The sequence below is a fragment of the Pelodiscus sinensis genome, chromosome 32 (assembly GCF_049634645.1).
Source record: "Pelodiscus sinensis isolate JC-2024 chromosome 32, ASM4963464v1, whole genome shotgun sequence".
NCBI lineage: Eukaryota > Metazoa > Chordata > Testudines > Trionychidae > Pelodiscus > Pelodiscus sinensis.
Window position 1 is genome coordinate 12710837 of NC_134742.1, and position 122695 is coordinate 12833531.

The 122695-nt window shown below is 51.4% G+C and overlaps 6 protein-coding genes and 1 long non-coding RNA gene across 28 annotated transcripts in view; 5 read left to right on the forward strand and 2 right to left on the reverse strand.

Moving 5' to 3' along the window:
• Positions 1–10068, reverse strand: part of LOC102462209 (C-type lectin domain family 2 member B-like) — a 20986-nt gene extending 10918 nt beyond the window's left edge. For both annotated transcript variants that reach the window (XM_075914185.1, XM_075914184.1), the window contains exons 1-2: positions 9956–10068; positions 5169–5356 (exon numbers count right to left, since the gene is read on the reverse strand). In XM_075914185.1, the coding sequence (XP_075770300.1) occupies positions 5169–5202 (34 nt within the window). In that variant the 5' untranslated portion in view covers positions 5203–5356; positions 9956–10068. The remainder of the gene's footprint in view (positions 1–5168; positions 5357–9955) is intronic.
• A 4385-nt stretch (positions 10069–14453) lies between these two features.
• On the forward strand, positions 14454–24495 carry LOC142823285 (uncharacterized). Of its 7 annotated transcripts, none has more exons than XM_075914161.1 (5): positions 14479–14606; positions 17361–17416; positions 18310–18633; positions 20641–20739; positions 22484–24495. In XM_075914161.1, exons 3-5 carry the CDS (start codon positions 18408–18410, stop codon positions 22699–22701), a joined length of 543 nt encoding a protein of 180 aa, XP_075770276.1. In that variant the 5' UTR covers positions 14479–14606; positions 17361–17416; positions 18310–18407; the 3' UTR covers positions 22702–24495. The 7 variants fall into 7 exon arrangements, with proteins under 7 accessions (XP_075770273.1, XP_075770276.1, XP_075770274.1 ...); XM_075914162.1 differs by lacking the exon at positions 14479–14606 and adding an exon at positions 14613–15981; XM_075914158.1 differs by lacking the exon at positions 17361–17416 and having other exon boundaries at positions 14454–14606.
• A 2525-nt stretch (positions 24496–27020) lies between these two features.
• LOC142823286 (uncharacterized) lies at positions 27021–35706 on the forward strand. Of its 3 annotated transcripts, none has more exons than XM_075914166.1 (4): positions 27021–27168; positions 29644–29967; positions 31994–32092; positions 34300–35706. In XM_075914166.1, exons 2-4 carry the CDS (start codon positions 29742–29744, stop codon positions 34563–34565), a joined length of 591 nt encoding a protein of 196 aa, XP_075770281.1. In that variant the 5' UTR covers positions 27021–27168; positions 29644–29741; the 3' UTR covers positions 34566–35706. The 3 variants fall into 3 exon arrangements, with proteins under 3 accessions (XP_075770281.1, XP_075770280.1, XP_075770279.1); XM_075914164.1 differs by lacking the exon at positions 27021–27168 and adding an exon at positions 28010–28163; XM_075914165.1 differs by lacking the exons at positions 27021–27168; positions 31994–32092 and adding an exon at positions 27933–28163.
• Positions 35707–41360: 5654 nt separating this feature from the next.
• LOC102443604 (killer cell lectin-like receptor subfamily F member 1) lies at positions 41361–58186 on the forward strand. The gene is made up of 6 exons (XM_025191008.2): positions 41361–41645; positions 44968–45066; positions 48705–48815; positions 53275–53429; positions 54695–54807; positions 57611–58186. The coding sequence occupies exons 1-6, from the start codon at positions 41567–41569 to the stop codon at positions 57741–57743; spliced, it is 690 nt and encodes a 229-aa protein (XP_025046793.2). The 5' UTR covers positions 41361–41566; the 3' UTR covers positions 57744–58186.
• LOC102443847 (uncharacterized) lies at positions 53246–67261 on the reverse strand. Of its 3 annotated transcripts, none has more exons than XR_012898558.1 (4): positions 66638–67261; positions 66377–66488; positions 54769–54991; positions 53246–53377 (listed from the first exon to the last, which is right to left on the reverse strand). It is a non-coding gene; the product is annotated as an uncharacterized LOC102443847 (long non-coding RNA). The 3 variants fall into 3 exon arrangements; XR_012898557.1 differs by having other exon boundaries at positions 66634–67261; XR_003091641.2 differs by having other exon boundaries at positions 66377–67261.
• Positions 67262–72381: 5120 nt separating this feature from the next.
• LOC106732880 (C-type lectin domain family 2 member B-like) lies at positions 72382–91817 on the forward strand. Its single transcript, XM_075914216.1, has 6 exons — positions 72382–72570; positions 78823–78939; positions 80500–80583; positions 83384–83568; positions 87947–88053; positions 89844–91817. The coding sequence occupies exons 2-6, from the start codon at positions 78834–78836 to the stop codon at positions 89980–89982; spliced, it is 621 nt and encodes a 206-aa protein (XP_075770331.1). The 5' UTR covers positions 72382–72570; positions 78823–78833; the 3' UTR covers positions 89983–91817.
• Positions 91818–95529: 3712 nt separating this feature from the next.
• Positions 95530–115671, forward strand: LOC106732829 (uncharacterized). Of its 11 annotated transcripts, none has more exons than XM_075914211.1 (9): positions 95540–97265; positions 98321–98941; positions 103573–103667; positions 104615–106915; positions 108513–108804; positions 109372–109576; positions 110880–111263; positions 113276–113382; positions 114063–115671. In XM_075914211.1, exons 1-4 carry the CDS (start codon positions 97232–97234, stop codon positions 104690–104692), a joined length of 828 nt encoding a protein of 275 aa, XP_075770326.1. In that variant the 5' UTR covers positions 95540–97231; the 3' UTR covers positions 104693–106915; positions 108513–108804; positions 109372–109576; positions 110880–111263; positions 113276–113382; positions 114063–115671. The 11 variants fall into 11 exon arrangements, with proteins under 11 accessions (XP_075770329.1, XP_075770326.1, XP_075770322.1 ...); XM_075914207.1 differs by lacking the exon at positions 109372–109576 and having other exon boundaries at positions 104615–105578; positions 106281–106915; XM_075914208.1 differs by lacking the exon at positions 109372–109576 and having other exon boundaries at positions 104615–105578; positions 106778–106915.
• Positions 115672–122695: the final 7024 nt, after the last annotated feature.

The following is a 122695-nucleotide window of genomic DNA, read 5'->3' on the forward strand; positions in this document are numbered from 1 at the left end:
ATTTTAGATTCTAAAGGATCGGCCCAGCGTGATCTTGTGGGTAGGATCCAAAGTGTAAATTGACCGGGGATTTGTGGCTGGTTCTTTGGGACCGGAAAGACCCATTCGGGGTAGGTGACATTGGGTTCTATAACCCCTCACCTGTGTGTTAGGCCTGGAGTTGATAGTGGCCCAGGGAGAGCTGGGGGGCCATAGGGGTTTTGCTCATGAGGCTTCTTGCTGGCCAGATTGGCAGCTGAAGCATTTGGCATGACTGGTTTGTGGCCTCTTTGGGAAGGGACTCCAGTCTGGGGTTGTAAGGAGCCTTGTTTTTGAGCAATTCGCCCTGAACGGACACCCTCAGGGGTGCCAAGATCCGGCCCAGCCTGTCACACTCAGGCGCTCAGGTCCACCAGCCCAGGTCTGATTCCAGTCGGGGCGCTGGCCCCTAACCTGCTGCTCCTCCCACCTCAGTCTGTGTTTCCGCATCGAATGCAAGAAGCCGGCTTCATGGAAGGCCGCGGGAAATCTGGCAAATCCCACAGTGTCACTGCCTTGGCCTTGACACAGACCCTTCCCCTCCAGCGCCCGAGGCTCTCTGCCATCGAGGGAGGGGGGGAGGTTATCTGCACCCCCGCTCGGCGGTATCATCGCCACGGCTTTGCAGCTGGGGAAACTGAGGCGAGCGAGAGCCAGGGCTTGCCCGGGGGCACAGTGAGTCAGCAGCAGGCCCGTGGACGCGTAACGGCGAGCGCATGACCCCGAGTGCTGTGTGTTAGTCACAAGGCTTCTCCTTCTGCCCTGTTTCCTTTTAGCTTCCCTAAAGCGCCTCATCTGACTGTTTTTCAAGCTCGTGCCAGCTGGCCAAAATCACAAAGGCTCCAAAACGTCAGCAAAAAAAAGCACTTTCCTGCCTTTCTCCGACACCCGTAGGACCCTTGGGAAGCAGATAAGCCAGCTCCCAATACTGGGGCCATTGGGGCCGACAGACACTGCAAGCCAGGAGCAAGGTGTGGGGGGGCCCAGGTACGTGCCCCTGGAAGGGGTGGAGCCTCAGGCAGAAGGGGCGGGGCCTGTGGCAGTCAGCCCTCAGTGTCACTCAGCGTGTGGCATTGGGCCCTCCCCCCAGCCCTCAGGCACACACGGAGTGGCACTCCGGCAGCACTTAAAAGGGGCTTAGGGAGCCGGACAGTAATAGCAATGGCAGCTGGGAACTCTGTGCCCCTTTGAAATGCCGGGCCCCTGTTCAATTGCCCCCTTCCTCCTCCCCACTCTGCGAGCCTGACTGGAGCCGCCCTGGTCAGACTGGCCAAAACAGGACCAAGCGTCAGCCAATCCAGGCTGGTCTCCACCACAGACTCCGTGTCACCTTTGGCAAATCTCTTAGATGGCTTCGAAAGACCCCAAGTGATTTAGGAATTTAAACCCCCATTAAAAAAATAACTTCACTTTGATACGAAGGAGCCTACGTTTCATCGGGGCGGGGGGGAGGAAGTCAATGGAAATCAGGCTTCAAAGTCCTCCAAGTCCAAAGTCCTTCATGCAATGCACAGTCCACCTGCGGAACTCCTAGCCAAAGGATATTGTAAAGGGCAGGACTACCAGGATTCTTTTGAGGGTGAGGAAGCTTTACAAGCGTTACTCCTCACCTCTCCATGACCTCAGTTTCCCTGTTTGTGGTAAGGTAGAGATGATGCAAACTTCACAGCCTGGGGGGTTAAGGTTATTTCTGGCTGTTTGTAAGGGGTGCAAAGACCTGTGGATGGAGAGTGCTGTCGAACTGTTTGAATAAATGACCCTTCAGTGAAAACTGTTTGGGGCAGACGAATTAAGAGAGATTAAGAAGACTGAGATTTTTCATCTCAGAAAAGAGGAGACTAAAGGGGGATAGGATAGAGGTCTAGAAAATCATGACTGGTGTGGAGACAGTGAATAAGGAAAAGTTATTGATGTGCACCCCTAAAACAAGAACTAGGATCACCAAATAAAATCATTAGGTAGCTGGTTTAAAACAAAAGGAAGTATTTCTTCATGCAATGCACAGTCAACCTGCGGAACTCCTTGCCACAGGATATTATAAAGGGCAGGACTTTTCCAGAGTTAGATCCATCAATGGCTATTAGCTAGGCTGGATAAGAATGGTGTCCCAAGCCTCTGTTTGCCAGAGGCTGGAATTGGGCGACCCCTTGATGATCCCCTGTTCTGGGGGTAGCTAGCGTTGGTCATTACTGGCACACAGGACACTGGGCTAGATGGATCTTTGGTCTGACTCAGTCTGGCCATTGTTAGACATTAACAGTTTCTTTGAAACACTTCGGTGGTGGATCGGTAAATGCTTAACCCACATCAAAATATTCCAGACGGAAGCATTTCAGCGGGCCCAGCCGATGAAGCCACATGGGAGCGTACGTCTGCAGAAACCTGTGTTTGCATGACCAAGCTGCCCAGTGTATCCCCCGCCCCCAGCTGTTCTTAGCCAGGCCCATGCTGGGTTTCTGGGTGCAACACCAGGAAACTTGACTAACCTGAGTTGAAAGCCGAAAGAGAAAGATCTAATCCATTGAATCATCTGAACGCCCTTCCAAGAACAGCGCCTGACACGCCCTGACCATCAGCAGATGAAACTGAAACTTAGGACCTCGGAAACCACAGGGAGGTGCCTCTGCTTCATGAGCTAAAAGCAGCACTGGGCAACTTCACGAAGTGGGTTGTACCCACGAAAGCTCATCATCCCATCCACATGATTTGTGAGTCTTTAAGGTGCTGCTCGACTATTCGTTGTTTTTTACGTTTTTCTAGGCTAGCGAGTGGGATGTGGAATAATCCTCACCAAGACAGCTTCCCGGGCCAGGGCAGTTTGGGCAATTACGCTTGCACCCCTAGAATTTGCGGGGGGGACTTGCGCCCCTAGAATTTGCGGGGGAAAGGTAGCAGTGCTGTGATTGGCTGCAGAGGGAGCATGTGGTTCTCACAGGCTATGTCTAGAATACAGGTGTAACTGCCACCAGGCGGATTTGAACCTGGGACCTCTGAAGGGGAGTATAAGAGCCTCTATCCTCAGAGCTAAAAGCCAGCTGGCTCCCAGCCCATGCTGTAGAGGTTTCTCGGTGTTAGCTGCTTCTGTGGTCTAGGTACCACTTGCATTGCTCAGTAACCACACTACGGCTAGGTCTACACTCGCGGCTTCTTGTGCAAGTACAGCTGTTCTTGCACAAGAATCTGCAGAGCAACCACACTGCCCGCCCGCTCTTGTGCAAGGAAATTTACAGTCCGGCGTGGTAAGAGAGGGCTCCTTGCGCAAGAGTTACGCTCTTTTTTATCAGGCGTAAGCCCTCTTGCACAGGAGCTCTTGTGCAAGAGGGCAGTGTGGACGCTTGGCAGGGATTTCTTGCGCAAGAAACCCCTCTGGCTAAAATGGCCATCGGAGCTTTCTTGCGCAAGAGAGCGTTCACACGGCCATGGGAGCTCTTGCGCAAAAGCACAGCTCGCACGTGGCCGTGTGGACGTTTTCTTGCACAAGACTTCTTGCACAAGAACCCTTGCTCAAGATGTTCTTGTGCAAGAAGCCGCCAGTGTAGACATAGCCTAGGTCTGTGGGTTACACAGGCGTCTTTCGGAAGAAGCTTTTCTGGAAGAGATCTTCCACAAAAACGTCTTCCGAAAGAGAGCGTCCCCACTGCCAAAGCGCATTGAAAAAACGATCTGGTTTTTCAACAGAGATTGTCCACACTGAATGAATGTTCCCTTGCATGTAAGCTGTGATTGCTATGGGCAGAGTGGCCACCAGGGCACCTGTGCTTTTTCCTCTTCTTGCGAAAGATCTTCCCTTTCCTCATCCACACACGCCTTTTTCTCAAAGAGCTCTTTCGGGAAAAGGCTTCTTCCTCTTAGAAAGGAGATTATCAATGCCAGAAAAAACCCTCTGGCTAAGTCTACACTGGCATGATTTTCCGGAAATGCTTTTAATGGAAAAGTTTTCCATTAAAAGCATTTTCGGAAAAAAGCATTTTCGTCCAGATTGGCACGGATGCTTTTCTGCAAAAGCACTTTTTGAGGAAAAACGTCTGTGCCAATCTAGACGCGCTTTTGCGCCAAAAAAACCAGATCGCCATTTTAGCCATCTGGGCTTTTTTGTGCAAGACAGTACTGGGCTGTCTACACTGGCCCTCTTGCGCAAATGATTGGCGCAAGAGGGCTTTTGCCCGAACGGGAGCAGCATAGTATTTCCGCAAGAAGCACTGATTTCTTACATGAGATCGTCAATGTTCTTGCGGAAATTCAAGGGGCCCGTGTAGACAGCTGGCAAGCTTTTCCGCAAAAGCAGCTGATTTTGCGGAAAAACTGGCCAGTCTAGACACAGCCTCTGTTTTTTCAATTTACTTTCAAAGGAACGCACTTGCAGTGTGGATGTTTCTCAAGTTTTGTTGGAAAAATAGCTGTTTTTCCAACGAAACGCGGTAGTGTAGACATACCTTTAGTCAGTGTTGTGTGCAATCAGCCCGCCCCTTCCTTCCGGTACCCTAGCTTTAGGCCTGTCGCTTTCATAATAACGGTAGGGAAAAAACCTACATAACTGGAAAGCAGCAGAATCTGGTAACCCCGCTCAGTAAAATATCTCGCGGGCCACACACAGAACCCTGATGGGCCTTTTGCTTAGCTACGCCTGTAGCAGACACCTTCACCTCTCGCTGTCACTAGAGGGGGGACAGAGCCCCACGCCCAGCAAACCCACAAAAACACGTGCTCCAGCCCCACAACTGACATCACGTGGCGTGTGCTTGGAAAAGAGCAGCTGCACCTAGGAGCTTGGGACCCAGGATTCTGGATGCCAGTTGCTGGATAGATCGGGTTGCCAACTTTGTAATATTAAAAAAAACCGGACACTCCGGCAGGAGTGCTGGAACCAACCCACTCCTCTTCCCTGAGAGCTTGCCCATGAGCTGTTCTTCTTCCTCCCTCCTTCCTCTTTCCCTCCCTCCCCTGCCTGAGTTGGGAGGGACTCATCGGCAGATGACCTGGCACCTCCCCACTTCCCCCACCATCAGTAACTGGACTTTGCGTGTCCTGCCAGTCGATCTGACTGGACACTATTAGATCCCTTTTCGGCCAGATTTTCCAGTCGAAAACAGGCATCTCGGTTCCCTAAGAACAGATGGAGCCTCTCGGGTGCTCGGTAAATCGCCAGTTACCTTGTCTCTCATTGAGAGGCTGTTCGGAATCCATGGGATCCGCCCCTTTTCCCACCTCTCCTATCTCACCCAGCCAGATGAATGTAGGGGCATGTGCTGTGCTCGGACCAGTTCCTGCCTAGCTGCAGTCGGGTCCAATTTGGAAGCTGCGGTCAACTCGCTCTCCCCCGGCCAGTTCCTGGACTGATCTGAAATAAAAAAAAGACACACGCTGTCCTGATTTTCACCGCTACAAAAACTCCAAAGGGATAGAGAAACTAAAGCGGAGGGAGAGAAATTTCACAAACTGGGGAAACAAAGAGAAATGACACACAGGGGGAACCAGCTCCAATGGGGGGATTTCAAGGAGGCCAGCTCGAGGTCAGCCAAAATATCCCTTTCTTTTTCAGGAAAGTCACACACACACACACACACACACACACACACACACACACACACACACACCGCAGCGAGAGATTTCATTGACAGTAGCTGCTGCTTCAGAACAACCCTCGTTAACAACTTTCAGCCAGTCAGAAACTTTTTTGCCCGAAACTGACGCCATCCAGGTGACTATAACATGAAGTGGTCTGGCTAATGGCAGCAGGTGTGCATATACTGGCAAGTTTTTTTAATAGCCCGCATCACCCCCCTTCCCAGCATCCCCACTCTCCAGGGAAAACCCCTGTGGCAAGCAAGTTTGTGTGAGGGATGTTAGATAGTGGGTACTGGAATGTCTGTGTCACCACAGGAAATTGTAATGGTGACACAACTTTTCGATGGTGCCCGGGGGACGGGCCAGCAGCCAGCTCTCTCCCGGCCCCACAACCAGGAAGTCCCCTGCCACCGTACGCTGCTGCCTCTGTATCAGTTAATCAGCAGCGTGGGGTGGCAGGTGGAAGCCAATCTGCAAGGGGAGCCAGTTAAAAAAAGAGCTGCCCATGCAAACCAACTGCCTGTCGCCCCCCGCTGCTGCCTCTGATACAGAGGCAGCAGCACAGGGTGGCAGCAGCCCCTGTCCATGGGGTGGTCCGAGCTCCCCACAGACAGAGGCTGCTCCCCTCCTCCTGCTTCCTCTGATACAGAGGCAGCAAGGCGGGGGAAATGCGAGTAGTCAACAAGATTAATCGATAAGTCCAGGCGTGTTGGCTAATCGTCTAACGAGGCTTCGTAGTCATCCCTAGTTTGTGCGGCTGGAGCCAGGGGAGGCCTGTCCCAGCATTTCCTCCCCTGGCTGCAACACCGCAACCTGACGGCCGCTTCTCTGCCAGTGCCAGAAAACGGCAGCTTTGAGCGTCCACCGGCAGCTTGCCAACACGCAGAATAGGCTGTGCTGCTGGTCTATGAGCCTAAGAAAGTTGTAGCCGCGCGACTATGCTCCAAAATCCATCGAATTTTGACTGGTGTAAATCCCTCCGGTTGATCTTTTCGGCTGGTTTCTTCTGGAGCGAGAACGAAACCAGCTGAAGGGAGACAATCCATTGAAGGACCATTAACGGGAGGGGCAAAAAATGCCCTAAAAACGGGAGGGTGTACAAGTGCCCAAACCATGCCCCCACCCCTCCACGGCATGCCACCCTCCTGGTGCTCTGCCCCTTCCCCCAAGACCCTGCCCTCTCACCGCCTCTTCCCCACAAGACTCCACTCCTCTCCCCCCATCACTCACTCCTCTCCCCCCATCGCTCACTCATCTCCCCCCATCGCTCACCCTTACGGCCAGCAAATATACTGGATTCATGGACCCCCATTCTGGTGTCCCAGGCATCTCCATTAGGTACTCACCTCAGCAGGACTCAACCTAGTCAATGTAGTGTGACCATGGCATCCGCGTGCCCAACATAGGGCAGCTCCAGAGAAGAAAAGGCAGGCACTGGATCACCACTGGAAAACTCCTTTCCACCTCCTAGGCACTTGTTTCACACCCCTTGGAAGGGCGGTCCTTAGGAGGGTGTGAGTCCAGGACAGCTGCCGCTTCTGCTCTGGCTCTTCCCACCCTTGCACCCCCTCTTCCCTCAAGACCTTGCTCCCTCTTCGCTTGAGTGGCAGAGTGGGGCCGCTCATACCAGCCCCCATGCCACCCCAGGCCCACATCCCCTTAAGGGGGGCGCCAGCTCTGTGCTGCCATCTTTTATCTCCCTGAAACACAACACCCCCAAAGTGTGGACGCCAGGGCAACTGCCCCAAACTGTCCTATGGATGGGAGAACCCAGAGCGCTGGAATAAACACACACACAGAGAACAATCCAATGAGTGGAGGAAAGCGAAAGATTTATTGGCAGAGGGACAGAGGGAGAAAAACAGAGTTGGGGCGTAAAACAGGGTTACGTCCAACTTGTGTTACTGGCTGAAAGGGCAGGCACCGAGCAATGCGCAAGTTGAGGGGTCCCAGGCAATGTTCCAGGCTAGCGGTGAGTCTTGGGGGTTCCCAGTCGTCTTCGATGGCAGTGATCTTTCCCCGGACCCCAGCAAGCCCCTCCGGTGCCCTCTTCTGCCGCTGTCTGCAAAGCCACGCCAAGCAACAACCTCCCCCCTTATCGCACAACATCCTCCCGAGGCAAAGTCACAAGCTACCAGTCCCACACCGCTCCAGGCAGCTCCGGTTTGTCCTCCGGTTCTCGGCTCTGTCTGACAGCTCTGCGCTATAGTGCTTGCTCGCGCTCTCTCTCTCTCTCTCTCGCACACTCACACTCTCTCGCACACACACACTCACACACTCTCTCTCTCTCTCTCACACACACACACTCACACTCTCACACACTCTCACACACACTCACTCTCTCTCACACACACACACTCACACATACACACACACACTCACTCACTCACTCACTCTCTCTCACACACACACACACACACACACACACACACACACACACACACACACACACACTATGTCTACACAGGCAGCTTCTCACGCAAGAGCTCTTTTGCAGAAGAGTTCTTGTGTAAAAACTCTTCCAGAAGAGAGTGTCTACATTATCGTGTGCTTTTGCACAAGAGCATCCGTGCCAGTGTAGACGCTCTCTTGTGCAAGAAAGCTCCGATGGCCATTTTAACCATCGGGCTTTCTTGCGCAAGTAATTCATGTTGCCTGGCTATACTGGCCTCTTCTGGAAGAGCTCTTGCGCAAAAGGGCGTCTTCCTGAGCGGGAGCATCAGAGTTCTCACACAAGAAGCCCTGATTTTCTACAGTACGACGACAGTTTACTTGTGCAAGAACACGCGGCCAGTGTAGACAGGCAGCACGTTTTTGCACAAGAGCGGCCGCTTTTGCATGAGATCGCACCAGTGTAGACACAGCCTCTCTCTCTCTCTCTCTCTCTCTCACACACACTCACACTCACACTCACACTCACACTCACACACAGAGTCATACTGGGTCATTGCGATCTGCACTGATTGCCAGGGGAGAGCACCCTGCTGAGCCCCCATCCTCCTCCCTGTGGCACAACACCCCCTTGCAGCACACTGGGGGCTGCAATTGTCGCCAGGGGACAGCACGCCCTGCTGAGTCTGCTCCCTAGCACCATTCTGGGGCATTGCAGGCAGCATTGACTGCAAAGGAAGAGCACCCCCTGCTTAGCCCTCCACCTGGCTCCCTGCAGCACAGAACCCTCCCCCCCCCCCCCCCCGCTTTCCCCTGGAGTGTCGCACTGGGGGGAGCCCTGATTGCCAGGGGACAGCGCCCCCTGCTGAGCCTGCTCCCAGTGGCACAGCGCCCCCTACTGCCTCATTAGGGCCAGCGCTGACTGCCAGGGGCCAGCGCCCCCTGCTGAGACCCCCCCAACACACACACACCTTTCCCTGCAGTACAGGTGCTGACCCCGCCAGGGAGAGCGCCCCCAGCTGCCAGGACAGAGAAGAGGCAAGAAAGAAAGCAGTAAAGCGAGCCTAAGGCATGGAGGATTGGGGGGGGGGGGTAAGGGAAGTTCACACAGGCAGCAGCTAATCCGGAGTCAGTCCTTCTAGAGCAGTGGTCCCCAACACGGTGCCCGTGGGCACCATGGCGCCCGACGGGCCATTTCTGTGCGCCCACCGAGTGAACAGGGCCGGCCCCGCCCCCGGGTGCACGGCGCATGGACGGTGCCGGCCCCCTGGGCGCACGGCATATGGGCAGCATCGACCCCAGGCACGCAGCACATGGGCGGCCTCGCCCCCGAGTGCGCAGTGTTTGGGTGGCCCTGCCCTGGGTGCGCGGTGCAAGGGAGGTGCCAGCCCCTGGGCTCACGGCACAGGGGAGGCACCGGCCACGGGCGTGCAGCACAGGACCAGCTCCAGCCCCAGGAGTGCAGCGCATGGGTGGCGCCAGCACCGGGCACGCGCCGTATGGGTGGCCGCGCCCCCAGGTGCGTGTGTGGCTCCGTCCCCGGGTGCCCGGCAGCTCCAAAAGGTTCTAGAGTAACATTATCCTACACAGAGGGGAACAACCATCTGGATGGATGAGAGGCAGTTTTCCACAATAACAAGGGTGGGATCCTATAACACCTGCAATATTTCTCCCCCTTCAGTGCCAGCTCCTGCCCCAAATCGGCTCAACCCCTCCCCCTGTCCCTCCCCAGCCCCAAGGCTAAACTAAGTCTCCAATCCAGTGTCCCACTCCCTGAAAAAACACAACAGCTGCAACTGCACCTCTCCCATGTCTCCCCTGCAGTGAGCCACTGCCCCTCCCCAAGCAAGCAGGCAGGAGAGATTAACCCTCCCCCCCCCCCCACAAAGCAGGCAAAGAGGAAGTAGCCGCACCCCCCCCCCCCCGCAGCCCAATGCGGAGTCTTTCCCCTGTAGGCAGCACCCTTAAGCCACAAACTCACCCACAGAGGTAGGAACCTTTGCTGGAGCTGAGAGGCAACTGAACCACAGCCCCGATTTCCAAGAATCCGAAAGAGAAACTAAACTGCTCCTGCAGTGTCATCAAGCGTCCCACAAGACACACTTCACCTAGCAGCCAAAAACACAACTCCCCCACCCCCACACCCCCACACTCCATCCAGCAGTGGTGGGCACCTTTCTTCTGTCGGGGGCCACTAACCCACAGAAAAATCAGTGCGTGTGTGTGGTGATGGTGGTGATAGTGGGGGTTACACTGAAGAAAAATCCCTCACAACTCACTGCCCTCCCCTGCTCCCATTAAGGTGGGAAGCAAAAACCTCACCCCTCAGTCACTCTTAACTGGGTGCAGGCTTGTACTCCAGTCCTGTGTGGAAGGGCAGGGCAGGGCAAGGGGGAGGGGAGTGGGAATGACTCAGGCTGCACAGCTCTTTCCTTGCTGGATAGACAGCTGGGCTAGTTGGGAGGGTCCGGACCCCAGAAATCTACCCAGAAATGAAACAGCCCCAGCCCTGCGAGCCTGAGTCAGCTAGCACCAACCACATTTTTTCTTTGCTGTGTACAGATACTGTCTCTGGCCTCTACGGGGTGAGGGACGGTTGTTTTGTCCTGGATGAGCTATGGCCTCCCCTTCTTGGACTATTTTAACCGGTTATATATAGGTCGGTGGTGGGGAGATGTGATGAGTGACCAGCAGGGCAGCGATGGAGAGGTGAGATGAATGGCCAGCAGAGGGCGCAAGAGAGCAGGTGGCTGGCAAGTGACCAATGGGCAGCAGGGGGCGCCAGAGAGCAGGGAGCAGGTGGCTGATAAGTGACCAATGGCCAGGAGGGGGCGCCAGAGAGCAGGGAGCAGGTGGCTGATAAGTGACCAATGGGCAGCAGGGGGCGCCAGAGAGCAGGGAGCAGGTGGCTGATGTGACCAATGGGCAGCAGGGGGCGCCAGAGAGCAGGGAGCAGGTGGCTGATAAGTGACCAATGGGCAGCAGGGGGCGCCAGAGAGCAGGGAGCAGGGGGCTGGCAAGTGACCAATGGGCAGCAGGGGGCGCCAGAGAGCAGGGAGCAGGTGGCTGGCAAGTGACCAATGGGCAGCAGGGGGCACCAGAGAGCAGCAAGCAGTTGGCTGGCAAGTGACCAATGGGCAGCAGGGGGCGCCAGAGAGCAGTGAGCAGTTGGCTGGCAAGTGACCAATGGGCAGCAGGGGGCACTAGGGAGCAGCCAGCAGGTAGCTGGCCAGTGACCCCGGAAGGGAGTACAATTCCTCTTTACCTGCCCCCTACTCAGGCTGGGAGGTGAACTCTGCGTTTGCACCTCTGAACTCTGGGTCTTCCCTGAGCAAGGGCAACGACTAGGAGTGGGCTTCAGAGAAAGGCTGGGGATGTGGAGGGACATTTACATTGCTGGGCTTAAAAGTACCTGAAAGGAAAAGGACGCTGCCCAACTTATTTGGCGTGGGACTGTTACTCCTGGTTTTGGTTATGAACTCTGTTGGGCTGTGTCTAGACTGGCCAGTTTTTCCGGAAAAATCAGCTGCTTTTCTCGAAAAACGTGCCAGCTGTCTACACTGGCTGCTTGAATTTCCGCAAAAGCACTGACTTCCTACTGTAAGAAATCAGTGCTTCTTGCGGAAATACTATGCTGCTCCCGTTTGGGCAAAAGTCCTTTTGTGCAAAGCTTTTGCACAAAAGGGCCAGTGTAGACAGCTCAGATTTGTTTTCTGCAAAAAAGCCCCAATCGCGAAAATTGCGATCGGGGCTTTTTTGTGGAAAAGCGCGTCTAGATTGGCACGGACGCTCTTCTGCAAAAAGTGCTTTTGCAGAAAAGCGTCCGTGCCAATCTAGATGCTCTATTCCAAAAATGCTTTTAATGGAAAACTTTTCCGTTAAAAGCATTTCTAGAAAATCATGCCAGTCTAGACGCAGCCCTGGTGTTTTCCCGCACTAATGCCACGTTACTTCCCTCCCTTTTATTAAAACTAGCATTACCTGTCCCATTGCGCCACCAGACAGACACTCAGGCTATGTCTACACTCGCAGCTTCTTGCGCAAGCACATCTTGTGCAAGTGTTCTTGTGCAAGAACTTTTGTGCAAGAAAACGTCCACACTGCCATGTGCGAGCTGTGCTTTTGCGCAAGAGCGCCCATGGCGGTGTGGACGCTTTCTAGCACAAGAAAGCTCTGGTGGCCATTTTAGACATAGGGCTTTCTTGCACAAGAAATCCCTGTTGAGCGTCCACACTGCCCTCTTGCGCAAGAGCGCTTACACCTGTCAAAAAAGGAGCCCTCTCTTACCACGCCGTACTGTAAATTTACTCGCGCAAGAGCAGGCAGGCAGTGTGGATGCTCTGCAGATTCTTACGCAAGAACGGCTGCAAGAAAAATGCAAGAGGGCTTTTTCCTGAGCGGGCGCATCGAAGTTCTTACGCAAGAACACTTGGGCTGTGTCTAGACTGGCATGATTTTGCGCAAATACTTTTAACGGAAAAGTTTTTCCATTAAAAGTATTTGCGCAAGAGAGCGTCTATACTGGCATGAGCCTTTGCGCAAAAGAGTTGTTTTTGCACAAAAGCATCGGTGCCAGTGTAGACGCTCTCTTGAGCAAGAAAGCTCCGATGGCCATTCTAGCCATTGGGTTTTCTTGCGCAAGAAATTAACTTGGCTGTCTACATTGGCCCTTTTGTGCAAGAATACTTGCGTAAGAGGGCTTATCCCTGAGTGGGAGCATCGGAGTATTTGCGCAAGAACCACTGATTTTGTACAGTACAAAGTCAGTGTTCTTGCGCAAATACTCGCGGCCAGTGTAGACAGGCGGCAAGATTTTGCACAAAATCTTGCCAGTCTAGACGCACCCTAACTGTCTGTGGTATATCATCTGACTTTTTGGTTTTCCTGTTTTTATTTTTAATTTCTAAACAGCTTTCATGAGTCATTTTTATAGCTTTCTTTTAGAGCACTGCTTCTTCTTAATCTCTTTGGCATTGTTATTTCTTAAGCTTAACCAATAAACAAAAATTATTTCTCCTCTTTAAAAGGCAACAGACAAAACAAAAGTTATGATTAATCATTTTTATTGTATTTCGTTTTCTCATATGTTCTGTTAAAATTGAACACCCACAGGCTATGTCTACCCTGCAGGCTTCTTGTGCAAGAACTGTTTTACACAAGAGTTCTTGTGCAAAAGGTCTTCCACAAGAGAGTGTCCACACTGCCATGTGCTTTTGCGCAAGAGCATCCATGGCACTGTGGATGGATGCTCTCGCACAAGAAAGCTCTGATGGCCATTTTAGCCATAGAGCTTTATTGCGCAAGAAACCCTTGTTGCCTGTCTACACTGCCTTCTTGTGGAAGAGCTCTTGCACAAGAGGGCTTATCCCTCATGGGGAGAGGAATAACTTTTGCGCAAGAAGCCCTGTTTTCCAATGCTTTACTGTAAATTTACTTGCACAAGAATACACGTGCAGTGTAGACGCTCTGCAGGGTTTTTGCTTAAGAACAGTTGTTCTTGAGCAAAAAGCCTGAAGTGAAGACATAGCCCCATTGTATTTTAAATGTATTGCCCGGGAAATATGACAAATCCTGCAGGTGAAGAACGGCTGTTTTAGAGCTTTGTGCTGAAAACTCTGGAGGCAGAATAAATTTTGTTATGTGCACCAGGGCCTGTGTGGATGTGCACCACCAGGAGAAACCCAAAACTTAGCTGTTGGCTCTGCTAATCAGCAGGGCAGCATTGAAATTTCTCCTCGGTGGCTGCTCAAGAGCCCAGCTTGCAGAGAACACCAGTCTCTGGCTGGCACCATTCACGGGGGCAGATGAGGTGGCCATAATGGTCTAGCTATTAAGAGTCCTGCCTGTAAATGAACCAGCCATTCGAAGAAGGCAGAGGTGGGGGGGTACAAGGGAAGGAGGCAGACAGGGGCACTAGTATGTGTGGCTGCAGAGAGTGCAGGAAGGGGACTGCCCAGAAGGGTGGGTGGGGATGTGGGGGGCACCCCATTTAGCAATTAAATTTTTGGGTGGATGAGGGTCGGTCCATCTTCCAAGTGCCACCACCAGTCACCTGTGTTGCCACAGGCACATTGGCAAGAGGATTCACACAAACCTTTCCCTAGCCAGCAACATGTGGGGGTGAGTGTGGGGGGGCGGGGAGAATTACTGGCAGCTCCCATCTTGGCGCTGAGAGGGGAGTGCTGCCCAATGGTTAGCGCGGTGGTTTCACCCGGGGATCGGGCCCACTGATTCCAACACCGCTACGGCCAGTTTACACGCGCCTCTGTGCGGGAGCGAATTCGGTTCGGAGCAGCTGGCTCTGAGCCTAATGAGACCAGCTGGGGCTCCCGCCAGCCCTGCCGGTTCCCGCGCGTTATGCTAATCCCAGTTAGTTCGCTCCACTCTGTATTCAGAAACGTCATACACCGCCCTGCGCGGTGTCCAATCAGGGGAGAGTATGCAAATAGCAGCCAATCAGCGCCCGCCTAGCGAGGCATGGCTAAATCCCGCGTTTTGGGTTTTCTAGCTGCCTAGGGGCGCGTGGAGCCTGGCTGGGAATATGGGTCCAGAGACCCCAGGATGCTCGTGGGGGCAGATGGGGGAGGGGGTCACCTGCAGGGGATGCTGCAGAGAAGGAGTCCTTGGAGCAGGTAAGCTGCGAACTTCCCTTGTAGCAGTGCCCTGGGAGGTCCCTTTCTCTAGCCTCCCCCCAGCTTCTTAGAGAGGCTGCTCTGGGCACAAGGCGTTGCTTAGACAGACCTGCAAGGAGAAGCAAACCTCTGCTCGGGGAAGGGGCTGAGGTCTAGTGGTTAGAGCTGCCTGGGGCATAGGGAGAATCGCCCTGGCTCTGGGCGTGGGGGGAGGCGGCTAGGGCAGGAAACAACAGCTGACTTGGGGAAAAACGTGTCTGAAAAAGGCTGCCTCAGGGGTGGTGCCAGGGGACAGATGGGGGAGCCCTCCCCTTCTGGAGTTAAAATCTGGGGGATCATGGATGTTCATGACCCAAAATCTGGGTGGGGTAGGGGAGCTGTTGCCATTCGCTCCCCCCTCCCCAAGAGTCACCCCCACCCAACCCCTTTCCTCCAAACACACTTCTTGCTCTTTGAGGCCCTTTCCAGCTGTCCCCCCCCGTGGCCTTGGTGTTTGGAGCAACTCTCTGCCCAGCCCTGCTGATCCAGAGTGAGCTGCGCCACCCCTGCGGATGCGCTTGCTAGCTTTGAGGATCCGACGTGGAGCCCGATGTCTTGGCCGGGCAGCGAGAGGGGGATCTGGACACACAGGGGCACCGTGCTGCCCGACCCGTTCGGCAGCACTCCGGAGGCTACCGCTGTTGTGAACTAGCCATGCTAGTCGGACACCAGGGCCGGAAGTGAATTATCGCTTTTGCAGATCCAATTTTTTTGCTCCGGACTTGTAGCTGTCTCGGCCTCTCTCCACACGGCCCTGCCGCCTGCATAACCGGATTCTCTGCCAGCCTGTGTGGGCGCGCCGGTCCGCTCCGGATTTGTGTCTAGCTCCGGCATATTTCAGAAACTTCAGAAGGGGAGCCGAGTTAGTCTGTAACAGGAAAAACTTTAAAACCAACACATGGTTCTGGTAGCACTTTAGAGACTCACAACACGTCGATAGGATCGTGCGCTTTCGTGGGCACAGCCCACTTCTCCAGATGACTGGCTGTGCCCACGAAGGCTGGCGCTCCCATCTCCATGTTTTGTGAGTCTCTAAAGTGCTTCCAGACTTTTTGGCATAGTTCAGTCGTCCTGCCGTCTCTTCCGCCTCCGCACCGGTAGGTCGGCGCGACCGTCAGCTGGCGCCTCGCGTCAGCCAATCGGGTGGCAAGTGCATGACATGTGGCCTTTATGCTTTCCCGGGAAATTCAAGCTCCCTGTTGCAAAACATTTCCGCCAATTCTTGCCGGGAAAGGAAGCCCGGAGCCACTGCATTTAGGACTCATGTGGGAACTCAAGATGTTATGGCTTTTTCTTGGGTTACTGAGGCTGAGTGCAGGGTCTGGAGAGGTGGCAGGTAAGCTGGGGGGGGAATGGGGGATGGAGGCTGGGATGGGGGGGGAATAAATGATCCATGCCTCCATGTCTGCTGATAGGGAGAACCACCAGGGTCAGCTCAAGTAACGACCCCCTGCCCTCCCGGCAGTCCTCCCCCAAAACGGTACCCCCCCCCCAGCGGCTCCTAAGGAGACCACACCGCATGTGTGTGGGGGGTGGGCAAGTAGATAAAACAAAGCCCCACATTCCCTGTAAAATCAGGTCCCCCCGTAGCTCCCAGCTGTTTCTTCACTCCCAGAGGGCTGCTCCATGGGAAGGAGTAATGGGGGGGGAGGAATGTGACCCCCATATGTTCCCCCGTGTGTGGGGGGGTGGCACGTCCTTGGCCAGCCTGGGGTGCCCTGTGCTGGTGTGTAAGTGACCACAGGCTCGAATGGGGAAAGGGCTAAGTGTTGGGTTCATAGGAAATGGGGGGGGGAGGGGAATCCTTATTTCCCTATGCAGGGGGGGTGGAATTCCCCCCCTCCTGGTGGGGGTGGGGGTAGCAGGTTGCTAGGGATGGCTGGAGAGGACTGGATGGAGAGGGGGTCTCCCTCTTGCTGTGGGGGAAGTAGGGAGTAGAGGGGTGTGTGTGTGGAGGATGGAGATTTTTGAGGGGGGGTGACAGGGAGTTAGAGGCCTGGAGGGGGGTGTCCCCTTCCCCCCCCAAACACAGAGGCTGTGTCTAGACTGGCCAGTTATTCCGGAAAATCAGCCGCTTTTCCGGAAAAACTTGCCAGCTGTCTACACTGGCCGCTTGAATTTCCACAGGAACACTGACGATCTCATGGAAGATCGTCAGTGTTCTTGCGGAAATACTATGCTGCTCCCGTTCGGGCAAAAGGGCCAGTGTAGACAGCTCAGATTTGTTTTGCGCAAAAAAGCCCCGATTGCGAAAATGGCGATCGGGGCTTTTTTGCGGAAAAGCGCGTCTAGATTGGCCACGGACGCTTTCCCGCAAACAGTGCTTTTGTAGAAAAGCGTCCGTGCCAATTGAGATGCTCTGTTCCGAAACTGCTTTTAACGGAAAACGTTTCCGTTAAAAGCCTTTCCGGAAAATCATGCCAGTCTAGTCGCAGCTAGACTGTTACAGGGTCAGAACATAAGGAACTGGGTCTGCACAGGAGTCGGCTGGGGGGGGTGGGCCAGCAAGAAATGATCTGCAGGCTGGCAGGGCTACCCACAGTCTTGGGGATGGTAGGGGTGTGTGAGTGAGTGACTCGAGGGTAAAGAATGTGTGTGGGGGCGGATCCAAAGCCCTGGTTGGGGCATGGAGGCGGGAAAGGGGTGGTATCAGGTACGGGGAGGGGTAAGATACGTTGGTGTCTCTTAGCCATATTGACCCTTGCCTCTTGCCAGACTTTTTCTTCAGTGCTGAGCTGCGTGGGGGATCTTTGAAGTGTTGCCCAGGCACGGTACGGAGCCGTGTTCCTTCTAATCTTTCCCACCCAATGTGCGGAATACATTTTGTTGCATGCACGGAGGCACGTGTGAATATGCACCACATGTAGACACACAAACCTAGCTGTGAGGGGGGGCTTTGGAATCTCTCCTGGGGGGCTGCACACACCCACAGCTGCCAGGGCACGCTGCTCCTGAGTCTTCTCTCTGTGGCAACATGATTGCATGAGGCAGGAATCAGGATCTGCCACTTTGGTCCTTAATTATCATTGGGTGGGGCTGCATTGGGATCTCTTTGTCAGCACTCTAGCCATAACAGGGCACGTCTCGCAGCAGACCCGCCCTCCCCTTGCCCAGCTCCTAGAGGAAGGGATGAGAATAATTGCCCCGCTATTTTCATCCTGGGTTCACTGTACGCAGCTCTGCTGGTGCCCTAGAGTTCTCCTGGGCTCAGCTAAACCCAGACCTCACTGGGATCACCCCTCCCCCCAGCTTTTGCCAAATCCCCTTAACTCTGCCCTATGTTCCCGCTACGAGCCATGCCCAGGCTCTGCCCCCTTCTGCTCTGCTGCTGCCCCTCTGTCCTGATCTTTAGTCCCCGCTTCTTCCTGCAAGCTCTGGGCTCCCAACCCCTCCTCGGAGCCCTGCTGATGCCTCTCAGCCCTGCCCCACAGCCCCTACATCTGTTCCAGCCCAGAGCTGCCCCCCACGACTCTGCTCAGTCCCGACCTGGAGCTCTCTGCCCACCCCTTTCTGTTGTCCCTGCCCTGCGCTACCTCCCCTGCACCCAGCTTTGGTGCTGCTCCCCAGTCCGGAGCTGCGGCTCCCCGTCTTTCCAGATGAAGCCATCTGCTGCCACAAGAGCCTTTTAGGAACCACTTGTCGCTCATTCCCCTTTTCCTTCTAGGGCCTGGAGCTTGTCCCCTCTACGACCTGTCGGTGCCGGAAGGCTCCTCGGGGCACCTTGAAATTAACATAACCGAGAAATTACCTGTTCTGTGTAAGATGCAAAGCGCTGTCGCAGCCACAGACGGCTCTAGCTGCACACCCCTCATGGTGCTAGCCAACAAAGAAGCCCCGGGGTACTTCAACAGCACGTTCGAGGGGCGCATGAATCTAACCACCCATGGTGTTACAGTGAAGAAGGCAGAGAAATGGCTGGCCGGCCAGTACCGAGTGGATACATCCCTTCATGAAACCTGCCTGGCTCGTATCAACCTGACAGTGCCGGGTAAGTGTCCAAGGTGACTTGCCTCAAAGCTTATGACCAGCGGGATTCCAGTCCCACGCAGAACTAGCCACTTGACCACAGACGGTTTGTGTAACGACAGTCAAGTCACTTAGCCCTACATATGTGTGGGAGTGGCATCTCAGAAGGCTGTCAATCGCAGTGAACTCGCCTGATTAACTAAAAAGATTAATGATGATTAATCGCAGCCTTGATTCACTGCTAAACAATAAAATACCAATTGAAATGTATTAAATATTTTTGGATTTAAAACAAACAAAAGGAAGTTTTCTTCACACAGTAAACAGTTAACTTGTGGAACTGCTTGCTGGGGGATGCTGAGACCAGGACTTGAGCAAGATTCAAAAAAGACCTAGATACATTTTATGGGGATTCGGTCCACCAATGGCTACTAGCCAGGATGGGTAGGAATGGTGTTCCTAACCTCTGTTTGTAAGGAGAGGGATCAGTTGATTGTTTTTGTACATTTTTGCAATGGCACAGAATACAAAGTGTACAGCGCTCCCTTTATATTGTTATGGCACGTATTTGCACTGAAAAAAAGAGAAATCGTGTTTCTCAGTTTACCTCATCCACACAGTGTAATAAAATGTGTTTCTTTAGCATGAAAGTGCAACTTACAGTTTTTTCCTTTTCCTTCCCTTTTAAAAAAGACACTCATGGCTGCTTTTCATTTATTTAAAAAAAAAGTTACTTTAGAGACCCAAGTAACTCCGGGTACTTCTGCTAGCGTTTAAGATAAATCGATACAAAGTAAACACCGTGCACTTTTTATTTTGTGACTGGGAGATTCCTCATGATTTTCTTTTAATCGCTAGACAGCCCTCATGAGCAATTCCCAGGGATGTCACTGGGAGCTGCCCTTCTAGCCTAGAAGTCCCTGAGATCCTTGTAGGCAGCTGGGAGACTTTCTTGGAGGCAGATTGGTCCGGCGGGTGTGGTGCTGGATTGGGATTTGGAAGCCTGGCCTGATTTCACAGCTCCTCCTGAGGGGATCTGAGACAAGTTCCCGCCCATCCATACAGCGAGAGGGTGAAACTGACCTCCTCTGTCAAACACTTGGACAGCGATGGGTGATGAGGACTGTGTACTTGCACAGAGCTCCCTCGGTGTCTCCTTTCTCTTCGGGAGGAAAGATGGCCTTCTGTTTGGTTCGCTTGGTTGGGCCTCAGGAGACCCAGCATCCATTTCTAGCTCTGCCACAGACTGTGTGTGTGACCTTGTCCCAGTCACTTAGCCCTGGATTGGAGAAGATAGCTAGGAACTGCTGCATGCAATGACACAGCCCAAAACTGATTTCGGGGGCCTGTCTCTCTTTCTGAAGGCCTTTGGAGTCATTTCCCACTCAGCTTTTCCACTTGCTGCCCCAGCTCTGCTCCTGGCCGCAGCTGGGCTCCCAGACGCCAGCCCGTCTCCTGCTTGGCTCCCAGCTGGTCCCCACTCACACCTGCCGGAGCTCCGCTGCTGAACCACAGATGTAGCTAGGCCAGAGAGTCCCAAACCGGAGGGGTTACGTCCCTTCAAGCTCAACAAGTCCTGAACGTGCTGGCAGGCTCCACCGCTCTCGAGCAAGGCCCCTGCTTCCCTTTAGATTGGAATTGCTGAATTCCCTTCGGTGGGTCACCTCCTGCGATCAGGGCTGGCTTAGCCCTGAACCTGTCCAGTCTAACAGACACCCTGGTACAGGCCTTCCCCATCCCAAGGAGATATTGGGAGGGTGAAGACCCTAAGAGGGCTGGGAGGTGCACGGTCCCACTTTTCACTAGAGGGGGTGGTTTGCGTCTTCACATGGCTGAGCAGTTTTAAAATCCAGACTGGCCGACTTTCAAGAAAAATCCATCAAAATACAACATTCTAGCTCTCCCATCAGATATGGGCTGGACACGGGAATCCTTGGGTGATGTTCTCCTGCCTGGGTTATACAGGCGCCAGGTCAGACCCGCCAATCTAATGGTGCCTTATAATCTGTGACTTTCTGTTTGCCTGCAGATCCCATCTCAGAGCTCCCCGCTGCCAGAGACGAGATGGTCAATCTGACTGGAGAGGGAAGTAGCAACGGGACACTTACTAACAGCTCTGCAGCGCGGGGTAGGTGTTCATGACCCGGATCCGTTCTCAGGACCCTGTAGGATGGCACCACAGCGTGTTAGTGCCTGGTCCTTTTCCCTGCAGAGCGCCTGTGTTTTCCCCCAGTGAGTGCTAGCGACTCAGCACCGAGGGGCCGTTGGCTGGAGCCCCGAGACGCCCTTTTGTTGTTTGTTTTGTCACCTTTGAGGGGAGTCATGGGGGGGTTTGTTTGATCCCCACGGTGAAACGGGTGGTCAAGTGCCACCCCTGGAGCACGGGGCCGGTTCTGCCCCCGGAAGGGGTGTGGCCTCAAGCAGAGGAGGCGGGTCTGTGAGGGCAGCCAGCCCTCTGCCACGCCCGGAATGTAGTGTCCTCCTCCCCCTCCACACCCGGCGTGCGCTCTAGCAGCAATTCCGAGGGACCTGGGGCAACTGAGAATTGACGATTCCCCGTTATTCAGCTCTGGGGAGGCCACGCCTGGAGTCTTGCGTCCAGTTCTGGCCCCTCCGCTTCAGAAGGGGTGTGGGCACATTGGAGAGGGTCTAGTGGAGGACGACAAAATGAGGAGGGGGCTGGAGCACGTGCCCTACGAAGGGCGGCCGTATGACAAAGCACCCCTGCTCCCCACACCGCCCGTCCCAGCCCCGCTCCCCGGCAGGCGCTTGTGGGCTGGCTGCGAGGCTCTCGCTGGCCAGAGATGTCCCCATAGACTGTCGAGAGCCCACCTGAGCTCTAACCACTAGGGGCTGCCATCTTGGTCCTTCTCCAAAAGGGCCTGAGCTGAGCCTAGTCACGTCACGTCAGGACAAATCACGAGTAGAGGGAGGCGCCTCATCACGGCTTCCTCCTCGGCTTTCCCGAACGCCTGCCTTGGGCAGCTCCCACCTCGCATGCTAGCTCCCGCGAACCTCTTTTCTTGGGGGTTGCATGGGGAGCCAGGGTGCTGCGCTCTGAGGTGGCCGGGCGCCACAATACTCAGCTTCCCTCCCCCTTTGGCTCCTGCCCCGGGGACTTAGTGTTCAAACTTTTCCCTCATCCACCGAGGCTGAGCAAACCCCAGGAAAAGTCAAGCGTTTCCCCTCATCACAGGACTCCGGGAGCTGGGGCTTTAAGGAAAGCACCGAATATCACAAGAGGCTGCCACACAGGGGTCCCCTGGCTCTCGTTGGAATGACTCTCATGCTCCTGTGTTACTTGACTTGAGTGAAGGGCGAAGACCCCACCGTGCTAGGAGATGTACAAATGCAGATTTTTTTTGTCCCCCAAACTAGGTTGTGATCCTCAGTCAGGCTCACTTTAAAATACTTATCTGCCCCCACTCCTATCATGTTAGCATCTGCCTGTCTCCCATGCAACCCCCCAGCATCCCCTGGGATAGGGCCGAGTGACTATCCACCATGCACGGCCGGGGAATTGAGGTTGGGAGCAAAGTTCCTTGTGAACTGGGGCCTTGGGCGGCCACTCAGGAGAGATTTCATTGCTGCCTGGTTGACTAGCAGAGCGCCTTCAGCTAAGTTTGTGAGTCTGTAGGTGGTGCACATCCGCACATGCCCTGGTGCCCATAAAATTTATTCTGCACATGGATAGAGAAAAATCTGCCCGGGGTGGAAAGATGAGAGGGAACATTGGTTGGGATGAGGACTTACTAATAGAGCAGAGAACTGAACCCTGCTCTCTGAAGTCCCTGGCGAGGGGGCACATATCTGACCATCCGCCTGCTCCTATGTGCATCTAACCTAAGTTTTCTCCTGGGTTTACTTTCCAGAGCCAAGGAGCCGCTATGGCTTGTGGGCCTCGCTGGTGCTGTTGCTCTTATTGCTGCTGTATCTTATGTACACTAGAAATGTAGGGGGAGCAGGGGCAGAAACCCAGCGCTGTTGTGAAGAGGAAGGGAGCTTGAACCCAGCTGGTGTCATGGAGCAGGAACCCAATGGAGAGGCTCCCAAAGACATCCCATTGAATGATGAGGCAACAAAGCCCTGAGGACTAATTTGGCTGCCCCAAAGCCAAGGGCCCCCCTGAAGATTTGAACCCCTGGATTTCATACTTCGCGTCTACTTCAAGTCGATGTTTTTGCTGTGGGGGTTGTGATACTTTGCAGCACCTGGCGAGAGGCTGGCGGAAAAGTCCCGGAAAGGGAGGGTTGCCCGATAGTTTCACCAAAAATACCGAATACGGCAGGCCAAAAATTGGCTTAGGAGGAAAAAAAATGGGGACCAAACTTGTTGAGCAAAAAACTGGCTCGGCTCCTTTAAATTCCATCACACTTCCCCCCCGCCCCTCATTCCCTCACCCCAACCAGATGTGGCGGGGAAAGATGGTCCCAGGTGGCCTTCTGTGTCCGGAATACATGCCCAGTGTTTTCTGGGCTTTTTTACCGGAAAGAAGGCGCAAATACTGGCCACCTTACGGAAAAGATTTACAAATTCTGTGAAACGAACAGCTCCCAAGTGTTATAACGAAGGTGTATCGAGTGTATCAGGACACTCTGGTTTGCATAAGTTAGTCATTTAGCTTTAAGATGAAGGCTCTAATTAAGTGCACAATAATGAGAGTTTACTTTTAGAAAAGCACTGATGATTTTACATGAGATCGTCAGTGCTTTTCCGGAAATTCAAGCGGCCAGTGTAGACAGCTGGCAAGTTATTCCGGAAAAGCGGCTGATTTTCTGGAATAACTGGCCAGTGTAGACACAGCCTTGGTGTTTATAGACTCAGCTTTCCCTTGATATATTTTTTATCCTCAACCTTTTCTTGTCCCATCCCTGCCTCCCAATATTCCCTTCTTCTACCCCCTTCCCTTCTCTATTTATTTTGGTCCTAGACATACAGCACTACGGTCATCTGAAGAAGTGGGCTGTGCCCACGAAAGCTCATGATCCTAGCTACATGTTTTGTTAGTCTATAAAGTGCTACTAAGCTATTGGTATTTTCAGTTTACCTGTACAGACTGGCATGATTTTCTGCAAATGCTTTTAACGGAAAAGTTTTTCCATTAAAAGCATTTGCAGAAAAGAGCGTCTAGATTGGCACAGATGCTTTTCCACAAAATCACTTTTTTTGCGGAAAAGCGTCTGTGCCAATCTTTCTTGCGCAAAACCGTGTCTAGCCCCGATCGCCATTTTCGCCATGGGGGCTTTTTTTGCGCAAAACAGTTTTTTATCTGTCTACGCTGGCCCTTTTGCGCAAATACATTTCCGGAAAAGGGCTTTTGCCCGAACGGGAACGTCAAAGCATTTGCGCAAGAAGCACTGATTTTGGACAGTAGAACGTCAGAGCGTTTGCGCAAAATCAAGCAGCCAGTGTAGACAGCTGGCAAGTTTTTGGGCAAAAGCAGCTGCTTTTGAGGAAAAACTTGCCAGTCTAGACGCAGCCAGGCCTGTGTATAACACCCACAAGCTGAGACAGGAGCCGGTGGAGGGTTTTGTGGAAAAGCAGAGTCTGTGAGGAAAGAACAGAGCAGCCCAAATTGATCTTTCTCGCTGTTATTTAAGAGTGTCTGGGTCTGCCTGTCAGTGACGTTGGCTGCCTGCTGGCCAGGGGACATTAAATGTTAGTCTTAAGTTAATGTATTTTAATTTGTGAATATGATCACAGTTTTTCAGATGTGTATATACAAGTTTTATATGTCACAGTGTAGGAAGGATGGGGTTAAATTGTCTCCCTGGCACTCGGGGCCTGTGTGTACAGAGGATCTCTGTGCATGTTATATAACTCCTGTATTTCCTGCGTGTGTTAATATCCTATGTCGTTTTTTTAAATGTTGTTGATTATCTCCTTTCAGTTGTCATGGACTGTGTTATATTTTCCTTTGTTCTATAAAAGCCTTTCTTGCTTTATGAAATACTTTGTAACCACCTTTTCCTTTTAAATCCTTGTTTAAAAGCGGTTTATGCTATTTTCATCTTCAGAGGGGCTTCTTCCCGGAAATTTAAAAAAAAAATAGAGATATACCTATCTTCTAGAACTGGAAGGGGCCTTGAAAAGTCATGGGAGCTGGACTGGGCAGTGAGAAGCCCCAGAGAGCAGGAAGCGCCCCAAGAGGCACCCCCGAGCGGTCGTCTGTCATTGGATGAGTCCCTGGGGCTAAACAGCACCCCCAAGATGTGGGGGTGGCAAAATCCAAGCAGGGGGCAAATCAGGTGGAGGCCGGGGCAGTGACATGGAGCCATCTACAACCCTAGAGAAGCTGGACCCATGTGAACAAATCAGGTTTTCCCAGAGCCAAAGGCAAGGCCCTACCTCAGCACCAAAGCCGGCAGGCCCTACCCCTGCAGTGGGGGGCAGTCCTTACAGGCAGGAACAGTGTGAAAGATTTCAGGGACCTGCAGGACAAGCTGCTCAACGGGTGCCCACAGGGCTCTGCAGTGGGAGATGGGGATGTTAAGGACTCGTCGACTATCCGCTAAGCAAATGCTTCTTCGATAGTCGGTCACCTCGTCAATTTCCTCCCCACCCCTGTTGCTGCCTCTGTCCAATAAAGATAACAAAGGGGAGAGGGGCAATTCAAAGTGGCAGGGGGGAATCAGCCGTTCCTGTCTGAACTGCACAGAGCTCTGCCCCAGCAGCACCCCACACGTCTCTGCAGGATCCCCCCTCTCTGGTCAGAGGTGGAGGGACACAGCAGCTGGCTAAAAGAATTATAGAATACTAGGACTGGAAGGGACCTCGAGAGGTCATCGAGTCCAGCCCCCTGCCCTCACAGCAGGACCAAATACTGTCTAGACCATCCCTGATAGACATTTATCTAACCTGCTCTTAAATATCTCCAGAGATGGAGATTCCACCTCATCCATAGGCAACTTGGTCCAGTGTTTAACCACCCTGACAGGTAGGAACTTTTTCCTAATGTCCAACCTAAACCTCCCTTGTTGCAGTTTAAGCCCATTGCTTCTTGTTCTAGCCTCGAAAGCCAAGATGAACAAGTTTTCTCTTTTCTCCTTCTGACACCCTTTTAGATACCTGAAAATGGCTCTCATGTCCCCCTCAGCCTTCTCTTTTTCTAAACTAAACAAGCCCAGTTCTTTCAGTTTTCCTTCATAGGTTATGTTCTCTTGTTGCTCTTCTCTGGACGTTCTCCAATTTCTCCATTTGTTTCTTGAAATGCGGTGCCCAGAACTGGACACAATCTTCCAACTGAGGCCTAATCATCGCAAAGTAGAGTGGAAAAATGATTTCTCGTGTCTTGCTCACAACACGCCTGTTAATGCAGCCCAGAATCATGTTTGCTTTTTTTGCAACAGCATCATACTGTTGACTCATATTTAGCTTGCGGTCCACTATAACCCCTAGATCCCTTTCTGCCATACTCCTTCCTAGACAGTCGCTTCCCAGTCTGTATGTGTGAAACTGATTGTCCCTTGCTAAGTGGAACACTTTGCATTTGTCCTTATTAAACTTGCATCTGACGAAGTGGGTCTTTGCCCACGAAAACTTATGCTCCAACACTTCAGTTAGTCTACAAGGTGCCACAGGACTCCTCGCCGCTTTTGCAGATTCAGACTAACACGGCTACCTCTCTGATACTAAACTTCATCTTGTTCACTTCACACCATTTCTCCGATTTGTCCAGATCATTTTGAATTATGACCCTATCCTCCAAAGCCGTTGCCACCCCTCTCAGCTTGGTATCATCTGCAAATTTCATAAGCATCCTCTCTATGCCAATCTCTAAATTGTTGATGAAGATATTGAACGGAACCGGTCCCAAAACAGACCCCTGCGGAACCCCACTTGTTCTACCTTTCCAGCAGGATTGTGAACTGTTAATAACTACTCTCTGGGAACGGTTATCCAGCCAGGTATGCACCCATCTTATAGTAGCCCCATCTAAGTTGTATTTGCTTACTTTATTGATAAGAATACCATGCCAGACGGTATCAAATGCCTTACTAAAGTCTAGGTATACCACATCCAGCTTCTCCCTTATCCGCAAGGCTCATTATCCTATCAAAGAAAGCTATCAGATTGGTTTGACATGATTTGTTCTTTACAAATCCATGCTGGCTGTTCCCTATCACCTTACTCGCTTCCAAGTGTTTACAGATGATTTCCTTAATTACTTGCTCCATTATCTTCCCTGGCACAGAACTTAAACCGACTGGTCTGTTTAACAAGGAACCAGCCGGAACTCCTCCCAGCCCTGCAGGTTCCCGCGCCTTATGCTAATTCCTGTTATGTCGCAACACTCTGTTGTCTCAAAACTTGATACTCCGCTCTATGCGGTGTCCAATCAGGGGAGAGGATGCAAATAGGAACCAATCAGCGCCCGCCTAGCGAGGCATGGTTAAATCCCGCGTTTTGGGTTCTTTATCCACCTAGGGGCGCGTGGTGCCTGGCTGGGAATATGGGGCGTCCAGAGCCCCCCGGGGTGCTCGTGCCCAGAGGGGGGCGGATGGGGAAGGGGGAGTCGCCTGCAGGGGATGCTGCAGAGAAGGGATCCTTGGAGCAGGTAAGCTGCGAACTTCCCCTGGAGCAGTGCCCTGGGAGGGTCCCTTTCTCTAGCCTCCCCCCAGCTCCTTAGAGCGGCTGCTCTGGGCACTGGGAGCTTCTTAGACAGGCCTGCAAGGAGAAGCAAACCTCTGCTCGGGGAAGGGGCTGGCGCCTAGTGGTTGGAGCTGCCGGGGGAGACCCCCAGATGCCCTGTGCTGGAAACAGGCTGCTCCCGCGGGTGGGTTGGTTTCTGCAAACACGGGCGGACCCCGGAGCGGTGGTGCCGGCTGGGGACAGAGGCGGGGGGCGATTGCTGGGGGCAGAGCGCTGCACGGATCAGACAGGATCGGGGCCCGGGTGTGCAAAACTCCTGACCTCGCTGGGTGTTTGCAAGGCGAGGAGCGCCCCCGGCCACCGTGGATGGGAGATCGGTGTCGGGGAACGGGGCCGGATGGAGGCATCCAGGGCACCCCCCGTTAGGTATTAAATCTGGGGTGCATGGGGGGGGTGCATGACCAAACATCTGGGGGGAATGGGGCTGCTCCCAGGCTCCCCCCTAAGAGCCTCCCTGCTCCCCACCCAGCTCCCCGGGAGCTTGGGCCAAGCTCCGGTGTAAAGTTGGCTCCTTGTTGCAACCCAGTCCCGGGTCCCTCTCCGCAACTCAGGGTCCCCCAAACCCGCCCAAGCGGGCCGCGGGATCCGCCCGGGAGCAGATTTCCTGTCGCTCCCCATCCGGAGGCGAGGGGCTGGCTCCCTCCTGGATCCGCCCATCCCTGGGCTGGCCCTGGAGCCACGTCCCGCCTGCAAATGAATCACATGGGAGCTTTCCCGGGAAATGCGAATGCTGCAGCCATATTGGGTGGATTTCACGGGGATCCCGACCCACGAGCTGTTTGTCCCGCGGAGGACGCCGGTGGCAGGTGCCGGGGGGCACAGTAAGGCCGATGAGGGGATTCAAGCTACTGATCCTTCTTGTGTCGCCCTGGCTGCCTGTGTTTTCCCTTCCCGTGGCAGGTGAGGGGGGAGGGGGGACGGGGCTTGGGACCAGGAAGCCTGAACAGGATGGAGGAAAGTGCTGGGTTTGCATAGGGGAGTGTGTGTATCTGTCTGTCTGTCTGTCTGGAGGGGAGCTGCAGGGTGGAATAGATGGGGGGGTAGATAAGCAGTGTTCCCTGTAAACTGCCCCCCATGTGGCCCCTCAGCAGAGAAGCAGAACGCCCCTAGCTCGGTTTTCTGGTTTTCCTAGTGGTGCACATTCACACATGCCCAGTGCGCATAGCAAAATTTATTCTGCACATGGGTGGGGGAAAAAAATCGGCACTTGAATGCAAAAGATTAGAGGACACAGTGGCAGGAAGTAGAGAGGGGTGTGTGCGGAGGGCAGAGATTACCCCCTGATTGATTTGGGGAGAGTAGGGAGATAGAGGCTCAGCGGAGGGTGCTTCCCCCACTGTTATGGGGAGAAGGCTGGGTGAGAAGATAAGGGGCTGGATCTATGTATGGCAGTGCGGGGAGAGGGGGAGGACAGCAAGAGATGATCTGAGTGAGCGGGCAGGGCTAGCATTGCTGATGGTAAGGGGGTGAATGAGTGAATCAAGGCAAATGCAGCTTGTGTAAGGTAGGACCTATAGCACAAACTGCAGTACCAGGGCAGGAAATGGGGGGGGGGGGGGGGTGAGTGTCCTGTAGGGGGAGAGGTAAGTTATGCAGATGCCTCTTAGCCTCCTTTACCCTTGGGTCATGCTCCCTGCCCTCTCCACTCTGTATATTCAAATCCAGATTTTGTTTTCAAAGCTGAGCTGCATCGGGGATCTTTGAAGTGTTGCCCAGGGATGGCGCTGAGCCAGGCTCCTGCTAATCTTTTCCAGCCACGTGCGGAATACATTTTGTCACGCGCGCCGAGGCTGGTGTGAATGTGCACCACATATAGAAACACAAACCCAGCTGTGGGCTCTCTGCTAATCAGCTGTGGGAATTATACATCTCTCCTGGGGGAGGGTGGGAGCACACGCCCACAGCTTCCAGGGAACGCGGGTGCTGCGTCTTCTCTCTGGGGCCAGACTCACTCCTCCCGCCGGCTTTGCCAAATCCCCTTAACCCTGCCCCATGTTCACTCTGCTCTTCCACCCCCAGCCTCCACCCCCTTCTGCTCTGCTGCTGTCCTGCTCTTCAGTCCCTGCCTCTTCCTGCAAACCCTGGTCTCCCCATCCCTCCTCAGAGTCCTGCTGATGCCCCTCAGCCCTGCCCCACAGCCCCCACATCTGTTCCAGCCCAGAGCTGCCTCCCACGGCTCTGCTACTGCCCCTCCGTCCCGACCTGCAGCTCTCTGCCTACCCCTTTCTGTTGGCCCTGCCCTGCGCTAGCTCCCCCGCCCCTGGTTTTAGTGCTGTTCCCCGATCCGGAGCTGCAGCTCCCCTACTTTCCAGATGAAGCCGTTTGCTTCTCCCAGAGCCATTTAGGAACCACTTGTCGCTCATTCCCCTTTTTCTTCTAGGGCCTGGAGCCTGTCCCCTCTATGACCTGTCGGTGCCGGAAGGCTCCTCGGGAAGCGTTAGAATTAACATAATCGAGGAATCCTCTTGTCTGTGTAAGATGCAAAGTGCCGTCGCGGCCACGGACCGCTCGGACTGCACACCCGTCATGGTGCTAGCCAACAAAGATTCCCTGAGGTACTTAAACAGCACGTTCAAAGGGCGGATGAATCTTACCACCCTCGGTGTTACAGTGAAAAAGGCAGAGAAATGGCTGGCCGGCCAGTACCGAGTCGATACATCCCTTCAGGGAACCTGCTTGGCTCGTATCAACCTGACAGTGCCGGGTAAGTGTCCAAGGTGACTTGCCTCAAAGCTTATGACCAGCGGGATTCTGGTCCCACGCAGAACTAACCACTTGGCCACAGACGGTTTGTGTAACGAAAGTCAAGTCACTTAGCCCTTCATACGTGTGGGAGTGGCATATCATAAGGCTGTCAATCGCAGTGAACTCGCCTGATTAACTAAAAAGATTAAAGATGATTAATTGCAGCCTTAACTCACTGCTAAATATAAGACACCAATTGAAATGTATTAAATATTTTTGGATTTAAAACAAAAGGAAGTTTTTTTTTTTCACACAGTAAACAGTCAACTTGTGGAACTGCTTGCTGGGGGATGTTGAGAAGACTAGGACTTGAGCAAGATTCAAAAAAGCAGTAGATAAACGCATGGAGATTTGGTCCATCAATGGCTATTAGCCAGGATGGGTAGGAATGGTGTCTGTAGCCTCTGTTTGTCAGGAGAGGTTATCAGTTGATGATGAATGTTTTTTGTACTTTTTTTTTTTAATGGCATAGAGTACAAAGTGTAGAGCACTCACTTCGTATTTTTGAGACATATTTGCACTGTAAAAAAGAGAAATTGTGTTTTCCAGTTTACCTCATCCACACAGTGTCATGAAATTTGTTTTTTTTAGCATGAAAGTGCAACTTACAATTTTTTCCTTTCCTTTTAAAAAAGAAACTCCTTGAAATACAGCATGTCCGCTTTCCGTTTATTTTAAAAAAAGTTACTTTATAGACCCAAGTAACTCCGGGTACTTCTGCTAGTGTTTAAGATAAATCGATACAAAGTAAGCACTGTGCACTTTTTATTTTGTAAGCAGGGGATTCCTCAGGATTTTCTTTTAATTGCTAGACAGCCCTCATGAGCAATTCCCAGGGATGTTACTTGGGGCTGCCTTTCTAGCCTAGAAGTCCCTTGTAGGCAGCCGGGAGACTTTCTTGGAGGCAGATTGGTTCAGCGGGTGAGGTGCTGGATTGGATTTGGAAGCCTGGCCTGATTTCACACCTCTTCCTGAGGAGATCTGAGGCAAGTCCCCACCTGTCAGTACAGCGGGAGGGTGATACTGACGTCCTCTGTCAAATGGTAGGACTGCAATGGGTGAGAAGGACTGTGTACTTGCACTGGGCTGTTCATGGCTGCGTCGGTGTCTCCTTCTTCTTTGCGAGGAAAGACGGCCTTCTGCTTGGTTCGCTGGCTTGAGCCTCAGGAGACGCAGCGTCCATTTCTAGTTCTGCCACAGACTGTGTGTGTGACCTTGTCCCAGTCACTTAGCCCTGGATTGGAGAAGATAGCTAGGAACTGCTGCATGCAATGTCACAGCCCCAAACTGATTTCGGGGGCCTGTCTCTCTTTCTGAAGGCCTTTGGGGACTAAGCCCACCCACCTGCTGCCCCAGCTCCGCTCCTGGCCCCAACTGGGCTCCCAGACATCATCCCCTCAACTGCTTGGCTCCCAGCTGGTTCCCACTCACACCTGCTGGAGCTCCGCTGCTGGACCACGGCTGTAGCTAGGCCAGAGAGTCCCAGACCAGAGGGGTTATGTCTCTTCCAGCTTAACAAGCCCCTAATGTGCTGGCAGATTCCACTTTCTCTCAAGCAAGCCCCCTACTTCCCTTTAGATTGGAATCGCCGAATTCCCTTTGGTGGGTCTCCTCCTGCGATCAGGGCTGGCTTAGCCCTGAACCTCTCCAGTCTAACAGCCGGCTGCCCTGGTACAGGCCTTCCCCATCCCAGGGAGATGTTGGGAGGATGAAGACCCTAAGAGGGCTGGGAGGTGCACGGTCCCACTTCTCGCGAGAGGGGGTGGTTTGCGTCTTCACATCGCTGAGCAGTTTTAAAATCCAGACTGGCCGACTTTCAAAAAAAAAAAAATCCATCAAAATACAACGTTCTAGCTCGCCCATCAGATATGGGCTGGACACGGGAATCCTTGGGTGATGTTCTCCTGCCTGGGTTATACAGGCGCCAGGTCAGACCCGCCGATCTAATGGTGCCTTTTAATCTGTGACCTCCTGTTTGCCTGCAGATCCCATCTCAGAGCTCCCCGCTGCCAGAGACGAGATGGTCAATCTGACTGGAGAGGGAAGTAGCAACAGGACACTTACCAACAGCTCTGCAGCGCGGGGTAGGTGTTCGTGACCCGGATCCGTTCTCAGGACCCTGTGGGATGCCACCGCAGCGTGTTAGTGCCTGGTCCTTTTCCCTGCAGAGCGCCTGTGTTTTCCCCCAGTGAGTGCTAGCGACTCAGCACCGAGGGGCCGTTGGCTGTAGCCCCGAGACGCCCTTTTGTTGTTTGTTTTGTCACCTTTAAGGGCAGTTGTGTGAGACTTTGATTGATCCTCGCGGTGGAACGGGGGGGGGGGGGGTAAAGTGCCCCCCCGGGGGAAGGGACCAGCTCTGCCCCTGTAAGGGGTGTGGCCTCTAGCAGAGGAGGCGGGGCTGGTGGGGGCAGCCAGCCCTCCGCGCTACCCAGTCTGTAGTGTCCTCTTCCCCCACCAGTCCTCAGAGCTGTGGGGAGCACCCGGCGTGCGCTCTAGCAGCAATTCAGTGGGACCTGTGCAACTGATCTAGAGAAGTGATTATTCCTCTCTCTTCGGCGCTGGGGAGGCCATGCACGGGCTATGTCTACACTGCGCTGGTTTTGCGCAAAACCCCGGGCCGGAAAAATGGCAGCTCATTCGGCATGCAAATGAGATGCGTCGCTAGTCCACGCACGGCCTCATTTGCATATTGCTTGCGCCAAACCAGCGCGGTGTAGACATAGCCCTGGAGTCTTGTGTCCACTTCTGGGCCCCGCACTACCGGGGAGGTGGAGAAATTGGAGAGGGTCCAGCGGAGGGCCACCAAAACGAGGAGGGGGCTGGCGCACATGCCCTACGAGGGGCAGCCGTATGACTATGCAGCCTTGTTCACCACCCAGCCCGGGAGCTGGGCCGGCACTTGCCAGTGAGCCCGTCCCAACCCCGCTGCCCGGCAGGAGCCTGTGGACTGACCGGGAGGCTCCCGTGGGCCAGCGATGCTGTAGTTAACCCCCCCGTGCTCTAACCACTAGGGACTGCCATCTTGGGCCATCTCCAAAAGGGCCTGAGCTGAGCCTCGTCACGTCTCTCCGGAATCACAAGTGGAGGGAGGCGCCTAGTCGCGGCCTCCTCCTCGGCTTTCCTAGCCGGCTTCCTTAGGCAGCCTCCCGCCTCGCACACTGGCCTTGGACAGTCCCCCCTCACACGCTGGCTCCCGTGAATCCCTTTTTAGGGGCTCCGTGAGTTGTGTGGGGAGCCAGGGCCCTGTGACCTGCGGTGGCTGGGGGCCACGATACTCCGCTTCCATCCCCCTTTGGCTCCTGCCCCCGGGGCCGAGTGTTCAAACTTTTCCCACAGCCACCCGGGCTAGAAACCGGCCCTGAGCAAACCCCAGTAAAAGCCGGGAGTCTCCTCTCATCACAGGACTCCGGGAGCTGGGGCTTTAAGGAAAGTGGCACATATCACAAGAGGCCTCCACACAGGGCTCTCATCTGTCTGTCTCCCATACGGCCTCCCAGCATCCCCCGGAATAGGGCAGGGTGACCCACCATGCACAGCTGAGGAATCGATGCTCTTTTTTTTTTTTTTTTTTTATGAGCCCTGTCTTGAAAAATTCAGTCAGCGAACCCAGGCTATGAGGGGTCAGGCATCCCTGGTTCGTTGCCTGCATCCTGTGTGTGTGTTGTCATGGAAATTTCCCTGCAAAAATCCTAGCCGGAAATGTAGCTGTTTTTTAAATCTGTTTTTACGACTGTATTTATCTTTGTTCCTCCCTCCCCTGTCCCTCTTGCGTGTGACTCTATTTCTATACAGCTTGTGGGCTGTATTGTACAGGATGTGTCTCGTTTATCTTTGCACAGTGACCTCTGCTGCTGGTGTGATTGCGATACACAGAATAATAAAAATCACACCTAATTGAATTTTTTTTTTAACTTGTGAGTTTCCTCAGCTTCAGAACAGCCAGACTGGGTCAGTTCCATCTAGCCTGGAGAGATTCCAGTGCCGCCCAGAGGATTAGCACACTGCTTACAGTTAGGTTTGTTTCGACTGGTGGTGCACATTGGCACATGTCTTGGTGCACCAAACACAATTATTCCGCACACCGATAGGAAAAATGTCCTTACAAAGATGGAAAAGAGTAGAGGGAAACTTGGTACAGAGTGGGACTTACAAGTAGAGCAGAAAATTGAATCCTGCTCTCCCAATCCATAGGTGAGTGTGCTAACCATTGGGCTATCCTTCCGCTCTTAGTTCAGTTGTATCTAACATGAGACTTCTCCTGTTTTTGTTTTTGTTTTGTTTTTTTCCCCAGAGCCAAGGAGGCACTATGGCGTGTGGGCCTCACTGGGGTTTGTTGCTGCTTTTAGTGCTCTTGGACTTTACGTCTTCTGGAAACGTCGGGGAGAAGGACTGGAAACCTGTAATCCTGGCGAAGAACGGTTCTCGGGTTTACCTGTTAGCATGCTGGCCAGCATCTCGCAGCTGCCCGAAGCTGGATCCCAAGGATGCAACCCCGAGGCCAGCGAAGCGATCCCTCTGAATGGGGAGACAACACAGCCAAATGGCCACGTTTCCTGAAGGTGGTTTGAGTCTGGAGGTGACTTCTCCCTGCCGGGCTGTTTAAGGCTGTGGTCTGGGCTTTGGAAGTCCCGGTTTTAAGGCTTGGCTCTTCTGCTGACTCCCTGTCTGACTTCGGGTGTGTTGCTCAGGATTTCAGCTCTGGATGGGGGGGCCTGGCTGTGAGTCCCAAGGCCTGGTGTGAAAGTAATTTAAAATTTCTTACAGGCACAGTCCGATTGCAGTCTGGGTCCCTGCCAGTTCTTTCCATAGCTTCCTGCTAGAGGCTCATGCAACTGCCTATCTAGGAGCTGAAGCCTTCTGAAAACCCATCAATCTGCCATACTGTGCCTCAGTTTCCCATATTTAAAAGGTGCTGCTCTTCCATGTCACTTGTAAGCACTTTTGGCACAGTGTGTGCACACATGAGTGTGCTCCCATCACTCTGACTGTAATATTACAAGCGAGGCTATGAATCTGACACAGATGCTCCAGGTTTTTGCATGAGCCTCTCCACGACTTCTTGAAAACTTTAGTAAATCAATTCATCTGGGCAGTAGGGGTCCGGCACTCCTGCTTGATTGCCCACTTCCAGTCTGTGCGTTTTCATGAATAGGGTTGCCAGGTGTCCGGGATTGGCCCCAACAGTCCGGTATTTGCATCTTCTGTCCGGTTTAAAAAAAAAACCCAGAAAATATCAGACATGTATTTTCTGCTTTTCTGTGTCCGGTATTTTCTGTTTTTCTCGGACAGAAGGCTGTGTCTGGTGGGAGGTGGGTGAGTGTGGGGATTTAAAGGCATCATGACCTTTTTGTGTGTGTGTGTGTGTGTGTGTGTGTGTGTGCGCAGTGTTTTTTGTTTTTGTGCTTTTTCTTGCTCAACCAATTTTCTTCCTGCCATATTTAGTATTTTTTGTGAAACTATCTGGCAACCCTATAATCATGAACACACCCAGGCTGAAACCATAGTTGTGATTTTAGTCAGTTTTCAAATTTGTTTTTACGACTACTTATCTTTAGTGCCTGCCTCTGCTGTCCCTCTTGATGTGGGTGATGAGATATCTTGTGAGCTGTGTTGTAGCGAGTGTGTCTCCTTAGCACAGTGGCCTCTGCTGACAGAGTGATTATAACACACAGAATAATAAAAATCACATCTGTCTGAATTTTTTTTTAACTTCAGAGGGGGAGCTGAGTAAGTCTGAAACCGGGGAAAAACTGAAAAAACAACCAACAGTCCTCCAGCACCTTAGAAACTAACAAAACATGCCCCTTTCTTCAGATCTTTGTATGCTCTAACGCTCTGGGGAACGAGGGTTGACACTCACTCTGTGGGGTCTTGAAGGCAAACCTCTCCCCTACATGTGGTTAGACTCCCATGCCCGCTTCTGCGTTCAGGAAAAAATATTGGCCAAGCTCCACCCACTTTAACCACACCACATTCGCCACCACTTAGCAGAGTGCGTGCAGATGGCTCCCAGCCACTAGGTGGCAGTATTGCACACGTTTGTAATCTGTTAACCGAGGGGTCAAGTAATCTTCTGGATACGAGTGTAACGGAAGACCTACGAGAAGGCGCTAAAGTGGCTTAAACTTAATTCAAGTCCACTGTTTGCAATGCTAGAAGTTCAGGCCTGCCCTACCATCAGCAGGGTCGGCCTTACCATGAGGTGAACTGAGGAGGCCACCTCAGGTGCCAGACTGGCGGGAGCAGGAGCCACTAGGACCCAGAGTGTAGAAAATTGTCTGCTACTAGCCCAAGCGAGGGGCCATGGGGGCATCATTTGAGCTCCCCGCCTCAGGTGCCAAAATGTTGTGGGCCGGCCCTGACCACCTGCATGACCCACTGCCATTCTCAGCACTGAGAGTCTCTCAGTGCTGTGTTATAGCACGTCTCACCAGAGCGCCCCAGTGACACACCATTACATCTGCTGTCCCATGTGGTTCTCTGTTCCAAAGACCTAGCTCTCTAGCTAAGTCAGTGAGTGGCAGAGGGCCGGCCCTCTGAATCAGTTAACGGGTTAAATGAGAAGTAAACTTCACGTTTACCAGTTGGCCAGTGGCATGAGATGTTGTATCCCTACTTCTGGGGTGCTCCGTGCCCAAAGCCAGAATGAAGTAACAGAAACTTACAACTCTTGTCTGGGAAGTGGGTCCCACTTGTCTGGGAAGTGCCCTATGGTTAAAATGGCCATCAGAGCTTTCTTGCGCAAGAGACCGTCTACACTGCCGTGGGTGCTCTTGCGCAAAAGCACATGGCAGTGTAGATGCTCTCTTCTGGAAGAGTTTTTACACAAGGGCTGTGTCTAGACTGGCAAGTTTTTCTGCAAAATCATGTGATTTTGCGGAAAAACTTGCCAGCTGTCTACACTGGCCACTTGAATTTCCGGAAAAGCACTGACGATCTCCTGTAAAATCATCAGTGCTTTTCCGGAAAAACTATGCCGCTCCCGTTCGGGCAAAAGTCTTTTTCCGAAAGACTTTTGCGCAAACGGGACAGTGTAGACAGCATAGTACTGTTTTCCGCAAAAAAGCCTCGATCGCGAAAATGGCGATCGGGGCTTTTTTGCGGAAAACCGTGTCTACATTGGCCACAGATGCTTTTCCGCAAAAAGTGCTTTTGCAGAAAAGCATCCTGCCAATCTAGATGCGATTTTTTCCAAAAATGCTTTTAATGGAAAACTTTGCCGTTAAAAGCATTTCTGGAAAATCATGCCAGTGTGGACTGTCAGGGTGGTTAAACACTGGAATAAATTGCCTAGGGAGGTTGTGAAATCTCCATCACTGGAGATATTCAAGAGCACGTTGGATACACACCTGTCAGGGATGATCTCTAGATGGTTCTTGGTCCTGCCGGCTAATTTTTTATGGCCTGTCTGTAAATTTACTGACGGTGAGCAACCCAGAGGCCTCGCCAAGAAAGGGAGCAAACTAGCTGGGCCCCCCGCTCCAGGCAGGAAGCCGCAGCGTTATCCTCCCCCATAGGCTGTTGTTTATACAGGAAGGCTGGAGCTGTGCCCCAAGTTAACCAGCAGGAGAAGGCTGGCCAATCGGCGCTGGCTTTGAGGTGAGAGATGAAAAATGGCTCCTCTCGTGTTGACCGCAGGAAGGTGCCTTCGTCTGAATTGCCGTGGGAGGCCCTTCAGTGTGGTTAGCATCCGTGGGTGGTAAGACAGATACCATCAACCTGATGGAGGGTGTGAAACCACTGCTTTGCGAACAACACACAAAAAGCCTGGGATAGTTCAGCTTGGAAAAAAAGACAACCGGGGGGAGGGGAGGCAGATATGACAGTGGTCTAGCACATCATAGTTGAGATGGAGAAAGCAAGTGGCAGAATGTTATTTACCCCATCACATAACACAAGAGCCAGCGGTCATCCAATGACATCACTAGGCAGCAGGTTTAGAACCAATCAAAGGAAGGATTTCTTTACACAATGCACCGATAACTTGTGGAACTCCTTGCCAGAGGATGTTACAGAGGCCAAAAGTAGGATTGCCAGTTGTCTGGTAGTCAACCAGACCGCCCAGTATTTGCACCTTCCGGTAAAAAAAAATACCGGACACCTAAAATGTCCAGTATTTTCTGTTTTTCCTGAGATCCGGTGAAGGAAGGTCGCTCAGGATGGGGGGAGTAGGCTTGGGAATTAAAGGGGCCATTACAGTTGTTGTTTTTTTGCTCAACAATGTTTTCCCAGCATTTTTTTCTCGGGGTTCAGTATTTTTTGTGGAACCCTATGCTAGGATTGCCAGATGGTTTCACAAAAAAATATCAAACATGGCAGGGGAAAAAATTGGTTGAGCAAAAAAAAAAAACCCCCAAAACAAAACAAAAAGAAACAAAAAGAAAAAAAAACAAAAACCACCACACAAAAAAGGGTCATGGCACCTTTAAATCTCCCCGCCCCCTGTCTCCACCAGACGCAGCAGGGGAAGAATGTCCCAAGCAGCCTTCTGTCCACATTTTACATGTCCGGTATTTTCTGTGTGTTTTATTGGACAGAAGCCGCAAATACCTGACTGTCCGGGCCAATCCTGGACACCTGGCAACGTTACCCTAGCCAAAAGAATAACAGGGTTCAAAAAAGAACTAGATAAGTTCTTGGGGGAGAAATCCAACCATGGCAGAAACCAGCCAATGGGAGCTGCTTGTTGGGATAACAGGCAGCTAAGAAGAACCTTGCTCCTTTGCCTGGGTTCAGTTATACAGGCAGGCCGGCTGGCTGGGAAACATTTTAAGCTGTGCAGACATGTAGGCTAGTTTGGCAGCTGGCAGGTAAGTCTCTTGGCCACAGCCTGCTTCTGGCCCCCCAGCCCTTTCCTGCCCCCCACAACATACTCGAAGCCTCTGTTCCCCTCTTATACCCACACTCCCTCCCAGACCTGGCACCTCAATCTCCTGCCCCAGATCACAATCCCCTCCTAGGTCACATCCCTAACCCCTACACCCCTGTCCCCTGCCTCAGGTCACAACCACCTGCCTCACCCCAACTCACATCTCTCTCCTGCACCCCCATTCTCTTCCCCCGAGCTCCCCTCTGCATCCAACCTCCATCCTAAACCCTGCATCTCCTCCATTCGTAGCACGGAAAAGCGTGGCCCTCGACCACGTCCCCAAATCTTGGAGTGGCCCCCTAGTCAAAAATTACTGCCCCCCCGGTCTTACACGATGCGTCTCAAAGCAGACTTTGCACAAAATGTGTTGTGTTGACAATGGTGAATATGGTGAAGGGTGAGGATGCAACCAGGGTGCTATTTTGGGGGTATGTAGCCAAGAAGGCTAATGACATATTAGGTGCATTAGGAGGAGTATTTCCAGCAGGTCTAGAGAAGGGATTATTCCCCTTTATTCATCTCTGGGAAGGCCACATCTGGAGTATTGTGTCCAGTTCTGAGCACCCCACTACAGAAAGGACGTGGACGCATTGAAGAGGCTCCAGCGGAGGGCGACCAAAATGATTCGGAGGCTGGAACACGTGACCTATGAGGAGAGGCTGGGGGATTTGGGTTTGTTTAGTCTGCAGAAGAGAAAAGTGAGGGGAGATTTAATAGCAGCCTGCAACTCCCTGAAGGGGGGTTCCAAAGAGGATGGAGAGAGGCTGTTCTCAGGGGTGGCAGAACAAGGAGCAAAGGTCTCAATGTAAGCGGGGGAATGATCCCGCTATTGTGGGGAACTTTCCTGGCTTCTATACACCCCGGTGAAATGGACCAGCGAAAGGATCTGAGTCCCCGCTCCCACTTCCTTTACCCCACGGCTCCCTGATCCTGAGGGCTCCCCCTCCACTCTCCGGAGTAGCAGAGCCCTTGAAACCCCAACAAGGCAGGGCCCAGGTTTCCTGGGGCTTAATCCCTGACCTTGTAGTCACTAGGGGCAGGAGTCAGGGTGTCCCCACTCCGAGGTGCTCTCTTTACACTGCAGGCCTTCTTGGCCCAGTGATCACTTCATAAGGTTCAAAGCAAATACAATTTATTAAACAACAACTGATTAAAGAGAAAAGAATAAGACAAAATGAGAATGGTTAAATGAGAACACACAGCCCTGCTCTGTAGCACAGGGACATCAAAACAGCAGCCTGCAGAGTGTAAGGACAGTCCACAGTCTCTTTCTTAGAGGCCCTGGATATGCTGCAGGGGGGGCTGCAGGCTGAACACGCTAGCTCTGGTAGTGACCACACAGCCTCAAGCTCGAAGTGGCCAGACCCCTCTCCCAGTCCAGAGCCTCTCCCCACACTTTGCAGTTCCCAGCTGCTCACCACATCCAGCTGCAGGCTGTGCTGCTTGGCCAGTTCCAGCTCCTTGTGTTGCTTCTCTGTTCCTTTTGGCTCTGAGCACTGCCAGTCTGCTGCTCAACACAGGCTCTGCACTCCCTGTGCTGTGTATGCCTCGCTCTTCTGCTGCAAAAACTGCCCCTCAGCACAGCTTGCACTCCTCTTAGCAGTGTCTCAGCTCTCTGTTCCTTTTGCAGGACTCCTTCATACAGCTTGCACTGCTCTTTTCAGCTCTCTGTCTTTGCAGGACCTCTTCTGCACACAGCTTGTTTGTTCAGAGACAGAGACAGAACAATCCCAGCTCACAGGGAGGACGGGGCCTGGCCTCTCCCCTTCCTCACTGGCCTGTCCAACCTGTCAATCAGGCTGAGCTGGAGTGTTGGCTGCTTTCCATTGTCTCTGGGGTCTGTCAGTCTAATGAACTCTTCCCCTTCGGATACTGCGAGCTGGCAAACCAAAAACTCCCACAGAGTTTTAGTAAGGGGGAACAGTCCCCTTACATCAAGTTGCAGCGGGGGAGGTCTAGATTGGAGATTAGGAAAAAGTATTTCCCTAGGCGGGTGGGGAAGCGCTGGGATGGGTTCCCTAGGGAGGGATCAGACTCTCCATCCCTAGAGGTGTTTATGTCCTGGCTGAACAAAGTCCTGGCTGGCATGATTGAGTTGGGTTAATCCTGCTTTGGGCCGGGGGCTGGACTTGATGACTCCTGAGGTCTCTTCCCACCCTAATCGTCCATGAGTCTATGATCTGGGTGTCTGTAGCCTCTAACTGCCAGGAGCAGGAACCGGCTCTCGGCAGATCCTCCCCACTGGTGTACTGCCCCCAATTCCCTCCTGGTGTAAGTCACCCAGAGCGCTACAGGCAACGGTGGTTCCACCTCGCCTGCGAGTGTCACTCGTCTGTCACTCGCTTGGGGTCAGTAGGCCAGATCCATCCGCCCTCCCTCCCTGTCAATGTTGTCTATCAGCCACAGCCCACTGGAGTCAATAGGCACAGCTCTCCGGAGCTTATTCCCAACAGGTATCAGGGGTTCCCCCAGCTTGGGAATATTTGACAACCCTCAGGACCCTGCACAGTCCCTGGCTCTGTGGTCACATCTGGTTCACCAGGAGGTGGTTTTGCACTTGATGCTCGGGGTGGAGTCAGTATTTCCTCTGAAGTACAGTACTTCCTCTGCAGTGGAGGCCAGCCTGAATCTACCCCGGCTCCTCGGCATGTCCTCTGTGAGACCCTAAGCCCGGCAGAGCCATCAGAAGATGGAAGACGAATTCGGTTACATGTTCATGACTCCCCAGGTCAAGAAAGTAAACCCGACCCCGCCACCCCGGAGACAAGGTATGGTGCTTTAAACCCACCTCTACCTTCCACACAGTAACCCCCTCTGCCCTGTCAGTTTCAGGGAAGGCATGAGCCGAACCTGGCTGTATTCGCGCCAGCAAAACCAGGATTTCCTTGGAAAAAAAACACCCCTGCGCTTCCCATGTGGAATTCTGGGGGCAAATATTTTGACACCTCCACCCCAAAACGCTTGCCGTTTAAACAAAACGGCATCAGAAATGCGAAGACCAAAAACATGTTTTGTTCTGCAAAACTTCTTTCCTCCAGTTCCAGGGGGTAGCTGAGTTCATCTGTATAGCAAAAAACAACACATGGTCTGGTAGCACTTTATCGACCAACAAAACATGTCGATGGGACTGGAGCTTTCGTAGGCACAGCCCACTTCTTCAGATGACTGGAGTTTTGAGTTTAGGACATGCAGACCCAAAATAAATAGGAGAGAAGCGGGAGGGGAGAAGAAAGAAAGGAGTCGGGTAGGAGACAGGGAGCTAGAGAGAATCAGTACATAGCTGAAGATTGGGTAGTTAAAAAGAAGCAGGTAAGAATCAAAGTCAGTTGATAGTATCCTGGCTGACACAGGAATCTACACAAAGAGCTGTCAGCAAGGATACTATCAATTGACTTTGACTCTTATCTGCTTTGTTTTAACCACCCAATCTTCACTTTTTTTTTTTAAATTGTATCCTTTGGTATCTATGGCTGTGACTATTTTCTTCCACTATTTGATCTGAGGAAGTGGGTCTGGCCCACGAAAGCTCATCACCTAATAAACCATCTTGTTAGTCTTTAAAGTGCTACATACTCCTGTTTTTTGTTTCAGCTACACCGGACTAACACGGCTACATTTCTATCACTACCCTATACTTACAGACCCACTTTAGTTCCCTGTCTACCACCCCGCTCCTTTCTTTCCTCCTTCCCACCCTGCTCTCCTATTTATTTTGGGTCTGCATATCCTAAACTCAAAACTCCAGTCATCTGAAGAAGTGGGAAAGCTCATGATCCCATCGACATGTTTTGTTAGTTCATAAAGTGCTACCAGACCATTTGTTGTTTCTTTCCTCCAGTCGTGGTTTGGGCAGGTCAGCAGATTTCGATGGAGGAATTTGGTGTGAAACAGAACAAAATGCTCGGGGGGAGGGGGGGGATTTGTGGCTAACATTTTCAATTGTGGCTGAGTGATTTTGTGACTTGTTATTTTTTAACGGCCAATTTCCTATTCTGGCAGCTGAGGTTGTGAGGTTGTTACCAGAAAAGAGCAGAACTAAGATAGGACTCTACCTCACACCCTTTGCTATGAAAACTGTTGCCAAGAAAGAAATTTAGCTTCTCAGAAATGCATTTATCTTCCTTAATTGCTCCTTTAAAATCATGGTTACCTGCAGACTAACTTATCTTGCATAGATTGTTCCTGCTTTGGCTCTATTTCAGCCTCTCAGAAATGTCCTTATCTTTCTTAACAGTGCCCTTAAAATCATGGTTATCCACAGGCTAACATATACTTGCACAGATTGTTCCTGCTTCGGCTCTATTTAAAGACTCTTGCTGATTTGACACTGTTAGCTCTGCAAACTCCTGTTTGGTGTTTCCTAGTTTCCTCTCATATATAATCATTAAAAAAGGGATTTGAATGGTCTGACATGACTACAACATTTTTGGAACAGTCCTACGCTCCTACCTGGAGAGACAAGGAGGGAATAAACACTGAGGGCTACGTCTAGACTGGCATGATTTTCCGCAAATGCTTTTAACGGAAAAGTTTTTCCGTTAAAAGCATTTGCGGAAAAGAGCGTCTAGATTGGCACGGATGCTTTTGCGCCAAAGCACGTTTTGCGGAAAAGCATCTGTGCCAATCTAGACGCGGTTTTGCACAAGAAAGCCCCGATCGCCATTTTCGCCATCAGGGCTTTTTTGCGCAAAACAGTTTTTACCTGTCTACACTGGCCCTCTTGTGCAAATATATTTACGCAAGAGGGCTTTTTCCTGAATGGGAGCAGCATAGTATTTGTGCAAGAACACTGACAATCTTACATGAGATCATCAGTGTTCTTGCGCAAATTCAAGTGGCCAGTGTAGACAGCTGGCAAGTTTTTCCGCAAAAGCAACTGCTTTTGCGGAAAAACTTGCCAATCTAGACGCAGCCTGAGCTGTTTAATTGTATTATCCGTTGGTTCTGCTGATGCTAACTGGAAAAAAATGTTGGTAAGAACTGTTGGTTGAACTGTCTTAAATATAAATCAATATTTAAAGAGATAAAATAGAAATATCTCTGTAGTAGGGTAGGGTAAAGCCAGGGGGTGTTGGGTTGGATTCCTGCTAATCAAGTTGAGCAAGTCTCTGTGCCTTTGTTTCCCTTGTTTAATTATATATGTGATCGTCTGGGCAGGGACTGTCTCTCGCTGTGTCTGTGCAGCACCCAGCACAACTGGGCTGCATCTAGACTGGCAAGTTTTTCTGCAAAAGCAGCTGCTTTTACAGAAAAATTTGTCAGCTGTCTACACTGGCCGCTTGAATTTCTGCAAGAGCTCTGACGATCTCATGTAAGATCTAAAAGGGTGTCACAAGGAGGAAGGAGAAAATTTGTTCCTCTTGGTTTCTGAGGACAGGACAAGGAGTAATGGGCTTAAAGTGCAGCAAGGGAGGTTTAGCTTGGACATTAGGAAAAAATTCCTAACTGTCGGGGTGGTCAAACACTGGAATAAATTGCCAAGGGAGGTGGTGGAATCTCCCTCTCTGGAGATATTTAAGAACAGGTTCGATAGACATCTGTCAGGGATGGTGTAGACGGAGCTTGGTCCTGCCTTGAGGGCGGGGGGCTGGACTCGATGACCTCTCGAGGTCCCTTCCAGTCCTATGATTCTATGATTCTAAGATTGTCAGTGTTCTTGCGCAAATACTATGCTGCTCCCGTTCAGGCAAAAGCCCTCTTGTGCAAATGCTTTTGCACAAGAGGGCCAGTGTAGACAACACGATATTGTTTTGCGCAAAAAAGCCCCAATGGCGAAAATGGCGATCAGGGCTTTCTTGCGCAAAACTGCATCTAGATTGGCATGGATGCTTTTCCACAAAAAGTGCTTTTGCGGAAAAGCGTCCCGCCAATCTAGATGCTCTTTTCCGCAAATGCTTTTCACGGAAAAACTTTTCCGTGAAAAGCATTTGCGGAAAATCATGCCAGTCTAGACGTAGCCCTGATGTGGGAGCTGCGGGGACTAAGCTAGGATTAGTGACAGACTCTGCGTGGCAGGTTTCACTGGCAATCCCTCTGGGCCTCCTTTGATCCTTCTCTGACATGGTTTCCCCACCTGATGGAATCCTGCAGGGTCTCCTCCCAGCCTCGTGGGTTATAAAATTGCTGTGGTGATGTTAGGAGCTGTGTGTGTCCTTCTGACGGCGGCTGTGATTGCTCAGAACATCTGGGGTAAGTAGCTGGGAGATCGTTTTGGCCCATGCCAGGGGTGGAATCCAGGTGACATGAAAGCCGATGGGAACTTTGCCAGCGGGTTTCACGCGGTTGGGTTTTTATAGCATCCCAGCGATGCTGGGCTGAGAGGGAGCTCGCAAAGTCAGCACGACCGAGTCCAAATGCAGAGGCAGCACCACGGAAATCTAGAACGGCCCTGGCCGCTCCCACCTGTTCTTCAACACCTCCCAGGATGGGGATCCCGCTACCTCCCTTGGACAGACCCCACAGGACCCCACAGATCCACCCCCCCTTTTTTGAGAGTGAACCACCGTGACGCTTCTGAGCGTGATGTTTCCACTGGGTTTGCACCCACCCCGAGGTACGAAGAAGGAAATTTGCCAGGGTTTATTCTTTACGCACCCCCCCGGGCGGCTCCAACTGGCCAGCGGGGGCTTGCAAACGTACTGCTTCATTATTTGCTCTAGCATCTCCCCGAGTACCAAAGTTGGACTGACAGAGCTGTCGTTTTCTGGATCTTCTTTGCTCCCAGTGTTGAAGCCAGATGCTGTATTTGCCCTTTACCTGCCCTCTGGGGCTCACCTGTATGGGACAGCCTACAGGCCTAGACGGGTCTTACGTCTGCAGCCCTTTTACCGCAGGGCCTATTGCAAGGGCTGGAGCAGGGTTACAGGGGATGGCCAGGGGCAGTCGGTTTAATAGGTGGAGGAAGACACGGCCAGCCCGGCCCCGCCCACACTCCGTCCCCAGAATGGCTACTGAAGATGTACTGGGGGTGGAGCCAAACTGCCCCCATGGGCCTGCCCTCCCCGGACTTTGGCCTGTACTTCAGGGGAGGGGCTTGGCTCCCGTAGGGGCGGGGCCTTGGCAGAAGGGGCAGAGCTCGGGGTGAATTTAGGGCTGGGGGAGGTAAGCCCTCAGCCCTGCTTCCCAAGACCCCTGCCGTCCACGCCCTCCCTTTAGGGTTGCCCGATACTGTCACAAAAAATACCGATCATAGAATAATAGGACTGGAAGGGACCTCAAGAGGTCATCGAGTCCAGCCCCCCGCCCTCAAGGCAGGACCAAGCTCCGTCTACACCATCCCTGACAGATGTCTATCTAACCTGTTCTTAAATATCTCCAGAGAGGGAGATTCCACCACCTCCCTTGGCAATTTATTCCAGTGTTTGACCACCCCGACAGTTAGGAATTTTTTCCTAATGTCCAATCTAAACCTCCCCTGCTGCACTTTAAGCCCATTACTCCTTGTCCTGTCCTCAGAAACCAGGAGGAACAAATTTTATCCTTCCTCCTTGTGACACCCTTTTAGATATTTGAAAACCGCTATCATGTCCCCCCTTCATCTTCTTTTTTCCAAACTAAACAAGCCCAGTTCGTGAAGCCTGGCTTCATAGGTCATGTTCTCTAGACCTTTAATCATTCTTGTCGCTCTTCTCTGGACCCTTTCCAATTTCTCCACATCTTTCTTGAAATGTGGCGCCCAGAACTGGACACAGTACTCCAGCTGAGGCCTAACTAGTGCAGAGTAGAGCGGCAGAATGACTTCACGAGTTTTGCTTACAACACACCTGTTGATACAACCTAGAATCCTATTTGCTTTTTTTGCAACAGCATCACACTGTTGACTCATATTCAACTTGTGGTCCACTATGACCCCTAGATCCCTTTCCACCATGCTCCTTCCTAGACAGTCGCTTCCCATCTTGTATGTATGGAACTGATTGTTTTCATGGCAGGAAAAAAATTGGTTGAGCAAAAAAGGGGGACACACCAAAGTTATTGAGCCAAAAAAAAAAAAGGCCCAATGGCTTTCCGTCTGAGAAAAACAAAATACGGGACATTTTTACATGGCTGGTATTTTCTGGGTTTTTTACCAGATAGGAGCCGTGTACCGGGCCAATACCGGACACCTGGCAAACTTACTCCCCGTAAGAGCCAAGCCCCCCTTGTAGTGGCAGCTCCCACCCTCAGTACACCCGCCCCTCCAGAGTATGGGTGTCTCATGGCCCCAGCCTTCCCTGTGCCCCCCACCCCTGAGCACAGGCAGCCCCAGGCCCCACCAGAGAACAGGCAGCTCCAAGCTTCCCTGCCCACCTAAAACTCGGGCAGCCTCCGCCCCACCCCTCCAGTCCACGTGCAGCCCCGCCCCCCAACACGGGGGGGTGGGCAGCATGTGGCGCTAGCCCTCTGGAGAGTAGGCAGGCAGGCAGGGGAGGGCCGGAAACTCAGAGCTTAGCTTCCCCTTCCTCTCATACCCACCGCTCAGAATACCGGAGAAATGAGAAGCTGGCGTTTTGCCCGCAGTGGCAAGTTTCTCTGACTCCCCCGTTAGCCGCGGTTCATGTGCTCCGGTGGGGCACATTCACGGGGCCCGGTGTTTGCTGTGTTCTTCAGACCCGGCTCAGCTCAATGGGTCTGATTCCCTGTTGTCCAGCCGCCAGTCCCCCTCTCGCTTCAGGGGCATGGGAAACACATTACTGACTACAGCAGCTGGCATTTTCTTCCTTCTGATTGTTTTAAAAACTCAACCCTAACTTTTTGTTTGTTTGTTTTTTCTGCCGAAGGCTTTCACGACATCTTTTCCTCATGCTCTGGAGGTTTTTAATGAATAATTTGAAAATGTTTCTCCCATTTTCTCCATCGACCAGCCTTGATTCGTGGCAAAAACAGGAAAGCAGAAAAAGGGGCAAAAAGGAGGAGGAAGGGAAGATGATGGGAAAACGAGGGTTTTTTATTTATCGAATCCGTTTCACACACACAGAATGGGAAACGACTGTCTAGGAAGGATTCCCGCAGAAAGGGATCTAGGGGTCAGGGTGGACCACAAGTGTGATGCTGTTGCAAAAAAAGCACACATGATTCTGGGAGGCATGAACGGGAGTGCTGTGAGCAAGACACGAGAAGTCGTTCTGCTCTATTCTGCACCGATTAGGCCTCAGTTGGAGGATTGTGTCCAGTTCTGGGCACCACATTTCAAGGAAGATGTGGAGAAATTGGAGAAAGTCCAGGGAAGAGCAACAAGAATGATGAAAGGCCTGGAAAACATGAGCTGTGAGGGAAGACTGAAGGAAGTGGGCTTGTTTAGTTTGGAAAGGAGAAGACTGAGAGGGGACATGATTGCGGTTTTCAAGTATCTAAAAGGGTGTCACAAGAAGGAGGAAGAAAAATTGTTCTCCTTGGCCTCTGAGGACAGGACAAGAAGCAATGGGCTTAAAATTGCAGCAAGGGAGGTTTAGGTTGGATATTAGAACAAACTTCCTGCCTGTCAAGGTGGTGAAACTCTGGAATAAATTACCCAGGGAGGTTGTGGAATTTCCGTCTCTGGAGATATTGAAGAGCAGGTTGGACAGACACCTGTCAGGGATGGTCTAGATGGTGCTGGGTCCTGCCATGAGAGCAGGAGACTGGACCCAATGACCTCTCGAGGTCCCTGCCAGTTTCAGTGTTCTAGGATTCCATTAAAATAATAATTAAACTATCTGCATTAGCGTAAAGGCTGCCCCAAAGGGCAGGCCAAGGAGGAACCGAGGCCAGATTCATCCTCTTTCTCTCGGACCAGCTCCCTGTGCGATGGAACGGGGCCTGGCTCCTCAGAGGATCCTCACGAGCTGTGTGCCGGTGCTGTTTGGTAGGTTTCCGGGCCGGCGGGACCCGCTGCAGCTCCGAAAGCAACCATCGGCAGGAGGCCTCCATGTCTCAGCTCATGCAGAGTCTGTGTGACCTGGCCCAGAGCAGCCCAGCAGGTAACCACAGCGCAGGCTGTCTCTGAACCAGCTTCCATGTCGGGTTCGGAACCTGGGAACCACGGGAGTGGGGGAGTTCTGGGAGGGTGCGAACAGCCCATCTGTTAACGTCTGCTGGAAAATACTCACTGTTCACAATGGGACTCGAGATCACAGTGCCTGGCTCTGTCATAGCCCCTCTGTCCCAGCCTGGCTACAACACTGCCTCTGGGCCTCAGTTTTCCCATCTGTACAATAGGTTTAAGGATCTATTTCAACTGAGCTTTCAGGGTGGGGATTCTCATTCGCTATGTCCAGAATAGTAATACCTACAGGCCCAGACAGTCCCAGCCCCAGCTGAGATCAGGGCCCCATTGTGCCGGGCACTGCACAGACGCAGCGAGAGACAGTCTCTGCCCCAGCTGCCTCACATCTCCCAGGCCCTGGCTGGGCCACAGGGATAACAAGAACGTAAGAATGACCATACTGGGTCAGACCAAAGGTTCATCTAGCCCAGTAGCCTGTCTGCCGACAGTGGCCAGCACCAGGTGCCCCAGAGGGGGTGGACTGAAGACAATGATCAGCGATTTGTCTCCTGCCATCCGTCTCCAGCCTCTGACAAACAGAGGCCAGGGACACCATTTCTATCCCTTAGCAAATAGCCTTTTATGGACCTAACCTCCACGAAATTATCTAGCTTCTCTTTAAACTCTGTTATAGTCCTAGCCTTCACAGCCTCCTTTGGCAAGGAGTTCCACGGGTTGATTATGCACTTTGTGAAGAAGAACTTTCTTTTATTAGTTTTAAACCTGCTACCTATTAATTTCATTTGGTGTCCCCTAGTTCTTCTATTACGGGAACTAATAAATAACTTTTCTTTATTCGCCTTCTGCACACCACTCATGATTTTATAGACCTCTATCATATCCCCCCTCAGTCTCCTCTTTTCTAAACTGACAAGTCCCAATCGCTTTAGCCTCTCTTCATATGGAACCCGTTCGAAACCCCTAATCATTTTAGTTGCCCTTTTCTGAACCCTTTCCAAAGCCAAAATATCTTTTTTGAGGTGAGGAGACCACATCTGTACACAGTATTCAAGATGTGGGCGTACCATAGTTTTATACAGGGGCAGTAAGATATTCTGTGTCTTATTTTCTATCCCTTTCTTAATAATTCCTAGCATCCTATTTGCCTTTTTGACCGCCGCTGCACACTGCGTGGAAGTTTTCAGAGAACTGTCCACGATAACTCCAAGATCTTTCCTGATTTGTCGTAGCCAAATTAACCCCCATCATATTGTACATATAGTTGGGGTTATTTTTTCCAATGTGCATTACTTTACACTTATCCACATTACATTTCATTTGCCATTTTGTTGCCCAATCACTCAGCTTGGTGAGATCTTTTTGAAGTTCTTCACGGTCTGCTTCTGTCTTGACTATCCTAAACAGTTTAGTATCATCCGCAAACTTTACCACCTCACTGTTTACCCCTTTCTCCAGATCATTTCTGAATAAAAGTTGAACAGGATTGGTCCTAAGACTGACCCTTGGGGTACACCACTAGTTACCCCTCTCCATTCTGAAAATTTACCATTTATTCCTACCCTTTGTTTCCTGTCTTTTAACCAGTTCTCAGTCCAAGAAAGGACCTTCCCTCTTATCCCATGGCCGTGTAATTTACACAAGAGACTTTGGCGAGGGACCTCGTCTAAGGCTTTCTGATAAATCTAAGAAATATCTGCTGGATCTCCTGTGTCTGCATGTTTGTTAACCCCTTCAAAGAACTCTAATAGATTAGTAAGACAGGATTTCCCTTTACAGAAACCTGTATGCTGTGGGTCTGACAATTGCTCTGGCACTTTTAGGCTCCAAGGGGCAGGGCCCATCTCCCCAAAATCAGCCCTTCCCCAACCTCTCCCATTGGGATCTGGCCTGCAAAGTCTCTTGGCTGGTGCTGTCTCCCTTCCCTAGGCCATTTCCCTCAGCCCCCTTCAAACTCTCCGGCTGCTCACTGCACCCAGCTCCAGACAGCTCCATCCCCGCCCCCTCGTCCATGCCTCCATCTCCCTGGGTGGCTTCTCTGACCCCTCAGGCTCTCTGGCTGCAGCACGGACCTGCTCCCTGTGCCATGTCCCTGCTGCTCTCTGCCTGGCCCGGCTCTGCTCCCCAGCTCAGCTCAAACCTCTGCTTTCTCCTTAACTCTGCCCCACTCTGTCGGACCCAGGTAAACCAGCTCCCGGGGAGGATGGGACTCCTGTGGCCTCCTGAGTCCCTCATTAGCCTGCCAATCAGGCTGAGCTGGAGCACTGGCCTCTCCCCATGGCCCCCCGGGAACTATCAGCCTCAGCGTCCTGATTTCCCATCCACCCTTCCCTCACCACCCACTATCCCGCAGAACATACTAATGTCTTATATTCCACACAGAGCCAGCAGGCACCTACGTAAGAGCAGCAGCGACCCCTAGTGGTCCCAGGGGGTAATTCTCACTCTACAGAGTGCCCTAAAGCCAGGCAAAATGCAGGACAATGTAGCACTTTAAAGACTAACAAGATGGTTTATTGGATGATGAGCTTTCGTGGGCCAGACCCACTTCCTCACATCAAATAGTGGAAGAAAGTAGTCACAACCATATATACCAAAGGATACAACTTTTGCTTCAACTATCCCAGACTAACACGGCTACATTTCTATCACTAAAGTCAGGCAGCGTTCATGCCAGTTTGCAGACACTCACATATTTCTCCTCTATGATGAAACTCCCTGGCTGCGTCTAGACTGGCATGATTTTGCGCAAACACTTTTAACGGAAAAGTTTTTCCGTTAAAAGGATTTGCGCAAAAGAGCATCTACACTGGCACGGATGCTTTCTCGCAAAAGCACAATGTAGACGCTTTCTTGAGCAAGAAAGCTATGATGGCCATTTTAACATGGCTACAGTTCTATCACTATTTTAGCCATTGGGCTTTCTTGCACAAGAAATTAACGTGGCTGTCTACACTGGCCCACTTGAACAAGAATACGTGCGCAAGAGGGCTTATCCCTGAGCGGAAGCATCAGAGGATTTGCACAAGAAGCACTGATTTTGTACAGTACAAAGTCAATGTTCCTGCACAAATACTCGCGGCCAGTGTAGACGGGTGGCAAGATTTTGCGCAAAAGTGCTTGCTTTTGCGCAAAATCTTGCCAGTCTAGATGCAGCTCCTGTGCTTGACTGTGATCAAACTTGATCTTATTATACAGGGTTTGTAGTTGGGGGGAGGCAGTTTGGATGAAATCCCTTTGGCTAAAAGAAAAGAGGGGGGAAAATAAACTCCACGGCTACGTCTACACTGGCATGATTTTCCGGAAATGCTTTTAACGTTTTAAAGTTTTCCGTTAAAAGCATTTTCGGAAAAGAGCATCTAGATTGGCAGGACGCTTTTCCGCAAAAGTACTTTTTGCGGAAAAGCGTCCGTGGCCAATCTAGACGCGCTTTTCCGCAAAAAAGCCCCGATCGCCATTTTCGCGATCGGGGCTTTTTTTCAGAAAACAAATCTCTGCTGTCTACACTGGCCCTTTTGCGCAAAAGTTTTTCGGAAAAAGACTTTTGCCCGAATGGGAGCAGCGTAGTATTTCCGCAAAAACACTGACAATCTTACATGTGATCGTCAGTGCTTTTGCGGAAATTCAAGTGGCCAGTGTAGACAGCTGGCAAGTTTTTCCAGAAAAGCGGCCGATTTTCCGGAAAAAGTGGCCAGTCTAGACAGAGCCCACCCTTCCTGCACAGGATAAAATCAGGTGGAAATTTTTGGGCAAGGTGGCTAGATCCTGAATCGCTGCTGTTCTCCCAGCCATCCCTTAGATTTGCCTGGTAGGCCCTGAGCTACCAGCTTCTTTTATATTGGCCTGTTGCATCCTGATTGGCTACCACAGAGGCCGCCACTCTAGCCTGCTTGGAGGACCTCTCTTCTGCTCCTGTTGCTGGGGCAGGGTGCTCCATGCTGATATCTTTGGCACCTTGCTAGGGTTTCATGGCTGCTCTTAGACTGGGGTAGGCAGGACTCAAACCCACAATCTCAAAGTCTAGAGCAGCAGTTCCCAACCTTTTCCAGATGGGGACCCATTGTGACAATTCAGGAAGACTTGGTGACCCAGGGCAATTCAAAAAAATGTGTGAATTGCTCTTTTAGAGCCATCTGCAGCCCTTTTGAAATGTAATGGCGACTCATATTTGGGTCCCGCCCATAGGTTGGCAGACGTGGGTCTAGAGGCTGACAGCTTAGCCAGTATGCCACTGGCAGCCTCCTTACTGGCCCTTTCTTCAGTAGCTGCCTTATTCTTCCTACCTCCAGCTGATGCCTGCTCCAGCCCTGGAGACAGCTAGGGGTGCCTGCCTGGCTGTTCCCGGCTCCTTGCCGGCTCCAGCTATGGAACGGCTTGGGGGAAAAAACCGATACCGGCTTTCTGTGAGTTCCCGGACGTCTCTGTTTTCCTTCCAGGGGGCACCGGATGCATATTGTGTCCCAAGGACTGGTGGGAGAACCGAGCCAAGTGCTACTGGGGTTCGAACGAGAGCCAGTTCTGGAACGAGAGCCGCCAAGCCTGCAAGCAGAAGAATTCCCAGATGCTTGTGATCCAGGATCAAGAGGAGATGGTGAAGGGCAATATGCCGGGGCAATTGATTCCCCCGACGGATCCAATTCAGTGTAGCACCCCTCGAGTCAGAGGGATCGATCTCCAGCTGGCATGAATCAATGGAGCTTTTTGACTCCTTTACCACCCAGCGACTATCAAGGAAACGGGTCTTTTCTTCCGTGTTGCAAAGAGAGGTTCCCATATTCTGGTCCCATAGGGTCAGAATATATTTTCTTGGCATGTTTTGGGTTGCTCAGGGCATGTCTACACTGCAGGGCAAAAGCCAAATCAAGGCGCGCAACTTCAGCGACGTCAATTGCGTCGCTGCCGTCGAAATAGCCAAATTCGGCTTTTGGGGCGGTCTGCACGGCAGGAAGTCGAAAGGAGAACGCTCTTCCTCCGACGTCCCGTCCTCCTTGTGCAGTGAGGGTTACTGGAGTCAGAGTAAGACGTCCCCCAGCCTGCTGTTATTTCGAAAAAATGGCCTGCCATGTAGACGCTCACTTTGGCTGTGTCTACATTGGCAAGATTTTGCACGAAAGCGGCCGCTTTTGCGCAAAATCTTGCTGCCTGTCTACACTGGCCGCGAGAATTTGCGCAAGAACACTGACGTTCTAATGTATGAAATCAGTGGTTCTTGCGCAAATACTCCGACGCTCCCGCTCAGGGATAAACCCTCTTGCGCAAGTATTCTTGCACAGCCATGTTAATTTCTTGTGCAAGAAAGCCCGATGGCTAACATGGCCATCAGAGCTTTCTTGCGCAAGAGAGCATCTACACTGGCACGGATGCTTTTGCGCGAAAGATGTCTTTTGTGCAAAAGCATCCATGCTAGTGTAAAAGCGACGAGGAGTCCTGTGGCACCTTATAGACTAACTGAAGTGTAGGATGCATGCATCTGACGAAGTGGGTCTTTGCCCACGAAAGCTTATGCTCCTACACTTCAGTTAGTCTATAAGGTGCCACAGGACTCCTCGTCGCTTTTTCAGATTCAGACTAACACGGCTACCCCTCTGATACTTGACACCATGCTAGTGTAGACGCTCTTTTGCACAAATATTTTTAACAGGAAAACTTTTCCGTTAAAAGTATTTGCGCAAAATCATGCCAGTCTAGATGCAGACTTTGTGGTTTCAAAATAATGCCAGTATATTCCGAAATCACACAGCTGTGTAGACGCCCCCTCATAGGCCTCATGGGGAGACAGAGGGGTGGGGTCTCTGTATATGAAGAGGGAATAAAACCGTGTGAGGGTCACCCAAACATTTGTCTTACACTCCGTAGGATTTCATACAGAGTCTTACGAAAGGCACAGGCCACTTTTGGATCGGCTTGAACTTCACGGCCCGTACCAATACCTGGAGCTGGGTGGACGGCTCCCCTCTAAACCGAACGCTGTAAGTGTTGCCTGACGACTCACTGGAATTGCGACGTATTTTTCTTGCACGTGTGTGGATTTGTTAGGAAGGGACAATCCGCTGCAAGCGTACAAAACGGGAAATGACTCTTCAGGAGGGAGTCCTGCAGACAGGGATGAGGGGAGAGTGGGTCCAAAGCTGAACAGGCATCAACGGTGTCTCACTGTTGCAAAAAAAAAAAAAAAAAAAAGCAAACATCATTCTGAGATGTACTAGCAGGAGTTTCATAAGGGACATAAGAAGCCATTAATAACATAAGAACGGCCGTACTGGGTCAGACCAAAGGTCCATCTAGCCCAGTAGCCTGTCTGCCGACAGTGGCCAGCACCAGGTGCCCCACAGAGGGTGGACTGAAGACAATGATCAAGCAATTTGTCTCCTGCCATCCCTCTCCAGCCTCTGACAAACAGAGGCTGGGAGCACCATTCCTACCCCCTGGCTAACAGCCTTTTATAGACCTAACCTCCATGAATTTATATAGCTCTTTTTTAAACTCTGTTATAGTCCTAGCCTTCATAGCTTCCTCTGGCAAGGAGTTCCACAGGTTGACTATGCTGCATGAAGAACTTTTCTTTTATTAGTTTTAAACCTGCTACCCATTAATTTCATTTGGTGTCCTCTAGTTCTTATATTATGGGAACAAGTAAATAACTTTTTTTATTCACCCTTGCCACTCCACTCATTCTTCCACTCTATCATTAGGTCTGTCTGGTTTTCAAGTTTAATTAAGGCTATGAATACCCAAGCGCATAGAAATTCTACACAGGCCTGTGCACAAGTTACATGCACACTCACACCCTTAACACTAGTGTTAGGGTCCGATGGGTCTCACATGGATTGATCATCAGTAGAGGAAGGGCTACTAATCTGTAGGGTCACCAACCGTCAGTAAATTTACGGACAGTATGTCAAAAAATAGCCAAAATTAGATATTAAAGTCCGTAAAAAAATTTAGGTGTCCATAAATTTTGTAAAAGCGCAATAAAATTTCAAAGCACAGCAATTATTCTACAGCAATTAAATTTCTTCTGGGCTGCTTCAGCCATTTTACTACGGAGCAGTGGAAATTGGATGTTTTAGTTGTTTATTTGAACCTCATATTGCTCTTGTGGTGTATGAATGACAACGATAACTCTTCACTTTTGGCCATTCATGTCGTCTTCATAGGGTATAAAAATGATGTCTGTTTAAAAAAATGTGTCTGTCCGTACAGTTTTCCCATTTTGTCCATAAATGAAATTTCTGTGGGTTGGTAACCTTGCTAATCGGTCTCTAAGCCTGCCACTGTCTCCCGTGGAGCGTAAAACAATTATATGCGATGTAACAGGCTGGTGAGTCCTAACCTCACAATGACAGAGCAGCCAACAAGAATCACAGGCGGCAGAGGGTGTATAAAGATCAGTTCAAGGCGCTCGCATTGTCATTGAATTCCATGTGTCTACATTGGTGCGATCTTGCACAAAAGCAGCCGCTTTTGTGCCAAACTTACTGCCTGTCTTCACGGGCCACGAGTTCTTGTGCAAGAACGCTGCCATTTTAATGTAAGAAATCAGGGCTTCTTGTGCAAGAACTCTGACTCTCCCGCTCAGGGATAAGCCCTCGTGCACAACTGTTCTTGCGCAAGAGGCCAGTGTAGACAGGCAACATGAATTTCTTGCGCAAGAAAGTCCGATGGTTAAAATGGCCATCAGAGCTTTCTTGCGCAAGAGAGCATCTGCACTGGCAGGGATGCTCTTGCGCAAAAGCAAATCTCTTGTGCAAAGGCACGTGCCAGTGTAGACGCGCTCTTGTGGAAGAGTTTTTGCACAAGAACTCTTCCGCAAAAGAGTTCTTGCGCAAAATCATGCCAGTGTAGACGGAGCCCTGCGGGAGCGAGGCACTGAAATCCTTTTCTGGATGTGGGTGTCAACGGAGGTGAAAGTTAGCCAGGGCGCCGGGGGAGGAGGGGGGACGCAGCTCCAGAAACAGCGAGCTGAGCTGTAGGGAAAGCCAGCAGCGAGCTATTGAAAGAGCTGGCAAGGACCCAGGTTGCAATAGGCCAGTGCCTGTCAGACATGTGAAGTTACTTTCATCGCTGGGGGTCAGTGTTGTTGAATCAGCAGGGAGCAAGAAGGAAAACTGGCCACAAGCAGAAAGCAGGGGTGAAATGATCCAGACAAAACTCCCAGGGCAGGATCTGCCCTCCTTGGAGACTCCTGACTGTGGGAAGATGGATGCTGACCGTGTTCCCTGTAAGCTGAGCATGTGGGCAGCTGCCCAGAAGAGATTCAAACTCCACCCAGTCAGTCAGCAGAGTGCCCACTGCTAGCAGTGTGGTGGTGCACATCCACACATGCCTCTGCGCATAGAACAAAATTTATTCCACACACACATGGAAACATGAGAGAGAGCATTGGCTGCAGAGACATCCTAACTCAAGGCCCTCTTCCCAGCATTCCATTCCTGCAAGAGGAGGGTCTCTCTAATGGTTCCCAAACTGGGGGAGAGTGAAGAAATTCCACGGGGGGGGGGGCTTGAGGTGACCCAGCCCTCCCCCTCCACCCATCAATCACCCCATCAAGAAAGAGCCCACTGGAACACGCGCAGCTAACGCTGGCTGGGGCAGATTTCAAAATGGCCGCTCTTAAAAGGGCAAACCCTTTTTTTTTTTTTTTTTTGCAAGTTTTGCTGCTATGGGGGGGGGGGGGGGGGGGAAGGGGTGTGAGAGTTTATAAAAAATCCGAAAAGTTTGGGCACCACTGCTCTAATGGATCCCTCGCTGCCTTTCCCCTTTGCTCTGCAGGTTCACGGTCTGGGGCCCGGATGCCCATGACGGCTGTGGCGTGGTAAAAGGGAAGCAGATCTACGCGGATACCTGCAGCGCCGAATTCAGATGGATTTGCCAGAAAGCCGCTGTCGTGCTGCGAGGGGACTAAGAGCTGCCGAGCGAACCTGCCTGGTGTTGATGTGTTCAAACGGGGGGTTTTGTATAGCCATGTGGCCCCCTTCCTCTGAACTAGCATGGCGCAATGACTGGAGAAATGAGGGAATTTGAGTTCTCAGTCTAGTCCCTGTGCAGCAAGAGAAGAAGCCAGGAAAGGTGGATTCTGTTCCTGGCATGACCACCTGTAACCTCTTTCCTTGTGCCGTGCCTCAGTTTCCCCACCTATAAATGTGCGAGCTCTGTGTCTGTTCAGCGCCTGACTACCCAGGGTTCTGTGCGCATGCCAGCCTTTCAGTATCCCCGTTTTATGAGTGGGGAAACTGAGGCACCTCAATCGCAACAGCTGAGTCCTAATGTCCTATTCTGGTTCTGCCAATGAAGCGCCCTGTCTAGACCCCAACCTAATTTCTCCTTCTTGACATCCCCAATTGGACTCCTGCCTCGCTGTCCGGCCTCACACTGGGGCTCAAGAGTCACTCACTCACCATCTCTGGCCCACTTCACAGGCCAGTTATTGGGAGTGGGAGTGGGAGACACAGTCTTTAAATCAGCCAGAGGAGAATTTGACGGGGAACCCCCCACCTCCTCGGTGAGCACCAGGGGCACCTGACGCCCGGAGAGGGGCTCCCAGCTGTGGGGTGCCAGCACAGAGAGGTGCCTCCTGGTCGCCCGTGTAGACACTGAACTCTGTGAGGAGAGCAGGGCTGAGGACACCCCCCGACTCCGCATCTCCTAGGGGCTGGCTTAGGTGGCTCTTCACCTACTGGGCTGGCTGCTGCGGGTCCCATTCGGGCGTATTCCTCTCCCCCTCCCCATGCATTATCCAGGAAACCGAGGTGCCTGACCCAGGCTTGGGGGGGTCCCAGTGACATTTCTAGGCACCTGTCATTTGGGGGAGGCGACACTCGGCTTTGTAACGCCCAAGTCCCGTCCCCCCTCTGGCCCCAGCTCCACCTGCAGCATGTCCCTCACCTCGCTGCCGGGCTGTGAGGCCTGCCAGGAGCCCTGGGGCTGCACGAGCCGACAGCCACACGCGTGTGGGAGCCACCCCGGAAGGTCGCTCCGTGCGACTCGGTCGGCCAGAGACTGGAGCCCGCGGCAAGGGGCCCACGTAGGAGGAACGTGGGATGGGACAGACCCGGCTAGAAGGGGAGAGCCGGCTGAGGAGGCAGGAAAGGGCCGTGGATGTGGGACCCACACACATAAGAGACGCAGGGAACAGCCGGCCCAGAATCCTGTGTCCATCCTGCCTGAGTGTGAGGGTTTCCTATTGGCAGGTGTGTGAGAGCTTGGCCTTTTCTCTGGGACGTGAGCCAGGCCCCTTTCATTGTCTCCAGGCCCTTGAACACCCTCTGGGGACGGGAGAGGGCACCGCCAGCCCCGGGCGTCCGATGATAACGTCATGGCCATTGACAGCCGTGTAGGCGGGGGCGCCAATCACGCCTTCTGTCTGGGGCGCCAGCTGCTAGAGCCGGCCTCGGGCTGCTCCTGCCTGCTGCACACACATGCGCGTGCACCCCCGCACACACATACACACACACACACGACCTGCAGCACACACACATGACAAGCAGAATATGCACACACACGACCTGCAGCACACACACACACACACACATGCATGACCTGCAGCACAAACACACACACACATGGTCTGTAGCATGTGCATGCACATACACACACACAGACACGCGACCTGCAGCACACACACGCGCATGCACACACATACACACACACACAAACGCACACACACGACCTGTAGCACGCACACATGACCAGCAGAATACGCACACACACGACCTGTAGCACACACACATGCACACACATACACACACTACCTGCAGCATGCACACATGATCTGTAGCATGTGTGCGCGCACACACACACACAGACACACAACCTGCAGCACGCGCACACACGACCTGCAGCGCACACACGCGCATGCACACACACATACACAGACACACACATGCACACACACGACCTGCAGCACACACACACTACCTGCAGCATGCACACACGATCTGTAGCATGTGAGTGCACACACACAACCTGCAGTTGGTGCATAGATACCAGGCCACGGTGGCTCATGTCCATCCTATTGGCCAGGCCAGGCTGGCTGAGCGAGGAGTCGGGGTCCTCTGAGGCTTGGCTTGTTGGACTGAACCCAGAGTCCCACGGCCAGAGTGTTCCTTCTTATCCATGTCAGTTCCCCTCGGAGTCTATGGGTTTTGCAGCGTCATGCTGCCCTCATCTGCCCTTCGGAGGTGGCCATTTCTGTTCCTTTGACGGTGATTGCCAGGGGTCCCAGCGTGTTGTCTCACTCCCGGAGAGGTCTCTGCCTGTCTCCAGGGTTCGGCCATGCTGCCAATTCAATTCAGGCTCAAGGCACAATGGATGTGTCCAAGTTCCCACCTCTTCTTATCACCTGGGCATCTGGTCTGGCTTTCGCTCACACCCCCCCTCCACTCACACCACACAAGTGTACAGAGTTTCAGACAAGATCAGTAGCTACAAGGGGTGCAACTTAATTTGCAATACGTAACAGGGAGCAAGGCCTTGCAGTAACATTACCTCATCATGGGAGACAGAGAGAAATAGAAATGACAGAATGTATAAGCAAGTCATTAGACATGGAGAATAGGAACAGAGATGTGGCTGTGTTAGTCTGGTCTTGCTGAAACAAAAGACAGGACTGTGTAGCACTTTAAAGACGAACAAGATGGTTTATTAGGTGATGAGCGTTCGTGGGCCAGACCCACGGGCTACATCTAGACTGGCATGATTTTCCGGAAATGCTTTTAACAGAAAAGTTTTCCGTTAAAAGCATTTTCGGAAAAGAGCATCTAGATTGGCACAGACGCTTTTCTGCAAAAGCACTTTTTGTGGAAAAGCGTCCGTGGCCAATCTAGACGCGCTTTTCCGCAAAAAAGCCCCGATCACCATTTTCGCGATCGGGGCTTTTTTGCGGAAAACAAATCTGAGCTGTCTACACTGGCCCGACTTTTGCCCGAACGGGAGCAGCATAGTATTTCCGCAAGAACACTGACAATCTTACATGAGATCGTCAGTGCTCTTGCGGAAATTCAAGCGGCCAGTGTAGACAGCTGGCAAGTTTTTCCGGAAAAGTGGCTGATTTTCCGGAAAAACTGGCCAGTCTAGACACAGCCACTTTGATTTGATCTGAAAAAGTGGGTCTGGCCCACGAAAACTCATCACCTAATAAACCATCTTGTTAGTCTTTAAAGTGCTGCATAGTCCTGTCTTTTGTTTCATTATACACAGGAGCGACCTGAGGCCGGCTGCGGCAGCTGGCACCCCAAGCGGAAGGCGTGATCGGCGCCCCCGCCTGCACAGCTGTCAATGGCCATGACCTAATCACTGGGCGCTGCCTAGGCTCATGGGCCACCCCTGATTATACATGGAATTATACATCATACTTGTAGTCTTATACCCAATACTAACTAAAATAGACATTGTTGCTACACCTGAACCTTCATCTAGTGCCTGGCTCTCTGCTAGGGTTCCCAGGTGTCTGGTTCCCAGCCGACCCTGGGCTCCTTTGCCTTCATCCGTACACTACCTACAGCGCCAGGCAAGAGGTCGTGGTTCCGTCTTTTCCCACGTGTCGGAACACCACCACGGACATAGCCGGTGTGAAGGGCCTAATCGCTTCTAGTGACATCAATCAAGACGTGTGGGTTGATCCTGCCCGTTCCCTCCCACCAATTATTGTTACTAAGCACAATTTATAGCAGAGAGAGACTTGGTCATTCTAATACTATTGACCGATTGATGACGTATTGTGTAGGATACGTCAGATGCCCAATGCCCCTAAGTTGGGGTGTGTGCTGCTGCTCAGGATGTTGCTGCTATGGGCGCAGTTGACAGTTCTGTGGTTGCATCTGTACTTTTTGTGTATCAGAAACAAGTACCAGTCCAAGGCCTCTTGTCCTGTGGTCTCCCGTACCAGGCTTAATCTGCATTGTTATGCAAAACAATTCCTGACTCTTGGGCCCTTTCTGTGCGCTTTGTTACATCAAACTTGAGCGGGCCGTAAATCTGCACTTTGGACAAGACAGACATCACCGGGCATTGCCAAAGCAGGGTAGTCCAGGCTCCCCTAAAGATCCTAGCCGGAGCTGGGCCACACAGACTGATTCTAGACCGGCACCGACACATGCCTGGCTCTCCTTCCACAGCCCAGCCGGGGCAGAGGGAGGATGGTTAGGGGGCTGCTCTGTGATTTCAGTTCTCTACCCTGGATTTGCTGAGTGATCTGGGCAGGTCTGTGCCTCCAGCCCTGCCTCCCAGGGGTGCTGAGAGGAGAAACACCTGGTAAGATTGTGAGGCCATGGGGGCTGGCTCAGAGCCATCCCTAACCCATCAGCAGGGGGGTGAGATTCAGCCAGTGTCATGGTGTGTGAAGGATGCTGGACTAGCTGAACCTGCTGCTGGGGCAAAATCCTAGCCCTTCCTGCTGTTTTCTTCTTCCCAGGCTGTGCTGGCCGGACATCCTGCTAAAGGAGGCAGCTGGGAGCAGTAACCCAGAGAGGATCCCACTGAACAACTTCTCAGCGTGTTTCTGAGGGCGGTGCTAGGAGCCATGCCCCGGGTGCAGGTGACTCACACAGAGCTGGTTACACTGTTACTTTAAATAACTTTTGGCCTTAGCAGGGCAGCCTGATGAGAGCCAGGGGCTGTGAGTCAGCCCTGCAGGAATGTTTGCACTGTGAGAACCCGCCCTGTGTCCTAGGCTGGCAGCCACATCGCTCTTAGAGACGTGCTTCCTGGAGCTGACTGGGGAGATGGACAATGTGGGGTTTCCTCAGTGCACACCCAGCTGGAGGTCACTTGGAAGGTGGAACAGGCACCCGCTTCCGTAGCAAGGTGAGGTTTGTTTTCTCTGGAAGCCAAATTTAGTGTTTGTGTGTGTTCCTGTCCTGACTGATGTCAAGGCCCTCTTATGCCGGGCGCTGCACAGAGACACAGCGAGAGACAGTCCCTGCCCCAGCGGAGATCAGGGCCCCATTGTGCCAAGGACTGCACAGACACAGTGAGGGACAGTCCCTGCCCCAGGTGGGATCAGGTGATCCTAAACAGGGCAGGGAGATTGCAAGTGACCAATGTCCAGCAGGGGGCACCAGAGAGCAGCGAGCAGGCAGCTGATGAGTGATCATTGGCCAGCAGGAGGCGCCAGAGAGCAGCGAGCAGGCGGCTGGCGGGTGACCAATGGGCAGCAGGGGGCGCCAGAGAGTAGCGAGCAGGCAGCTGATGAGTGATCATTGGCCAGCAGGGGGCGCCAGAGAGCAGCGAGCAGGTGGCTGGCGAGTGACCATTGGCCAGCAGGGGGCGCCAGAGAGCAGCGAGCAGGCAGCTGGCGAGTGACCAATGGCCAGCAGGGGGCGCCAGAGAGCAGCGAGCAGGCAGCTGGCGAGTGACCATTGGCCAGCAGGGGGCGCCAGAGAGTAGCAATCAGGCAGCTGGCGAGTGACCAATGGGCAGCAGGGGGCGCCAGAGAGTAGCGATCAGGCAGCTGGCGAGTGACCGATGGCCAGCAGGGGGCGCCAGAGAGTAGCGATCAGGCAGCTGGCGAGTGACCGATGGCCAGCAGGGGGCGCCAGAGAGTAGCGAGCAGGCAGCTGGCGAGTGACCGATGGCCAGCAGGGGGCGCCAGAGAGTAGCGAGCAAGCAGCTGATGAGTGACCATTGGCCAGCAGGAGGCGCCAGAGAGTAGCGAGCAAGCAGCTGATGAGTGACCGATGGCCAGCAGGGGGCGCCAGAGAGTAGCGAGCAGGCAGCTGATGAGTGACCATTGGCCAGCAGGAGGCGCCAGAGAGTAGCGAGCAAGCAGCTGATGAGTGACCATTGGCCAGCAGGGGGCGCCAGAGAGTAGCGAGCAAGCAGCTGATGAGTGACCGATGGCCAGCAGGGGGCGCCAGAGAGTAGCGAGCAGGCAGCTGGCGAGTGACCAATGGGCAGCAGGGGGCGCCAGAGAGTAGCGAGCAAGCAGCTGATGAGTGACCATTGGCCAGCAGGAGGCGCCAGAGAGTAGCGAGCAGGCAGCTGGCGGGTGACCAATGGCCAGCAGGGGGCGCCAGAGAGTAGCGAGCAAGCAGCTGGCGGTTGACCGATGGCCAGCAGGGGGCGCCAGAGAACAGCAAGCAGGCAGCTGGCGGTTGACCAATGGCCAGCAGGGGGCGCCAGAGAGTAGCGAGCAAGCAGCTGGCGGTTGACCGATGAGTGACCATTGGCCAGCAGGGGGCGCCAGAGAGCAGCGAGCAGGCAGCTGGCAGGTGACCAATTGACAGCAGGGGGCGCCAGAGAGCAGCAAGCAGGCGGCTGGCGAGTGACCATTGGCCAGCAGGGGGCGCCAGAGAGCAGCGAGCAGGCAGCTGATGAGTGACCAATGGCCAGCAGGGGGCACCAGAGAGCAGCGAGCAGGCAGCTGGCAGGTGACCGATGGCCAGCAGGGGGCGCCAGAGAGTAGCGAGCAAGCAGCTGATGAGTGACCATTGGCCAGCAGGAGGCGCCAGAGAGTAGCGAGCAGGCAGCTGGCGAGTGACCAATGGGCAGCAGGGGGCGCCAGAGAGTAGCGAGCAAGCAGCTGGCGGTTGACCGATGGCCAGCAGGGGGCGCCAGAGAACAGCAAGCAGGCAGCTGGCGGTTGACCAATGGCCAGCAGGGGGCGCCAGAGAGTAGCGAGCAAGCAGCTGGCGAGTGACCGATGGCCAGCAGGGGGCGCCAGAGAGCAGCGAGCAAGCAGCTGGCGGTTGACCGATGGTCAGCAGGGGGCGCCAGAGAGTAGCGAGCAGGCAGATGATTGATCAGCGGAATGAATAAAATGCCTCTTTACCAAACCATACTCCCCCTCGTTCCCCCCAAGAGGAGGTGACCTCTTGTGGAAGCCAAGGGATTTGTATGTAGCCATTTTGACCTTTTGGTTGGCCTAACTCATGCTAACTCTGAGACCTAACAACGCAGAGTACTGTGAGAGATGCTGTTTTCGCCTCTCGTCTCTCTTGTGCTTGAGATAAGGATAGAATGCTGACTCTAATGAAGACCTTGAGATAAGGTGACCTCTGAAGGGAATTGTTATGGAAAGGAGAATAATTGTTCATTGTTATTATATATAAACAGACAGTATATATATTGGCTTCTAATTGTTTTGTATTTGACGATCTGCCTAACAGCAGCTTCTTCCCTTGCAATATTGCTCGAATAAAGTGTCTCTGACTACTTGTTACTTACAAACACAGAGTGAAGGCCTGTTTCCTTCCACATTCTGAAGATACACCTCTGAACTCTGGGTCTGCAGGGGGCCCAACACAACAGGGAGTTGGGGACAGGGTTTTCAGGTGCACAGGGAGGCTGTGTCCAGACTGGCAAGTTTTTCCGCAAAATCATCTGCTTTTGCAGAAAAACTTGCCAGCTGTCTACACTGGCCGCTTGAATTTCCGCAAAAGCACTGACGATCTCATGTAAGATTGTCAGTGCTTTTGCGGAAATACTATGCTGCTCCCGTTTGGGCAAAAGTCTTTTTCCAAAAAACTTTTGCGCAAAAGGGCCAGTGTGGACAGCAGAGTTGTTTTCCGCAAAAAAGCCCAGATCGCGAAAATGGCGATCAGGGCTTTTTTGTGGAAAAGCGCGTCTAGATTGGCCACGGATGCTTTTCTGCAAAAAGTGCTTTAGTTTATTTTCCGAAAGATCCGCGTTTAGACTGGCGCTTTTTTCTGGCAAAGCTCCGAGCCGGAAAAAAGCGGCAGCCATTTTTATGCTAATGAAGCAGGGGGGATTTAAATTCCCGCTTCATTTGCAATTGCGCTGTGTCTAATTTGCATCCCTTTTACGGAAAAGGGATGCAGTCTAGACGTAGCCAATCAGTTTCCTAGGGAAGCATCTCAGCACAACATGGTGAACCACTGCTTGACTGTGTCTTCATCCTCCTTTAGTAGCACTAGAGGATAACAACTTATTACTTCTGCACGTTAATCTGTTTTTTTATTTCCATTAGCTCAATTAGTACCACTCCATGCTTTCTCATATAGAAAGGTCCCTGGTTTAAACCTGCAAGTTTAAACCCTGCTGGATCTGTGCTGGTAGAGCGATTGTTACATTCTTTACCCCCTGGCTTGAGGATAACAGCCTACTGCTGCTGCTATCTTGTGGGTTTCATTCTTCCACTCAAGGGGTGGAAACAGCTGCGTTGAGAGCAAATGGTTCTGGTTTCAAACCCTGTTATTGGAATGGGAGTTACATTCCCAATCCCAGAAGCTGGTCTGCTACAGGATAATAACCCGCTACTGCTGCCCTCTCTTGGAGTCACTTCATTAGCTCAAGTGGGAGAGGCCAGTGTTCCCAGTGCTGAAGGATCCGACTGTGCTGCAGACACAGGTCAGGGGGTATTGTTTCAGTTCCTCAGTCTTGCTGCAACAGGTGCGTTGTGAAAGGGTCGGGTAGAGCAAACCTGAGCGTATTTTTGAGCCAGATCCTCAACCCCGTTCCAGTGGCTGTGTGGAGCAAAACTCCCTAGCATGTGCAGCTAGGCGCCAGAGGTAGGAGGACAGGGGCTGGAGCGCTGGACCCACTGGTAGCTCTAGCCCAGTGTGGGGTGGGGGGAGGTACCTGAATGCTCCTTGGAGTCAAAGCGGCCAGCTCCCCAGCTGATGTGATGAAACACTGCTCCGCTGCCATCAAAACATCCGCTTTCACTTTTTAGAAACACTGCCTCTCCTTCCTGTTCGAGGGAAAGGAGACAATGAAACGGGCCTGACTCATGTCCTAGAGAAAAGGCCAAGCTCCCAAATAGCCACAAATAGGAAACTCTGACAACCCCCTTTCTAATCTGGTATCTCCTGGGGCCAGCAGGATGGAAAACAAACCTACGCTTATCTGCTCTGAACCCAACGGGTCACTTAAGTGTGTGGGTCCCCAATCCATGGCCCTTTCCTGCCTCTTCAGCCGGCTCTCCCCTTCCAGCCGGGTCTGTCCAGTTCCTGCGTTCCTCCTGCGTGGGCCTGTTGCTGTGGGCTCCAGTCTCTGGTTGGCGGAGTCTCACGGAGCGACCTTCCGGGGCGGCTCCCACACGCAGCTGCTTTTGTGGAAAAACTTGCCAGTCTTGACGCAACCGCCGTGTGTTGCTTAGGAAGCGGGTGCCTGTTCCATCTTACAAGTGATCTACAGTTGGGTGTGCACGGAGGAAACCCAGCACTGTGTATAATCCCAGGGGCTCCAGGCAGCACGTCTCTGAGAGCGAAGCGGCTGCCAGCAAAACACACAGGGTGGTCTCACATTGCAGACTTTCCTGCCTGGCTAACTCACAGCCCCTGGCTTTCACGAGGCCGCCTTAGGGAGGCCAAACAATGCTTTGGAATGACCCTGTGGCCACAGCACCAGCTCTGTGGGAGTCCCCTGCACCCTGGACATCACTCTGGGTGGCTCTTTGCTCGGGTGCTTTTCAGCGCAGGAACTTGCGCTCGAGTGGGGTGTGTGTGTGTGTGTGTGTGTGTGTGTGTGTGTGTGTGTGCAGGCTTCACATCCCTGGGCAGTAAATTGCCAGCATAGACCAGGTCTGAGGGAGGGAGCAGTGGCCCCGTGGAAGCTCAGTCCCTCAGCGTTACTGCCACGAACCCCTAATGCTGCAGCCCCTCAGGAACCTGGGCCGGGTGTCTCCTCCCTGCTCCCCCTGGCTAGGCAGGCCCCAGACCTGAAATATCACATTAGACTGGGGAAGCGTTTGCCCCCCTGTCTCCCTGGGGGTGACCCCAGAACCCAGCACAGGTGGGAGGAGTGGGGGGTGCCCACCCCGCACTGACTCACCCGGGGCCCAGCGCAGGGACGGGAGGGGCTGAAGGAGGAGGATACAGGACCCCACCCCAATTCAATACCTCTCTGTCCATCCCTCTCTTCGCCCTGCTGGAGAAAAATCTAATCCCCCCCCCATCCCTGCCATGGGGCAGAGGATCCAGGCCTCACCCAGTGCAGAGGGAGCCCTGGGGGCAGCAGGGAATTCCAGGGGCAGCTGCAATCAGACAGCAACACCCACGGGTGCCTGTGGCCGGGCCCAGCCGGCACTGGGGGCGCCATGCCCAGGACGAGCTGGTACAGCCGCTCTGAGGGCACAGGGGTCGGCTCCCCCCAGTGACAGCTCGCTGGGCCGTGGATCGCTCCGGGCCAGTGAGCCTCAGTTCTGAGTAGCTATGGGGGGGGAGCGAAGGCCCCCGCAGTGACTGCCCCCCTCCCTCGCCTGTGTCAATGCACCCACCTGCTCCTAGCACATGCACAGTCCATGCATCTGTGCCCTGTGGGCATCTGGGCAGAGAGGTCCTTCTGCCTTCGCTCTGCTCCACAACCCTGGCACATCGGAGACGGAGCTTGGTCCTGCCTTGAGGGCGGGGGGCTGGACTCGATGACCTCTTGAGGTCCCTTCCAGTCTTATGATTCCATGATTCTATCCCCGCTGGAGGGCAGTGCTGAGTCAGCATAGCCCATTAATTTGGAGCCCGGGGAGGGTGGGAGTGAATGAGCAGATGGGGGAGGGGGATGGAGAAAGAAAGAAAAAGAAAATGTACAAAGAAAGAAAGAAAGAAAGAAAGGAAATTTACAAAGAAAGAAAAAGAAAATTTACAAAGCAAGCAAGCAAGAAAACGTACAAAGAAAGATAGAAGAAGAAAATGTACAAAGAAAGAAAAAGAAAATGTACAAAGAAAGGAAGAAAGAAAATTTACAAAGCAAGCAAGCAAGCAAGAAAATGTACAAAGAAAGGAAGAAAGAAAATTTACAAAGAAAGAAAAAGAAAATTTACAAAGCAAGCAAGCAAGAAAGTTTACAAAGAAAGAAAGAAAGAAAATTTACAAAGAAAAAGGAAGCAGAGAGGGAAAAGAGCCCAGAACTGGCCCTAAGGGAGTCATGTCAACTTTCCTGCCACTCACAGGAATTGCAACCTAAGGAACTCCCACCACACGCCAGTCTCTCTGGGGAACTCCCACCACACGCCAGTCTCTCTGGGGAACTCCCACCACACGCCAGTCTCTCTGGGGAACTCCCACCACACGCCAGTCTCTCTGAGGAACTCCCACCACACGCCAGTCTCTCTGGGGAACTCCCACCACACGCCAGTCTCTCTGGGGAACTCCCACCACACGCCAGTCTCTCTGGGGAACTCCCACCACACGCCAGCACCAGAGCAGAGCAGGACAGGTTGGATTGACCCAAGCCCTGGAGCAGATGATGTTGGCAACCAGCAGAATCCCAGGGGAATAGCTGCTTTTCGATACACCCTGCCAGGTGACCCCGGTTCCATCTATTTTTATTCCAGTCGCGTGCAGCATCAGTTTTGCTCCATGCACCGAGGCACGTGCCGATGTGCACCGCCGGGCTGCTGGCTGTGCGTGCCGAGGACGCTCTGCTGAGCAGTGTTTGAATCTCTCCTGGGTGGCTCGCCAAGCCTTCCGTTGACAGGGACTGCTAGTGGCAATTGCCCCGGCTCTGGCTAAAGGCTCACGGTCAAGAGGCAGCATCTGTCAGCGGCCTCCTGTACCAAGAAGCTCCCAGCCCTGACTTTAGGAAGCCAGCTCGGAAGTATTTCAATGGGCTCTGCTAAAAGACGGCTGGCGTGTGATACATCGGACTGCTGTGCGATCGCTTCCTCGGTGGAATGTGTGGAGAGTGTAACTAAGGAAACAGCAATACATTTACACGGGAGGCACTTGCCATCACTCTGGGATCCTACACTCCCCATAGTACTGTCCAGCCTCCATCTCTGCCTGTTGCCATGGTCCCTCGCTGGCCCTCATCCCTGCAACACTTCACAGTCCTCCTCCCAGTGCCCCTGGGAAGCAGGGCTGAGATCCCCCTCGGACGGCGGGACTCCAAAGACGGACAACGGGAACAGAGAACTAAGCCGAGATCTCAAACGTCACAAGCTAGTATACTTAGTACTGAACCCTGTGGGGCTAACAGCCACCACAGGTCCTGGGGCAAGGTGTGTGTGGGGAGTAGAGGAGGTGTGGAGGAGGTGGAGCCTCAGGAGGAGGGGGTGGGGCCTTAGGTGGAAGGGGCAAGTGTGATGGACCGGACCGGGTCTGGGTACCACTGAGGGCGTCCGGTCAGGGCAAATTGCTCAAACTCAGGGCTCCTTACAGCCCCAGACTGGAGGCCGTTCCCAAGTAGGCTACAAACGAGTCACACCGAGAACTTCAGCTGCCAATCCGGCCAGCAAGAAACCTCACAAGCAAAACCCCTCAGACATCCCAGCTCACCCTGTGCCCCAGTCAGCCCCTGCACACAGGTGAGTGGCCTGTACACAGGTGAGGGATTATCGAACCCAATCTCACCTACTCTGAATGGGTCTTTCCGGTCCCAAAGAACCAGCCACAAATCCCCAGTCAATTTATACTTTGGATCCTACCCACCAGATCACGCTGGGCCGATCCTTTAGAATCGAAAGGTTTATTACTAAAAGAAAGAAAAGCCCAAGAGTAAGGTCGTTACGGAGAATACATCACCCGCGTAGAATCACCCAGTTCTCAATGCAGGCTCTTGGCAGATACAAACTGCTGGCTTAAAAGTCTCTGGTGTACATCCTGTGTCAGGATAGGCCAACGATTCTCCCCGGATCGCTGTTGCGCACAAGGCTGCATCTGGGATCAGTAGCAGAGTTGAAGGCCAGATGGAGTCCGCCTCGTGGCATTTTATATCCATCCCTGGTCTTTTCCAAGCTGGATCAGGTCACATGGCCCAGTGGCCTGTCCTTGTGTCCCAAGTCATGATATTGGCTGGTTTGCAGGTCCCACTCATAGACTTTAAGGTCAGAAGGGACCATTATGATCATCTAGTCTGACCCCCTGCACAGTGCAGGCCACAGAATCTCACCCACCCCTCCTAGAATAATCCTCTCACCTAGATCTCAGATATTGAAGCCTTCAAATACTTTGAAGGCCCCAAGATGCAGAGAATCCTCCAGCTGTGATCCTCAGGTGTGGATCGGCCTCTCTGACAGCCTCGTTCCTGGAGCCTTGCTAATTAGCATAGTCATTCTTTGCCCAGATAGAGACAGCATCAACACAGAGCCCATATTTAGAACGCCACATACAGACATTATACAAGTACATAGACTCATAGGCTGCATCTAGACTGGCAAGTTTTTCCACAAAAGCAGCCACTTTTGCGGAAAAACTTGCCAGCTGTCTACACTGGCCACTTGAATTTGCGCAAGAACCCTGATGATCTCCTGTAAGATTGTCAGTGTTCCTGTGCAAATACTATGCTGCTCTCGTTTGGGAAAAAGCCCTCTTGTGCAAATGTATTTGTGCAAGAGGGCCAGTGTAGACAGTTAAAAATTGTTTTGCGCTAAAAAGCCCCGATGGCGAAAATGGCGATCGGGGCTTTCTTGCGCAAAACTGCGTCTAGATTGGCACGGACGCTTTTCCGCACAAAGTGCTTTTGCGCAAAAGCATCCGTGCCAATCTAGACGCTCTTTTCCGCAAATGCTTTTAACGGAAACACTTTTTCGTTAAAAGCATTTGCGGAAAATCATGCCAGTCTTGATGTAGCCATAGACCTTAAGGTCAGAAGGGACCGTTATGATCATCTAGTCTGACCCCCTGCACAAGGCAGGCCGCAGACTCTCACCCACCCACTCCTGGAATAATCCTCTCACCTATAGCTCAGATATAGAAGTCCTCAGATGATAGTTTGAAGACCTCAAGATGCAGCGAATCCTCCAGCAAGTGACCCGTGCCCCATGCTACAGAGGAAGGTGAAAAATGAGTAGAATATAGGGAATCAGTAGCACACAAGCTTTCACTTCACTCTCACCCTTTGTACAGATTTTGGGGCAACTCCCTGCCCCTTGGGTGCAGCACGCTGGCTCTAAGGGGTGGCTGCTCTCTTAGCTGGTGCACCAGGGGCTGACCAGAATAGACATGCTGGACGTCTTGGCGCTTGAGCTAGGGTTGGGCCTTGGATATGCTGGCGGGGACACACATGCCCTCAGCTGGCAGGGAAGGAAGCCCAAGGGGTATTTACCCCACCTCTCCTCTCCTGTCGTTCCAGGTGTCCTAGCTGCTGTGGGTTACACCCCTTCCCCTCTCCACGCCCACTTGTGGGGCAGCCGTGGGGTTCAGGAAACGCTCCGCTCTGCACCACCGGACAACTGGCTCCCCCCGGCATCCGCCAGAGTTTTAAGGGGGCCCTTCCCCACAGCAGTGTCTGAAGGGGGACTTTGCCCCATCGCTGCTGTCTGTACAGGGCTCCTTCTCCCCCCATGCCCCACGCCGGGAACTCCTGCAGGGGCCCCATAGCAGCAGGGCACTGGGAAAGGAGGCTTTTCAGGGCCCAGGGAGAGCGTTCAGGGTTTGTTTGCATATCACCGAAATATTGCTCAAGGAACAGAGGCGGCGGGGGGGCGGGCGATGGGTGAGAATATCCCACGATGCACCTGGGACTGCTGCCAGAGGGTGCAAAAGCAAGGAGAGTTGAGTTCTCTTTGGAACCCTGCCCAGAAGCAAATTTCGTAGTTGCTTCTGCATGGGCTCTTCGCTCACATGGCCAAGTGGACAACAGCAGCTGCAAAGCAGATATCCGGAGGTTTGTTGGGCTGCTCTGATCTCACTGTGGGCGTCATTCCCACGACAGCGAGAGGCTTGGCCGGCGGCCCAGCACGCCGCTTATATTATGCTTCAACAAGAGCTCCTGCACCCTCTTGCTTTCTTCACTCCAGCCTGTGCGGCAGCTCTTCTCACCAGCTGGCTCTCGGCTGGGCTGCACGCGCTCGGCTTTCCAACGGCCCGACACCGCCCGCAGCACTGCCACGACCCGTAAGACGCACGTTTCATTTGCCTAGCGACGAGGGGGCAGCGTTCCTGTCGTGTCTCTTGACGCGGGAACCGTCCCCATGTCAGTTTCATCCATCCCTGTTAAACGGGGTCCAGAGTTGGGGGGGGGCGTATGGCAGCGTAGGGGTCTGGCGTGTTGGGAGGGTGGGTAGGACACTTGGGTTCTGCTCCTCGTTCCGCCAGTTTGTTGTGTGATTTTTTTTTGGGCAAGTCACTTTGCCTCTTCGTCACGGCTTTTTCCATCTGGAAAGTGCATTGAGATCTGCTGAGTAAAAGCTCTATAAAATCCAGGAGTTGCTGCTGTTCTTTCTGCTGCTTCGCTGGCCTCAGTCCCCCACTGTCCTGGTTACTTGTCTGCATTTCCTTCCTGCGGTCTGTCTGTGTGATGGAGTGGGGATTTTGTCCTTTCTTGTAGCCACGGTGTTCACTCTGCTTTTGCATTCTGAATTCACCCCCTCCCTCCACTTACCTGGCTGCAGTCTCTTCAAGGTGCCTTCATTTCCTGCCGGCTGCATTCCCACACTTGTCCCTGAGCCCAGAGCAAAGCCCATTCCTCCTGTCCCTTCTACCTTTGCAGGTTGGCACTTGACCAGAGTCTCAGGCCAATCGCCCACTGCTGCCTTGCATGGCGAGTGGGGCACTGTCACGGCGCGTGCCCTTCCTTCCTGTGTCTGTTGAAGCAGGGAGTTTTGTGGCCTGGTGAATCCCCCCAGATGTGGGGAGATGCTGTTTTGCATGGACTTGTCCCATAACCCACGAACGAGTGTCCACCAACTACAATGAATAGGAAGCAGATTTAAAACAAACAGAAGGAAGTTTTTCGTCATGCAGTGCACCGTGAATCTGTGGAACTCCTTGCTGGAGGATGTTATGAAGGCCAAGACTTTAAGGAGGTTAAAAAAAGAGCTAGATACATTCATAGAGGTTAGGTCCATCAATGGTTAGTAGCCAGGATGAGTAGGAACGGTGCCCCATGCCTCAGTTTGTCAGGGCCTGGGAATGGGTGACAGGAGGTATCACTTGATGATTACCTGTTCTCTGGGGCACTTGGCACTGGGCACTTTGGGAAGACAGGACACTGGGCTGGATGAACCTTTGGTCTGACTCAGTCTGGCCGTTCTGATTTTCATATGTGGGTAGCAAGGATGGAATTGAGGAAGGATTCGAGAGCATCCCGCAACTCCCTGAAGGAGGATTCCAAAGAGGATGGAGAGAGGCTGTTCTCAGTGGGGCCAGGTGGCAGAACAAGCTGCAGTGGGGGAGGTCTGGGTTGGAGATTAGGAAAAACGATTTCCCTGGGAGGATGGAGAAGCACTGGGACAGGTTACGGAGAGGGTGGAATCTCCATCCCTAGAGGTGTTTAAGGCCTGTCTTGACCAAGCCCTGGCTGGGATAATTGAATTGGGGTTGGTCCTGCTTTGGGCAGGGGGCTGGACTCGATGCCTCCTGAGGTGTCTGCCAGCCCTCGGATTCGATGAATGTTGTTGGCTTCCTGTAGTCGATTGTGGTGATCTCACATGCTTTGCGGTGCCCCGGGCACTGGAGGAAAAACTCGGCTTCAGGCGCTGTCCATGAAGTGGTTTTACTCCTGTGAAAGCAGAGTGACCCGCATCGACCGGAGCTCCCCTCTCCGTTCGAATTAGCTGCCCTCACTGGGCCCGCTCTTCGAACCCTGGAAAATCGACCACGGTCTTCCTCAGTCGTGTAGACGTCCCTAAGGTGCCACAGGACCATTGGCAGGAGCAGCCCGAGGCTGGCTGTAGCAGCTGGCACCCCAGGCGGAAGGCGCGATCGGCGCCCCCTCCTGCATGGCCGTCAATGGCCGTGGCATCATCACGGGGCACCTGGGCACCCCGTGACGTCATCATCAGGCATCTAGGCTCACGGGCCACCCCGACCATTGGTGTTTAAATTTGCTGCGCTAAAGAGTAACGCAGCTGCCCCCCCTCGTCCCCAAGGCCTGATAGATTGTGGGGCCAGGGGCTGGTTGGGAACTGGGCAAGAGATTCAACCGATGCCATGGTGTGTGGAGAACCCTGGTCTGGCTGAACCTGCCACTGGCACAATCCCTCGGCCCTTCCTGCTGTTTACTTTTTCCCACACCACGCTGCCTGGGCGTCCGGCCAAGGGAGCCAGCTGAGAGCAGCAACCCAGAGCGGAGCCTGCTTCGGGCTGAAGGACTCGGGACCTTACCTCATGCAGCCTGGGCAGGCAGCATCTGGCCACATGTGGCTGCTAACAGAGGCAACAAAGGGGAACAGATACCACGGGGGAGGGCGGAGGGTGGCAGCCTCCCCCGGAAGAGGGGTGGGAGGAGGATGTGGGGAGAATCTGTCTCCTTCTCAGTCAGGGGCCACATCTGTGAGGGGGGGCTTTTTGCTTCTCACTTGTGTGCGGCCCCCGACTGACTCTTCTGTGGGTCAGCGCCCCCCACACACACCCAAAAAAGGTTCCCCAGCCCTGCCCTAGAGAGAACATCACCGGTGACAATCATGCAACAGTTTTCTCTAACCCTGGGGCAAACTCCAGCCAGATCTTCAGTGTCCCTCGGACCCCCTCTCCCTACATAGCAAAAACACCTTCCCCCTCGACACATATGCCCCTCCTGGATCGGCACACACCAGACTCTCTGTCCTGGGCCTCACCATCCCCTGCTGGGATCGGCCCGGCCTGTCCGTGCTCTGCTCTGGGGCGAGCCTGCACTGGCAGGTCATGGTGGTGAGTTGGTGTCAGAGCCAGGCAAATGGCTGACATAGGCAGCCCCCGGCTCTCCCCCCTCTCTCCTCCCATAGGCACAGCTCTTCCCTCTCCCTTCGCTCTCCCTGTGCCTCTCCTTCCCCTGCCTGCGCATTGGCTCCCACCCTCCCGGGCCGTGCGGATGGGCGCTGCTCCCCCAGCAGGGCAGGGGACGGAGCTCTCTCCCCAGCCACGCACCGGACACGGATGCTGTGCGGGAAGGGGACAGTCGTCTCCCTCCCCCAGCTACTCAGAACTGAGGCTCACTGGCCCAGAGTGACCCCTGGCCCAGCCAGCTGTCACTGTGGGGAGCCGACTGCTATTCCCTCATAGCGGCTGTCCCAACGCATCCTGAGCATGGAGTCTCCTGTGCCGGCTGGGCCCGGCCGCAGGTGCCTGTGGGTGATGCTGTCTGAGCCCCACAGCCCCTGGAATTCCCTGCTGCCCCCAGGGCTCCCTCTGTCCCCAGTGGGACCTGGCTCCCCTGCCCCATGGCAGGGATGAGGTGCAGGGGGGGTAAATTTTGCTCCAGCAGGGGGAAGAGCAGGAATCGGGTTGCGGTCCTCTGTGTCCCTCCTCCAGCCCCTCCCGGCCCCGGGGTGAGTCAGTCTGGGGTGGGCGCCCCCTTCCCACCTGTGCTGGGCCCAAGGGTTGCCCCAAGTGAGGCAGGGGGGCAAATCATGTGACTGTGAAGGTCTGGGGCCTGCCTGGACAGGGGGAGGGCAGCAACTCCCTGCACAGGCCGGGTGCCCAGGTTCCCAACGGGCTGCCGCATTAGGGGTTCAAGGTGGTAACGCTGAGGGTCCGAGTTTCCACTGCTCCCTCCCTCCGCAGAACCAGCTGCTGTGAGTCAGCCCCACCGGATTGTCAAAATCCCCCTTTCACCCGGGCCGGCTGCCAGCTTGGAGCTTCCAGCTGCATGGAGAAGAGCTCGCCCAGACCCTGTCTAGGGCTGGGTTGATTCTGAGCACAACTGCAGACTACAGGAAGAGTAACCCACACACATTGGCTTCTGAAATAGCAGTCACGTTGTTTCCCTGCGAGCCAGACTTAGCATTTCTGCGAGCGCCTGTCTGCCCCAGCTGGGATCAGGGCCCCGTCATGCCGGGCGCTGCACAGACACAGCGAGAGACAGTCCCTGACCCAGCTGAGATCAGGGCCCCGTTGTGCCGGGCACTGCACAGACACAGCGAGAGACAGTCCCTGACCCAGCTGAGATCAGGGCCCCGTTGTGCCGGGCGCTGCACAGACACAGCGAGAGACAGTCCCTGCCCCAGCTGGGATCAGGGTCCCGTTGTGCCGGGCGCTGCACAGACACAGCGAGAGACAGTCCCTGCCCCAGCTGAGATCAGGGCCCCGTTGTGCCGGGCGCTGCACAGACACAGCGAGAGACAGTCCCTGCCCCAGCTGAGATCAGGGCCCCGTTGTGCCGGGCGCTGCACAGACACAGCGAGAGACAGTCCCTGCCCCAGCTGAGATCAGGGCCCTGTTGTGCCGGGCGCTGCACAGACACAGCGAGAGACAGTCCCTGCCCCAGCTGAGATCAGGGCCCCGTTGTGCCGGGCGCTGCACAGACACAGCGAGAGACAGTCCCTGCCCCAGCTGAGATCAGGGCCCCATTGTGCCGGGCGCTGCACAGACACAGCGAGAGACAGTCCCTGCCCCAGCTGGGATCAGGGCCCCGTCGTGCCAGGCGCTGCACAGACATAGCGAGAGACAGGCCCTGCCCCAGCTGAGATCAGGGCCCCGTTGTGCCAAGTGCTGCACAGACATAGCGAGAGACAGTCCCTGTCCAGAGAGATACAGTGACTTGCTCAGGGTTTTCCCCCTTTTTCCCCCCCTCCCTTATTTATCCTTATTTATCCTTGGATCTGGACTGAATGCTCCAGGCATCTGAAAAAGTGGGCTGTGTGCACGTAAGCACATGATCCCAGCTACATGTGCTATTAATCTCTAAAGTGTTGCAAGAGCATCTGTTCTTTTTCAAGTTTTTCCAGTTACAGCTTAAATAAGGCTGTGTCTAGACCATATCCTCTTTTCAATAAAAGGATGTAAATTAGACATATTAATATTGCAAATGATCCCAGGATTGAAATATCCCCTGCTTCATTTGCATAATGGCGGCAGCCACTTTTTTTCAAAATGGGGCTTTTTCGAAAAAAGCGGCAGTTTAGACACGGATCTTTGGAAAATAAAAGCCTTTTTCGAAAGACCCTCAAAAATGAGGTTTACAGGCTCTTTTGAAAAAGGCTTTTATTTCTGACAGATCCGCATCTCAACGGCTGCTTTTTTTTTCTTTCTTTTTTTTCTGAAAAAGCTCCCTTTCGAAAAAAAGCAGCCCCTGAAGTGTGGGATATTTAAATCCCAGCTTCATTTGCAATATTGATACCTCTAATTTCCATCTCTAGAGGCACCCTAACTTGGCTCCCCATCTCCCAGCAGTTTGGAGTTTTGCCAGGAACAAGCTTGGCTGGCAGCCAAGACGTCTTCAGCGTATGCACCCCGGCCTCCTGTTCAGTGCTTCTGATGCTCCTGCATCGGCAGCTCCTCCCGCTACCTGGATCTCAGCCGGGCAGGCGCGGCTCTGAGTGCTTTTCCTGGGACAGCCCAGCTGATCTCCACTGCCGAAACACGCTCATTTCATGGGCCGACAAAAAATGGGGCGGTTTTACTGTGGAAGGGCTACTATTAGGCTTGTGACAGATCACGTCTGTTATTCATTAGTCATCCCCGTTAGTCTCCAGAAGTTGACTGGTACCCGGGCTACTGGGGTTTTAGCCTCACCCTGTGGGACTTTTTGGCAAGTCCCTCTGTGTCTGTATCACTCTCCTTCCCCCCCACCCTGTTATAGTCCTGGCCTTCGCAACCTCCTGAAGCAAGGAGTTCCACAGGTTGACTATGCGCTGTGTGAAGAAGAACTTCCTTTTATTTGTTTTAAACCTGCTGCCCATTAATTTCATTTGGTGGTCCCCTAGCTCTTATATTATAGGAACAAGTAAATAACTTTTCCTTCTTCCCTTTCTCCACACCATTAGTGATTTTATAGACCTCCGTAAAATTCAAGTCTTATTGCCACATCCTGCCTTTAGGGATGGGAGGGAGACAGGGGATAAAGGGGGCAACTTCTCCAGGGGCTGGTGATTCAAAAGGGCACGGCCCTTCAGAGCACCCCTGGAGCACTCCAGGCAATGCAAAGGGCTGGCGGGAGAGAGGGGCACAGCATAACATGCTCCAGGCAGGAGAGGTGCACCTGGAGTAGTGCTGAGGACTGGCTGCTCCAACCCCGCCCCTTCCCCCTGAAGCCCCACCTCTTCCAGAAGCATGGAACCAAGCTCCCCTGGGCACATTAGCTGGTGGTGACAGTCACTGAGCCAACATGAAAGAGCCACAGGAGGGGGACAAAAAGTCTCTGTTCCATTTGGGGCAAACGCTCTGGTTTTGGCATCTTCATTTCATGATCGGTAAACTGCTTTGTTCTCTCATTTGCTTCCACTCTAGTGTGCTCTCCTATGGAAAGGATGAAGACCAGCTTCACAGAGGGCAAGTGTGATGAAGAACAGGGGGGAGCCTCGCTACACAACAGCTCCAGCCAATTGCTGACACAGGACCCTCGAGGTTATATTTGCCTCCTCTTTGTTCTTGCTCTTAAGCAGTTTCCTAGGGAGCCATCTCAGCATAATTTGGTGACACTAACCCACAGCTTGACTGTGTCCTCATCCTTCCTTAGTAGCACTAGAGGATAACAGCTTACTACTTCTGCATGCTAATCAAGTTTTTTTCCCCCATTAGCTCAATTAGTAGCACTCCAGGCTTTCTAATATAGAGCATCCGTGGTTTAAACCCTGCTAATGATCCATGCTGGTGGAGTGACTGTTACATTCTTTACCCCATCGCTCGAGGATAACAGCCTACTGCTGCTGCTGCTATGGTATGGCTTTCATTCTTTAACTCAAGTGGTAGAAACAGCTTTTTTGAGAGCTAACGGTCCTGGGTTCAAACCTGGCTTTTGGAGTGGGTGTTACATTTCCTACCCTAGAAGCTGGTTTACTATCGGATAATAACCTGCTACTGCTGCCATCTATTGGAGTCGCTTCATTAGCTCAAGCAGGCTCAGTGTTGAAGGATCTAGTCCTGCTACCGACACAGACCAAGGTGGATCATTTTAGTCCTGATTCACAGGAGCGGTCCGAGGCCGGCTGTGGCAGCTGGCGCCCCAGGCGGGCTGCACAGTCAGCGTCCCCACCTGTATGGCCGTCAATGGCCATGACGTCATCATCGGGTGCCCGGGCTAGCGGTGCTCTAGGCAACTGCCTAGTTTACCTAGGCTCACAGGCCGCCCCTGCAGATGCAACCTCTTTCATTTTAAAAGGTGAGGGTGGAACCAAATCCACGCCTATTGGGCAGCAGTTCTGGGTCCCAGGGCAGAACAGACACTGGGTCCCCTACGCATTCTTGTGCAAGTAAATTTACAGTACAGCGTCGGAAAACAGGGCTTCTTCCGGAAGAGTTATTCCTCTCCTCCCGATGAATGAACCCTCTTGTGCAAGGGCTCTTCCACAAGAGGCCAGTGTAGACAGGCAACATGAAATTCTTGTGCAAGAAAGCCCTATGGTTAAAACGGCCATCGGAGCTTTCTTGCACAAGAGAGCGTCTACACTGCCGTGGGTGCTCTTGTGCAAAAGCGCACGGCTGCGTGGACACGCTCTTGTGGAAGACCTTTTGCACAAGAACTCTTCCGCAAAACAGTTCTTGCACAAGAAGCCCGCAGTGGAGACGTAGCCCTAGTGCCAGCCTGAGCAATTCGCAAAGCTCTTTCCAGAGGCAGAGACAAAGGAAGGGAGACGGAGACGAACACCTGGCTGGGGGGTAGGGTCGGGGAGCGAAGCAGTTTCTGGCTGGGAAACATGAAGGCCACAGCTTAAGCTGGGGGTTGAGGGGACGATGGGCCCCCTAACCCAAGGGGTCTGAGGCATCCTGGCAGGCAGCTTTGCAAATACCAGCCTGACCTCCGCAGGCTGCCGGAGCTGCCCCGGCCCCATTCTGCTGCCAGCTCAGCTCCCTGGCCTGCCCTTCGGAACACCCCCATCCCCTCCCAGGGTCTGGCCGCCGTTCGGCGGTACAGCCCTGCCTTGCTGGGAGGGGCCAGAGATGGTGACCAGCTGCTTCTGTTTCCAGCCCAGGCCAGGATCTGGTCTCCATTCACCGGGGCATTCGCTGCCGTTCTGTGCGTCAGCCTGGTCGCGGTTGTGGTTGTGGCAGGTGAGTTCTGCGCCCTCGGCACCCCCGCACCCCTGCAGCTCCGCCATGCTCGCTCCCTGTGAGCCCACCACCAGCCCTGCTCCTCACCTCTCTTAGTCGTTTCTGGGGCTCCCATCCCCCTACAGTGGCCCTGCCCTCCTCTTTGGACGGGCTCCCTCCACATCCAACTCCCACACCAGAAGGCAGCTTGTAACCAGCCCATTGGTGCTAATTGGGGCAGCTGCCTTGGCACGGGGAGGCAGCGTGGCCTAGTGGTCAGGGTGCTGGAGTGGGACTCAGGAAATTGGGGTTTTATTTTTGGACCCACCACTGGCCTGCTGGTGACCTTTTATGCGTCACTTTACAGCTCCGTGCCTCAGTTTCCCCAACTTTTAAAATGGAGACCCTGATCTCCCTTTGTCGAGTGTCTTGAGCTGGAGGGATGGAAAGTGGGATGCTAGAGCTGGATGGTCTTATTACTGTCCAGCAAAGCTCTGGTGACAGACACGAGCTGAGGCACTTGCCCTATAGCTCTGTTGTCCAAAAATGTGTTATAGTGCAACCACCAGGTTGAAAATTTAAAGAAAGGTCACAGATTAAGGCCTGAGATAGGTGTATTACATCTATCCCAGTCTACCCTGTGGGCCAAACTCCAGGCTTGGACTACATCTCCCATGCTGCTTCATTGCCTGGAATTCCCATGATGCATTGCCACCCTTCTCTGCATTGGGAAAAAGCATCATGGGAAATGTAGTCCAATCAGGGACTCTTGTCTATAGAGAAGAATGGGAACACAAGGAACCGGAACTACAACTCCCAGGAGGCACAGTGGCAGCCTAGTTCCCTTTTGGTTGAGTTTCTTGCTGTTCACAGTCTCGCCAAAATGCATTTCCAGAGAGGGGGAAAAAATTCTGACCCATGTCACTAGAGCAGGCTGGTGTAAACCAACACCGTTCTTTTTTACATTGCTGCCTTGCATTAGAGGATCCAACGCCCACTGTTTGCAAGAGACCAACCCAACCTGCATGCAGGGACCCCTAGGGGGGGAGACTCTGTCTTGCCCCATGGGAAGATGCTTTCAGCCCGACAGTTAAAAAGTTGCATGTTATTGCCCAGCTTGGTTGGAAATATCAGCCTCTCTCAGCCAGTTCCAACACCGCCCTCGGGCCAGCCCCATGGGAAAAGTCCTGCCTGATGCGTTAGCTCTCTCCCTGCAGCTCACGAGGATTGGGCCTTTGCTGCTTTGTTGGACTGAAAAGGTTAAATTTGGACTCTTCCTCCCCACCCCCATTTACTGCTTTCCTACCTGAGGAAAGGAAGGTTGAGGTGAGAGGAGTTTTCACAGTTCTCAGCTGTTCGGTACCTTATGCAGCATTCCTCAATGGACCAGCCCATACTCCGAAACCTGTGATTTAGTTGTTCTGCATCATAGAAGGGCCACATGAGGGCTACCTCCCGTCTGTCATGCCCACACCAAAAGACATCTAGAATACATGCTGGGGTTGCCAGGTGTCTGGTTTTGAAGCAGTCCAGTATTTGAGCTGTCTGGGAATAGAGAAAATATAAATGTCTGGTATTTTCTAACTAAGATGTAATGTAGATTGTGATGGAATGTCAAGCGTGTCCGGTATTTTTGTTAAAACCATCTGGCAGCCCTACCACCAGCTTCTTTTGAAAGAAGCTTTTTTGAAAGAATAAAGCTTCTTTAGGCAGAGATCGTCTAGACAGCCACAACTTTTTTCGAAAAAGCGATCCGCTTTTTTGAAAGAGAGCACCTAGACAATCTGGATGCTCTCTTTCGAAAAAGCCCTGGTTGCAGTCAAGAAAGCCTTTTTTCGAAAGAGCTCTTTTGAAAAAAGGCGTTCTTCCTCGGAAAATGAGGTTTTTCGCTCTCGAATAAACCGCCACATTCTTTCAGTTTCATTTTGAAAGAACACTCCTGCAGCGTGTTCCTTACCTCCTCAGTGACACCGAACGGCTGATTCTCTGCGCTTCGGGCGCTGATGCCCTGTTATACCCTGGGCGCTGACATCCCATACAAACATAGATAATTGAAACTGGCTTGGGGTCTTCTTTATCCACAACATCCATCACTATTTTCAAAAGCCAGTTTTGCTGCCTGTAATCGAGAACACCGAATGCAGTTCACAAGAGGGGCTTGGACTAGAATAGAACTGGAGAAGTGTGTGGGCGGAGGGCAGGGGGGGTGCGTGGTCTATTCCAACTCTGCCACTGGTCTTCTGGGTGACCTTTATCCTGTCACTTATCTGCCCTGTGACTCAGTTTCCCCATCTGTAAAACTGGGATAATAGCACTTCATTTCTTTATAAGGGGTCTTGAGAGAAGGGCTGGAAAAGAGCTGGGATTATTACCAGAAACATACTCCTATATAGAATCCTAGAATGCTAAAATACTAGAATGGGAAGGGATCTCGAGAGGTAATCAAGTCCAGTCTCCTGCCCTCATGGCAGGACCCAGCACCGTATAGACCATCCCTGATAGACATTTATCTAACCTACTCTTCAATATCTCCAGAGATGGGGATTCCACAACCACCCTGGGCAATTTATTCCAGTGTGTGACCACCCTGACAGGCAGAAAGTTTTTCCTAATGTCCAACCTAAACCTCCCTTGCTGCAGTTTAAGCCCATTGCTTCTTGCCCTGGCCTCAAAGGACAAGGAGAACAATTTCTCTCCCTCCTCCTTGTGACACCCTTTTAGATCCCTGAAAACTGCTCTCGTGTATGGCTATAGAGAGGAGTAACTACAGACCCTAGGGAAGGGAGCATTCCTAACCACTGTGCAACTTGATAACTTTCAGTGGTCGCCTTCAAACTTCTCTTCTCTCCTGCGGACCCACCTGCTCCCACATGCCCGGAGGACTGGATTCACTTCGGAGGGAAATGTTACCTCTTCTCAAAGGCTGAAGGGGACTGGGCCACCGGCCAGAAAAACTGCTCGTCCCTCGGTGCCTCCCTGGTTGGGATTCACACCCAGGCAGATCTGGTAAGGCGGAGATGCACAGTGTCTAGGAGGTACAGTTAGGCAGATGTGGCAGAAAAGACAATGGTGCAGTCAAGCCCTGTCTGCCTTGGGAGCTCAGATAATGAAAGTTGAGGGTTAGATGATTTTACTGCGTGTCTGTGCAACGCCCGGCACGATGGGGCTCTGATCTCAGCTGGGTCAGGGACTGTCTCTCGCTGTGTCTGTGCAGCGCCCGGCACGACGGGGCCCTGATCCCAGCTGGGGCAGGGACTGTCTCTCGCTGTGTCTGTGCAGCGCCCGGCACGACGGGACCCTGATCCCAGCTGGGGCAGGGACTGTCTCTCGCTGTGTCGGTGCCGCGCCCGGCACAACGGGGCCCTGATCTCAGCTGGGACAGGGACTGTCTCTCGCTGTGTCTGTGCAACGCCCGGCACGACGGGGCTCTGATCTCAGCTGGGACAGGGACTGTCTCTCGCTGTGTCTGTGCAGCGCCCGGCACGACGGGGCTCTGATCTCAGCTGGGGCAGGGACTGTCTCTCGCTGTGTCTGTGCAGCGCCCGGCACGACGGGGCCCTGATCCCAGCTGGGGCAGGGACTGTCTCTCGCTGTGTCTGTGCAGCGCCCGGCACAACGGGGCCCTGATCTCAGCTGGGGCAGGGACTGTCTCTCGCTGTGTCTGTGCAGCGCCCGGCACAACAGGGCCCTGATCTCATCTGGGGCAGGGACTGTCTCTCGCTGTGTCTGTGCAGCGCCTGGCACAACGGGGCCCTGATCTCAGCTGGGGCAGGGTCTGTCTCTCGCTGTGTCTGTGCAGCGCCCGGCACAACGGGGCCCTGATCTCAGCTGGGGCAGGGTCTGTCTCTCGCTGTGTCTGTGCAGCGCCCGGCACGACGGGGCCCTGATCTCAGCTGGGGCAGGGACTGTCTCTCGCTGTGTCTGTGCAGCGCCCGGCACAACGGGGCTTTGATCCCAGCTGGGGCAGGGACTGTCTCTCGCTGTGTCTGTGCAGCGCCCGGCACAACAGGGCCCTGATCTCATCTGGGGCAGGGACTGTCTCTCGCTGTGTCTGTGCAGCGCCTGGCACAACGGGGCCCTGATCTCAGCTGGGGCAGGGTCTGTCTCTCGCTGTGTCTGTGCAGCGCCCGGCACAACGGGGCCCTGATCTCAGCTGGGGCAGGGTCTGTCTCTCGCTGTGTCTGTGCAGCGCCCGGCACGACGGGGCCCTGATCTCAGCTGGGGCAGGGACTGTCTCTCGCTGTGTCTGTGCAGCGCCCGGCACGACGGGGCCCTGATCCCAGCTGGGGCAGGGACTGTCTCTCGCTGTGTCTGTGCAGCGCCCGGCACGACGGGACCCTGATCCCAGCTGGGGCAGGGACTGTCTCTCGCTGTGTCGGTGCCGCGCCCGGCACAACGGGGCCCTGATCTCAGCTGGGACAGGGACTGTCTCTCGCTGTGTCTGTGCAACGCCCGGCACGACGGGGCTCTGATCTCAGCTGGGACAGGGACTGTCTCTCGCTGTGTCTGTGCAGCGCCCGGCACGACGGGGCTCTGATCTCAGCTGGGGCAGGGACTGTCTCTCGCTGTGTCTGTGCAGCGCCCGGCACGACGGGGCCCTGATCCCAGCTGGGGCAGGGACTGTCTCTCGCTGTGTCTGTGCAGCGCCCGGCACAACGGGGCCCTGATCTCAGCTGGGGCAGGGACTGTCTCTCGCTGTGTCTGTGCAGCGCCCGGCACAACAGGGCCCTGATCTCATCTGGGGCAGGGACTGTCTCTCGCTGTGTCTGTGCAGCGCCTGGCACAACGGGGCCCTGATCTCAGCTGGGGCAGGGTCTGTCTCTCGCTGTGTCTGTGCAGCGCCCGGCACAACGGGGCCCTGATCTCAGCTGGGGCAGGGTCTGTCTCTCGCTGTGTCTGTGCAGCGCCCGGCACGACGGGGCCCTGATCTCAGCTGGGGCAGGGACTGTCTCTCGCTGTGTCTGTGCAGCGCCCGGCACAACGGGGCTTTGATCCCAGCTGGGGCAGGGACTGTCTCTCGCTGTGTCTGTGCAGCACCCGGCACAACGGGGCTTTGATCCCAGCTGGGGCAGGGACTGTCTCTCGCTGTGTCTGTGCAGCACCCGGCACAACAGGGCTCTGAACTCAGCTGGGGCAGGGACTGTCTCTCGCTGTGTCTGTGCAGCGCCTGGCACAACGGGGCCCTGATCTCAGCTGGGGCAGGGTCTGTCTCTCGCTGTGTCTGTGCAGCGCCCGGCACAACGGGGCCCTGATCTCAGCTAGGGCAGGGTCTGTCTCTCGCTGTGTCTGTGCAGCGCCCGGCACGACGGGGCCCTGATCCCAGCTGGGGCAGGGACTGTCTCTCGCTGTGTCTGTGCAGCGCCCGGCACGACGGGGCCCTGATCCCAGCTGGGGCAGGGACTGTCTCTCGCTGTGTCTGTGCAGCGCCCGGCACGACGGGGCCCTGATCCCAGCTGGGGCAGGGACTGTCTCTCGCTGTGTCTGTGCAGCGCCCGGCACGACGGGGCCCTGATCCCAGCTGGGGCAGGGACTGTCTCTCGCTGTGTCTGTGCCGCGCCCGGCACAACGGGGCCCTGATCTCAGCTGGGGCAGGGTCTGTCTCTCGCTGTGTCTGTGCAGCGCCCGGCACAACGGGGCCCTGATCTCAGCTGGGACAGGGACTGTCTCTCGCTGTGTCTGTGCAGCGCCCGGCACAACGGGGCCCTGATCTCAGCTGGGACAGGGACTGTCTCTCGCTGTGTCTGTGCAGCGCCCGGCACAACGGGGCCCTGATCTCAGCTGGGACAGGGACTGTCTCTCGCTGTGTCTGTGCAGCGCCCGGCACAACGGGCCCTGATCCCAGCTGGGGCAGGGACTGTCTCTCGCTGTGTCTGTGCAGCGCCCGGCACAACGGGGCCCTGATCTCAGCTGGGGCAGGGACTGTCTCTCGCTGTGTCTGTGCAGCGCCCGGCACAACAGGGCTCTGAACTCAGCTGGGGCAGGGACTGTCTCTCGCTGTGTCTGTGCAGCGCCCGGCACAACGGGGCCCTGATCCCAGCTGGGGCAGGGACTGTCTCTCGCTGTGTCTGTGCAGCGCCCGGCACGACGGGGCCCTGATCCCAGCTGGGGCAGGGACTGTCTCTCGCTGTGTCTGTGCAGCACCCGGCACAATGGGGCCCTGAACTCAGCTGGGGCAGGGACTGTCTCTCGCTGTGTCTGTGCAGCACCCGGCACAATGGGGCCCTGAACTCAGCTGGGGCAGGGACTGTCTCTCGCTGTGTCTGTGCAGCGCCCGGCACAACGGGGCCCTGATCTCAGCTGGGACAGGGACTGTCTCTCGCTGTGTCTGTGCAGCGCCCGGCACAACGGGCCCTGATCCCAGCTGGGGCAGGGACTGTCTCTCGCTGTGTCTGTGCAGCGCCCGGCACAACGGGGCCCTGATCTCAGCTGGGGCAGGGACTGTCTCTCGCTGTGTCTGTGCAGCGCCCGGCACAACAGGGCTCTGAACTCAGCTGGGGCAGGGACTGTCTCTCGCTGTGTCTGTGCAGCGCCCGGCACAACGGGGCCCTGATCTCAGCTGGGGCAGGGACTGTCTCTCGCTGTGTCTGTGCAGCGCCCGGCACAACGGGCCCTGATCCCAGCTGGGGCAGGGACTGTCTCTCGCTGTGTCTGTGCAGCGCCCGGCACAACGGGGCCCTGATCTCAGCTGGGGCAGGGACTGTCTCTCGCTGTGTCTGTGCAGCGCCCGGCACAACGGGGCCCTGAACTCAGCTGGGACAGGGACTGTCTCTCGCTGTGTCTGTGCAGCGCCCGGCACAACGGGGCCCTGAACTCAGCTGGGACAGGGACTGTCTCTCGCTGTGTCTGTGCAGCGCCCGGCACGACGGGGCCCTGATCTCAGCTGGGGCAGGGTCTGTCTCGCTGTGTCTGTGCAGCACCCAGCGGGGCCCAGATCCTAGCTGAGGCTACTTCCATACACATAGTATTGGATTCATATAGTTCGTATTCAGGATCATTATGAACTGGTTCTGTAACTGGACCTGACACACTGATCTGACCACAATCCAGGTCTGGGTCCGGTCCAGCAAGGAATTCTACATGAGCTGATGGCTGGGCCCCTGTGTGTGTCTGACCAGCAGCCTCTAAGGCAAGAAAAGCTTTGTAGGGACGCCTGTCGGCCAGATTCCCCATTGCCATCGTGCGGCTGGGTGCAGAGCCTCTGTCCAGCCGACAGTCTCCTGGGCCTGGCTGTGGCTGCTGTAAGGGAGCTTGGTGCTGCCCAGTGTGGCCCGAGGGTAACTGGGAACGAGCCCCCAGGCGGGTTTTCCTTCTCTCCTTAAGCCAGTGCCAAGTTTGCTGCCTCCCTTCGCACTGTGCGGCTCAGCTTATTTTGCTTATTTCAAAGGAGTTCCTGATGCAAAATAAAAGCTCCTCCTCCTACTGGATCGGCCTCCGGAAAGAACCGGGCCAGCCCTGGAAGTGGGTGGATGGCACAGCGTTCAACAGCAGCCTGTGAGTGTTTTATTCCCCCAGCCTGGTTCTGCGGGCTCGGAACTTCAGGCTCCCTGCTGACAGTCGGAGCTGGCTATCCTTCCTCAGGCCACGGTGCCACGACAGCCCTGTGGTCCGCAGCCACCCCCCCTCATCGTTGGTGAAGAGGTCAGATCTCTTCTCTGGGCATGGCCAGTGGGCTGTAACTGTAGGAATCTAGGTCTCCAGTGCAGAGTCTACACTACGAGTTTTCTCGGCACAAAAAATATGTAAACGAGGGACTCATTTGCATGAGTTGTGGTCTCATTTGCATATTTTCTGCTGATCCGGTTTTGCGCTAGGGCTTTTTTGCCAAAACAAGCCGTGTGGACATTTCCTTTTTGCGCAAAAACCCTTTGTCCTGCAGAAACATGCAAATGCGATTGCGACTCATGCAAATGAGTCCCTCGTTTGCATATTTTTTGCCGAGAAAACTCGTAGTGTAGACTTAGCCTGGCTGTAAAACGCGAGTCTCTGCTGAAGAACCAAATCTGTTAAGAGACAGGAGTCGAATTACAAACAGTTTGTAGGGTCTGGCCGAGGTCAAACGGCCGCACCGCTCTAGTCGTATTTTCCTTTGTATTATGTACAGCAGTGGTCTCCAACCTTTTTACACCCAAGATCACTTTTTAAATGACAGACCAAGCCACGATCTACCGCCCCGCCCCGTCCTTGAAGCCCTGCCCTCTCTATTCTCCTCCTCTCTATCACTTGCTATCCCCAATCCTTGTACCGCTACTTTAAAAAAAAAGTTCCCACCATTCCTTGCAGCTACTCACCTATGCTGTTGCGATTTGGCAAGCAACACAGGAAATTTGGGGAATTCCTGTCCTGGTTGTTACATGGTTCCTTTGAAAACAACACAACAGTCAAAACGTTGCCCTGTCAGATAAGTTTCATTTCCAAATTCCTTTCCATTGTCTTAAAAAAAAACAACCTCAAAACCTTTAAAAGCCAAAGAAAACCTTTCTGGTTTTGTCAAAATACTTTCTTTGACCCCAAATGGGGTGAGTCAGAGTTTATGAAATTGCCAAAATATAAAAAAAACACAATTAATTTTCCCCCTCTAAGGGATCAGAATAATTCTTGCCCGTGCGGAGTATCCCTACTAGAGATAGAGCTGCCAGATGATTTCAAGAAAAATCCCGGACACACTTGACACGACATCACAATCGCCATTCCATCCGATTGAGAAAATACCGGACAGTTGTATTGACTCAATTAGAGCGTCTCAATTCGTGTCCCGAACAGATAGCTCAAATACTGGACTGTTCGGTTCAAAACTGGACACCTGTATAGAAAAGGCTTCTGTGAACTCTGTAGGTGCGCACCAGCTGCTCTACACCTGAGGGTCAGACCTCTGCACATCGGTTCCCTGCAATCCAGCTTAGTTCCCTTTCTATGAGGCCACGCTCTCCCACTCAGCTGCTTCAATTTTCCCAGAATGCACTGGCACATCTCAGGTTGCACGGTGGGCGTGGCCATCCAAATGTGGTCACATGACTAGTGACATCATTGAACCAGGTCAGTTATAACTAGCTCTGTAGAGAGCACCGTGACCTGGTTGGTTGTTACTGATGGTGGTGGAAGCACGTAGGAGCCACATCTGTGGAGCGGGTGCCTGTTGCGCTTGGGGCTGTACAAATACAGCACAGAGAGCTGGACCCTGCCATTGTAGGCTGGGCCCACGGGTGCAGCAGTTACCCAAAGGGGCTGATGTGTGGATGCTGCCCGTGGAGTTCAGCCAAGAAGTGACCCCACCTCCCTTGCAGGTTTCAGGTGGGTGAAGATGGACGATGTGCATATCTCAACCAGCGTCCCAGCATCTCATGGTGCTACACCCCCATGAACTGGATCTGCAGCCGGCCGGACCGACTGGCAGAACGACACCCAAATCAGGCCCTGTGGTAAAGCCAATCCCCTTGCTACAGCTCCTATGGAACAGATACTGCACAGCTGCTTTCAAAGCCAGACCAGCTCAGCCTTAACCCTGGACTCTGGCCTGCATCTCCCTGACTGCTCTGTCACAGGAGTGGGTGAGCCGGGGGCTGTGACTCAGACGTTAGATTAGATGAGTCTAATTAAGCCATTGCTCAACTCCACTGCCAAGTTCAGGACCCCCTCGTGGGGGGTGCACAGACACAGTAAAGAAACAGTCCCGGCCAATGGTCCCACTAATCTTTTCCATTCCCTGTGCGGAATAATTTGTGTTCTGTGCACCAAGGCATGTGGAAATGTGCACCACCCAAAGAAACACAAACCTAGACATCAGCACTTTGCTAATCAGCTGGGTGGCATTGGAATCTCTCCTGAGTGGCCAAGCACCCAGTTTACAAGTAGCACCGGTCTTTGGCCTACAGCCCACTCCACACATTTGTACAGGTTTAACCTGGCTCGCAAACCTCGCTTTAGATTTTTATCACTACACATTGGTAACAGTCCATGCAGGGCACCCCCTCCCCCCACCCCACCCACAAACTAATGAGAAGAGATTTGCACTGCAAATCTCCAGATAGGCCAAGGAAGAAGAAACTAGCTGGAGAATTGATCCAGACGATTCCAGCAGCTTCCCATATGGAAATGCACAGCTGTGTGTGACAGGTCAGAAAAAGCTTTCACTTTTTAAACCCTAACAGCTCCTGCCGTTGGCAAATGCCTGTCAGATGCCTGTCGTCTGTCCGCTCTTATTTCCCACAACTATGAATATTCAGATGGACACAAACAGGAAAAAAAAATGCCTAAAGGTAAACCAGTGTTGTGCATGAAAATTCCAACCACTCAACGCTGCCACACCCCGCTATAGCTAAAGGGGTAAGGAGTGAGCATCGGATTGGCTCCTTGCCTTATATAATCCCAAGAGATGGGGCTAGCAAGTGTCCAGGCAACAGGCCCACCAATGTGGGTGGTCAAAAGGGAGAGTTGTCTGAAGGCCTAGTGATTCAAATGGACCCGGGGCGCTGGCCATCATTGCTACCTAAGTAGCAGTGACGGTGGCTGGAACCCCAGTCCTTTAAAGTGCCGTGGCCACCAGCTGCCTGTGGCCCCATCTTTCCACCTTTGGCCACGCCCCTTCCTAGATCGCGGAGCAGGCTCCGCCCCCTCCACCTGGCTCAGCGGCTATCAGCTGTTGCCCACTAGCTCCCAGCCATGACAATCCTGCATTCTTGGTGCTTCAGCTCACTGTCAGGAATATGACTCAAATTTGGACCCCGAGTCCCACCTGAGCCCTGGTACCTCCCTGGACTTTGCTACCGGGCAGTGAGCCTTAGCTTGATTCCAGCTCAGTTCCTGGGCCCAACTTTTAGCTTGTCCCTCAACCTGAACTTGACTGTGAACCGGTGGTTTTTCTTGCCTAACGAGCTCCTGCCACTAACCCTGCCTCCTTTCGCCCGGGTCCCTGACCCCGGCTCTGCCATTAACACCTGTGGAGTCTCTCTCATAACACAGACTGAATGTAATCTAATTTTTGAACCCCACACTTGGGGGGCTGAATTTCCAAAGCCTTGGTCTGAAAATTGGAAAGCCACCACAGGGACAGGCCTCCGCTCCTGCAAGCTAGATTGGGAGCGGGGGTCCGGAAAATCTGAGCCTCTTCTGGATGTGCTGATCGAATATGGGCATGTGTACTGCTGCCGAAGCAAGGTGCAGATGTGCACGACCAGCATGAACAAAATACCTAGATATGTATTTTTTGTAGCTCATCATTATGGAAGAAAGACGATTAAAAGAAAAGATCATTAACAAAACGCACAGCTTAAGATGTTTATTTAATATGCAATCCAATAAGTAGAAAATTAACATTGTCCTGGGAGTACATGTACAGGTTCAACGTCTCTAGTCTGGCACCCTTGGGACCTGACCGGTGCTAAACCAGAGAATTTGCTAAATCACGGGAGGTCAATATTGTCTAGCAGCATTACCCACACGTCCACTGCTTGCTGGGGACTGAGAAGACAGTTTGGGGCAAATTAAAGTCAAAGAACAGCATAAAACCCTGGGACACAGGACTGGGGATTATAAACAAGCTTTGTGGGATGGTGGGAAACTTGGCTGCACCCATGATAAGCAGAGTTGGGCTAACTCAAATCATGCTGGACCACGGATGCTGCTGGACTAAGGAGTGCGGGATGAGAGAGGTTCAGTCTGTACTTTATAATCCTGTCTCACACGAGTAATCTTCAGGGAAGGCTGTTCTCTAAATAATGAACCAACTGCCCATAACTCGCTTCCTTGATACCTACATCTCACACCACCCACGCCCTGCCCTTACTCCCACAGCCCCACGCCCTCCAACCCCCAGGCTAAACAAAACCAGCTTATTTCTCCTTTTTACCCTTAAAATTGGTGTGAGGGACATCTCTGCCCTGGTTGTGACAAGATCTGTGGCTCCCAGAACAGTCTCATTAGCCCCTTGCAGATAGGAGGGGGATATAGGGGATAACTTCCCCGGGGCCCAGTGATTCCAAGGGGCCCCCCATGGAGGGCTGCAGAGCCCCAGGTGGCACGCTCTGGACAGCGTTAAAGTGGGCGGTTCATTTCGGGCAGCACTGAGTGACAGCTGCCTGGCTCCGCCCTTGTGCCCAAAGCTCCGCCCCTTTCAAGAGCACCGAGCCAGGCCCATCGCCCCTTCCCAGGAGGGAATTTGTGCTCGCCTGCTTGCAAATTCTACGCCCACTCTTTTGCATGCTCAGAACTTTTCCTCGTCTCCCTAAAGATATCCCTCCCTTTCCCCAAATTCACCCACTTACCTCCTCATGACTCTGCCCACTTTGCCGTATTCCTCAGTCCTGCACGCTGGCACACTGGGACTGCTTCTCCTAGGCACCATTAAGCCAAGTCCTGTGTATTTAGCTCTCCTAGTTGTTCCCTCCTACCACCGTCTGGGAATCGCGTGTCTCTTTTCTACAAGAGCCCTCTCCTCTGTCAGTTCCTGGGTACCCAGAATTGAGTGCACTGCCTCCTTGAAAATGGCTATCAAGTCCCCCCTCAGTCCTCTCCTCCCCAGACTAAGCAAACCCCTTGCGTTCAGCCTTCCCCCACCTGAAACCTGCAAGGGAGGTGGGACGAACGGAACAAAAAAGGCTCCTGCTACCCAGAGCAAGCATCCGACCCACGGCAGCGCAGCCAGGATGCTGAGGAACAGACTGTGAACTGCCCTGACATCCCAGAGATGCTGTTTGAGATGCCACAGAACAAGGGGATGGGTTTTCTGCAACCTTTCCTGTTGTTCTTTTAATTGGCTGCTGTTTAATAATTTGTACTTGCTTGGAGCTGCACACCGTGATCAGCGGGTCAGGGAAGCACCCAGCATGGAGACAGCTCCCCAGAGTTGGGACCCCCAGCTCCTTCCCTAGGTGACCATGATAAGGGAAGAGGTTGAGTCCCCCCTCCAGGGGTAGGAGGCGCGTGGGTGGGGCTTGAATCCACAATCTGGGAGCTGATGCCTTCAACATTGAGCCCCAGGTACCCACCCCACCTTCCTACCTGCAGCGGATGCCTTAGCCCAGCATTTCTTAAAGTGTGTTTCGCGGCACACCTGAGCGCCACAAGGCAGTCAGAGGTGTGCTACGAAGAGAACAGAATTCAAAATGGCTTTCCTTAAAGGGACAAGCCTCCTTTTTTTTTTTTCTTTTTTTTTTTTTTGCTCATCAACGTTTCCTTGGGGGCTTTTATTTTTCCCCTCAACAAAAATATCCTTGGTGTTCCTCATAAAAAAAATATTGTTTGGTGTTCTTAGGTCTTAAAAAGTTTAAGAAACACTGCCTTAGTGTGGCAGGAGGGAATAGATCCGTGAGGGGAGCCCATTTAAAAACCAACCCCCCTTGCAGACGGGCTTCCTGTTGCCCCGTGCTGAAGCCTCTGATACAGAAGTAGCAGCACAGGGTGGCAGCAGCCCCTGCCCATGGAAGTCTCCCTGTGGACAGAGGCTGCTAGGGGAGACGGAGGGGAGACTGTCATGGAGTCACATCTATCTGCAGCAAGCTGAGCCCGTTGCAGGCAGATGCCCAGCTGCAAAGCACTTTCCACTGTCCCGCTCTCTTCCCCCTCCCCCAGCGTTGCCGCCTCTGATAAAAGTACCCTGCTACCAGAAATTGTTTTTTTAACACCTCCGCTGTGGTGCTTTTAGTTTCACCATTTTCTGTTTCAAGTTCTTTGAAATGGTGTTAGTGGCCATTTCCGCTCTGCTCCCGAATGCCTGAATTAGTGCAGACTAGCCTGTGATAGGAGAAGAAGGTCCCTGGGCCAGAGACCACATCCTCTGTTATTGAGGTCTCAACTGATCAGAGCAGCAATAGGTATGGCGCTGCCCTGGCATCTATGAGAGAGTAAAGGAGCCTGGGAGGTTAGCAATTGCTCCTTCAGAGGAGACGCCAAAGGGTGACGGCAGGTAACAGAGCAGGAGGAAATGGGTTTGTATTCAGAATCAGGATATTGAGCTGGGGAGGGAGACAGAGAGCAAGCCGAGATCACTACGCAGTAAGCTGGGACTCAGAGGAAGCCATTCCACGTAGGTTTATTAACAAGGTGACCCCAGTGCGGGGCTAAATGTTGGGAGTAGGTAATGGAAAATGACAATAGGGTCACAGGAGCAACAAGAAGGAAGTCAGTGGAGGAATCTTTTCAATCAAGTCTAAAATGGCTACCTCCTGGTTATTTTCTCCATCTTTTGAAACAAGTTGTCCCCAATCCAGTCCAAGAATTTACAGGACATTTTGTGTTTTACCATATTACTTTTCAGTAGATATCTGGGTAGATATCTGGGTAATTATTATTGAGCAAATATTACCAGATTATTATCAGGTTGTGTGTTTTGGAAATATCCAAACTTCAGTAAATTCTTTATTTGGTCAAGAAATGCCTCACTCGCTCCCTCTTTCTGATTTGGTGGCCTGCGGTAGACTTTTACCATGATGTCACCCTATTTTTTCACCCAAGTGCATCTAGATTGGCACGGACGCTTTTCCGCAAAAAGTGCTTTTGCGGAAAAGCGTCCTGCCAATCTAGACGCTCTTTTCCGCAAATGCTTTTAACGGAAAACTTTTCCGTTAAAAGCATTTCCGGAAAATCATGCTAGTCTAGATGTAGCCAAGGGGTTTGGGGGAAAAAACAGGGAAACTGGAAGTATTACTACGTAAGCTACACTGTTACATAATTGGCATCACTGAAACTTAGTGGGATAAGTCTCATGACTGAAATATTATAAAATGGGACAGAGTGTATCAAGGAAGGATAGACAAAGGGCAAAAAAAAAATGAGGTGGTGTTCCACTCTACACCAACAATATATACATTTTATGCTGAGGTCCAGAAGGAGGTCAGAGGAAGACTGGGTAAAAACAGAAGGGGAAAAAATAGGGTGACATCATGGTAAAAGTCTACCGCAGGCCACCAAATCAGAAAGAGGGAGCGAGTGAGGCATTTCTTGACCAAATGAAGAAGTTACTGAAGTTTGGATATTTCCAAAACACACAACCTGATAATAATGGTAATATTTGCTCAATAATAATTACCCAGCTATTTAGTGAAAAGTAATATGGTAAAACACAAAATGCCCTGTAAATTCTTGGACTGGATTGGGGACAACTTGTTTCAAAAGATGGAGAAAATAACCAGGAGGTAGCCATTTTAGACTTGATTCTGGCTAATGGGGAGGAATTGGTTGCCAATCTAGCAAGTGAAGGTGATCTTTGTGAAAGTGATCATGAAATTATATGATTTCACAATTCTAAGGGAAGAAAGGATTGAATATGGAAAATGAACTTCAAAGAAGCTGACTAAAACTCAGAACTGGTAAGTAAACCCCCACAGGAAGAAAACTAAAGGAAAAGGACATTCAGGAGAGCCGACAGTTTCTCAGAGAGAGACTATTAAGGGTATAACAGCAAACTTCTCAGGCTATGTCTACACTGTAGGAAGGGGGAGGTCAGAAAGCGGTTTGCACAATTTGCGTACCTTTTTTCCGCTTCCTTTTTTGGAAGAGGCTTTTCTGACATTTGACCCGTCTACACTAGGCCAAATGTTAGGGAAAAAACCCTTTTTCAGAATATCTCTTCTTCCTCGTAAAACAAGGTTTACAAGGATGTCAAAAAAGCACATAATATAATTTCGGAAGAGCAGATGCATTCCTTGGATGTGGAAGAGTTTTTCCGGCATACCAGAGGTATGCTGGAAAAACTCTGCAGTGTAAACGTATTCTCAGTTTGAAGGCAAAATAGAAAGAAGAGTGAGTGGCCAATATGGATATCTCCTTTCAAAAGAAAAAAGATAGTCTAGATGTACCCAAAAAGAGAAACAAAGAGGACTGGGGAAATTATAGAAAGTCAACCTAGCATCTATGCCTGGAAAGATACAGGAACAAATTGTTAAACAATCCATTTGTGAGCCCCTAGAGGGCAACATGATAAAGAATAATAGCTAACATGGATTTGTCAAGAACAAATCATGCTGGAATTAACATCATTTCCTTTTTCGATGGAGCGAGAGCACAATGGATAGGGAGGAAGCTTTGGACGTGATGTATCTTGTAGGAAAGCATTTGATTTCCATGTGACATTCTCATAGGCAAACTAAGGAAATCTGGTCTTCATAAAATTACTGAAATGTGGGTGCAAAACATCCTACTAAAAGTGTATTTCCCAATGGTTCACCTGGAGGATGTAGTTAGTGGGGTCTATCAGGGTCTGCGCTGGGTCTTGTACTCTTCAGTGAACTGGATAATGGAGTGGAGAGTATTCTTATCAAATATACAGAGTACCCCAAGCTAGGAGGGTCAAGCACTTTGGAGGAGGGGTGGAGAATTCAATATCAGCTTGTCATTTCTGCTTTGCCCCTACCTTGCCAAATTAGGGCTCAAATGAACCTGCCTTGTCTGCAGAAGCCAGTGGGCCTGAAACCACATCCTTTCTTCTGAGACCTGAACTGACCGTCACAGGTAGCACTGTACGTTTTGTCTCTCAGCGAGAAAGCCTAGCACAAGGCTTGCCGCCTTGCCATGCGTATATAACCGGGAGGCACTTTCGTATTGAAGAAATGCGCCTGTCTTTATCAAGAGGATTTGAAACAGAATGAGGAAGGCTTGTGCCTACTTGTGGAGGTCGGAGGCTGAGTTCGTAGCTTGAACAAGGCTTGTGGTGGGTTCATCTGGGTGTCCCTCCATTACAATGATTGGTGTGCTCCTTCTCTGCATGTGTATAGGTGAGTAAGACATGTAGGAGACTAGAGCTCAGTAGCTGCTGAATAGAGGAGAGGGAGGCAGGTTGGTCGCTCACAGAGTATTTTTAGGAGAGGGAGAAACTCCATCCGGTCTCTTTTGTTCCCTGCTGCTTGGGGGAATGCTGCATTGTTCAGTTTTGCAGTGTGAAAGCTCCCTGTTGAGGGGGTATCCGCTTTTTCTCTGTCAGGGGCAAGCATCCTACGCCCTCTGCCCAGAGAGAGAGAGCTGACAGTTTCCCAGCTGCAATGCCTTCTGATGGCTTGCACTCAATACAGCTCAGTATGAACTTAGAGCTACAACGTAGACCTAAATGCAGACGGCTGCTGTCTCTAGCAAAGTTGGCTCATTCAATGCAGTCAAACAGACAACAGCACAGTTCCTGATTTATAGGGACCCAGTTGTATGGTAGTAGTATTTTACTTTTTTACTACAACCCAGTGTGGGATACAAGCTGACCGAAAGCTCTGAGGAGATAAACGGAGCCCACAGGGGGAAAACAAAATCGCCTGTTAAGAACTCGCTCTCCAGAGCCCTCACTATATATCTCTAAAACTTTGGCAGTGCCATCTGAAGTAAATTTGCTGGGGAAAGATCTCTTTAAATGTTAGGCGCTGCCTCCATGGGTATGTCTAGACTACAGGTTTTTGTCGACAGAAGTTTTGTCTACAAATTCTGGCAACAAAGAATGTCTAGACGACATCCAGTTCTGTGGACAAAGCATGCTGCTTTGTTGACATGACAGTGTAGACGCAATAATGCCTTCTGTCAACAGAACTCTGTCAACAAAAGGCGTTATTCCTCGTAGAATGAAGTTTACCGCCATCAACAAAACTGCTGAGTTCTGTCGACATTATGTCAACAGAACTCCACAGCAGCGTAGACGCAGGTATAATTTTGTCTACAAAAGTCCACTTTTGTCGACAAAACCCTGTAGTCTAGACACACCCCAGGTGTGCAGAGGAATTTCTTCACAGGGCTCTCTATTTGTTTGAACTGATTCCCTGGGTAATTTGTTCCCCTTTTCTTTCCTGCGCAGATACCTCAGCACTCTCTGTAATTTCATCCCTGAACCCAGTCCGGGTCTCTCCCAGTCAGACTGCTGTCCTGCCCATCTCCCTCCGGTTCCACAACTCCGCGTGGGAATTCTATCATGTCAAGTGGCAATTCGTCACCGGCAACCGGCCCATCTTGGTCTACATGGCGGACAAATGCATTGCAGCCCCTGGGTCACAGGAAAGAACCTGCCAGCACAACCTGGAGCTGGCGGGATTTTATCAGCAGCGAGCGAACATCTCCTTTGAGAAAGAGAATGTTTCACTAGTGCTCAGAGCTGTGCAACCAGACGATGCGGGGACCTACCGGGTCACAGTACGAAGCTTGGATGTGTCGGACACTGCACTAGTGAACCTGATTGTGGAAGGTAACAGAGGGGAAGCAAGTCCCGTGATGGAAAGTATCACGGGGGAAACCGAGTCTCTGGTGATGGGAGGTAACAGGGAAAATGAGCTCACCAGTGACAGAGTGGAAACCAGCCCCCTGGTGACAAGAATTGACAGAGGGGAAACTACCCCACTGGTGACGAGAATTGACAGAGGGGAAACCACCCCACTGGTGACGAGAATTGACAGAAGGGAAACTACCCCACTGGTGACAGGAGGTAACTAAAAGAAGGGGGAAAAGGGTCGTTGTCCAACATCAGGATATTCGGGGGCAGAGAGGGACTAAAGATCTCCACACAGTACAAAGAGAGTTGGAGGGCACCGATACAGCCGGCAGCCCTCTGGCCAGTACAGCTGGTGTAACCTGGAGGTACCCTCCGGTTGCTTGGTTTGTGCCAGTTTCTAGCTCTGGCACCTCTGGGCATGTTGCCTTAGTTATGACTATAAAAAAAATGACTTGAGTCCCAGCACCTCTCATTACAAATTAAGGCCTGTGCGTTCCTCGGGCCTGGCTTTACTATAATGCAGCAGGACCAGCCTGTCCAGAGCCGCAGCAGAGTCCAGCTAGTACAAAGGCGAGTTTGCAGCCATCTAAGCACAGCCTCCACTGACCTATGCTCTGTGAAGTTTGGCTGCAGCCAAGGCTCTGGCTGGGATGATTGAGTTGGGGTTGGTCCAGCTTTGGGCAGGGGGCTGGACGCGGTGACTTCCTGAGGTCTCTGCCAGCCCTAGGTTTTATGATTCTGTTTCGCTCTTTTCATCACTTCCCCACAAATTGCTCCCTTTAGGCCTCTCACCATTTTCACTGCTCTGCACTCCCTCCTAATTGTTTGGCATCTTTCTGGTGTCAAAATGCTCAGAATGTTCCCCCAAGGCAGAGGGGACCTCATAAATGGATTGTGTATAGCAGTGTTTCTCAACCACTTTGAGAAACACTTTAACTGGTTGTCAAAGTTGTTCCCCACTCTAGCATGACAAATGCAGAAGTGCGGACTTGCAAGAGCACTCCAAAATCTTGCCTCTACAGGCTCTGGTCCAAAAACCCTTCCCTCCTGCCCCAAATCCTAATATCTGGATTTTGGGGAATCCATTGACACCACCCAAGTAATTCCAAGAAAACCAGGGGAGAGATCACTTTGGAAATCTCCTCCCGGAGGTAAAACTCTCCCTCTGCCCCAAACTTTGTTTTGCTTGAAGTTGGGAAAAACAGAGGGGATTCACAGACAACAATGGACTCTGCCCTTGTAACTAGGTGCTGAGTCATAAAGACACAACAATCAACCAACCCCAGTTAATTAGAAAAGAAAACAATTCTTTATTATCAAAACAAAACTACAATTGGAAGCATATTATAATGGATACATTGATATAGATACTCAGGGAACCCCCCGAGCTAAAAATTAGTTACAAAGAAAAAAAAAAGAAAAACACAATTAACAGCTCAGACATTATTTCCAAATGCCCAAGCAAGAAAAACAACAAATCCTGATGTGCTATCTAAAGTTTCCCCTACTTACACATTTTAAGAAGTCCGTTCTTGGAGAGAGAAGTGTCTCCCATCTCCCTTAGTCTAAGAAGAAACTGCCCTGCCTCTCAAACACAGAAGAGAAAGAGGAAAAAACCTCTCTTCCAAATTGAAATTCCTGCCTGAATTGTTATTGACTAACCACCTGATACCTGGCTAGGTACAGGAGACATTAGTTAACCCCTTAGTCACCAGGTGCTGCTCAGCACTCCTGGTTATGACACTGGTCATGCCGGTTTGTTTATTTTGCCATTTCACAGACCACTTTGAGAAGCACTGGTGTAGAGCAACAGCAATTAAATCCTTACTGAGTTTCAAACTAGAATCTTTGTGAGCTGTGCAACTGAGGTAGTGGTGTTAATCTACCCTAGCACAAAGCTGTCTCCGGCAAACCACAGCAGCAACAAAGGTGTGAACGCAACTATTTTTCAACATTATATGTAGCTATGAGGTCTTCTTCATGTGAGTTTTACAAAATTAAAAAGTGTCTATGTTATAAATACCATCTTTCGGTTCACTGATATACTCCCTCTGTAACTTCTATAATATTTGGCCACTGCATTGGTTAGAAAGGTGGGGAATGGGCTACAAAGACTTTCACTTGGAGGGCAATGGTTCCATTCCAGCTGCACATTAGGTGATTGGGGGATCAGTTAAGGAGGTTTTCACCCCCCACAGGTAAAGCCCCATGGAATTTTCCATCTTTGTTCTGACACTCAGATGCCTTGCCTGCCCTCTCTATAATCACACCCAAGAATCCAGTCCATGCCATCACCAATCAGACACCTCTGCTGCCCTTCTCCCTCCAATCCCTGAACTCAGCCTGGGGAGACATCTGCATCAAGTGGGAGTTCATGACAGGCATTGGGAATCTCCCCATCTCGGTGTACATGCTGGACAACTGCACCGGGACAGCCTACAGCTGATGGGAGAGAGCCTGCCAGTTGACTAAGGACATGGCAAAGGAACATTAGCAGTGGGCAGACGTGCCAGAATGCTACTCTTGTGATCTGGGGTGTGCAGGCCAAGGATGCTGGGATGTGCTAGTCACTGTGGCTGTGTCTAGACTGGCCAGTTTTTCCAGAAAATCAGCCGCTTTTCCGGAAAAACTTGCCAGCTGTCTACACTGGCCACTTGAATTCCCGCAAAAGCACTGACGATCTCATGTAAGATTGTCAGTGTTCTTGCGGAAATACTATGCTGCTCCCATTCGGGCAAAAGCCCTTTTGTGCAAAACCTTTGTGCAAGAGGGCCAGTGTAGACAGCTCAGCTTTGTTTTCTGCAAAAAAGCCCCGATCACGAAAATGGTGATCGGGGCTTTTTTGCGGAAAAGCACGTCTAGATCGGCACGGACGCTTTTCCGCAAAAAGTTCTTTTGTGGAAAAGCGTCTGTGCCAATCTAGACACTCTGTTCCAAAAATGCTTTTAACGGAAAAGTTTTCCGTTAAAAGCATTTCCGGAAAATCATGCCAGTCTAGATGTAGCCCGTATGAACCATGATTTATGAGCCAATGCAACAGCGAATCCAATAGTGACTGAAGGTATTAGGGAATGAGGGGCGAGATAGCGTATCAGTGTACAAAGGACCCTGATCTGAGCTGAGGGGAAAGGCGGGAGCTTTGTTCGATAACATGCTTTTTCTGACCAAAAGTATCATTTCTGCATTTGGGACGCGGCGCTTAAGGGAACTGAGAAGAAATCACAAAGCTGAAAGCACAGCCGCAAAGATGCTGTTTCAAATGTCAAAAATGACGTCTAGTTAAAAGATCGTGAGTGCTAGAATGGTGGAAAAGATTACAAGTAAAGGAAAGCAAGGGAACCTGAGAAAGGAATAGACAGAACTGATTGTATATGATACTGCATGGTAATGGGGAAGACAGAGAAACTGGCACTAAAAACAGCGGGGTAAACGTGGGCTCAGAGAGGCTGCAGCGTGGGCTCTGAAGCTTAGAGAAGTAGGTGGGTTTCACAGCCTGAGCCCGACCCATGCTTAAACCACTGGATAGCTATTTTAAAATGTGATAGCGCAAGCCCTGCATATTCGAGTCTGTAGATGCAGATTCTGAGACTCCTACCAGGGGTTTCTGCTGGCTGAGAAAACATATCCTAAAGATTTGCCATGCTGCACCTTGTGTCTTCCTGTAATCTATAGAAATTGGGTAGTATTCTCTTTAAGCAGCTTGTGAGCCCTCTAATGTCCTTCATTGTCTTCTGTTTCAGAAGACACTAAGACCCTCCCACAGCAGCAGTGTGTATAAGTGAGTAGGCCTAATGCAATATATATGTTTAGTAAACTTGGTGATAATTTGAACCTCATCACGCCCATGTTGTTCCTTCATAAAATGAATGCTATGTAGAAAAGCAAAAGGCACAAAAAAGGTGACTTGGTGTGAGATGCTACCTTGTTCCTATCCACTACCCTTTCAACAGCAAAAGGTCAACTACGGAGAAAGATAACCCAGGCTATGTCTACACTGCACGCTTATTTCGGAATAAGCTATTCCAGAAGATTTATTCCGAAATAGCTTATTTCGAAATAGCACATCTACACTGCATGGAAACCTCAATTTTAGCCCAAGGCAGGCTTCCCTAATGTAGATACACTACCTTGATTGAAAGCCCCAGGAGGTGCTGGAGAGAAATTACTTAGAATGGCCCTGGTGAGGAGCCATTTAGAAATAGCAGCAGTGGAGCATCCATACACGCCCTATTTCGAAATAGGTATTTCAGAAGAGGTGTTATTCCTCATGGAATGAGGTTTACAGAAGTCAGAGTAAGCCGTCTGCTATTTTGATGTTATTTCGAAATAAGGGAACGCTCGCATTGTTATTTCTGAATAATGGCTGTTATTCTGAAATAACGGTGCAGTATTGATACACCCCCAGAGAATCCAGCAAGATTTCCTCCCTCAAATTCTCACAACCCATTCCTGAGATGAAGGAGAATTCTTAGGGCACATCTACACTGCAAGGCAAAAGCCAAATTAAGCTATGCAACTTCAGTTATGTCAATTGCATAGCTTGCATTAAAATAGCTTATTTCAGCTTTTGGCGCTGTCTACACAGCAGGAAGTCAAAGGAAGAACACTTCCTCCGACTTCCCTTACTCCTCATGAAATGAGAGTTATAAGAGTCGGAGTAAGAAGTCCTCCAGCTCGACATTATGTTGAAATAAAGGCTTGTAGTGTAGACATGCTCAATGTTATTTCAGAATAACACTGCTGTATCCTTAGAGAGCCGCTCCTGGATAATTTAATGAGAGATGCATTTATGCCCATTACTTTTTCAGACTTTTTATGGTTATCTCACCTCTCTTTACTTGCAGGAAACTTTGCACGGAAAAGCTTCCGCAACATTAACATAATCCGACTGGTCTTTGCCTTCCTGGTTCTCTGCATTTTGGCACTGATATTAGGAGAGGTGAGTGATTGTCAATGCCATCTTTCCAGCCCCATAAAACATAAGGATCAGAGGAGACATACGAGCGAGGGGATCTAGGTGGGTGTAATAGCGAATGAGTGTGTGAAACCACTGCCTTTTAAGTCTTACATCAAGTTAGGACAGCATCTTGAAAAGTCATATTAACTATCAAGATGTTGAGCACAACAGTGCAGTCGCCAACAGGATTTCTTCAGTGTGTGTTAAAACTTGACATATATTGTCCAGAGAAGACAATCCCTTGAGAATATATTTTAAGACTATATATATTAAGAATATATTAAGAATATATTTTAATCATGTGTTAGCATGAGTGCAAGAGATGCATCAAATTCTCCCGAGTTAAAGAGGCAGGGGAGGTGCTGAGACAAATCTAAGGGTTTGTCTAGACTACAGGGTTTTGTCGACAAAAGTGGACTTTTGTTGACAAAACTATACCTGTGTCTACACTACCGCCGAGTTATGTCAACATAATGTCGATAGAACGCGACAGTTTTGTCGATGGTGGTAAACCTCATTTTATGAGGAATAATGCCCTTTGTCGACAGAGTTCTGTGGACAAAAGGTGTTATTGCATCTACACTGCCCTTTGCGTCTACACTGTCATGTCAACAAAGTGGCTTGCTTTGTCGACAGAACTGGCTGTAGTCTAGATGCTTTGTCGATAACGCTAATGCTTTGTAGTCTAGACGCTCTTTGACAGATACTGTCGACAAAGCCTAAGAATCTGGCTGTTTGGCTGGATATAAATAGAGAAATTAAAAGGATGGAAGTGTGGAACATCCTAGAGAAAGGGCGTAAGGTATATGTAGTGACATGAATGTGGCTCACACAGCAGGCTGCCACGTCATTAGAACATAAATGCTCTGCTGACACCATTGCAGGTTTTGTAGGCAAACACAACTTACAATATTTCTTCCCTTCTGCAGCATGTTCATACATTCATCAACAACTTCCCTACCTGTGAGGAGACGCTGGGTCCGTCTGAGATGGAGAGGCATCCCTGATTGGGGCTTCACAACACACAACTATTGATCTTTCTACTTTCACTCCCTTCCATGGACAATGACTGCTGCCAAATGTTTCCGGGTATGTCTACACTACCCCGCTAGTTCGAACTAGCGGGGTAATGTAGGCATACCGCACTTGCAAATGAAGCCCAGGATTTGAATTTCCCGGGCTTCATTTGCATAAGCTTCATTTTTAAAACCCCGCTAGTTCAAACCCCGTGGAACGAGGTATACCGGTAGTTCGGATTAGGAATCCTAGTTCGAACTACCTAGTTCGTGCCCCGTGTAGCCGCGCTGCATGGGGTTCAAACCAGCGGGGTTTTAAAAATGGCGGCTCCCCGCTTATGCAAATGAAGCCCGGGAAATTCAAATCCCGGGCTTCATTTGCAAGTGCGGTATGCCTACATTACCCTCCTAGTTCGAACTAGGAGGGTAGTGTAGACATACCCTCCGAGAGTAGGAAAATGTCAATAGTGTACTGTGTGTGATTCTTTCTTCACCTCCTGCTTGCTTTGAGCTGGGGGTTAGATTAGTAAACATTTGATGTCTTTTCTAGACATGTGATTCTATGATCAGCCCACACATTACATGTTGGAGTTATACCCTTTTAGCATGAATACAATCTCCGGTTTGCCTGTGTTCTATTTGAAATTGAAACCACTTCCCATCATTGTCAAAGACCAGAAAGATTTTAAAGAATTGAGCAAGTGAAGGGGGAAGAAAACTGTATAATGCCCCAGTCGAACTTCCACATTTTATAATGATATCAACCAGCAGCGTCACTTGAAAGAACTTTCCTGAGTGAAAAGGGAAGAGAGCGAAAACAGAGACGCAAATCAAGTCAAATCTTCTGGTCCATTGTGAAGACGGAGCCACTATGTAGGTAAATGTACTGATCTAGGAGATGCTGGAGTGAAACCTTTTCTTAGTATTTGATATAAATATAAGCCACTGGTTTTCAAACTTTTTTCCTCATGATCTAATTGAAGACCATCATTGAGGCCCATGACCCAATGTAATTTGAATAGCACGTGGGCTCTGGGATGGTGCTGAGGATAAGATCTTTGGAATGTAGGAGCAATGGGCTTAAATTGCGGCAAGGGAGGTTTAGATTGGATATTAGGAAAAACTTCCTGCTTGTCAGGGTGGTTAAATACTGAAATAAGTTGCCTAGGGAGGTTGTGGAATCTCCATCTCTGGAGATATTTAAGAGAAGGTTAGACATACATCTATCAGGGATGGCCTAGACAATAATGGGTCCTGCCATGAAGGCAGGGGACTGGACTCGATGGCCTCTCGAGGTCCCTTCCAGTTCTAGTGCTCTAAGTTTCTGTATTTGGGGGAGAGGAGTTAGAGGTGGGGCAGGAAGGGCAGCAATGCAGCAGGGGTGCTAAGGCAACTTCCTGTCTTTCCTGGCACCGCAGGCCATGTTGCATCCCAGAAGCAGCCAGCACCAGGTTTCCAGCCAATGCGAGTGTGGTGCTGTCAACTCAGAGGGGTGGCCAAACAGGATTACGGAGTTTTTTCACACAGTTGATTAGGGATAGTTGCTTTTATTAATCTCACTATGTCACTACTATTACAGGGTTAATGCTGCCTTATGGTTACACAGATACTTCAAAGTGACACATCAATAAGCACAGGCAGAAGAAAGCAACAGGAACTTAGAAATGCTTATGCCCCTTCAGTCTGCAAGGAGTCCCATTCCTGCCTCTTCACACCAAGCTGCAGCGGACATGGCTCCATCTGGGGGAATCCAGGGCACCCTCCGATGTCTAGGTCCCTGCTGAGACTCACCAAGTATGGAAGGCTATACACTAGTTATACTACAGGGCTACGTCTAGGCCACAGTATGTGGTGCCAAGACAGGCTGGGAGCTGCCTTATCACTCCCACTGACCACCTGATCCCCCTGCAGCCATGAGATTGAGCACCCAACATTCCACCCCCCAGCACTGGGTCGCAACCCCCAGTTTGAAAACCCCTGTTGTAAGCTGTAATGGGAACTCCTGGCTATGTGCTCTCACATCCTTGTTTCCTTCCAGTAACAGGGCCAATGGGTCTTTCCGTTCTGGTTCCACAGATGGAGAAAATTAAAGGCTGACTGTGAGACCATGGCTCTAATGGGTAAACACTAGAGATCCTGAGACCTCCTGGGCCCAAGGAGCTTGGGGTATGAGGCTCAAGACATTTCTCTGGCTTGTAGATCGATAGTCCTCTGGTAGGTGGACTCCTGTTTGCCTTGTTCCATGACCCGCACAATGCTCCCTGTGTGCCCCTATTTTTGCAGGGTTTCTCCGTAGGGTTTCTCCGCCTGTGGCTAGGGACTCAAAACTGGGGTGCCAGGATGTTTCAAAGGGTCCTGTGGCAGTTCCTGTCCCACAGGGCTGGCTGGATTCATTCACCTCCCTGTTCCGGACGTTGCAACCTCTGGAGTCCCAGCACAAGTCTGGGCTGTTGTGACAATGGGAATCCAGGCAGGCCAAATAAGAGGGAGTGGCACTGAAGCCCTATGAAGATCACAGATTCCCTCACATAGATGTGGTCCAGTGAGGGAGGAAGGGTGTTGCAACTCCGGAAGTTGGAAAGCCAAGCCCAGCCAGCCTGTGTGAGCTATCACTGTGGGGTGCGTGCCAGCCAGGACCCTGTTCCTCTGAGGGACAGGATCCAGCAGAAACCACTCCAGGGCCTCCGCTCCCAGCCTATGTACTGGGTTGTGATAGACTAAACATTTACAACTGGGTCCTGAGGCCAAAAAGCTTAAGAACCACTGTCTGCGGAATAGGTAGCTATTTCTTAACTAGCCAATTAGCCTGTCATAAGATGGGATTTTCAGGTCTCTCCTCCACATCGATCTTCTCTCCTGAGCCTCCAGTCTCTTGCTCCGTGTCTCTCTTTCTCTCTCTCCTCCTACTGCCTCCCCCCTCTCTCTCAGCTCTGCTCCGACTCCTGCCTCTCTCTCTGTCTCTTTCTTTCTCTTCTCCTCCCCGTCCTGCCTCTCACTCGGGGGACCGTGGAGCCCAAATGTCCGGTTGGGCAGTGCGCTCCCCATGCTGCATGGGGAGCGCGGAGCCCAAATGGTCGCTTGCGCCACTTGCTCCCACGCGGTGGCCTGGCTGAGCAGTGCAGAAATCAGCCAAGCCCCACTGTGGGAGGCAAAGGGGGGCGGGGCCTGGAGCCACTGTCAGGAGCCAAAATGGCCACGTGCGTCACTTGCTCCCACACAGCGGCCTGGCTGAGCGGCGCAGAAGTCAGCCAAGCGCCACGGCGGGAGACGAAGGACATGACTCAGGCAACAGTGCCGCCCAGAGGGAACAGCCAGCATTTCAGCGTTACAGAGTCACAGACATTGGGCTACTATCTATGGGTACGTCTAGACTACAGGCTTTTGTCGACAGAAGTTTTGTCGACAGATACTGTCGACAAAGCTTCTGTCGACAAAGAGCGTCTAGACTACATTCAGTTCTGTCGACAAAGCAAGCTGCTTTGTCAACAAAACCCTGTAGTCTAGACACAACCCTAGATGTAATGACACCTTCTGTCAACAGAACTCTGTTGACAAAAGGTGTTATGCCTCGTAAAATGAGGTTTACCAGCATCGACAAAACTGCTGAGTTCTGTCGACGTTATGTCGACAGAACTCAGCGGTAGTGTAGACGTAGGTATAGTTTTGTCGACAAAAGTCCACTTTTGTCGACAAAACTCTGTAGTCTAGACACACCCTCTATGATGGGTGTGAGTTTTGTTGCCTTCCATCAGTTATAATATCGGTTCAGCTCCCTATGCTGGCATTGGGATATTATTTATTTCTCTCAAAGGAACAGAAGGGACTAAGGAAAAAGAAATTCACATTGCTGACTAGCAAATCCAGCACTTCCACTTTGTCAAGAGACAAAATGCTGTTCCGTAAAAGCATAAAAAAAGAAAGTAGTCTGGAAAAAACAGCTGGCGTGGGCTTTTGGTTTCCAAGTCAGCTGGTAAAAGACACGACATCTGCAACCAGCCTAATCATTCTCTTTGAAAGCGGAGGCAGAGTTTATAACTGTATTCAAGATTCCAAGATCTCTCCAGTTGCAATGACTAGAAACTTACTTCTGTGGGTCCTTACTGGTGAGTAATATTGCATTGGAAGTTACTGTGCTCCTGGAGTGAAGCCACGTGAAGGGGTGGGAGGCTGGGCTGTATAGATTGAACCTCTTTAACCCAGCACCCTTGAGACCTGACCAGTACCAAATCAGAGAATTTGCCAAACCAGGGGAGGTCAATATTGTCTAGCAGCATTACCAACACTTCCATGGCTTGCTGGGTTTTGAGAAGATGTTTGGAGGGAGGGGCGGTAAATTAGAGCTAAAGGACAGCACAGACCACTGAGAACCAGGACTGGTGGCTGGAAACAAACTTTATGGGACTGCGGGAAATTTGGCCAGATCCATAATAAAAGAACAAGTGGCTAACTATCATCATGCCATTCCACAGATGTTGCCAGTCCATAGAGGTTCAACCTGTACAGGACAAGTGGTATCACAGAAAAGTTATTGTTACACAGCAGCAGTGATAACTGGGAAAAGGATTTATTATGAATCTCAATACATATCCGTTATTCTATTGTACTATTTATCTAGGAACTGGCATATCTGACTCTGTCTAATCTCATATCCTGTGTCTGGCTGTCTCCAGCATTTGAGGAAATTCCCCTTGAAGTACCTGACCATAGAGGGAGGCAGAATCCTACCTGATTTCTGCCAGTAACTAGTTAACGTCCTGGTCATCTTACTGCAAGGGCTTGAAAAAATTCCCCAAAGACTGAAGCCAGTAGCCAGGATGAGAGATGCTGGATCCAGCCTTCCCTCTGCAATTTAAAGTGGCATTCTAGTTGCGCACGGTACAGTAATTCCTCATTTAACACTAGATGCGTTTCTGAAAATGTTTGTGCTAAGTGAGAACGTGCTATGCGGGGTCAATTTTCCCATTAAAAATAACAGAAACAGTGGGGGTTGCATTATAGGTGGAGGTGGAGGTGGAAAAGTCAATTTTTTGTTGGTGCTAGGTTGTCAACGTCTCTGGCTTATTTTCCGGATAATCGCGTCTAGACTGGCGCTTTTCTCCGGCATAACCCCGAGCCGGAAAAAAGCGGCAGCCATGTAAATGCAAATGCCGCAGGGGATATTTAAATCCCCCGCAGATTTGCAATTCCGAAATGTCTCATTAGCATCCCTTTTCCGGAAAGGGGTGCCAATGTAGACACAGCCTTAATGTCTCTGGCTTCCCTTTCTCTACATGGTTTTCTCTTAATTCTTCCCTATAGTTTTTCTTTTCTTTCTTCTTCCAAAAATCATCCCCTTACTATTCTGACTTCTTCCTCTTTTCTTTCTCCTGTCCCACCACACATATAAAAGTTGAAAATGTGACTAGATACCTAGGAGCTTGAGTATCAAACTGGCATGGCGAAGGCTGAAGATACCCACTGATCAAGGAAATGCTGCTGCAGGAATTCAAACCCCTCCTATTCCCAGCTGTTGGGAAACTCCACCAGTGAGCTGTCCCTTGGTCTAGGTCAGAGACTTCCTCTTTTATATCAGACTCCAGCTAGGCTGAAAAATGCAAAGGCCCTCCTCTGCAAATCCACAAGGGTGAGCATTTTCAGTGTCTAAAGAAAGACGTTTCCATCAACGGCAAAGTGTTTCTGGCAACGGCAAACTAAAGTGTAATTAGAATCAGAAAAGTGACAGTTTTATCAATATTTCGGTAGCTGCCACTATGAATAGGGGGTGACACAGACTCCAGTGTTCGGCTGCCAGAGTCATCAGACCAGTAAGCCAACTGGATGGCTTTGCATGGCGTGCACATTAGTTTCAGCTAGCCCAATGCTTATGGGAGATCACTCTGGCATCTTTTAGAACAGTGTTTCTTAAACTTTTTAAGACGGAGAAACACCAATTAATAATTTTTTTATGAGGAACGCTAAGGATTTTTTGTTGAAGGGGAAAAAAAGGTTGCGGGGGGGCGGGGGGGGGGGGGAGTTATTGAACAAAAAAAAAAAAAAAGGTTGCCTGCCTCTTTAAGGGCTGCCATTTTGAACTCTATTGTTCTCCATGGCACACCAGTGTGCTGAGAAACGCAGTTTAAGAAACACTGTTTTAGAAGATGCTAATGTTCCCTTTAAACCTCTTCTCTTCCCCATGCAGACACCACAGCTGCACTCTCTGTATTTACACTGCAGAACCCGGTGTGGGTGTACCCTGGCCAGGTGGCAGTCCTGCCCATCTCCCTCCAATTTGCAAACTCGGCGTGGGAATTCTACCATGTCAAGTGGGAGTTCGTCACAGGCAATCGTCCCATCCTGGTCTACATGGTGGACAGTTGCACCAGGCTCCGTGAATCACAGGAGCGTACCTGCCAGCACAGCATGGATCTGGCAGAATTGTACCATCAGCGGGCAACTCTCTCCTTCCACAACGCTTCCCTAGTGCTCCAGGGGGTGCAGCCCAAGGATGCTGGCGTGTACCGGGTAACAGTGCGAGGCTTAGATGTGTCAGCAGTTGCAACAGTGAACCTGACAGTGATGGAAGGTAAAGAGGGGAGAAACGGGAGGTGCTGTGTTGGACAAGTGGATTGGGAGGGGAAGGAGAAGAGGTGGAACGTGCCGCTGTCTGCATGGCACAGGGGTGGACAATAAAAAGGCAGCAGTCATCTAAGGTTAGTCCCAACTGGGCCATCACAGTTGTATTTACCTGCACCTCTGCAGGTATCAGCAATCACAGCTCTCATTGGCTGCAGAGCGGTGTCACTAGCCAATGAGAGCAGCGGGAAACAGTGCAGACTTGGACACCTGCCGATACCTGCAGATGAGCAGGTAAATATACTGGTGAGGGCCCACCAAGGTCTAACTCCAGTGGACTGGATCCGGCCCATGGGCTAGTATTTGCCTACCCTTGGCATGGCACCATAGGAATGGAGAAATAGAGGAGAAAGTAGAGAAATGCTGGGGAAGGGAAGGAAGAGGAGAATAAAAAGAGAGAGGGAGAGATGGTAGGGAAAGGATGGAAGGAGGGAAAGTGAGGAGAGGTGCAGGAAAAGCAGAGGTTCAGCGAGAGGAGGATACAGGAGAGAGGCAGAGTTGGTCTATGGAGATGGTAAGAGAAGCGTGAAGTCTACAGGGAGGAAGAAGGGAAGCCGGTGCAGGGTCTCAGGTAGGGAAGAGACATGACTACAGTGTGGAGGAAAGGAAGATGTTTTGGGTAGGGATGTTCAATATCGGTTAACTGAATAGTTGAGTAACCTCATGAATTTTTATAGGTTAGTCGACTAGTGTCTAGTTCCTGGGGGTGGGGCCAGCAGCCAGTGCGCTCCGGCCTCCCTCCTGAGGAGCCCCCTATAACTCTGTGCTGCTGCCTCTGTATCAGAGGCAGCAGCGTGGGGTGACAGGAGGGAACTGATCTGTGACGGAAGCCAGTTTAAAAACCAGCTCCTCTTGCGGACCAGCTGCCTGTCGCCCTGTGTTGCTTCCTCTGATACTGGGTCTGAGCTCCTGGACCTTGTACGAGACAAAACTGAGCCGGGCTACCTGCCTGCCTAGGTCCTAATATGCTTTAAATGCAGCTCCACAGCAGGGGTAGGTCCCGGACCCATTTCAAGCGAGGACTGAGCCAGCCTGCTAAAAAATGTAGTGGCAAGTGGGGTCAGGGAAATGTGAGTAGTCTATAGTATTAACCTATAAGCTTTTGCTTATCCATTAATCAACTACACTGTTACATCCCTCGTTTTGGGCTGCAGCCTTTTGGATGTACTGGAGAGAGAAGAGTGGGAGGCAGCAGAGACAGACGGCAGATTTTGAGTTAAATTCATCAGTTTTCTTGGCTATCTAAGGAATTATTTTGCTCTTGGTCTCCTTCTTCCTTCCCAATCCCGCTTTCCCTTTGGATCGTCAGTGTTTGGGGGCTACTCCATGGGTCTCCTTGGGCCCAGGAATGGTGCCAAGGGTACATAAGAACATAAGAGTGGCCGTACTGGGTCAGTCCAAAGGTCCATCCAACCCAGTATCCTGTCTGCCGACAGTGGCCAATGCCAGGTGTCCCAGAGGGAATGAATGGAACAGGTAACGATCAAGCCATCTCTCTCCCGCCCTCCTTCTCCGCCCTCTGACAAAACAGAGGCTAGGGAGGTGAGTAGTGGAAGGGGATATGGTGGGGGAGGGACAACCATTCCTTGCCCATACTGGCTAATAGCCATTGAGGGACTTAACCTCCATTTATTTATCTAGTTCTCTTTTAAACCCTGTTATAGTCCTAGTCATCACAACTTCCTCAGGCAAGGAGTTCCACAGACTGACTATGCGCTGTGTGAAGAAGTACTTCCTTTTATTTGTTTTAAACCTGCTGCCCATTAGTAACTCAGTGTGACGTCCAGGAACACCCTGCGAGCGATGTAAACCACCCTCAGCAAACGTCCCCTTTCTCTCTACATCCCCTTTCTTTGAATTCTGATACCGTGAGAGGCAAGGACCTACCACTGGATCGTTTAAAGATACAATGCAATGACTCAAAAAACTTCTCCCACCCTCTTTTTGTGATTGGCTCCCCAGACTTATCTAGAAGAGCAAAGGGGAATGGAAACTGCTTGGTGCCCAACTCCACCCCGCTCGGCGTAGTGTTCTTGGCTTTCTGCCTTTTGGAGTGGTTCTGGAGAGAGGTAAGGGATTGCGGCGGCTGCTCCGTCGTCATTTCTGGTTTCCTCGTCCGAGAGCCTGCTAGGGAGACCTCAACCGGGAGCCTGCTAGGGAGACCACAACACCAGTGGGGCTGGAATAATTACTAGGATGGGGGTGCCAAGCTGTGTCCTCCCCCCTCCCCCACCATATCCCCTTCCACTACTCACCTCCCCAGACTGATGCTACAGCTGGGCCCAGCTGCGGGGGCCTGGGCACAGGGCGGATGTTCTGAGCTCTGCAGCCTGCAGAAAAGCCTCCGGCAGGCAGGAGCCAGAGGCTGACAGTGGAGCCAATGAGACCAAAGGCTTGGACTCTAAGGGCTGGTGGCTGGGATCCCAGATAGCTCCTGCATAGTTGCCCGCCTCCTTCTCCCACACTACCTCACGCAGAGGCAGCAACTCAGGGAAGGTGGGGGAACAGATGGAGGGGGCAAGTGCTCAGAGGGAGCTGGGTTAAAAACCGGCTCCCTGTGAGCACTAACTCCTGCTTCCCACCGCCTCCCCTTGGATGTAAACAATTCAGCACTTACACATTTACCCAAATACACACATTTAACATCTCTACCACACCTAGCCTGTAGAGAGCCAGGGCTGCCTACCCCCGGGGGGAAGGGGGAGCACAGATCCCTAGTAGCTGACAATTTTGTTCTTTTCTCCACCAGTCTATAAATCTGCCATGCAGAAGTCCTTTCCAGTGCACATCGAAGAACGGGTAGTGATCAGAGCATCAAGCAATAGTCACTCCTGCACCACTAATACCCACTGAACCATCTATTCCAGTGTCCAAATTCTGAGAGTGGACGACCCCAGCATCTTCAGCAGAAGGAAAATATCACTAACACAGCGAGGAACATTTCCATACTTGTGGGAGATATGCAAAAGCATTTTTATTTCTTTTTGCAGTAATCATCTTCTGTCCTGAAACGGTGGAATTGATTATCTTCATGCCTTTCTCCTAGCTTGGATGTAGCTACAAATGTGACGGATTATAAAGCAGATTATAGAGTCGTCTTAGAGAAGAGAAGACTAAGGGAGGTTATGATAGAGGTCTATAAAATCATGACTAGTATGGGAAAAGCGGATAAGGAAAAGATATTTACTTATTCCTTCAATAAAAGAACTAGGTAATAGGCAGCATGTTTAAAACAAACAAAAGGAAGTTTTTCTTCACTCACCACACAGTCAACCTGTGGAACTCCTTGCCAGAGGATGCAGAGAAAGCTAAAACTTTAACGGAGTTCAAAAAAGAGCTAGATAGATTCATGGAGGTTAGGTCCATCAATGGCTATTAGCCAGGATGGATAGGAATGGTGTCCCTAGCCTCTTTTTCTCTGGAGATGGTTGACAGGGGAGAAATCACATGAGGATTCCCTGTTGTGATCCCTCCCTCTAGGGCACCTGGCATTGGCCACTGTTGGCAGACAGGCTACTGGGCTAGATGGACCATTGGTTCTGACCCAGTCTGGCCGTTCTTATGTTGAGGAGATTATACAGACACCAAGGCTGTGTCTAGACTGCATCCCTTTTGCGGAAAAGGGATGCAGATTAGACACATTGCAATTGCAAATGAAGCGGGGATTTAAATCTCCCCCACTTCATTTGCAAAAGCACCAGATCCTTTGGGAATAAGGGATCTTTCGGAAAAGGCTTTATTTTCCGAAAGATCCCCGTCTAAACTGGCGCTTTTTGCCGGCAAAGCCCCGAGCCGGAAAAAAGCGGCAGCCATGGTCATGCAAATGAAGCGGGGGAGATTTAAATCCCCGCTTCATGTGCAATTGCGATGTGTCTAATCTGCATCCCTTTTCCGCAACAGGGATGCAGTCTAGATATAGCCCAACACTGTTGATGCTTTACAACTGCTTTCTCATGCAAGCATCTTTACACTCCCTGTTTTCCCTCACGCATGAAGCACCTTCTCTGAACAGAGAGACAAATGCAACCTCCTTCAGATCTCATTCAAATCCATCTCTGCGATCATGCCCATAAGGGGTGAGCTAATCAAAGATCATTTAATGGGTAGGAAGGATGCACTCGCACTTTAACCTTTTATAATAATACCTTTATGTCTTAACATGTATCTGTGTGTACAATAATTGTATATACTTAATTGCATACAAATGCCTGCATTTTTCCTATGTCACTTGTCGTCTTAAACTGCAGGCTCTTGGGGTCTGGGAAAATGTTTTATCTATGTTTACCCAGCAGCTAGTACAATCCTGTCAGAGGCTTCTGGTCACTACATTAATATGAATATTAAAATAATATCAGTAACATCTTGTAACAGTGTCTTAGCTACTGTATGTATGTGGAAGCAGAATTACGTGGAATCAATTTCAAATGTACTAGCCAAGAATTTCTTTTTTACAATTTATGCTGAAGATCAGCACTAATCAGTGTTTTCCTTAGGCCAATAACACACGTGATACCTTTCACTACCAGAGGTCATTATGCCTATATCTACCCTGTGGGTTTTTTCTGGGATACCTTTGGCATCCCGGAAGAAACCCACCATGTCTAGGGAATGTGTGTGCTCTTCTGCTTTTTTTCTCTCGTCCTCTTTTTTTTTTTTCATTCTACGAGGAATAAGGGCTCCTCCAAAAGAGGAAGATTTTCTACCATTTGGTCCCACCTAGACAAAGCCAAATGGCGGAAAAGCGTCTTCTGAAAAAAAAAAAGCAGAAAAAGTTACACAAAATGTGGAGTGCATTTTGCGTATGTTTTTCTGCAAAAACATATGCTAGACCAGTGTTTCTCTGCCTTTTTTTATAACGTACCCCTTTTAAAAAAATTATAAGTACCCCCTGTAGCTACAGGTTTCAGACTCATTTTTCTCCTTCCATTTGCAACACATTTGTTTAAACAACTTAATCGTAGCTAGGCAGGCGATGGAATTTTGAGGTGTAAAAAGTAGAAAAATAAGCAAGTGCTGTAAAACGGAAAACAAAAATTCAATTTTCTCCAAATTTCAGTTGTATTGACGTACTTCTCTCCCCTCTCCCCTCGCCCCGACTTCTCTCAAGTACCCCTAAGGCTACTCGCACCACTGGTTTAGAAACATTGGTCTACACCTAGCCTACATGTCCATAGAACGGTAGCAACTTACCAGAAACCTCCCATCTGAAGGGTGACATGGTTGAACGGAAAACCTCCTAACCCTTGGGACGCTGGGTTCTTCTAGTGGCATGGGAAGTTGAATGGATAAGGGGCACTTGTCTAGGGTTCAGGGTGGGTTATGAGCAGGTGGGACTTTTGTCTGGAGTCAGCTGACTGATCCCACCTTCTCATTTTCAGAAACTTTCCTGCCTCTTGTACCGGCACTTGACTATGGCCATCCAAGGCAGCATCCTGAGAAATGGAATTGGTATGGGAGGGAACAGGTATTTATGGTTAATTGAAGCCGGGTACCTAATTAAGTTGCAATGGGAGAGACAAAGGGTAAAAAGGAGAGAATGAGCAGAGGGGAGAAGAACTGTAGTTCTTTCAAGACCCAGGGTTTCCCGGAGGAAGATGAGGTACCTTGTTTTAAAGCTGGTTGCTGCTGGTGCTCTGCCCATCACAGTGAATGGTCTATATCAGGGTGGGCAATAAGACAGCAGCGGTTCGCCGGGATTAGCTCTGGTGGGCTGCTACCACTTTATTTACCTGCACCTCTGCAGGTACGGGCATTTGCAGCTCCTATTGGCCACAGATCACCGTTCCCGGCCAATGGGAGCTGCAGGAAGTGTCGTTGCTTCCTGTAGCCCTAGCAACGGCAACCTGCGACCAACAGGAGCTGCAAGTACCCGTGGCAGCAGACCGCCAGGGGCTAACCCTGGCAAACAGTGTCTGATCCACAGGTGGGTTATTGCCCACCACTGGGTCTATATGCGGGTCTATATAGTGGTATGTAGGTTTGTGCAGGAGGGAGAGGTTAGCAGCATGAATGAATGCCTATGTATCAACACTAGAACTAGAAGTGACCTTGAGAGGTCATCGATACCTGTCCCTTGCACTTGTGACAGGACCAACCACCATCTCTATCAGGGCTGGATCCGGCCTGTGCAGTTGTTCCAGGCTTCACCCCCTAGTACGTTGCCTGGCAGCCATGAGGAAGGCGCGAGCTCTTTAAATAAAAGCAGTTGAAAGGGCTCTAGCGCAAGGTTCCCTGTAAGCCAGAGTTACTCAACACACGCATGTGGCCTGCAGCCTGTGGTGCGGTTTGGGTTTCCTTGGGGCTCAACCTGTTAAAGAGTCTTCTAACAGATTTCTTTTGAGTGGTGCAGATATCTAAAAGCGGCGAGGAGTCCTGTGGCACCTTATAGACTAACTGAAGTGTAGGAGCATAAGCTTTCGTGGGCAAAGACCCACTTCGTCAGATGCAGCAAAGACCCACTTGCATCTGACGAAGTGGGTCTTTGCCCACGAAAGCTTATGCTCCTACACTTCAGTTAGTCTATAAGGTGCCACAGGACTCCTCGCCGCTTTTGCAGATTCAGACTAACACGGCGACCCCTCTGATACTTGGCAGATATCTAAAACTCTGATCTGAATGATTTTTTTAAAAATCCTGTGTTACTAATTAATTGTTTTGCATTAAGACCAGATCCGTGCTATGTGGTAGAGTTCTGGCTCTTAGGCGTTAGAAGTAGCTAGTGATGCTGTTTTGTAGGATGAAACCTTATTTGCACGCTCTTTGAAACATGCATCTCTCTGTCAGAAAGGATGATGATATGTGTACTCTGAGGTCTCAGAGGGGGTAGTAGCCCTGTTAGACTCAAAAAACAACAAGGGTCCTGTAGCATTTTAGGGTCTGTCTACACTACTGAGTTTTGTCCGGAATACGACCCTTTTTCCAACAAAACTTAAGGAACGTCCACTCTGCAATCGCATTCTTCTGCAAGAAAATTGAAGGAACAGAGGGGGGTTTTCCAGCATTAGTAATCCTCATTCTATGAGGAAGAAGCCTTTTTGCAAAAGAACTCTTTCAGAAAAAGCCGTGTGTGGACGGGGAAGAGGGAGTTTTTTCGGAAGAAGAGGAAAGAGGAAAAAGCACAGGTGCCCTGATGGCCACTCCATCCATAGCAATCACAGCTTACATGCGAGAGAACGTCCATTCACACTGGATGCGATCTTTTGAAAAAGCAAATCACTTTTTTCATGCACATTTGCAGTATGGAGACATTCTTTTGGAAGGATACTCTTTTCGGAAGATCTCTTCCAAAAAAGGCTTCTTCCAAAAGAAACCTGAAGTCTAGACATGGCCCAGCTCTGGTACAGGTACCGTATATGCACTAATTCAAGCTATTAGCCAGATAATTGCAAGATGGCTGCTCATCACCTGAGTACAATCCTGCATACCCTCTATGTATGTACTTGTATGACTGGCTGGAGCAACATTAGTCCTACTGCTGTTATTTTAATGAAATTGCTCATGTATATATTGCCTAGTTGGGAATCACTCTCCCAGCTGTTGTGTAGACATACCGTAGGAGTATAGGTATGTGTAGATTTACTGCCCACCAACCCAGCACCTGTTAATTAGCTGAACTCACCGCGATAGCCTGGTGCATTATCAGGATGCCAGCAACTGCTGTTGCAGTTTGTATACCTGAAAGAGACCAAAAATGGAGAAATGAAATACACTTTGCGGAAATTCTTCTACTAGGCCAAATCTGAACCCCGTGCTTAGTACTTATTCAATACCCATTGTACTCAGTGAGTAAAGTTACTCATATGCATTAATGGATTCAAGACTAAGATTCACTGAAACATATTGATCTAAAATCCCCGTGTTTGTTTAGTTCCTCTCACTGTCACATTTAGTGATATAACTTTACTGATATAAAATCTGCTGAGATTTCCCCTCTTCCTTTCTCTAACTATCAAATACTGACCTAAAACCATCCTTGATCCTGTAAGCTCTTGTGTACACAAGGACACTCGGGTAAATTAATCTGAATTAATTTTCAGAATGGATTATGTAAATCTTATTAAACCCCTGTGTAGATGCTCTTAATCAGAATTAAAATACTCTTAAATCAGTTTAGTTTAATTCATTTCCAAAGTAAAACAAGGCCACTTCAATTTTGAGTAAGAGCATCCACCGTTTAATGTGGTTTAACGAATCCACTTTAAATTCATGCTATTTGGATCATTTTTTCCTGCGTGTCCAGCTGCAGACAGATGCTAATGATCAAATATTATTATAAAATTCCCCAAAGCATGGGGTTTTCCTCCTCTTCCCTCTCATTTTTAATTACAGCCAGTTTGAAACAGTTGGCCTGAACCATTATCTCAAATGGGGAGATTCACAATTCCTCATATTTTGCCGCATACTCATTACTGACTAGTGATTATAATCCCTTGTGTTGTTCACAACCCCTCTCCCCCCCTATTTTCAAATAGTGGCATAAAATCCCCTCACATTTTGTTCTGTTCTGATTTTCAACTATAAATAAAAATTCTCTTCTATTTCCAAGTAATTTCCATCCTCCACCATTAAACTGCAACCACTTCTTTTCATGAGAAATGACTGTCTTGAATCATTGCTCCCACTTAGGGGGGTGAGATGTGGGGGGGAAACCAGTGAAGGTTAAACGCTATCATATCCAATTTTCTCCTCAGATTTTTCTCTCTCGTTCTCAGTGTGCTAAACCCCTTCCTAAAAACCCCAACTTTGAGCAGCAGTCTTATCCCAGCTGTCACTGAACTTTTCAGCACGTTCTGGGTTCCAATGTCCTCTTCCCTTCTCTCGTTAAAGTTGGCAGACAATGGGAATGAAATCACATTGGGCCAGGTTTGTTAAGGAAGTTGGATGCCCGAAGAGACGGATTTGAGCCTAGTGAGATTTCTCAAAGTTTTTAAGCACCTAATTCCCATGTAATGAATGGAATTAGGCACCTACGCCCAGATCTACAAAGGTACATGGGCTTCTAACTTCCACTGATTTCATAGTGGCTCTGGGCATTTGAATACTTTTAAAAAGTCACTATCCTTAGGTGCTTAGATACCCTTAAAAATCTGGCTTTTTCTTCTTAATGATCAAGTATTATTTAGAACACTCTCAAATGTTAACTCTTTCCCCTCTGTCACAGATAGATACATTCTCCAATGATCATCGTCTCCTTTATTTATGAGAAATTAAATTCCTTCCTTTTCACTATCAAACATTGATATAAATCCTCGCTGGATCCTTTCCTTTTTAGCACTGATCTAAAATCTTTCAGATTTTGCCCCATTTTCTCTCATAGAATCATAGAAAACTAGGACTGGAAGGGACCTCGAGAGGTCATCGAGTCCAGTCCCCTGCCCTCACGGCAGGACCAAGTACTGTCTAGACCATCCCTGATAGACATTTATCTAACCTGCTCTTAAATATCTCCACAGATGGGGATTCCACAACCTCCCTGGGCAATTTATTCCAGTGTTTGACCACCCTGACAGGTAGGAACTTTTTCCTACTGTCCAAATTTCATCTAAAATATTGATCCAAAAGTCCCTCCGATGTTGACACATTTCCATTTTTAGATATCATCCTGAAACCACTGAGATTTTCCCCCTTTCCTCTGTAATTCACAGACATGGATGGTTTGGGAGCTTCCCCCATTATTAAGTCCTGCCACGTCAGCTTTTGGAGGGAAACAGCGGCCCTGAACATTTCCCCACCTTGTGGATGTGAGGGAGTGATAGTTGTAAGCTGCCTATAAGCAACGACTGCATGAGATTAAATCCCTTTTTCTCCTTCAGTTTTCTGTGACTGATCTGAAATCGTTTCTGTTTGGCCTGTTTTCAATCTGATTACTGAAAATTCATTTATAACTCCCTCAGAGTTTGCCCCTTTTCTCACGAGTAACCAAATATTGACATGAAATCCCCTCAGGTGTGTTGCCCTTTCCTCTCTAATCCTTGATTTTTGATATTAAACCCCTTCAAAATTCTCTTTTCTCACTAATTATTTAATATTCTATAAAATGCTCTTCTATTTGGCCCCCTTTTCTCTTCAACTGTTGACGTGCTATATAAATCCCCTCAGTTAGAGGAAGTACCCAGTGAAGGCTGCCCACACCCACCGCGTGGGCTAACTGCCAACCAACTGCCCCACCTCACCTGCTGCCCTCTCCCAACTGTCATGGAACCTTCCGGCATGTTCTGGTACCAATGTCTCCTCCCAGACCAATCCGGAGGCTCCTGCTGCCTGTATGAATAGCAGGCAGAGGGGCAACTTCCTCCATCATTACTGAATATTGATGAAAAGTCCCTTCGAGTTTTTCCTCATTTCCTCCTTCATTCCCTCATTTTTTGCCTTGTTTTCTCACTGATTTTTGAATCAAATTAAAATATCAATGATGATCAAATAAATCTCCATATCCCCTGAGCCTTCTTTGTACTCCTTTCAACTTCACAAACATGGAAGTATAGTTTCCTCTGTGCGTGTCCCTTTTCTTGCCAAATCTGGAATTTTGATACAAAGTTCCTTCATATTTTCCTGGTTTTCTTTCTAATTGGTCAGTGACATAAAAATCATGTAAGACGTGGCTTCTATCCCCTCTAATTTTTAATATTGCCATGAAAACCCATTAAATGTTCCTTTTCCTCCTGCACTTTCAAATAGCAACCTAAAATCCCTGCAAATGTTTTCTTTAATTGTTGTATATTTATCTAAAAGTCCCCCAATTTTGTCTTTTTTCCTAACTATCTGGTGTCAATCTAAAATCCCTTCAGATTGCCTGCATCCTCTCTAATAATTGACGTGTGTTGTCAAATCTCCTCAGATCCCCGCCTTCCCCCCCCCCCACACACACACACAAAAGTGGGGCAGATGGGAGGTTGTCATTTGTCTTGGGAGAACAAAGAACCAGTTGTAAAACCAACCCAAGTCAAATGATGTGAACTGATATGTCTACCCATCTGCCTCCAGGAGATGGCAGCCATTGCACATTGTTAAGGTGAGCTAGCAAACTCCTCCCTGATGGGTCAAGGGGAGGGGATTTCTTTGGTCAAAGAATCAGGAGAGAGAGGGGGGGTTTCTTTTAAAAAACGAGACTAAAATTCTCTAGCCCATGAGATCATACTAGTTGATTCCTTCTGCCCTTAAACGCTCTGATGTACTATACATAAAACAAAACCTCAGAGCTGTGAATGCCTCAGGAATGGAGTTGTTCATAACTCCGAAAGGCTAGTAACTCTGAACAAAATATTATGGTTGTACTTTCAAAAGTGTGCAACTGAACAGTGACTTAATTCAGCTTTAAAACTTTACTGTGCAGAAGAAAATGCTGCTTTTCCTAGTCTTTTTTTTTTAAGTAGTTCACTTTTA

Coding starts and splice junctions, on each gene's coding strand:
- LOC102443604 (XM_025191008.2), top strand. CDS start 41,567: ATGGAAGACGAATTCGGTTACATGTTCATGACTCCCCAGGTCAAGAAA. Junction 41,646..44,967: donor CCCGCCACCCCGGAGACAAG/GTATGGTGCTTT, acceptor GGAATCCTGCAG/GGTCTCCTCCCAGCCTCGTG. Junction 45,067..48,704: donor GATTGCTCAGAACATCTGGG/GTAAGTAGCTGG, acceptor GCTGTTTGGTAG/GTTTCCGGGCCGGCGGGACC.
- LOC142823285 (XM_075914156.1), top strand. CDS start 15,816: ATGCTTTCCCGGGAAATTCAAGCTCCCTGTTGCAAAACATTTCCGCCA. Junction 18,634..20,640: donor TATCAACCTGACAGTGCCGG/GTAAGTGTCCAA, acceptor GTTTGCCTGCAG/ATCCCATCTCAGAGCTCCCC. Junction 20,740..22,483: donor TAACAGCTCTGCAGCGCGGG/GTAGGTGTTCAT, acceptor TTTACTTTCCAG/AGCCAAGGAGCCGCTATGGC.
- LOC142823286 (XM_075914164.1), top strand. CDS start 28,094: ATGAGGGGATTCAAGCTACTGATCCTTCTTGTGTCGCCCTGGCTGCCT. Junction 28,164..29,643: donor GTTTTCCCTTCCCGTGGCAG/GTGAGGGGGGAG, acceptor TTTTTCTTCTAG/GGCCTGGAGCCTGTCCCCTC. Junction 32,093..34,299: donor CAACAGCTCTGCAGCGCGGG/GTAGGTGTTCGT, acceptor TTTTTTCCCCAG/AGCCAAGGAGGCACTATGGC.
- LOC106732880 (XM_075914216.1), top strand. CDS start 78,834: ATGGAAAGGATGAAGACCAGCTTCACAGAGGGCAAGTGTGATGAAGAA. Junction 80,584..83,383: donor CGCGGTTGTGGTTGTGGCAG/GTGAGTTCTGCG, acceptor GATAACTTTCAG/TGGTCGCCTTCAAACTTCTC. Junction 88,054..89,843: donor ACAGCGTTCAACAGCAGCCT/GTGAGTGTTTTA, acceptor CCTCCCTTGCAG/GTTTCAGGTGGGTGAAGATG.
- LOC106732829 (XM_075914205.1), top strand. CDS start 108,477: ATGCTGGCATTGGGATATTATTTATTTCTCTCAAAGGAACAGAAGGGA. Junction 108,805..110,879: donor ACTTCTGTGGGTCCTTACTG/GTGAGTAATATT, acceptor TTCCCCATGCAG/ACACCACAGCTGCACTCTCT. Junction 113,383..114,082: donor TGGAGTGGTTCTGGAGAGAG/GTAAGGGATTGC, acceptor TCTGCCATGCAG/AAGTCCTTTCCAGTGCACAT.